The sequence below is a fragment of the Schistocerca gregaria genome, chromosome 1 (assembly GCF_023897955.1).
Source record: "Schistocerca gregaria isolate iqSchGreg1 chromosome 1, iqSchGreg1.2, whole genome shotgun sequence".
Taxonomy (NCBI): Eukaryota; Metazoa; Arthropoda; class Insecta; order Orthoptera; family Acrididae; genus Schistocerca; species Schistocerca gregaria.
Window position 1 is genome coordinate 749,640,571 of NC_064920.1, and position 144,179 is coordinate 749,784,749.

The window sequence follows — 144,179 nt, forward strand, 5'->3', positions numbered from 1 at the left end:
ATCACAAATGTGAATATTCTGGTCATCGTACGATTCAAGGCAACTTAACTGTTTTAAAATCTTGTTTCTTTTGGCACTGCCGGCCGCGGTGGTCTCGCGGTTATAGGCGCGCAGTCCGGAACCGTGCTGCGACTGCTACGGTCGCAGGTTCGAATCCTGCCTCGGGCATGGATGTGTGTGATGTCCTTAGGTTAGTTAGGTTTAAGTAGTTCTAAGTTCTAGGGGACTGATGACCACAGCTGTTAAGTCCCATAGTGCTCAGAGCCATTTGAACCAATCTTTTGGCACTGATTCAGAGCACTGCCTAGTACATTGACAGTCCATTTCATGTAACTGTAGAACCAATGTTTTATTGACTGCAGACAATTTTCTGTACTCTATTTCATAACACACAACTCTCTAACTCCGCTAGAGAAACTGAATAATGGACGCAGAAAATAATGAAGGCCTACTGCTAGTGAAAAAAAAAAAAAAAAAAAAAAAAACAGCAGCCATGTGCTATTACCTCACCATTTGCTCCGAATGTTAGAAAGAAGAATGCAATGAGCCCTTTTTGTCTCTGAAAAAATGTCGATCAGCCCCATCCTTCTCTCTGTGTTTTTTTTCTCATGTCGTATTCTCCGCAAGGAACCTCTTTTCTCACAATGAAAGTAGACCGTATCGAGGTAGGCTACACATTGACAGCAAGACATGGAATTCAGACCAGCAATTCGGAAAAAAATATTGGTTAACTCCTTCTTTCCGTGTACCCTACATAATATACGTCACAGTGTTTTATCAGTTTTTCAAACTGTCTACGTTTCAAAAAAAATGGTTCAAATGGATCTGAGCACTATGGGACTCAACTGCTGTGGTCATTAGTCCCCTAGAACTTAGAACTACTTAAACCTAACTAACCTAAGGACATCACATACATCCATGCCCGAGGCAGGATTCGAACCTGCGACCGTAGCAGTCGCACGGTTCCGGACTGCGCGCCTAGAACCGCGAGACCACCGCGGCCGGCTCTACGTTTCACTTCCATCATAGTTTGGTAGGGGCAATAGGAACGTAAGGTCCACGAACACTTATTACCGCAGCAAATCCTTTTTAAATACAACAGTACATCGAAAAATATAAATTTTCGTGGTAAAATCATTGTGGAATGTCGAAGAATGAGACATATAAAAATCCTTATACGTATCTTCATTTAGACCCTGTATTACAAGTGTATCTTCTATACGTATTGTTTCGTTTTCGGTTTCCGTTGAATACTTTTAGGTTGTGAAAGTCGCACGCAAGTCCTTTATTTTAAACATTGCCCTTATCCTTTTATTATGTACAGTTGTTTATGAATGGTAACTTTACAAAGAACAGGTAGTAAAAAATAAATATTCTGTGCTAAATTTAAGTATAACATGTGACTGTAAAGAATGAAACAATCGAAAAGGATTATTTCTTTATATTTTTGCGCTACGCAGCACGTTTTTATACTAGCGGACGCTTATGTTTATATACATATGTCTAAGGATTAAGCATTATTGCATATTTTTTCTTGTAGTGTTTTGAAACGTTTAGTATTACACCATATCATCTGTGTACTCCCAAAAGACATACTTCAGAACTACGATGTATGCTGTAAATCAGTTTGCAAACGTTTCCACGACCCCTGGGCTACATGTCGCGGAAAGCTCCAGTGACAACGACGGTAAGTAATGTGTGTGTACGTACGGTCGTGACACGACAGAGAAACGTGTATTTCTGACATTGTATCAGCGTGGGGGTGATCTACAATAGTGTGGACTCTGAAAACACTTTGGGTCAATTCTAGTGTCCGATACCATCCGTCGGCTTTGACCAACGAGGTAAAGTGTGATGTTATTTTGTTTGCTCCGCAGACCGCTGTCGATGAACGTTAATTGATTTCTCTGAATTTCCTCGTTACGCGCGTATATTAAAGATTCGATGTAGATTGTTTTGTTTTCATCTCGTAATTTGTTTGCGGCATCTTTTGTTCGTGAAAGTAGTGATTTATAAGGTCTTGATGTTTGACGCTGTTCGTTATGGATGAGTCAGTTGTTTTTACTGTGAAAAGTCTGTCTCAGGAAATGAGTGACCGTAAATCAACTATAATTTTTTTTCCAATCATTGGGCGTCATTGCTGAATTTTCCAAGTGCAGTGTCTGTGGAAATTAATGGTTTTGACGAAGGTTGGGTCATCACGCGAACTTCCGACGAATTCATGTGGAGGTGCAGAAAAAATAACATATGGAGATCCATACTCAGGGGGACGTGGTTCGAATTATCGAGGCTGAATGTAGAAGTAATTGTCATGTTAACCTACTATTACTGCTATGAATATTCTTGCAAATCTGTCTTGCTCGAAGCAGGGGTTTCGTGTGGCACTGTAGTCGACTGGTTCTCGTTTTGTAGAGAAGTCTGCGGAGAATTTATAAAGTATATTGGGGGGGGGGGGGGGGTTATTGGGGGGACCAGAGGTTATAATTGAAGTAGATGAGTCACATTTTGGAAAGAGAAATAACGAAAGGGGCAAGAGGTTGTTGGGCTTTGGATTTTTGGGTTAGAAGTTTCTGGAGGAGATTGTGCTGATCTATTTAGGTTTGTACCAAATCGGACAAAGGAAGTCTTGACATCTTTAATAGAAGAATATGTGGAAGAAGGTTCTGTAGTCATGTCGGATGAGTCTGCTTCGTACAAGGGGTTGGGTCTAAGGGGTTATCGTCATTTGGCCGTGAATCACAATATTCAGTTTAAATATTATAAGACGGGGGGATGTACTAATACTATCGAAGGGTATTGGGGGGCTGTAAAATCTGTTGTCGGGCGGTGAAAGACAAGGATTTCTGTGTTGTAAGGCCATTTAGATGAATACTGTTGGAGGAAGAGTATTCCTAAAGATTGTTCTTTTTCTTGTATTTATGAAAGTAGTCAGCAAAATGTACAAGCCTCGTTTTGTTAATTAGGTGTTGGTGGGTCTGATACTTTTTTCTTGTTTTACGTTGCGTTTTCTTATGTTACTGTATTGTGCGAGTGTTACTTTTTTGGTTTCTCTGAAGAGAGGTTTCTCTGTCGTTTTAATATTTTCTGGTTACAATGGTGGGCCGAGGGGTATTGCTATATCTTTCCCGGAAGGTTTATGTTATTCTATCATGCTTTCATTTTTTTACTATTTTAAAGTTTTGCCTCTGATTGAGGGCGGATGGTAGGGAAGAACTGATTTGGGTAGTACCTCGTTCGTGCCTGGCAGTTTGTGTTTCTTTTTTTTTCATTAGTTATTCTGGATTTTGTTTCTTTCGTTACAGTTTGCCCTCCTAACATTATTATTTCTCGTTATGTCCTTATTTCGTTCTTGTCAGCCTCGATCTTTGACTCCTTTGGAAGTTCATTTGCGGTAACTTTCTTTTTACGTAGCCACTTTTATGTTTTCCTTTTCAATGTTTGTGCTACACTTCTCTTATTTTTACTGTCACTCCTGGTGTATCGGTTTCACTGGGTGTTATTTGGAGCTAATGTAGCTGGTGTGACTTTCGTGTAGTATAGTTATCGGTTGCAAGGTTTGGTCATTTTATTTCTTTGCGTGTGCAGTAATGTGTGTAAAGATTTTCATATTTTGAAAGTCTAATCGTATTCTGTAGTTCACTAACAAGATCATTTTTTAGACACGTTTCTGATGTGTTATAAATTTTTGTGCAACAAACAGTAATATTGTAATCGGTAACTAGAAATGACCTCCTACATAGGTTTCTTCTAGTTACCGATTCCAACTATTCGACCGTTCATTATTTAGACCGTTTTTACACTACGTGTGGAAAATATAACATAATATATGCACTCGTAATTGCTCTCGTTCGTGTTCTTATTTATTCCAGCCATCTTTCAACTCGTTTAAATGAAATTCGCGAGTAAATAATAGTCGTGTTAAATGTGTTTATTTTATGGCGTACTACATTCGTTTGTTTAAGAAAATGATCCGTTCCAATCAATTCATAGATTGTCCATTGCAGCATGTTTCCTTACGTATGACGTCATTGGTTAAAGCCGACGAGTGGTACCGGACACTAGAATTTATCCAACACTTTCAAACTCCAAGATCGCTAGTAAATCATTTATTAGATTTCATCATCATCATCATCATCATTTAAGACTGACTATGCCTTTCAGCGTTCAGCCTGGAGCATAGCCCTCTTATAAAATTCCTCCATGATCCCCTATTCAGTGCTAACATTAGTGCCTCTTCTGATGTTAAACCTATTATTTCAAAATCATTCTTAACCGAATCCAGGTACCTTCTCCTTGGTCTGCCCCGACTCTTCCTACCCTCTACTGCTGAACCCACGAGTCTCTTGGGTAACCTAGTTTCTCCCATGCGTGTACCATGACCCCACCATCTAAGCGTGTTCGTCCTGACTGCTACATCTATAGAGTTCATTCCCAGTTTTTCTTTGATTTCCTCATTGTGGACACCCTCCTGCCATTGTTTCCATCTACTAGTACCTGCAATCATCCTAGCTACTTTAATATCCGTAACCTCAACCTTGTTGATAAGGTAACCTGAATCCACCCAGCTTTCGCTCCCATACAACAAAGTTGATCGAAAGATTGAACGGTGCACAGATAACTTAGTCTTGGTAATGACTTCCTTCTTGCAGAAGAGAGTAGATCGTAGCTGAGCGCTCACTGCATTAGCTTTGCTACACCTCGCTTCCAGTTCTTTCACTACGTTGCCATCCTGTGAGAATATGCATCCTAAGTACTTCAAACTGCCCACCTGTTCTAACTTTGTTCCTCCTATTGGGCACTCAATCCGTTTATATTTCTTTCCCACTGACATTACTATCGTTTTGGAGATGCTAATCTTCGTACCATAGTCCTTACATTTCTGATCTAGCTCTGAAATATTACTCTGCAAACTTTCAATAGAATCTGCCATCACAACTAAGTCATCTGCATATGCAAGACTGCTCATTTTGTGTTCACATATCTTAATCTCACCCAGCCAGTCTATTGTTTTCAACATACGATCCATAAATAATATTAACAACAGTGGGGACACGTTGCAGCCTTGTCTTACCCCTGAAACTACTCTGAACCATAAACTCAATTTACCGTCAACTGTAACTGATGCCTGACTATCCATGTAAAGACCTCTAATTGCTTGCAAAAGTTTACCTCCTATTCCATAATCTTGTAGAACAGACAACAACTTCCTCCTAGGAACCCGGTCATATGCCTTTTCTAGATCTATAAAGCATAGATACAATTCCCTGTTCCACTCATAACACTTCTCCATTATTTGCCATAAGCTAAAGATCTGGTCCTGACAACCTCTAAGAGGCCTAAACCCACACTGCTTTTCATCCAATTGGTCCTCAACTAATACTCGCACTTTCCTTTCAACAACACCCGAGAAGATTTTACCCACAACGCTGATTAAAGAGATACCTCTGTAGTTGTTACAATCTTTTCTGTTTCCATGTTTAAAGATTGGTGTGATTACTGCTTTTGTCCAGTCTGATGGAACCTGTCCCGACTCCCAGGCTATTTCAATTATCCTGTGTAGCCATTTAAGACCTGACATTCCACTGTATTTGATGAGTTCGACTTAATTTCATCTACCCCAGCTGCTTTATTGCACTGCAATCTATTGACCATTTTCTCCACTTCCTCAAATGTGATCCTATTTCCATCATCATTCCTATCCCATTCTACCTCGAAATCTGAAACATTGCTGATCGTATTTTCACCTACATTGAGCAACTCTTCAAAATATTCCCTCCATCTGCCCAAGGCATCAACAGGATTCACTAGCAGTTTTCCTGACCTGTCCAAAATACTTGTCATTTTCTTCTTACTTCCCTTTCGAAGATTGCAAATTACACTCCAGAATGGTTTTCCAGCAGCTTGACCCATAGTCTCCAACCTGTTTCCAAAGTCTTCCCAAGATTTCTTCTTAGATGCTGCAATTATCTGTTTGGCTTTATTTCTTTCTTCAACATAACTTTCTCTGTCTACATGAGTTCTAGTATGTAGCTATTTTTGATACGCCTTCTTTTTCCTTTTACAGGCTGCCTTGACTGTATCATTCCACCAAGCTGTTTGCTTCATCCTACTTTTACACACTACTGTTCCAAGACATTCTTTAGTCACTTCTAGTACTGTGTCCCTGTACCTTGTCCATTCCTTTTCCAATGAGTGTAATTGACTACATTCAACTAACTGGTACCTTTCTGAGATCATTGTTATGTACTTATGCCTAATTTCTTTATCCTGAAGTTTGTCCACTCTTATCCTCCTACATATGGACCTGACCACCTGCACTTTCGGCCTCACATTCCCAATTTGACTGCAGATTAAATAATGATCAGTGTCATCAAAGAATCCCCTGAATACACGTGTGTCCCTCACAGCCTTCCTGAATTGCTGATCTGTTATTATATAGTCAATGACAGATCTGGTTCCCCTGCCTTCCCAAGTATACTGGTGAATGTTCTTATGTTTAAAAAATGAGTTGGTGATTACTAAGCCCATACTGGCACAGAAATCCAACAGTTGTTTCCCGTTCCTTTTGGCCTCCATGTTGTTGTTGTTGTGGTCTTCAGTCCTGAGACTGGTTTGATGCAGCTCTGCATGCTAATCTATCCTGTGCAAGCTCCTTCATCTCCCAGTTCCTACTGCAACCTACATCCTTCTGAATCTGCTTAGTGTAATCATCTCTTGGTCTCCCTCTACGATTTTTACCATCCACACTGCCCTCCAATGCTAAATTTGTGATCCCTTGATGCCTCAGGACATGTCCGACCAACCAATCCCTTCTTCTAGTTAAGTTGTACCACAAACTTCTCTTCTTCCCAATCCTATTCAATACCTCCTCATTAGTTACGTGATCTACCCACCTAATCTCCAACATTCTTCTATCGCACCACATATCAAAAGCTTCTATTCTCTTCTTGTCCAAACTATTTATTGTCCATGTTTCACTTCCATACATGGCTACACTCCATGCAAATACTTTCAGAAACGACTTCCTGACACTTAAATCTATACTCGATGTAAACAAATTTCTCTTCTTCAGAAACGCTTTCCTTGCCATCGCCAGTCTACATGTTATATCCTCTCTACTTCGACCATCATCAGTTATTTTGCTCCTCAAATAGCAAAACTCCTTTACTACTTTAAGTGTCTCATTTCCAAATCTAATTCCCTCAGCATCACCCGACTTAATTCGACTACATTCCATTATCCTTGGTTTACTTTTGTTGATGTTCATCTTATACCTTCCTTTCAAGACACTGTCCATTCCGTTCAACTGCTCTTCCAAGTCCTTTGCCGTCTCTGACAGAATTACAATGTCATCGTGAACCTGAAAGTTTTATTTCTTCTCCCTGGATTTTAATACCTACTCCAAATTTTACTTTTGTTTCCTTTACTGCTTGCTCAATATACAGATTGAATAACATCGGGGAGAGACTACAACCCTGTCTCACTCCCTTCCCAACCACTGCTTCCCTTTCATGCCCCTCGACTCTTTATAACTGCCATCTGCTTTCTGTACAAATTGTAAATAGCCTTTCGCTCCCTGTATTTTACCCCTGCCACCTTTAGAATTTGAAAGAGAGTGTTCCAGTCAACATTGTCAAAAGCTTTCTCTAAGTCAACAAATGCTAGAAACGTTGGTTTGCCTTTCCTTAATCTTTCTTCTAAGACAAGTCGTAAGGCCAGTATTGCCTCACGTGCTCCAACATTTCTACGGAATCCAAACTGATCTTCCCCGAGGTCGGCTTCTACCAGTTTTTCTTTTCGTCTGTTAATAATTCGCGTTAGTATTTTGCAGTTGTGGCTTATTAAACTGATAGTTAGGTAATTTTCACATCTGTCAACACCTGCTTCCTTTGGGATGGGAATTATTATATTCTTCTTGAAGTCTGAGGGTATTTCGCCTGTCTCGTACACCTTGCTCACCAGACGGTAGAGTTTTGTCAGGACTGGCTCTCCCAAGGCCGTCAGTAGTTCTAATGGGATGTTGTCTACTCCTGGGGCCTTGTTTCGACTCAGGTCTTTCAGTGCTCTGTCAAACTCTTCACGCAGTATCGTAGCTCCCATTTCATCTTCATCTACATCCTCTTCCATTTCCATAATATTGTCCTCAAGTACATTGCCTTTGTATAGACCCTCTATATACTCCTTCCACCTTTCTGCTTTCCCCTCTTTGCTTAGAACTGAGCTCTTGATATTCATACAAGTGGTTCTCTTTTCTCCAAAGGCCTCTTTAATTTTCCTGTAGGCTGTATCTATCTTACCCCTAGTGAGATAAGCCTCTACATCCTTACATTTGTCCTCTAGCCATTCCTGCTTAGCCGTTTTGCACTTCCTGTCGATCTCATTTTTGAGACGTTTGTATTCCTTTTTGCCTGCTTCATTTACTGCATTTACATATTTTCTGCTTTCATCAATTAAATTCAATATTTCTTCTGTTACCCAAGGATTTCTACTAGCCCTCGTCTTTTTACCTACTTGATCCTCTGCTACCTTCACTACTTCATCCCTCAGAGCTACCCATTCTTCTTCTACTGTATTTCTTTCCCCCATTCCTGTCAATTGTTCCCTTATGCTCTCCCTGAAACTCTGTACAACCTCTGGTACTTTCAGTTTCCCACCGTTTTGCAATTTCTTCTGTTTTCATCTACAGTTCATAACCAATAGATTGTGGTCAGAGTCCACATCTGCCCCTGGAAATGTCTTACAACTTAAAACCTGGTTCCTAAATCTCTGTCTTACCATTATATAATCTATCTGATACCTTTTAGAATCTCCAGGATTCTTCCATGTATACAACCTTCTTTTATGATTCTTGAACCAAGTGTTAGCTATAATTAAGTTATGCTCTGTGCAAAATTCTACTACGCGGCTTCCTCTTTCATTTCTTAGCCCCAATCCATATTCACCTACTATGTTTCCTTCTCTCCCTTTTCCTACTGTCGAATGCCAGTCACCCATGAATATCAAATTTTCGTCTCCCTTCACTACCTGAAAAATTTCTTTTATCTCATCATACATTTCTTCAATTTCTTCGTCATCTGCAGAGCTAGTTGGCATATAAACTTGTACTACTGTAGTATGTGTGGGCTTCGTGTCTATCTTGGCTACAATAATACGTTCACTATGCTGTTTGTAGTACCTTACCCCCACTCCTATTTTTTTATTCATTAGGAAACCTACTCCTGCATTACCCCTATTTGATTTTGTATTTATAACCCTGTATTCACCTGACCAGAAGTCTTTTTCCTCCTACCACAGAACTTCACTAATTCCAACTATATCTAACTTTAACCTATCCATTTCCCTTTTTAAATTTTCTAACCTACCTGCCGATCCTCTCCAAATTTACCCATAAACTTTTCAAACCCATCTGTTCGATCTCCAATCATGGCATTAAAATCACCCATGGGCAGAACACTGTCCTTGTCCTTTACTCTAACAACTACATCACTGAGTGCCTCATAAAAACTATCCATCTTCTCTTGATCTGTCCCTTCACAATGCGAATATACTGATACAATCCTAATTTTCTTGCTAGACACTGTCAAATCTATCCACATCAGTCATTCGTTTACATACCTTATTGCAACTACTCTGGGTTCCCTTTCTTTCCTGATGTAAGGCCCTAAACCCCATTGTGCTATTCCTGATTTGACTCCTGACAGGTAGACCTTGTATTCTGCCACTTCGTCTTCTTTCTCACCCCTTACCCGAATGTCACTAACAGCTAAAACGTCCAGCCCCATCTTACTTGCAGCCTCTTCCAGCTCTACCTTCTTCCGAGAATAGCCCCCATTGATATTAATAGCTCCCCATCTCATTACCATTTGTTTGCCAAGTCGTATCTTAGGAGTCCCTGGTTTTTCAGTTAGAGGTGGGACTCCGTCACCTCCAAAGATGTTATTTATTAGATTTAGGTAACCAATTTCGGGAAGACAATGTTATCTTCAGATCTTATGCTTTACATCATCTTTTTCCTCAGTATTGTACAATATATATATACACTCCTCGAAATTGAAATAAGAACACCGTGAATTCATTGACCCAGGAAGGGGAAACTTTATTGACACATTCCTGGGGTCAGATACATCACATGATCACACTGATAGAACCACAGGCACATAGACACAGGCAACAGAGCATGCACACTGTCGGCACTAGTACAGTGTATATCCACCTTTCGCAGCAATGAAGGCTGCTATTCTCCCATGGAGACGATCGTAGAGATGCTGGATGTAGTCCTGTGGAACGGCTTGCCATGCCATTTCCACCTGGCGCCTCAGTTGGACCAGCGTTCGTGCTGGACGTGCAGACCGCGTGAGACAACGCTTCATCCAGTCCCAAACATGCTCAATGGGGGACAGTTCCGGAGATCTTTCTGGCCAGGGTAGTTGACTTACACCTTCTAGAGCACGTTGGGTGGCACGGGATACATGCGGACGTGCATTGTCCTGCTGGAACAGCAAGTTCCCGTGCCGGTCTAGGAATGGTAGAACTATGGGTTAGATGACGGTTTGGATGTACCGTGCACTATTCAGTGTCCCCTCGACGATCACCAGAGGTGTACGGCCAGTGTAGGAGATCGCTCCCCACACCATGATGCCGGGTGTTGGCCCTGTGTGCCTCGGTCGTATGCAGTCCTGATTGTGGCGCTCACCTGCACGGCGCCAAACAGGCATACGACCATCATTGGCACCAAGGCAGAAGCGACTCTCATCGCTGAAGACGACACGTCTCCATTCGTCCCTCCATTCACGCCTGTCGCGACACCACTGGAGACGGGCTGCACGATGTTGGGGCGTGAGCGGAAGACGGCCTAACGGTGTGCGGGACCGTAGCCCAGCTTCATGGAGACGGTTGCGAATGGTCCTCGCCGATACCCCAGGAGCAACAGTGTCCCTAATTTGCTGGGAAGTGGCGGTGCGGTCCCCTACGGCACTGCGTAGGATCCTACGGTCTTGGCATGTATCCGTGAGTCGCTGCGGTCCGGTCCCAGGTCGACGGGCACGTGCACCTTCCGCCGACCACTGGCGACATCGATGTACTGTGGAGACCTCACGCCCCACGTGTTGAGCAATTCGGCGGTACGTCCACCCGGCCTCCCGCATGCCCACTATACGCCCTCGCTCAAAGTCCGTCAACTGCACATACGGTTCACGTCCACGCTGTAGCGGCATGCTACCAGTGTTAAAGACTGCGATGGAGCTCCGTATGCCACGGCAAACTGGCTGACACTGACGGCGGCGGTGCACAAATGCTGCGCGGCTAGCGCCACTCGACGGCCAACACCGCGGTTCCTGGTGTGTCCGCTGTGCCGTGCGTGTGATCATTGCTTGTACAGCCCTCTCGCAGTGTCCGGAGCAAGTATGGTGGGTCTGACACACCGGTGTCAATGTGTTCTTTTTTCCATTTCCAGGAGTGTATATATATTTGTGCACCGCCGCCGTCAGTGTCAGCCAGTTTGCCGTGGCATACGGAGCTCCATCGCAGTCTTTAACACTGGTAGCATGCCGCGACAGCGTGGACGTGAACCGTATGTGCAGTTGACGGACTTTGAGCGAGGGCGTATAGTGGGCATGCGGGAGGCCGGATGGACGTACCGTCGAATTGCTCAACACGTGGGGCGTGAGCTCTCCACAGTACATCGATGTTGTCACCAGTGGTCGGCGGAAGGTGCACGTGCCCGTCGACCTGGGACCGGAGCGCAGCGACGCACGGATGGACGCCAAGACCGTAGGATCCTACGCAGTGCCGTAGGGGACCGCACCGCCACTTCCCAGCAAATTAGGGACACTGTTGCTCCTGGGGTATCGGCGGGGACCATTCGCAACCGTCTCCATGAAGCTGGGCTACGGTCCCGCACACCGTTAGCCCGTCTTCCGCTCACGCCCCAACATCGTGCAGCCCGCCTCCAGTGGTGTCGCGACAGGCGTGAATGGAGGGACAAATGGAGACGTGTCGTCTTCAGCGATGAGAGTCGCTTCTGCCTTGGTGCCAATGATGGTCGTATGCGTGTTTGGCGTCGTGCAGGTGAGCGCCACAATCAGGACTGCATACGATCGAGGCACACAGGGCCAACACCCGGCATCATGGTGTGGGGAGCGATCTCCTACACTGGCCGTACACCTCTGGTGATCGTCGAGGGGACACTGAATAGTGCACGGTACATCCAAACCGTCATCGAACCCATCGTTCTACCATTCCTAGACCGGCAAGGAAACTTGCTGTTCCAACAGGACAATGCACGTCCGCATGTATCCCGTGCCACCGAACGTGCTCTAGAAGGTGTAAGTCAACTACCCTGGCCAGCAAGATCTCCGGATCTGTCCCCCATTGAGCATGTTTGGGACTGTATGAAGCGTCGTCTCAGGCGGTCTGCACGTCCAGCACGAACGCTGGTCCAACTGAGGCGCCAGGTGGAAATGGCATGGCAAGCCGTTCCACAGGACTACATCCAGCATCCCTACGATCGTCTCCATGGGAGAATAGCAGCCTGCATTGCTGCGAAAGGTGGATATACATTGTACTAGTGCCGACATTGTGCATGCTCTGTTGCCGGTGTCTATGTGCCTGTGGTTCTATCAGTGTGATCATGTGATGTATCTGACCCCAGGAATGTGTCAATAAAGTTTCCCCTTCCTGGGACAATGAATTCACGGTGTTCTTATTTCAATTTCCAGTAGTATATATATATATATATATATATATATATATATATATATATATATATATATATATATATATATATAAGGTGATTCTTAATAACGTGTAAAAACCAACCAAAGCGACATGGACGCTGTTGCTACAAGTGTATGACACAATTGGGCCGCAAATGTCGGAGAATACCTCAAAAGTGGATGACAAAGATATTACTTAGAAAAGAAAACGTAGATCATTTACTGGTAACGACGAAATCCGACAAATAAAATAATAAATATTACGTCGATGTAAACACATAGTTGTCTAATGCAATGAAAAAAGGGCACTTAATCGAGTTTAGGGGGGACAAAGGTTTCGAAAATATTTTTTCTCACTTTTTGATCAGTTACACTATGCTGACCTCAAAGATGTTATTTATTTCCATTCCCGATAAAAACTTTTTAATATTTCGAGAGAAATCGGCAAGAGCCGATTGTTTTAGGCGGTCAAGGGCGTACAGTTGAGATCGACGAAAGCTGTTTTGTCCGTCAGAAATATAATCGAGGTCACAAGGTTAACGGACAGTGGGTATTCGGCGGATACGACACTAAGACCAGAGAAAGTGTCCTCGTTCACGTAGTTCGAAGAGTTGCTGCAACTTTGCTGCCGATTCTACAACAATATGCGCGGCCTGGGACCACTATTGTTTCCGGTTTGTGGGGAGCGTATAACACAGTCCAGAATCTAGGTTATCAGCATTTGACTGTTAAGCATTCCATGCATTTCGTTGATCCAATTACTCACGCAACTACTAATCATGTTGAAAGCGTATGGCAGAAAGCAAAACAGACAAACAAGCGCATGTTTGGTACTCATCGCAATATGCTGTCCAACTATTTCGCCGAGTTTGTATGGCGGCAACGCTTTGGATCAAACCCATTTCACAATTTGATTGATCACATCAGGCGCGTTTATCCGATTGCTGCGATTTAGCTTGCTCCAATTTAACTTGAATGATATTTACGCATTGTTATATTTCGATTACATGAGAATATGTTGTTTTATTGTTTCAATCACATTGTTATGTTGTATTGTTACATTTTGATTAAATGACAATATGTTGTTTTACTGTTTCAAAATTGATGAAAAATGTCATATTCGTGATGAGCATAGTCAAATTGACGATAATCGGTAAAAAATCAAAGATTTTATGGGTGTCCCCCTAAACTCGATAAGTACTGCCTGCTAGACTCAAAATTCGAATCCTGAGCCTCCCCCGCTAAAATCTCCTTGCACGTAGGCCCGGAACCACACTGTTATGAATACTATTTATGTGCCTATGTATGATCAGGCGCGAAAGACGGATAGGCTGAACCGCTGCAAGTACGGTGAACGGTGACGTACGTACGTCACCTGACGACGTCACATGTCCAACATTTCTAATCTAGTTTTGGAGTATTCCCCGACATTTGCGGCCCCATGTGTCTAATTTGCCTCAGCGTCATAAGCCTCGCTTCATATGTTTTTAAACATTAGTAAGAATCACCCTCTACATGTGAGTGTGGACTCTGAAGAATCTTTAAAACGCCAAGTTCGATAGCAAAACATTTATTAGATTTAGATAACCGGTTTCGGCAAGATTTCCAGTGAATTTCTCGACACTGACATACGTGGTGAAACACCACCTACAGTACTGAGAAAAAAGGTGGTGTAATGTTATAAAGCATAAAATTCGAAGATGGCAAGATAGTCTTGCCGAAATAGATTAGGCCTATCTGAATTTAAAAAATGCTTTACTAGAGAACTTGGCGTTTGAAAGTTTCTTCAGAGGCTACGTATATTTAATTGTATGTTTACCTTTCTGCAATAAAGCACTTTTTCTATGTATTATTCTCAGGTTCACATACAAATGGCGTGTTTGGGACAAAATTTTAACTGGTAGCGATTTTTTAATATTGCCTACATGTATCTAGCTTACGTGAGATGGGAAGTAGAATTGTACTACGACGCTCCTGGGAAGCTTACCTTGGCGTTACTGTAGATTGTTGTGCCAGATGTTTATTCGAAAAATCCTAAGCAAATTTGGGCAACGTTTATGGAGAAAAACCCATATTAAAATTATATGAGTACGCAAATAACTGAAGATAGATAGTTCTCTTCAGTTTATTTGTAGTATAACCTGTATAATCTAGTGTGATAGCTCCGCCCCAGAATATGTATGTATTACATGTAAGTGATACTAAATTGTAAACAATACATGAGACAGAAAGAGAGAGAGCACCATAGGATAAACATCGCGATGTTACCTATAGGAAGGTATGGTGGCATAATAAAATATAGTTCTCAAGGAAATGATACAGAGCTGAAAGAAAGGAGTGCAAGGTTCGAGGGAGAGCTTCTGTAAAGTTTGGAAGGTAGGAGACGAGATACTGGCAGATGTAAAGCTGTGAGGACCGGGCATGAGTCGTGTTTTGGTATCTCAGATGGTAGAGCACTTGCCCGCGAAAGGCAAAGGTCCCGAGTTCGAGTCTCGGTCAGGAACAAAGTTTTAATCTGCCAGGAAGTTTCATATCAGCGCACTCTCTGCTGCAGAGTGAAAATCTCATTCTGGAAACACCTCACCCCCCCCCCCCCCCCGCCCTTCCCCATGCTGTGGCTAAGTCATGTCTCTGCAGATTCCTTTCTTTCAGGAGTGCTAGTTCTGCAAGGTTTGCAGGAGAGCTTCTGTAAAGTTTGGAAGGTAGGAGACGAGATATGGCAGAGTAAAGCTGTGAGGACCAGGCGTGAGTCGTGCTTCGGTAGCTCAGATGGTAGAGCACTTGCCTGCGAAAGGCAAAGGTCCTGAGTTCGAGTCACAAAGATTTAATCTGCCAGGAAGTTTCATATCAGTGTACACTCCACTGCAGAGTGAAAATCTCATAATGAGGTATATTTGGAACAGAATGACCTCAATTGTAACCAGCACAGATTCCGGAAACATTGATCATGTGAAACCCAACTTGAACAGTTCTCCCATCACATACTGAAAACTTTGGATCAAGGTTATCAGGTCAATGCAGTATTTCTTCATTTCTGAAAAGCATTTGACTCAGTACCACACCTACACTTATTGTCAAAAGTATGATTGAAATATCACGTGAAATTTGTGACTGGATTGATGAATTTTAGGTAGGGAGGACACAGCATGTTATGTTGGATGAAGAGTAATCATCAGATGTAGAAATAAATTTGGATGTATCCCAGGGAAATGTGTTGGGACCCTTGCTGTTCATGTTGTATATTAATGACCTTGCAGATAATATTAATAATACAATCAGTCTTTTTGCAGATGATGTAGTTATCTGTAATGAAGTGCTATCTGAGAGGAGCTGCAAAATATTGTCAGATCTTGATGATATTTCAACATGATGCAGAGATTCGCAACTTTCTGTAAATGTTCAGAAACATAAAATTTTGCCCTTCTAGAAACAAGAAATGTAGTGTCCTATGACTATAATGTCATTGAGTCACTATTAGAATTGGCCATCAAATACAAATATATAGGGATATGAAATAGATTCAGTTGTAGATAGAGCAAGTGGTAGACTTCTGTTTATTGGTAGAATACTGTGGAAATGCAATCAGCCTACAAAAGAGATTCCTTACAAATCACTCATGCAACCAGTTCTAAAATATTGCTTTAGTGTGTGGGACCCATACCAAATAGGACTAACAGAGAAAGGCAGCACAAATGGTCACATGTTTGTTTAATCTATGGGAGAGTATCACAGAGGGACTGAAGGAGCTGAACTGGCAGACTCTTGAAGACAGACATAAGCTATCTTGAGAAGCTCTGTTAACAACATTTCAAGAACCAGCTTTAATGATAACTCTAGGAATATACTACAGTCCCCTAAATGTCACTCACATAGAGACTGTGAGGATAAAATTCGAATAACTACTGTAGTCCTACACACAGAGGCATTCAAACAATCATTCTTCCTGCGCTCCATACATTAATGGGAACTCTATTAACTGGTACAATGGGACATATCCTCTGCCATGCACTTCACAGAGGTTTGCAGAATATAGATGTAGATGTAGATATAAAACCTCACACTGAATGTATTCTACATTGAGGTGAAATATTAGTTATTAGGCAACCCTTGGACACCTGTCGCATGCCAGTAGTACACAGTTTGCCCAGGTAAGGTACGACTCTTTGAGGGTAGACCATTATTATCCTAGGTTCTCATGAGGTGAAGGTTTCGTTTTCACATATTCTTTGTCAGTCCCTGTACGTTGGACCTGTTGCTGGTGAACAATTACACTTAGCGTATAAAGAGGGCTCAGATAACCAGCCATATCGATAATTTTGTTGTGGAGCAAAGTTTATATAAAAGTAAGAGAACCCAAAATATGTATCTAATCATAAAAAGACAAAAAGGCATTTTTGAAAAATTTCACCTTTAATTCAATTGCAATTTAAAATCGGTTAAAGGATTAAGAAATATGATCTGTCAGAAATGTTGACGTACCAAATTCCAAGCAGAGAAACTACATGGAGAATATCCTATTGAGAACTGCATAACACTTAAGCTACAGTATGGGTGTTGCATCATACATGCCAGCATGGATACACCACACTAGGAATTGAAGAACTAGTGAGTACAGACAGGACTGTTTGATGTGCAAAATACAATGAAAAGGATATATGATGAGGTAGTTTAAACAGCAGTGAATATACTTACATCCATTAGAATAGTACTCCCAGACAACATAATGATAATGGTAGAATATGTTATCCTCAGATTGATGCCATAAATTGCAAATCTGATGCCCTGCTTTAAATGTCAGTAATAAGCCCTTATGACACTGATGTGTAAAGAGGGGCAACTTCAGCTAACTACAGTGAAGTTATTCGTGATTGTAGAGATACAAGGACGAAGAGGAAGATTTAATGCCATGTCAATGACAAGGTCGTTAGAGATTAAGCATAATCTCAAATTTGACAAGGATTGAAACTTAAATTGCTGAGCCCTCCCACCAATTGCCTTAGCTGATGTTAGTAAAACTTAAATCGAGATGGCTGGACACGAATTTCAATCGCACAATTCCTAAATGCATATTTAGGATCTTAAACGTTGCCCCCTTTTCGTTTGGTTCAATGATGGAGTTATTGTTCATTTTCTCCAAGTATGTGAATTGTTCTCGAGATCACACTGTCTTGTTTGGGGAGGGTTCTTCATACCTCGATGAAAGACGGATGGAAGAATGCAAGAAAAAGAAGTAGATTACTTATGTGAAAGCAGAAAGATTCATGTCATGCAATCACCAATATTTTCTACTAGTTCTTTTCTTATTTTGGATCTTCAAAAATCCAAAACAAAAAACCAAAATAAATTTGAACAAATAGTGCCAGTAAAAGTACCTAGCTTTTTAAGTACCGTTAAAAAATCAAGATTACCTGAAACTGTGCTTCTGCCTCCCATCTCTCATACAAATGTTACAGCAGTAAACAAATTGCAATGTTGCCTCAGTAGGCAGACAATTAGTAAAACATCCATGTTCTCCACCCCCCTCCCCCTTTCCCAAACACGAATGATGAATTCACTGATGAATCCCATAAATAAAAATTCAGAAATGATGAAAAAGCAGTTCACCCTGCCCCCCTCTCCCTCCCTCTCCTGCATATTTCATTGAATTGAATGATGGATGGAACATTTAATTGTCATCCCTCCTGCCCCCCTCCCTTTCCCCTCGATAATACACGTTATGAAAATGCCTTGGTATTGCTACAATTATTACGCTGAGGTGACAAAAATCATGAGACAGCAATATGCACATAAAACAACTGGTGGTAGTATTGTGTAAACAAAGTGTAAAAGTGCAGTGCATTGGTGGAGTTGTCATTTGTACTCAAGTGACCCATGTGAAAAGGTTCCCAACATACTTACGGCTGCATGATGGGAATTAACAGACTCTGAACATGGAATGGTATTGGAGCTAGATTCATGGGACATTCCATTTTAGAAATTGTTAGGGAATTCAATATTCCAAGATCCACAGTATCAAGAGTGTGATGAGAATATCAAATTTCAGGTGTTGCCTCTCACCACCAACAATGCTGTGGCTGACGGCCTCCACTTAACAATCAAGATTACTGGCATTTACATAGAGTTGTCAGTGCTAACAGATTAGCAGCACTATGTGAAATAACTGCAGAGATGAATGTTGGATGTATGACTGATATACTCCTTAGGACAGTGTGGGAAAATTTGGCATTAATGGGCTATGGCAGCAGGCAACTTACATGAGTGCCTTTGCTAACAGCACATCACGTGCAATGCCTCTTTGGGCTAATGATCATATTGGTAGGACCCTAGATGACTGTAAAACCGTGATGTGATCAGTTAAGTCCTGATTTCAGTTGGTAAGAGCTGATGGTAGGGTTCAAGTGTGGCACAGACCCCATGAAGCCATGGACCCAGGTTGTCAACAAGGCAATGTGCAAGTTGGTAGGGGCTCCATAATGGTTTTGGCTGGACTGATTGCTAAATGGAAATGGTTTTGTTTGGCTACTTAGAGACCATTTACAGCCACTCATGAATGTCATGTTCCCAAATGATGGAATTTTTATGTATGGCAGTGTGCCATGTCACCAGGCCATGATTGTTGATTTGAAGAACATTTTGGACTCCCAGATTGCCTGATATGGATCCAATCAAACATTATGGGACATAATTGAGAGGTCAGTTGATGCACAAAATCCTGCATCGGCAACACTTTTGCTATTGTGGATGGCTATAGAGCCAACATGACTCACTATTCCTGCAGGAGACTTCCAACGACTTATTGAGTCCATGCCACATTGAGTTGCTGCACTTGGCAGGTAAAAGGTGGTCTGACACAATAATAGGAGGTATTGCATGAGTTCTGTCACCTCAGTATACAACTTAAATGGCTGGGACCTTAGGTATGTGAAAATTTACAAGTCAGCAGGAAGTTATGAGAAGTAGAAGCAACTGACTCCCGAAATATCACAAGATGCAATCAGCGGCACTTAATAATAATAATAATAATAATAATAATAATAATAATCTAATAATAATTCAGCAAGCCCAGAGTTTTCTTCACAACATAGGCCACAATACCACAAAGATCCAAAAGAAATGTTGCAAAGTTTATCTCCTACAGCCAAGCTCTGACACCATACTGTCTGGGCAAGATGATGAATGTGGCAGAGTCCAGCAATGTGGGGCATGCCGTAAAATGAGAATCTAGCAGCATTAGTGGTCAGAAAGCAGTGGTGCAGCATAGTTGCTGATGATCTGCTTATGGTGACCAACTAAGGCAGTCATATGGCATAGTTACCACTGCTCTTCATCTGTTGGTGGCAGAGATGTAAGACTGGTTTTTATTGTTATTGCAAAACTCAATTCAAGAGTAAGTTGCATTTATTCCAGTATCTCTGAGGAAGACAATGAGTTTTTGTGCAGTCATGTAATTAATGTTGTATGTTGTTTACTTGTTTTTGCTGAACAGATACTTTATTTATTGTGCTGCACTCTCCCACAAGATAATTCCAAAAACAGTATTCCTTACTTAAGTTATAGAGAATTGTGATTAAGTATTTTATCAAATAAATATTTTTTATCATTGCCCTACAGTAATATTTTTTCTTCATTTGATAGTGTTATCATCAAGGAAATCAAACCTGCCCTCACTTACTGAAGAAACCATAGATTCAAAATTTAAAACACCAATAATAAGAGAGGTATCAAAAGATGAAATATTAAATTACAAGATAAGGAAAAATAAATTTAAAAGAATTCTGCCAGCTGCTGAACGTGCTCTACTCAACATTGTGTCAAGAAATCAATACATGGAAACTCGTTTGCACAAATTGCTCAAGACTCCTGTCATATCACTTCGAACACGGGCCGTTTTACGGGTGAGTATGTGATTCACTTTAAATTTTTGTTCCCAATTTTTGTTGGTGTTGGGAAAACAATTCACTGCCTCTTTATTGCAATCAGCAGCAAATAGAGAGGGAGGTGCTATGTTATTTGACATTGAGGATACAAGGAACAACACTGAAAAATTATCTAAGTCACAGAGAGTAAAGTATTGTTGTCTACTTCAAATTTTAATCTCTTCCCAGGGATGTTCATAGAGTGAGAACTGATTATTTCAGGACTGCCTTATAAGCCATCAATAATAAGTTGGCCTATGTTTCAGCTGCATGTTTGAAATCTAACATATATGAAAACAAATTACTTTAAAAATTTCATATATTAGAATAATGGTATCCGTACAAAATCACCTAGTCTGACCTAAAGATAATTAGTGTCTAGTCACTTTCTATAAAATTCTTTTGGGTTGTAGAAACTTTATACTGTAAGGCAATGAACCAAAATTCATGCACAGTTAAATCGTGCCTTCATCAGTGTATGTCAGGGCATGTTACGCTACTGGAGCTATACCGCTGAAACTCTTATATGTTGCTCTGACTTCTACCCCCCATAATTGCTTAAAAGGAAAATTTATGAAATGGACGGTGAGAAGACGTCCATTGGTGGTTGGGATGGCTTACAGTGTGCCTTCTGCAAAAGTATTTACAGCCAAGCATAATGGGATAGCTGTAGGACCAAAATCTGTCCATATGCAGACTGCCGCTGTCATCCAAAACGAAGAAAGTTTATAAACTTTTCTGCAGTTCATACCAGTGGGCTGGCTGACTATCTGGATCATCTCTCATGTCTTTCTTATGAAAGTCAGTGGCTTTCTAGATAGTAAGCATGCCTACTACTTCACCATGTGTGTTCATCATATTCAGTTTTCTGTACCAGCCAATTGATTGTATTACCTGCTCATGTTCTTTTAGCCATGTGCTGTTAGGTTGCTTAGGCTCTCTTATATAAACTGATCCACACTTGCAGTTGTTTTTGTAAATTCTTGGCAAATACAGCATATCAGCAGCATCTTTGGTGGACACAAGCAGCTCTGTAATTTTTTGCTGCTATGACAGAAAGGCTTAATGACCAAACAGTGAAAAATCTGTTCTCACAATTATCCATGGATGTGAAGTAGTATAGCGGTGTATGCTGGTTCCACCTCTCTGTCTTTGTCACTCTCCTTTTGCAGAAAGGATTCATGCACACTGTATTTCAATATCACTTCTTTATTGTGTTTCGACTGGTTTGGTGCTGTATGCCATGAATTCCTTTCCTGTGCCAACCTCTTCATCACAGAGCAACATTTCTGCCAAACATTCTCAATTGTTTCTTGGATATATTACTATCTGTGTCTTCCCCCAAAGTGCTGGAAGACCTGACTGTACATCAAACCATCAACTTATACTAACAATGCTCCAGATGAAGAAAAGTAATGAAGTGGGTGAGGTGTCAGAAAGAAGAGATTGAGAATTTGCAAATCAAACCTTAATGCATCTGTATGCAGTTTGTCCAGTGCACTAGATTCCTGATTCCTCTTGTGACAGATCTACACTGGCAACAGTTTCCTCCTAGCTGGAATATCATTCCATTAAGTTCTACTGTAGCTACCAAAAGTCAGTTTTAGCCTGATGTTGATACAAAACGTTTAGCCCCAGGATCATGCTGTAGCCCTCACTTCTACAATGTACCATCTCTAAGCACTACTTGAACTGAATTGAAACTATATGAAAACTTACATACACTAACGCCAAAGGTCTCACATCATTATCCCTGACCCTACAAAACTACAGCATGACACATTCCGTTGCCTCCAACCCAGTAAGTCTCTACTCGTAACCGATACATGCACCTCTGTGTCCAACAAAAACTTGTACACTGTCGCTTTCAACACACATTGCTGTATACTCCACCCCTGCATGTATATTTGTTGCACCCAATTTTAATGAGAATGCTTTTAGGTGGACTTCAAGTTCTCCCTTGAATATACTCACATTGATATGTCAGTTTCATCACTTTCCATTGCTAAGCTAAGAATAGAATGCAGATCCATTGGTGTACCTTTAAGCACCCTTGTTGATATGTCTGATGATAGTACTATCTGAAAACCATCAAGTGCCCTCTGCTCAGCTTCTTGTTACAAAACAGTGTTTGCTGCCTCACACTGCCCCAACTCATATGTGTTTTCATTAAATTTCTGCATCATGTCACCCCCTGCGGGTTTGGGGGTTAGAATAGGCCCTAGATATTCCTGCATGTTGTAAGAGGCGACTAAAAGCAGTCTCTCCCTTTTTGTCCCTGTAAGTTCAGGTCCCATTTTATGGTTTGACCTCCCACTTTCCAAATTCTACAGAAGTGCGGGACATTTGGGGAAGGACACCTTACGTGGTGCACCAGTCATTCATAGTGCCAATAGATTCAATCTACTGCACCTCTTCTTGTCATTGCTTTGCACCTCCACCTGCAATTCAAATATTTTGGTGAGGACACCTTCCATGGTATGTTATCTTCTTCCATTGTTTCCTGTCCTCTTCTGCCCCCATGACAATACTGGTTTTCTCTGCACCCAATATCCAGCATGGTAGCCAGTCCACTGTGATGGGGCCCTCATGTACCCATTTGGTGGTATCCCTCTGACAACGCAGGGGTTGCACTGCTGATGCCTGAGCAGCAAACTTCCTATCTATGCCAACGAGTAGTTGCCTGTCTTTTTGGGGCACCAGGATTCATGCCAGGTGGCCTTTGCTGTATCTGGGTGGTATCCTGATCAGAGAGGGTGGCATCAGGGCGGATGACATGCAATGAAGCAGACCAAGTCATTTCTTGCGTTAGCAGTCTCTAAGAAGGGAAAGATCGAACAAAATGCAGACAGGTATGACCCTAAATTGTTTCCCTCCCTCACTACACCTTGGGGGGGGGGGGGGGGGGGGGGGGGAACGTAGGGCTACAGAAAGTATAGAGCCATATTCACCTCAGTACTTAGTCTGTTTCAGAACAGATGGGGACTCCTTTCTAGCTACAAAGCCACAATTTTTTGTTGAACATCTTGAAGATAAGTTTATGGGAGTGACAGCATTGTCTGGAAGGACAAATGGTTCAGTCTTGATTCAGACAGCATCCTCGGCCCAGTCCTGGGAATTACTCACCTGTGACCAGTTGGGCGATATAAGACTCATCATCATCCAGGCAATTATTTTCCATCACAACCTCCTCTTGCAGTCTGATGATGCACTCCATGCCAGTTTAGAATGGCAGGGTGTCCATTTCATCCGGCATGTCTACATGGGATCCAAAGACAATAAGGTTGCTATCGGTGCCTTTATCTTGGTCTTTCATGGTGATTCATTGCCGGAAAAGGTCAAGGTGATGGTATACCACTGTGATGTCAAACCATTCATCCCTCCCCCTATGCAGTGCTTTAAGAGCTGGAAATTTGGACACAACTTCCCACTACAATTCAAGCACCACAAGTCAAGAGTGTGGACATCCACTGCATCCAAATACTCCCTTATGCCTCCTCCCACTTGTGTCAACTGATGGAAGTACCACTCCCCCTGCTTGTCAGACTGCACTGTACTGCAAAAGGAGCAGAAAATGTGGAGTACAAGTCCCTGGACCAGCTGACTTATCAAGAGGCTAAACATAAATTAAAACGGTTGCACCCCATTTGCTTGACATCCAGGCCACCCGAATACATCCGCCTCCTTGGCGGTAGGGGCACATCTTCCATTGCTCCCAGCACCTACTTCAGGAGAAATACCCCCTCAAACACCCGGGTCATTGGTCCACTCCCGAAAGCTGGAGAGGCCACAGCCTCCTCTGGCTCCTCTCGCATGGAAGAGATCTCTTTGGACTCTCCCTTTCAAGGTCTCCATTAATGCCATAGCGGACACTCACCAGTGGCTGAAGCAGCCACAAGCTGCTGGATGAAGGGCTTCATGGTCTTCCTTCATGCTTGAAGCTACTTCGGAGAAGTTGTCCTAGCAAGTCCCTAAAGAGAAGCGAGAGGGCAAGCAAACCAACAAGAAGTCTGCTAAGAAACATGACCTTCCGGTGGCTGCTACACCATCACCCCTACCAGTTCTGCTTCAAAGAACAAGGTGCAGATTTAGCATCCCCCGAGGACCTGTATCTTGCCATCACCTCACCTGCAATGGGAATGGATCCAAATACTCAACTGCTGGCAGCAGGTGATGCTGAGGCATAAGTTGCCTCCTTTGCCACTACATGCCCTCCCCGAATTCATCTTCCAGGGGAACTGCAGCAGTTTTTTCTCCCACCTGGCGCCTCCAGTGGAACTGTGGCGGTTTTTTCTCCCACCTGGCTCAGTTAGGACAACTATTAAGCACTACATCTGCCTTTTGTATTGCATTTCTGGAAACCTGGTTTCCTCCAATGCAGACCCCCGCCCTTTGTGGCTATTCAAGATACTGCAAAAACTGTCCTGGCTGTGACAGAACATCAGATGGAGTTTGTATTCTTTGTCCTTACCTCTGTCTGTAGCAAACTTGTGCCCCTTCAAACACCTTTAGAAGCTGTGGCTGTCAGGGTGAGGACAAGGCAGGTAATTACCATCTGTAACATTTACCTCCCTCCAGATGGTGATGCACCACCACATGTATTGGCTGCACTCATATTGCAACTCTCTCCACCTATTTTACTTCTGGGTGATTTAAACGCCCATAACCCTTTGTGAGGTGGAATCAAGGTTGATGGCCATGGCAAAGATGTCAAGGACCTACAAACTCAACTGGACCTTTGTCTCCTAAATACAGATGCCTCCACAAATTTCAGTGGGCACATGGCACATATTTCTCAGTTTGCAGTCCTGGCCTTCTCTCATCTATCTGCTGGAGAGCTCACGACAACTTGTGTGGTGGTGACAACTTCCCACTCTTTCTGAGTCTACCCCAGCATCCATCATGCTCTTATCAAGACTGACTGGGATGCTTTCACTTCCACTATCACCATTGAATCTCCATTGCATGATAACCTTGATGACGTGATACACACCTTCCTACTACCTTTCTTGCCGCAACTGAATCGACAATCCTTTGTTCCTTAGGTTGCCCCTGGCAGAAGTCAGTTCCTTGGTGGTCGCCAGAAATAGCTGCGGCCATGAGAAACCATAGGCAGACCCTCCAACATCATAACTGCCTGGAGAACCTCATTTCCTTCAAATGGCTCCATGCCCATGTCCACCTTCTCATCAAACAATGGAAGCAGGAGTGTTGGGAGCATACGTCTCCACCTTTTGGACAAGAACCTCTCCTTCCTATGTTTGTACCAAGCTCTGGCAGCTTTATGGCTGTCAGACCCCTCCAGATCTACCTGAAAACTCTACACATGGAGCTGTATCTGCTGATCCAGACATAACTGCAGAGCATTATCCTCACACCTTTGCATCTGAGAATTACTGCCCTGCCTGTCGTCTCCTCAAACACCAGGTGGAACTCCCAGTCGATGGGTGACGGCTATCATCCTATCAGCTTCACCAACATTCTGTGCAAGCTGCTCAGACATAAGGTGAGCTGGCAGTTGCATTGGCTCCTTGAGTATCGGGGCCTTCTGACTCCATCCGAGGGTACTCCTCCATCGACAACTTGGTCCACCAGGAGTCTGCCATTTGATCAGCCTTTTCCCAGTGACAACACCTTATTGCTGTCTTTTTTGACCTGATGAAGGCCTATGATACCACTTGGCGTCACCATATCCTCACTACTCTCCATGAGTGGGGTCTCTGGGGCCTCCTCCCAATTTTTATATGGAACTTCTTGTCACTTTGCAGTTTCAGAGTTCACATCAGTGCTTCCCACAGTGCACTACATGTACAAGAGAATGAGGTCCCACAGGGCTCTGTCCTGAGCGTCCCACTCTTTTCAATTGCCGTCAGTGGTCTCGCACTAGTAGTAGGATCCTCAGTATCTCCCTTCCTATATGCTGACAATTTTTTTTCCTTCTGCTCCCTTCCTATTGGGGTGACTGAATGCTGGCCGCAGGAAGCCATATAGTAGGTGCAGTCGTGGTGCCTCACACAGGGCTTTTGGTTTTCGGCTGCCAAGACTTGCATCGTGCTCTTCTATCATCATTGTACTGTCGACCCCTATCCAGAACTTTACCTCGATGACCAACTACTTGATGTAGTGGAGACTTACCACTTTTTGGGACTGGTTTTTGATGCTTGTTTAACTTGGATTCCCCATCTTTGTCAGCTTAAGGACAAGTGCTGGTGGCATCCTAATATTATTCAATGCCTGAGCCACACCAACTGGGGTGCTGATCATCCCACACTGCTGCAGCTGTTCAAAGCCCTCATACAGTCCTGTATTGACTATGGGAGACTGATGTATGGTTCAGCATCACCCTCTGCACTGTGTCTGCTCGATCCTATTCACCACTGTGGATTTTGGTTCACAATGGGAGCTTTGCGAACAAGCCCTGTGAATAACCTCCACATGGAAGCTGGGGTTTCTTCACAGCAGCTCCGGTAGCAACTGTGGCTCACAAACTATACTGCACACATTCATAGCTCACCAAATTACCATCTCCTTTTCCCTAACATGGCGATCCATCTTCCACAATGGCAGCCCAGAACTGGGAAACCCCTTGTCATGGCCATGGCTTCATCTGGACCTATCACAAGCCCAAAAAGCTCAGTTCCACCTGAGGCCTTCCGCCAGCAATTTTTCTATCTTCTCGGCGAGTTCCAGGGCTCAGAAATAGTCCATACCAATGGATCAATGGTCATCAGTCTTGTTGGCTTCGCTTACGTTCATGTTGGACATACTGAACACAGCTCCTTGCTGGATGGCAACAGTTTTTTCAGTGCAGAGTTAGTACCCATCCATCACGCTCTTGAGCATATCCGCTCCTGCACCAGTGAGTCCTTCATCATCTGTAGTGACTCCTTAAGCAGCCTACAAGCTCTCAACCAGAGCTTCCCCTGCCATCCTTTGGTAGTCTGTTTATCCCCTCGCAACAGTGGACGTTCAGTGACCCCAGGACATGTTGGTATACCAGACAATGAACTTGCTGACCACCTGGCCAAACAGTTTACCAGTAAACCAACTCTGGAGATTGGGCTGCCAGAGACTGGTTTGCTATCAGTCTTCCACCACAAAGTTTTTGCAATCTGGGATACTGAAGGTCACATCCTCAGTACACCAAATAAACTCTTTGTTATCAAGGAGACAACAAATGTGTGGCAGTTATCCATGTTGGGACTCTATTGTCCTTTGTCGGCTCCGCATAGGCCATATGTGCCTATCACATTGTCACCTCCTCTGTCATGAGGACCGACCTTGGTGTCACTGTGGCTCCCATATGACATCATTCACACCGTGTTGGACTGCCCAGTATTAGCTGCTCTGCGGCAGACTTTTAACCTTCCCAGCACCCTACCTACGATGTTGGGTGACAATGCCTCATTGGCTGATTTAGTTTTATGTTTTATTCATGGGGGGGGGGGGGGGGGGGTTATCATGCAATCTAAGGGTGATCTGGCCTTCTCTCCAAAACCTTCACCCTCCCTCCATTTTACCTCTTCATCACTCTGTCTTTGCATTTTGTTTGTCTTGTTGTTCATCTTTCCCCAATGTGTGTTCATCTCACCTTGTCTTCCAGATTGGACATTTCAGTGTGTTGCAGAGGAGCTGGTTCATTCTTTTTTATTCTTGTGATCAGCCAGTCCAGGCCCTCTGCTCTATTATTTTAATATCTTCCTATACCTTTCCTTGTGGTATGTGTTTTCCCCCTTTTTTCTTTGCTTCTTTCGTTTTCTCTTTCGATGCAGCACCTCATTACTTTTACACCCTATTACTTTCCCAATCTAATTTTGGGAGTTGTTTTATCTTGAGACTTGTTTGCATGAGGATAAAGGGACTGACAACCCTGTTGGTGGTTTCCTTTATACCTCAAACCAACCAACCAACCAACTGTATCCTGTCCACTAAATGTTTCATAATACCCCCTGCCTCTTCACAATGGTGTTCAACTGCTCCTGAAAACATCTTGTACTATGCTTTTTTGTGTCTTTAGAAAAGCTCATTCTCAAATTGCTCAAATTTCGTTGCATTCCTTAATGCTTCTTTACACCTCATGTACATTTTTGTCACTAGTCCCAGTTTTGCTACCCTCAGTAATTAAATGTCAAACCAACCACCCATCTCTGTCTATGTCTTAAGGTCCTCAAAGAATGACTGCACATCTTTAGATGATTTTCCAAGGGAACAGTGAATACTGTGGCAGCTGGATCCACCTCATGCTGCAATGCCTGTTCATCCTTAACTGTCAGCCGCCCATGTCACTGCATATTATCCTCTGTCAGCTGCACAACTTTTCCCAGTAAGTCCTGTACTGTTTCCAGCCCCAGCAAATCTTGCATCTCTGACTCTGTGATTGTGACAGTCTTACTCTCCATTACACCCAATAATACAAAAAAAAAACATCATCACAAACTATTCTCTGCATTGTATCATGAGCCACCTACTCTTTACATTCTCTTACAATATGAACTATCAACGGCAGGTATAACAGGTTAGATAGACTCATTCTGTGATGGTGGAGTATGACTAAGCACATTAGACTGCAAATGCCTTATAGACACCAAATAATGCACTCTACAATTACCTTAAAGTCAAATAAGTCAGTCAGCTCATCTAGCTTAGACAAGGTAACTTTCAATTTGTGATGCCAGTTATGAGTCATTTCTGTGTCCATTACTCTCTCCAAAAAATAGCCAAATGGTACATGACTCACGGCACTGTGCTGATATCATAGGTCATGCTCCAGAAGCTGTGCTGAGTGAAGATGGGAAAGGCAGTTGCAAAGGTAACAAGTTGTTTATTGAAGCACCTGTGCTGCATAGTAGAGCGAGTCATGGGCTGGCTGGCCACTATGTTCTGTTGGGCTGACTGCTTTCTCATCCTATGATGCTGACACGGTCTCCATTGTTCATCAGCAGCCATGTGGCTCCCATGCCAGTGGCATGTACCCTCGATGAAGTTGTATTTGCTATGACCCTGCAATGTCACTGTGGGGTGCCCACTATGATGAGGTGCCTGTCCTATGATGCCAGTAGAGAACTGAACTGCTGCCCCCATAGTGGGAGTTGGTTGTGCTGCTAAAATAGATCTGGGGTGGCCTGCTGCACTGTGGCACCAAATCTGCGAAGGAAATAGTGTGTAGAGCTATTAGCCTGCCATGGCCTAAAACTGGTGGGCTCATGTGGTGACCTTCTCAGGCACAGTCTTAGCATTCTAGCAGATCTGCAATACTGAGAATAATTTCATTACAAAATGTCCTGTACCTAAAGTTGGTAGCAGCATGCTTGTTGTGCATGTGCACCACTACCATTCACCTAACCTAAAACACCACTACCATTGTGGAAATGTACCTTGTCCCTTACTGCACAAATCTGTACAGTACCACTGAGGCCTATTATTTCAGCAAGCTAACGTGCAGCACAACATCACATTGACATTGTTGACTTATTACAGGGACAACATCTCACACTTGAGCACTGCTGCAGTACGCCACTCAGGCTTACATCACTATGCCCATGTAAGATCAGAACACAACCCCAGTGTGAATAGTGTTAACTGTTATGTGTTTCTGTGCTCCACACATCACACTGCTGTAGTTCAGTAGTTGTCTTTTCCTTATTTTGTGTATTGTTCCATCTTTGATTTCCACCTCTAAAAATAACTGCTTCTTACTTAGAAAGAAATTTGTCTTATTGTGTCTGTGTGAAACAAGCATTCTTGAATGAAAATTTTTGTGACAGTGATTCCACAGAGCTTAGCTTTTGTTCCATTCTTTTTCCTGTAGTGGTCAATGAATTGTCACATCATGTTTCTATCTGTATAATATGCTATGCAAGTAAGACAACTATCATTACTGTCAAGACACATCTGTTCTAAAACAAATCTCACAAGAATCTCTAGAGGAAGAATCTTTGTAGGACTGTTAAGACCCACACTCTTCTGTCACAACTATCAAATACAGTGACAAAGACAAGATCTCAGCACCAAGGAGGAGTTGTCAGAGGTAAATGAAAGTTGGTAGATTTGTTTCTACATCCAAAAGTTGATGTTAAATCCAATTTCATGCCTGCTGCATAAGAATGGCACTAATAAGGCCACTATGAGGATGCAAATCAGGTTTACTTTAAATACACACTGTTGCAGTCATGAGCATTTGTTACCTTTGACACTGGATGTAATGAAGAAGTGTTAGTCAAGAATGCCTTTAAGATAACGAAGACATCATTACTACCAAGCGAGGTGGCGCAATGGTTAGCACACTGGACTCACTTTCGGGAGGACAACAGTTCAAACCCACGTCCTGATTTAGGTTTTCCGTGATTTTCTGAAATCACTTCAGGCAAATGATGGGATGGTTCCTTTGAAAGAGCATGGCTGCCTTCCATGTCCATCCTTTCTTAATCCCATGGGACTGATGACCACACTGCTTGCTCCCATCCCCTGAATCAACCAGCCGACATCATCATTATTAACAGTTCACTGAGTTTGAACAAAGTCATGTAATAGAGATATGAGAAGTTGGGTGTTCCTTCTGCAATATTGCAGAAAGATTTGGTAGAAGTGTAGCCACTGTACATGATTGTTGGCAGTAGTGGCCAGGGCAAGCTATGGTCACAAGAAGATAAGGGCCTGGACACCCATGTAGCACTACTGAGAGGGAAGACCATCATGTATGCCATATGGCTGTGGCACATTCTACTGCATCTGCAGCAGTAGTTTGAGCAGCATTAGCACCACAAAGACACAACAATAAGTTACGTATCAATTACTTCAAGTACATCTCGGAGCCAGATGGGCAGCTGCATTCCACTGAACCCAAACCAATGCTATTTGCTGCTTCAGTGATGTCAAGCAGGAGCTCATTGGAGGGCAGAGTGGAGGTCTGTTGCATTTTCTGACAAAAGTCAGTTCTGCCTCTGTGGCAGTGATGGCTGTGTTTTGTTTATCATAAGGCCAGATCAGTGCCTGCAACTAACCTGTCTGTTTGGTATTTACGCCCTGGGGTATGATTGTGTATGACAGCAGGAGCCCTCTTGTGGTTGGCCCACATACCCTCACTGCAAATGTGTGCATCAGTCTGGTGATTTGACCTGTTGTGCTGTCATTTATGAACAGTATTTCAGAGAATGTTTTCCAGCAGAATAAAGCTCACCCACATAATGCTATTGCAACCAGTCATGTTCTACAGAGAGTCGACATGTTGCCTTGGCCTGCTCAGTCACCAGATATGTTTCCAATCAAGCATGTATTTGACCTCACTGGGCAAAAACTCCAGCATCATCCCCAACCTGCATTAACCATCACTGTACTGACTGACCAAGTGAAACAGGCATGGAATTCCACCCCACCAACTAAAATTCAGCACTTATATGAAACAATGCATTCATGTCTGTATGCTTGGATTCAGTATTCTGGTGGTTAAACTGGTTGTTAATGTACCAATTTCTGACGGCTTCTCTTGCGCTTATATTAACCTGCAACTTGCAACATTAATCACTTAAATATGTTACCTAAACAAATGCATTCCTGAAATTTCATTACTCTACATTAATTATTTTTGGTACTGGGATTTTTCGCCGTCAGTGAATTATAGGAAACAAGTCAGATAGGCTGTTGAGATTTTGCATTTCAAGTTGACCTTGTTAGAATATATCAATTAAGTTCTGGAAAAGGATATCAACATTAAAATACCTCATATTGTAACCAAGATATATAAGAGAGTCATTCATTAAATAATGCCCCACAATTTTTTTTTTTATCAGAAGAAATTTTTTTCAAGAGAGTTAGGATTTGGTGGCTATATCAGCCAATATTTATTTTACATGTAACTATTTTTCTACATAGTCTCAATCATGTTCAATGGCTTTACATCAGATTGTGTAGGAGCACGTATTCAATGTATTAAAAGCTCTTGTCGTATACTTGTATCCATGTTTTCACTGCATATGACCTCATCATCTTCAAAGTGTGTCTCACGTAGAGAGTCCTTAAGTAGCCCAAACATATGGAAGGCTGAGGGCACCAGGTCTGGGCTATAGGGTTGATGAGCAACGATGTCCAATCCAATTTAGCAATTTGTCCCCATGTTCTGGAAAATATTTGTTTTAGATTCTTGTCTGACAGAACACATTGGAAATAGTTCTTGAGTTTGTTCAGAATCTTCATGCACCTCTGAACTAATAGTTGACCCTCTTGGCAACACATCCATGGGAGTAACAGCATCACTATCCCAAAAGGGCATTGCCAACAGTAGGAACTGTGTTGAATTTCTTCTTTATTTGTGATTGTGGATAGTGGCACTCCAGAAACTGCCCTACTGTTTGTGCTGACTCAAAGTGATGCTCCCAGGTTTCATCACCTGTAAAGATCTGTGACAGAACGGCCTCTTCGTTGCAGGTTAGCTATCTAATCTCATATTTGTTGGTTATATACATAATGATCAAGTATGATTCATTGTAGTCTACTTGCTCAAGTAGGATTGTCCCATCAACAAAGATTGTTTGTTTCTGTCATGTGGCCTGCTGACAATATGCCCACTGTGCATTGTTCTGTATAACTGTTCTGTAGGAAGCATGAAGAGAAATAACATGTTAACTGTTGGCCACCATCTAGACTATCAGTTCCAAGCTGGACACTCTCTCTGACTGTGGCTTTCAGCCATTTTATTCAGAGTGCCATGATCAACTGAGTTAACAAAGACTGAGGCCAGGTTACACATAGGGTGTACTGCAGGGAGAGTTCCCACAAGCACAATTCAGAAAAGCTGTTAATGGTAGGAGGATCCAAATGGCACAGACTCTTGAGCAGTCACTGATGTAAAGAAGGTTATGTAGGGCAACGTGCCCAGAATCTGGATGGTCCAGCTGTCTCATAGCCACACTTTGTCAATGGCCATTATTGTGGACTGACAGCTTGTTGCTACCTTCCCCATATAGACTGCAGCACAGTGGTTGCAGCTTAGCTTATAGATCACATTACTGATTTCACAAGTAGCCCTACCTTTGATGGGATAGGTGATGCTTGGGATTGGACTGGAGTAGGCATTAGAAGGAGGATTCAAAGAACAGGTTTTGCATCTAGATCTATTACATGAATACAAGCCATGGGGCTAAGGGCTGGGAATGGTGATGCTGTAGGAATGGACTACAATATTGCATAGGTTAGGTGGGCAACAGAATACCATTGCGGGAAGGTTGAGAAGGATAGTGGGTAGGACGTTACTCATTTCATGGCATAATGAGAGGTAGTGCAAACTGTGGCAGAGGATGTGATTCAGTTGCTCCAGTCCTGAATGGTATCAGAGGAATGCTACTCTGGGAGTTGGTGGGTAACTGGAGAGATAAGGCACAGGAGATCTGTTTCTGTACAAGGTTTCCAGGGTGATTTCAGTCTGTGAAGACCTCAGTGAGACCCTTTGTATATTTGCAGAGGGGCTGCTCATCACTTCAGATGTGTCTGCCATTGGTCGCAATGCTGTATGAAAGAGACTTCTTGGTATGGAGTGGGTTGCAGCCATCAAAGAGGAGGTATCTGGTGGTTGATAGGTTTGATAGGTATGCAGGTAATGATATAGCCATCTTTGAGTTGGAGATCAGCATCAAAAAAGGTGGCTTGTTGTGTTGAGAAGGACCAGGTGAAGTGAATGAGAGACAAGGTGTTGAGGTTCTGGATGAATGTGGATAGGGTGTCCTCACCCTCTATCCAGATAATGAAGATGATCAGTGAATCTGAACCAGATGAGAAGTTTGGGATTCCGGGTAGTTAGGAGGGATTCCTCTAGGTGGCCTATGAATAGGTTGGTACAGGATGGTAGCATGCAGGTGCAGGTAGTGTTAAATAGTGACAAGGCCATGGGCATCACAAATGTAAGTGTAAAGGGAGGTGGCATCAGTAGAGAGGAGCAGGAAGCTTTGTTCTAAAGGGACAGGAACTGTGGAGAGTCATCAGACCAAAGCGTTGGTGTCTTTTACATAGGAGGGTAGGTTACAAATAATGTGCTGAAGATGTTGGCCTACAAGAATTTGAGGAGAAACTGGAAATCCTGTTGGACTTCTGGAATAGGATCACTGTGGCAGAGTTTTTAGATGGAAGAATTTGGCAGCTGGTGGAGTTCCATCCCATGTAATCCCTGCAGTTCAAGACCATTGTGGTGGAGTCTTTGTCAGCCAGTAGGGTTATAAGATCAGAATCAGTTTTTAGGTGGAGGATTGCAGTTCTTTCTGTGGATGTAGGGTTAGCTTCCATGTTGAGGGATTTGGGGAATTATGGTGAGTGAAAGTTTGAGGTTTAAGAAATTCTGGAATGTTAATAAGGTGCTCCCTGCCACCATTGGATAAGCAGCTGCCAGCAGCAAGTCATATACTCTTAGCTCACTTATTTATTATATAGTATAATTCTTAATTTCTTTGCATGTTTTTGGGTACTTGCATTGTTTAATTCATAAATTTCGGGCGTATTATAGTATTTGAGAGTTGTAGCATCGCACTTTAGTACATGAATAGTGTAAAATCACGTAGTCTCCTTCTGCCGCTGAGCAGTGTGTCAGCAGTGCACAAGTAGCAGCATTACTGCAGTTATTAGGCAACCTAGTATTTTAAAAACTGTTTAAATTTAGTGTCAAATTGTTTGTGCTCTATAGATTAGTTCAGACGTTCTTTGCACAACAGTTTGTAGCATGGATAGGGACTGTGTCTGCTGTGTTCGGATGCGGGCTGCACTGGCAACCCTTCACTCCCAGCTTTAGGCAGTGTTGGCTTCGGTCAAGCAGCTTGAGGGTGTTGCCAATGGGCATCACTGTGGGGATCCGGATGGGGGTTTGTCAGGGATGGCCAGCTCGTCCCACGCATCCCCCGATTGGACTACGGCTGCGGCTGCCCGGGATACTGCTCACATTGAGGCTGATCCCTCACCCATGGTAGAGTGGGAGGTCGTCTTGATGTGAGGCAGTGGGTGAAAGACATTCCGGAGGGCTGAACGGAAGGCCTTTCCAGTTTGTCTGATGAACCGGTTTTGGGCTCTGTCTCCGGCTGATACTGATATTCGGCCCGACATGGCTGTTTGTCCTGTTCCGGAGGTTGGCCCTCAGTCGGCAAGATCTGGGCAGTCGCAGAGGGTGGGCTTACTGGTAGTTGGGAGCTCCAACTTCAGGCGTGTAATGGGGCCCCTTAAGGATGTGGCAGCAAGAGAGGGGAAGAAAACCAATGTGCACTTTGTGTGCATGCTGGAGGGAGTCATTCCAGATGTGGAAAGGGGCCTTCCAGATGCCATGAAGGGTAAAGGGTGCACCCATCTGCAGGTGGTCACTCATGTTGGCACCAGTGATGTGTGTCACTATGGACCTGAGGAAATCCTCTTTAGCTTCCGGCAGCTATCTGATTTGGTGAAGACTGCCAGTCTTGCTATTGGGATGGAAGCAGAGCTCACCATCTGCAGCATCGTCGACAGGACTGAGTGAGGGCCTTTGGAACAGAGCCGAGTGCAGGGTCTGAATCAGAGGCTGAGACGGTTCTGCAACCGTGTGGGCTGCAGATTCCTTGACTTGCGCCATAGGGTAGTGGGGTTTCAGGTTCCGCTGGATAGGTCAGGAGTCCACTACACACAGCAGGCAGCTGCATGGATAGCAGGGGTTGTGTGGTGTTGACTGGGTGGTTTTTTGGGTTAGATGGCCTCGGGCAAGTACAGAAAGGGCAACAGCCTCAAAGGATGTGGGGCAAAGCCAGGACATGCGGGGACCAAACAGCAATCGGTATTGTAATTGTAAACTGTCAAAGCTGCATTGGTAAAGTACCAGAACTTCAAGCACTGATAGAAAGCACTGAAGCTGAAGACCTTATAGGTACGGAAAGCTGGCTGAAGCCAGAGATAAATTCGGCCGACATTTTTACAAAGGCACAGACGGTGTTTAGAAAGGATAGATTGCATGCAACGGGTGGTGGCGTGTTTGTCGCTGTTAGTAGTAATTTATCCTGTAGTGAAATAGAAGTAGATAGTTCCTGTGAATTCCTGTGAATTATAATGGGTGGAGGTTACACTCAACAACCGAGCTAGGTTAATAAATGGCTCCTTTTACCGACCTCACGACTCAGAATCATTAGTGGCAGAACAACTGAGAGAAAATATGGAATACATTTCACATAAATTTTCTCAGCATGTTATAGTTTTAGGTGGAGATTTCAATTTACCAGATATAGACTGGGACACTCAGATGTTTAGGACAGGTAGTACGGACAGAGCATCGAGTGACATTATACTGAGTGCACTATCCAAAAATTACTTCGAGCAATTAAACAGAGAACCAACTCATGGAGATAACATCTTGGACCTACTGATAACAAACAGACCCAAACTTTTCAACTCTGTAAGTGCAGAACAGGGAATCAGTGATCATAAGGCCGTTACAGCATCCCTGAATATGGAAGTAAATTGGAATATATAGAAAGGGAGGAAGATTTATCTGTTTAGCAAGAGTAATAGAAGGCAGATTTCAGACTACCTAACAGATCAAAACGAAAATTTCTGTTCCGACACTGACAATGTTGCGTGTTTATGGAAAAAGTTCAAGGCAATCATAAAATGCATTTTAGACAGATACGTGCCGAGTAAAACTGCGAGTGACAGGGAAAACCCACTGTGGTTCAACAACAAAGTTAGGAAACTACTTCGAAAGCAAAGGGAGCTTTGCTGCAAGTTTAAACACAGCCAAAACCTCTCAGACAAACAGAAGCTAAACAATGTCAAAGTTATGCGTGAAGCGTTAAGTGAATTCAAAAGTAAAATTCTATGTACCGACTTGACAGAAAATCCTAGGAAGTTCTGGTCTTACATTGCATCAGTAAGTGGCTTGAAACAGCATATCCAGACACTCTGGAATGATGATGGCATTGAAACAGAGGATGACATGCGTAAAGCTGAAATACTAAACACTTTTTTCCAAAGCTGTTTCACAGAGGAAGACCGCACTGCAGTTCCTTCTCTAAATCCTCACACAAATGATAAAATGGCTGACATCGAAAGAAGTGTCCAAGGAATAGAAAAGCAAATGGAATCACTCAACAGAGGAAACTCCACTGGACCTAACGGGATACCAATTCAGTTCTACACAGAGTACGTGAAAGAGCTTGCCCCCCTTCTAACAGCCGTGTACCGCAAGTCTCTAGACAAATCGAAGGTTCCAAATGATTGGAAAAGAGCACATGTAGTCCCAGTCTTCAGGAAGGTTTGTCGAGCAGATGCGCAAAACTATAGACCTATATCTCTGATGTCAATCTGTTTTAGAATTTTAGGTTTTAGAACATGTTTTTTGCTATTGTATCATGTCATTTCTGGAAACCCAGAATCCACTCTGTAGGAATCAACATGGATTCTGGAAACAGCGATCATGTGAGACCCAACTCGCTTTATTTGTTCATGAGACCCAGAAAATATTAGATACAGGCTCCGAGGTAGATGCTATTTTCCTTGACTTGCAGAAGGCATTTGCTACAGTTCTGCACTGTCACCTGATAAACAAAGTAAGAGCCTACAGAATATCAGACAAGCTGTATGGCTGGATTGAAGAGTTTTTAGCAAACAGAACACAGCATGTTTTTCTCAATGGAGAGATGTCTACAGGCGTGTCACAAGTGTCACCTATCCCATCAATGGCAGGGATATCTGTGAAATTAGTGATGTGATCTACAAGCTAAGCTGCAACTACTGTGCTCCAATCTAAGTGGGCATGACAACCAATAAGTTGTGTGTCTGTGTCAATGGCCACTGACATACTGTAGCCAAAAGACAACTGGACCACCCAGTTGCTGAGCATGCTTCCCCACGCAGCCTTCTTCACTTCAGTGACTGCTTCACAGCCTGTGCCATCTAGATCTTTCTACCTACACCAGCTTTCCTCAATTGCACAGATGGGAACTCTCTGTGCAATATATCCTACATTCCCATAACTCTTCTTGTCTCACCTTCGTTAGTTCCTGTCATTCAACCACCCATCCCTGCTCCCACTCTAGCACTACACAGCCTTCTATTCCACTAGCACTCCCACAGTCTCCCCCCACCAATTATTTTTGTTGTGCCTTCTGCAATTCAAGACCTCCTCTAGATGGTGAGTAGCATCTATCTTTTTCATAAAATGAGGTTTACACTTTGCTTTCATTCATGAAAATCTACACCTTATACAACACTGTAGGGCCTGTGTGATTTACACATTATGATATAGGCACAGCAGTCACTCCAGCCATTCTGAAACACATTAAATGTATTCACAATTGTGAATATGTACAACCATCAGCTGTAGAATGGAATGCCTGCAATGAAAATTTGTTTGTGCTGGACTGGGATTCAAACAGGACTTCCCACTCAATGATAAGAGGAAAATCCAGGTTTGAGTTCTGGTGCAGCACAAATTTTCATTGTCGGCATTCCAGTCTATAGCTGATGGTTGTCCATATCCACAATTGTGAATAAGTGTAATGTTCTACATCTTATAATTCAATGGTTCTTAAAGGATACCCACATCACTCCTATCCTGTCTGGGTCCTTTATGAACCTGTATGCTCCATTAGCCTCAAACTGTTCCAACAGTTCAGATGAAATGCCTTTTCTTCAAGTCTTGTGGCCTAATGTGAACATTCGTAGAAATCATCTTGAGCACACCTTTGAATATCCAAGAGTCTCAGTTATTGTTCACACACTTCAAATGTTCTCCAATAGCTGTAGAGTCAATTGTCAAGTTGTGATGCTATAGTCTGTATGAAAATCATATCCATACAATTCTTGATGTTGAGAGCTGCCACTGTGACAGGCCATCCCAAATGTGGCCTATTATGGAGCCCAGTTTCTACATTTCCTGATGCTTTAATTCTCTTTACCCATTGCCTAACAGTAGTCCTATCAACTACACCATTACTATACACTGCACACTACCATTTGTGGATGTGCAACACAGTTTCTTTTCTGCAATGAAGAATTCAATTACAGCACATTACTTGTAATGGTGTGATGTGAAGATACCATTTTCATGTTTTGCAACATCTCTGACATCTATTTTGATCTTTCAAAAGTTTGCACACGTGTAGAAATAATATCAAATATGAACAACCTAAAAAGATTTGTTTTACTATACATATTTATGGCTGTAAAAATTGGTACATTATTTATTGAAGAACCCCTCATTGTTAGACTGAATATCAATGGCTGACATATTTTAGTCTGTCATAGTTTCATATTTCATACAGACTGCTGATATGGTGGCTCACTACTTAATTCTGTGATACATTTTAAATATAAAAAAGAAGTCATATGAGTAAAGCTCTGCACTGTCAAGTTCTCGTAAGCAAATAGTTACACTTGTAAAAGTGTGCAAATAAATCATCACATCACATAAAAATATGTTAAAGTAAACATAAAAAAATATTATATAAGAGGAAATATTTTCCAGTGCAACACTAGAGGAAAGTATAAACTGATATTCCTGGGCACGGGCTGGTATAAATGGCCCACTCACCTAAAATCGTTTCCCTACAAATTTCCAGCTTATGCTCCAGTGTTTAGCTTTGAAATATCATCAAATTAAATTGTATAATTGGTTGTCAGGAAATTGATTTTATGATATAAGACATACCTTTGATATATATAATCATGATGTTTTATTTTAAAATTCAAAGTGTAGTCTGTGTGTCTGCTGCTATGCATGTCTGTAATTTTAGTGATGAAGACTATCTCACTGATACGATCATTGGTGAATAAAGATTTTTGGTTGTGTCTCTAATTTAAACCATCACTTGCTCTTTACTACTGCTTTTTATTCTCTCATATTATATTTGGTTTTGTTGCCTGCTAAAAGATAGCTTACAGGCAGTTAAATATACAACAGCAAATGTTCAATTTACCATGATTGTGACTAATTTTCAGGATGGATCTGGAGCTACAGTGACTCAAACATTGAAGAGGTTAATTAACAAAATGCAAGGAACAGGTAAGAGAGTAGTTCTCTTTACCGTCAAAAAGGCTTCACTGTAGACGAATATCCTCATCACTAGCCTTTGATTTCTGATATATGACATCTTTCTGCAATATTTATTGATGATAACTTTCTACTTCTAGATGCCTAGGCTGTTTTAGTGAAAGTGGAAGAGATTTGTATGAAAATGTCAATGATTTTAACAGAGAAACAATAGTAAAATTAGTGGTTTAAACACACAAACATTATCAATAAATCTCAAGTTAACAGTCTACATACCCGTTCTACATTTTTTCTTTATTTCTGGATTAATTATAATACTGCACTGAATGCACAATAAAATTAAACAATGAAACAATGGAAAATCCAGGATGGAATAGGAAAGTTGTTACTCACCATATAGCAATAGACAGACATGCATGTGAGAGCACGCGTGCACCCACGCACCCACCCGCACACACACACACACACACACATAAGCAAACGTAACACATATATGTGTGTCTATAGTAAGTAAGGTCCTAACAGTGAACCAGACTGTGCCTTCAGACAGTATTTCTCGTCTATGTGAAGAATTTGCAGACATTTTTGCACCGGGCCTGGGCTGCGCTAAGAACTATAAAGCACATTTGGAACTGACAGTACACACACCACCGAAATTTTTCAGAGTGCGCCATGTTCCCCACGCATTGCAACTTTTCCTTTACCCCGCCCGGAAGATCTTTTTGACAAACTGTGCCCGGGTAAATATTTTTCGAAGTTGGGCCTGGCAAATGCGTACTTGCAAATACCGGTGAACGAAGAATCCCAGCGCATTTTGGTGGTTAACACGCATCTTGATTTGTATCGATTCAAAAGACTGCCGTTTGGGTGTGCATCCGCCCCTGCATTGTTTCAGCAATATCTACAAACTGTTTGTGCGTCGGTCCCAACTGCAGCAAATTATCTGGACGATATTGTGATCTCCGGAAAGACGGAAGAAGACCATTTGGCCAATCTCAGAACATTATTTCAGGTCTTGCGACAAAATGGTCTTCGCTTGCGGAAGGACAAATGTGTGTTTTTTGCTCGGGACTTGCCATAGCTGGGACATGTAATCAATGCCCAAGGCATACATCCCAGTCCCGCGCACCTTCGTGCCATACAAGACTTGCCTTCGCCGCAGAATTTGAAGCAGCTACAGAGTGTGCTGGGAAAAGTTGCATATTATAAGACATATATTCCGCATGCCTCTTCCATTTCAGCTCCGCTTCATCGCTTACGACGTAAGGGTGTTCTGTTCGTCTGGACGATGGAATGCGACCCCACCTTTCACCAGTTGAAATCGGCGTTGCTTTCCAATACTTGTCTTACGCCATTCGATCCGCAGAAGCACATCTTGTTGATGGTGGATGCATCGGATTTCGGGATCGGTGCTGTGCTTGCGCACAAAGATGGATCGCACGATCGCCCTATTGCCTTTGCTTCCAAATTTCTCTCGTCTGCGCAAAGAAATTATTCGCAGATCAAGAAAGAAGCATTGGCTCTCGTATTTGCTGTTACAAAGTTTCATGATTTCTTGTATGGTCGTCACTTTACCATAATCACAGACCACAAACCTTTGACATTGCTTTTTCATCCGACCAAGCCTGTACCTCCATGTACAGTGCAGAAATTCATTCGCTGGTCTATTTTCCTCTCGCAGTACCACTACGATATCTTGTATCGGTCCACTGTTAAGCACGGAAACACCGATGCGTTGTCCCGCTTGCCTGTTGCTGAGGATAGGGCATTCGATTCCTCCGAAATTGCTTACATGTTCATTGATGCAGAAACCGATGACGTGGTCGAATCGTTTCCGATTGATTTTCGTCCTGTAGCTACAGCCACAGCTACTGACCCTGTCCTTGCTCCCATTCTGTGTTTTGTTGCTACGCAATGGCCCTTGTCGAAGTCATGGACCGGGGACCCGTTGGTTCGCCGATTTTTTGCTCACAAGGAAAGACTTTTTGTACGACGTGGATTTTTGCTGTTGCGTTCCGCGATTACGAATATGTGCTCTTCTTTTGTGGTGTGTGCCGAACACCAGTCAGCACCCCTGCGGAAATTCTTTGCATGGCCAAAAGCCACTTCCCCTTGGCAACGCTAACACATCAATTTTGCTGGTCCCTTCTGGAATGCTCGATGGTTGGTTGTGGTAGATTCATTCAGTAATTTTCCTTTTGTTGTCCGGACTTTTGTTGTCTGGATGTCTTCCACAACGTCATCTGCCACCATCCCAGCGTTATCTGCTATCTTTTGCATTGAAGGTCTTCCACAGATTATTGTTTCCAACAATGGCCCACAATTCATGTCCGCAGAATTTCAGTCATTCTGCAAGGCCAATGGTATTCAACATCTGACGTCCGCGTCGTTTTCGCCACAGTCAAACGGTGCTGCTGAACGATTGGTCAGGACTTTCAAGTCACAGATGTTGAAGTTGAAAGAGTCTCATTCTCGTGAGGACGCGTTATTGCTCTTTTTGTCCTCCTATCGCTCTCAGCCTCGAGATGGTCGCTCACCGGCTGAGTTGCTCCACGGTCGTCATCGAACCTTGTTGTCTTTGTTACATCCGCCGCATCAGGTTCCTGTGCAGCGGCAGACACCTGCTTTTGCTCCAGGCGACGTTGTCTACTATCACCACTATCGAGGTTCACGGCGTTGGCTCGAAGGGCGCATTCTTCGCTGCCTCGGACGCACTATGTATCTGGTTTTGGGGGCCTCTGGTGAGGTGTGTCGGCATCTCAATCAGCTGCACCTCTATCGTCGCACAGGATCTGCCGCTCACCATCTGCTTTTAGCGACGGTGCCGTCCGATCAGCCCCAGCTGTTACCAACACTGCCTCCCATTTTGCCCCATGGCGATGCGCCGCCACCGCCTGTTCTCCCGCCGGCGACGCCCGCAGTGGATGCGTCGCTGCAACTGCCGGGTGCCTCTCTGGGTCACGTGCTGCCGATCGCTTCTCGTAACCAGTTGTCCTCCGACATGGAACTCTTGCCCGCTCCGGACCATATGTCGTCTTCGCCCATCGGGTGCCCCGGCCCGATGGAGGTCGACCCTTCGGCCCCTCCAGTCTCTCTACGGGCACCTACACCGCATGTTGGCATGCACCCTGGAGCAGGTTTTCAGGCGCTTCCTAGCTCCCCGCGGTCCGAATGGAGGGTGCGGGTGGCACAGCCTCGCCTGTTGTTAGGCTCCCTACCTCGTTGCACACGTCAACATGCGGTCCTCCCCACGGCATGCGGAAGCCTTATACCACAACCGTACGCCGATTTGTGGGGGCGGAATGTGGTGTCACCGCCAGACACCACACTTGCTAGGTGGTAGCCTTTAAATCGGCCGTGGTCCGGTAGTATACGTCGGGCCCGCATGTAGCCACTATCAGTGATTGCAGACCGAGCGCCACCACACGGCAGGTCTAGAGAGACTTCCTAGCACTTGCCCAGTTGTACAGCCGACTTTGCTAGCGATGGTTCACTGACTTCTACGCTCTCATTTGCCGAGACAATATTTAGCATAGCCTTCAGCTAAGTTATTTGCTACGACCTAGAAAGGCGCCATTATCCGTACTATTGATATTGTGAATCATGTACCAAATAGAGCGATGTTCATAATTAATTCCACCAGCTACGCCCGTTTCTCTCAATTCTAATTCCCTTGTCATGTTGCAGACCTCATGCCAACCTGCATGAGCTAAAACGCGTGCATTTCGGCCTCCTTTAGATATATGGGTTGGCTCTCCTGCCAACCACAACAGCCTTAATGGCCAAAAGCTACAACTGTGAGAGTCTTTTTGTTGTGCCTGTCTGTGACTCAGCATCCCCACTAATATTAATCTATTTTTGTACAGTAATAACCAGCTTCTTAAAAATTTCCCATTTAGTACCAGATATGTAGAGATTGAACATCTTTAAGCATATGCTACATATTTCTGTGAATAGTAGCAAATTTCAACACAGGATTTAAACTGACAACCATTATTAATCAACCTTTTTTGTAATAGTAGCTGACTACTGGGGAAATACATACTAAGTTTCATTTTTTTTATTTCTCAATAGTAATACCACTTTCTAATAAGTAAAATAACAGACTTCCAATGAAATTAGCAGATGTACAATGACCTTTTATGCCATCAGATACTGAAACATTCCAGCAGAAAAATGCAATACACTGCCTCTCAATAACCAATCCACCTTAGGTAGCAGGAGCTTGGGCATATCTACACTTGGTGTCTGGCTGGTTGAAAATTTTGATGTATATTGCGCTTATTTCTGATTATTCATACAATATTGAATTTTTTAACAGCTGCTGTGTTGTTTCAGTATAGTATCCTATTATAACCACAATAAAGTCCAAATTTGAAGACATGGTCATGAATGAAATACAACACTTGGCACCAAAATGTACATTTGCTGTTGACACAACATGCAGGCAAAACAGAACTGCCTCCTTGGTGTCTGGCTGGTTGAAAATTTTGATGTATATTGCACTTATTTCTGATTATTCATACAATATTGAATTTTGTGACAGATGTTGTGTTGTCAGTACAGTATGCTATTGTAACCACAATAAAGTCCAAATCTGAAGACATGGTCGTGAATGAGATACAACATTTGGCACCAAAAGCGCATTCGTTGTTGACACAACATACTGCCAAAACAGAACTGCTTCCTGGATGGAGAGTGCTTCTGTTTATACAAACATTGGACATTCCAGAATGTGCAAAGATTTCAAACATAAGAACTTTCAAAGATGTTCTGGAAATGATAGATACTATACAACAAATGTTCGAAATGGTGACTCATAACTCGCCACCCAGTGACACTGCTTCTCCACGTAAAGAGCAGGTGCTAGGATTTTTGGGCCTTGAGTCAGCATTCTTAGGTGCCTCCCCTCCCACATACTTTTTTATTTTAAACATTGGTTTTTGGGATGAAACCAGAAAATTTTAATACAAAAGAATCAAACAATGTCTTTTTTTAGAAAACTCTTATGCTCATAGTTTACATAAATTTTGTACTTTATAAAATTACACTTTCTTTCTTAGATGCAAACTTTTTTGTAATCTGCTACAACCAAGTGAGTGGGTGAATTCTAAATCTATTCCAATCATAGTTGATCCAACAAGACCCTCTTGCTCCATTGTAGTTGTCAAAAAAATTCTTAACTCTTACAAACACACTGAATGACCATTCTGTTTGGGCAACTGCAATGTGCAAAAAATTCATCAGGCTATCATTATACTTGTACAAATGTTATTCAAACTATGCTCATGATAATCATTGAGAAGACACACAGCGGGAAGTAGTTCAGATCCAAAATTAACTAAAGGAATCTTTTTTTAACATACAAATTTCTTCTTTCAAATCTTGATTATCAACATCCGTGCTGTACAAAAAAGACATGTTTTCTGTGTGCTCTTGATTGTAGAACCATCTATGTTATTTACTTTCACAAGAAAAAAATTGTATCTGTCATGTTTTCTATGGCAATTTTCCTTTTAGTTAAGTTTCATACAACTGTATTTAGAACAACAGTGAAAACATTAAGTTCAAAACTTTTCTTCTGGGCTCAGATTGAATCTTCTTCCATTGTTTCATATACAAAGTGTTTTCTTTAGCCTTTGTGTTTCTCTGAGCTGCAAACTGTTACATCCAAGTCAGGTGATATGCCTATATTTTCTGCTAACTTACAACTTTCTGTGTAAATAATATCCAAACTATTTCTCAATTTATTAAATTGTTCCACTAGGTTCTTAATGTTTGCTCTTTCAACATCTATTGTCGCTACCCTTGTTTGAAGCACAACATTGTGTATGTTCAATGTACCACAGTGGCAACATCAAAACACTTTGAAACGATTTCAAATACTTATTTCAAATACTTCTGCATGTCTTTTAGTTCAGCACATGCCACCCCAGTCAAATTAAATTTAAAAGCAAATTTAATGGCCCTTTCTTAATCCTGGTAAATGCTTAGCAAATGGGTGCATCATATTTATGCATGCAGGCCATCTTGACTCCAATAGCCCATAGAGAACAAATCAATATTTTCTTTTAAAACTTTCCATTTTTGGGGACTAAAAGGAAAATATTATTTGTTAGAAATAGTTCCAAAAAAAGTGACTACATTTGTGTAGCTCTCTGCACCATGGACATCGCACAGATTTAACAAATGAGCAGTGCAAGGAGAAAAAATTGCCAACAGATTTTCTTCTAAGATAAGCACTTGAGCTGCCTGATAGATGCCGCTCTTATAGCTAGCCATCTTTCATAACCCTGCCCACAATGGTCTGAAATCTGTAAGTCATAGTGTTTCAGCTAATCATAAATCATTTTAGTGATTGCCTGACCAGTTTTCTGGTCGCATTCAACAAAATCAAGAAAACATGCTCCAATTCTGTATCAATTTCCTTCATTGATGGCAACATAGTGCAGTATAAAAATATTTTGCCCTGTTTGAGCTTCATCAGAAGTTGCATTTACCATAAAAGAAAATAATTTATTATGTTTTACATCTATTAAAATAGTTTGTTGAACAAAGTCTCCACCTATTTCAGTCAATTTGTTCTGAACATTGTGTAATAGATAACAAACCGCTCATTTTCCTCCTTTCAATGCTTAAACTTTTCTTAAATTTTTTTCTTAACTGGATCAGACTTTGCCAGAAATATCAAGACAAACAAAAAATGGTCATTTTGACATCTTCTGACCTCTCACAGCTAAACTTCTTTCCCTGAAAAAAGGAATTGCTATGATTACGCACTGCAGTACTTCAGTACAATATTGCTCTTCTCTTATAGTGTTTCGGTCTAAAAGATTCTGTGGCTGAACTGGTATTTAGCTTATTTTTTGATTTGTACCATTCCAATTTGATGTTTTGTGACCAGAGCCACATTCACATTAATAAGCTTTTTGTATTAACTTTCTCCGGCATCTTGACGATACCCAGCCATAGCCTAAAGCCAGATCAGAGTTAAAGGCATCCATGTGTCGTGAAAACAATAAGTAAGCAAAGCAGTACAATGCTTGCTTTCTTTACTTCAAACAAGCCAGCCCCTTTTGGAAATTTCCTTATTGTTTAAGATGCACTCAAACACCTTTGAAGGGAAATATTGGTTACTGTTTTGGTCCTATATCAACAGCAAGCCACCTGATGATGTGTGGTGGAGCGTACTTGTGCAACCTCAAATTGATTTCCCAAGCCCTGCTCCACTCGCAAATGTCACATTGGAAGAATTATTGTCAGTAAGCCTATGTATCAACTCTAATTCTCATCATAGTCATTTCATGAGATGTATGTGGGAGGAAGTAACATGTTGTCTGACACTTCTTTGAATATACTCTCTCAAAATTTCATTAGTAAATTTCTCTGTACAATGCCCCTCTTGTACTGCCATTGGAGTTTGTTGAACATTTCTGTGCTGCAGTTGTGCCAACCAAATTATGTCATGTTTGCTCAGATCCTCATCTAATAGTATCTTCTATCTTCAAACTGCTGAAGTGCATTTTTTTCATTCCACAGATCAAAATCTAAAAGACATTCATTCCCTGTCAATCTAGCCAACCTTTCAAACTGCAACTTAACCAAATTTAAACATGTGAAAGAAGTGGGCCAGTATTTTAAGTACACATCATTCATCATTTGACAAACTTTGTTATCATTTAAAAACACTTTATATACTAAAAGTAACAGTTTCTGAGATAAGCAACAAATTAAACAGCAAGTAAAAACAAAGGGAACAACAGTTTGGATATCAGCAACAATGATAAAATGAAACAGGGCCTTTTATCAAATTATAACTCTGTGTAGATATGTCCATAAAACTGAAAACCTCAAATGTCAAATTATGACCAAATATTATTGTCATTTGAACAACAGACTGTATATATTTCAACAAAGGGCACAACTTGTAAGAATAGTAATGGATGCAAAGATTTCAAATACAGTTTTCCATAACCTTTGACAAGAACATGACAAACTTGCCCCACTGGGCTTATTCAACATTTAAACTACCATGAAACTAAGGTTCATGAATTTCAGAACTAAAAAGAAAAAAAACAAATATGAAACATCAGGACTTGGCACTGCCTCTATATCTCCAGTGAGAAATAAATTCTGGCACCATAGCTAACCTTAGAATTCCATGACTGGAAAACAGATTTAATATTTGGTACTACAGCTTTTTCATTCCCCCCTCCCTCAAAAATAAATAAATGAAATAAAAATATTCACTATCAATAACTCTACCCTGCACAAGACCACTCACAGTTAACAACATGTGGCCAAAATGTTTGGCAGAGATAAATCCCTCAAGCACTAGCCACGCAATGCAGATTATACGCTTTTCCTCTTACAAGATTTGAGTGGTAGCACCAAACACAATAAATAGAACCTAACTGGGTGATGACCTGATGAAATAAGGAATAACTAAAAACAGTGCATTTGTATTTAGGCACCGCACCCATGAAATGCAGCCAACGTTGGCCAGACTGAGCACAATGTGGCCAAAGCCAGTGCCATTACAGCCCCCAGCATTAAAAGGAAAGGGGGGGGGGGGGGGGGGGAGATGACTGTCACTTTAAACAAACTACTAAACCAAAAGAACAAGGAACTGCAACAGGAGTAGCTTCCATAATAATTAAACAACACTTGGACAAGTTTAAAACATATTACACTGTTAAAATAAGGGGTACCAAAGTGGCAGAGAATAACTGGCCACTTCGGCTCTTAGAATTAGAAAAACAAGAGTTACAAGATTATAATTACATAAGTTAGCAAGCAGCAATCTCCAATGACCACTTAGGCTTTTAGAACACGGAAAACAGCAGTTGCGTGAAACAGTTAATTGATAACAATGACACAACTTAGCGAATGGTGATCTCCTTGGCATAGATGGTGCAGGCTAGCATGGTGTGTAGAAGCACAGCTGCAAAGGCAGTATAATCCAAGAGTCCCATAAAGTTAAATACCAGTCTGTCCATGATGTACACTCAATACTGCCACAGTTACACCACTCAGCAAAATAGCTAAAGCTGAGTAAACATGTTACAGTACACAGGCACTATTAGTATCATAAAACAAGATGGTAGAATAGAAAAATAATTCCAGAAGTACTGCCAAGCTTGGATTAAGAAATCTAAAAAGCCAGCAATTTGCAACTCAACTTTCCTCCTCTTTGATTTACAAATGTAATGGGAATGAGACAGGTGAGGCCATGAGACTTGTATATGGCCAGAATAATCATGCTCACTTGCAAAAGTTCCACCTATGCTTCCAGGCAAGAAGTGGGTTTCTCAGAGCCAAAATTCAAGCAACAAGGAGGGTTAATTCTGTGGCCACGAATAAGCTGTCATGCACAACTAAATAAGCACATGGCAAATTAATCAATTCAGAAAGACTTGAGTGAGCTCTACACTAGGCAAGGGTCTGAGTCCAGAAGGCCATTGTACACACATAAACTTCCCAATGCCCAAAGTCAGTACAAATTTAAGCCACATGACCCCTTGACTCTGAGAGAGGAGGACATCACTACCCAAATACCCCATGGCAGCACCTTGCTTCCCGAATCACAACACAGTGTGTATACAACCTGGGACAAATGGGAAATCCGGGAAAAACCCGGGAATTTTTTCATCCAGGAGAAAACCTGGGAAAACCCGGGAATTTTTTTACAATTCCGGGAATTTTTCATTGCTTTAGTTTTCTGTTAAATTTTTGTAATTTTGACTGGTAAGAACTGATACTCTAACAAAGGATATTTCTGTATCCCGCTACTGCAGAATAATACTTCAACAATAAAACATAAACGAGAGAAAAAAAATTAAAATAACTTAAACTGCAAAGGAAATGTGTCTTATACAACGACGACACACAGTGCTCATGCAAGCGTCTGCCAATAGCAAAATGTGTCAAAGGCTTTAGGAACACTATCCAACGCTTCATAACAAAAAATTGCCTCCGTTGAGCGTGAAGTCACAAGCGTTTACATTAGATTCGTTTTAGCAGCTACGAGCGGGCTCATGCGCATGCACAGTTGATTCGCATTTGAGTAGTAGATTCTGCCGCTTGTGGCTACAGGAATGTGGCTGTTGACTGTGCAAGCAGTTGCAACAAGCAGCTAGATGCTACCAGGAAAAGGGGGGGGGGGGGGGGGACAATTTCAAATTCTTGAGGAAAAAAAATTGATTTCTGAATTAATCATAAGTTGATTTTTGAATGCCTGCATAGTGATGTGTCTGTCAGGTATATCCTCATCACATCTAGAAATAAACTTTCTGCAGACAAAAGAGCACGGGGCTACATGAGCTGAGTGGAGTAAAGCCTAACAGATGAATGCCAATCACTGTCCAATTACATGGTTGATTGGGTTTGCGAATAATCAGCATTGTTATAATTACAAGCGAAATCCATAGAGTGAGACTACCAGAATGGAAATAAATGACTAACAGGAATAACAGGTGAGAAAGATTATGTATTATCTTCTCCATCTATCCAAGAAAATGAAATTTTGACAGAAAATTTTGGGCCAGATCACTACACTAGTAAGGCCCAGTTGTACAGTCCCCGGCTAATAACTGCTTACATTCTATTCTGGAAGTAACACGGAAAACGTGTTGTACGAACATGTGACAACGCCTAACTGGAGAATAATCACTGGATAACTAAACCTGTGGCACGGTTAGTGAAGTTAATGGGTGAACAAATTTTGAGAGTGGCAGGAATAGCTACAGAATTGGTGATGACAAGATTGTTTGTTAGAACCAGAAAGGAGCAGAAGCGGGGACATCACACAAATTATGGAAGAATAAGACTATTCCAAATTTATATAAAAATTTTGTAATACTAGTTTTTGATCTCATGTTTGAGAAACTGGTGCATATGAATGAAATGTGAAACTATTTCCTAACTTAAAGCTTTTTGCTTGTAGTAGGCCTAATATGCATTTGATATCGATACTTCATGAATTATATTCTGTTGTATTATAAAAATGACCATTTGTGCCAAAACAATCTCGTTTGTTTGGTGTGTGATTCAAAATTGCTGCAATATTAGAAAGTCCTTTTTTATTTTATCTAGCAGACAGTGACAAAATAGCTGTAATCAGATCGAGAAACCACACCAGTCTTGGGTTTTGTTTGTATTAACTGCTTTTTCAGTATCGGGTAACGACATTTCCGTTTTCCATGTAGCAAAACGTTTGTCGAACTTTGATGAGGTAATAGATTCTTTCGCAGAAAGGCAAGCTGGCCATGTAAAGCTGTAGCAAGATTCAAGAGAAAAAAATGCTAGGAGCAAAGGAGTCAAGAAATGTGTACTCTGTTGCTTGTCTCTTGTCTTTATTGGTTTTATGTATCCTATATTTAATTTCATGTCACACAAAACAGCAAGTTATTAGCTAATAGGCGATAAAGAGTACAACTTTTCTGAAGAGTTCTTGTTCTCCCAATTACAAATAATCCCATCCTCTATTAATTGGAAGACTTGCAAAAAGGGGGGGAGGGGGCAGGCTGTCAAACTGGCTGACCGGGAGCTGGGAGCAGGAGAGGCACCACAGGACATTTCAGTTTCCACTGGCCTGAATATAGATTGATGGCATCCATTACAAAATGTACACATTTCAATTCCACAGAGCAAAATACAGTGATGTGTGATAGGAGAATGCTGTATGAAGTGGTGTGGCACTGCACTTTGGCACACTTAAGACCAAATAACATGTCTTACAAGTTATAATGGGTGACCCATGTTTACATTGAGTGATTTTGCTGCTGTTTCCCTTCATTTACTCTCATGTCAAATGAAAACAAAATGGGTGTCTGTGGCCGGGAGCTATCAAGTGAATTAAAATACATTTACATAATTACATAAGGCTAAAATATGTTATTAGTTTCAGATTTTAGTTTATTTCCACCTTTCTGACAGTCAAGCATTAATTGCCTTGCAAAACAGTGAAGTTATTTTTGTCTGTTTGCTAAAGAAATTTGACTTGTTACTTTTCTGCAGAACGAGATGTTTATAATTCCACAGTTCTGGCTAGTTTCAACTGTGTTTGCTGCATTGCAAGTTCACGTTTTCATCTTCTAGTATGTTTGGCATTATGCCATGATAAAGAACCAAACATGATGTAATACGGTACCGGTGCTCCAAGAAAATTTACATCCTGAAAACCACACTGAAAAGCATAATATCAGGTCGAGGTCTACTTCATTGGGAATCTGGAGATACGAAAGTGCACTTTAAGTATGCGCTTTAAATTTGTACATTTTAAAATGGCTCATGAAATTCTGATGCTCTTGGAGTATCCTCTGATATGACATAATGTATGATCTTTCAATGTTTTACATGTATGTACATAAGGGCTTCCTACTTAATGGCCAGCCTCTGTGGTCGAGTGGTTCTAGGCGCTTCAGTCCGGAACCGCATGACTGCTATGGTCGCAGATTCGAATCCTGCCTCCAGCATGGATGTGTGTGATGTCCTTAGGTTAGTTAGGTTTAAGTAGTTCTAAGTTCTGGGGAACTGGTGACCTCACATGCTATGTCCCGTAGTGCTCAGAGCCATTTGGACCATTTTGAGCTTACACCATGGTAGCTGCGCAAGTGCAGTGTCGCCTGTTGTCTGCACCCTCTGGCAACTGCTGAAACGAACCTATTTCTAACATGTTGTGGGAAAATATTGCAAATGGTGGTTTGAAAAGTGTTACTTTCAAAGTAAATATCCTTTTACGTAAGTTGAACTATGTGCAAGAATGTGTGATGAATTTCTTAAATCACAGAATGTCTGACTCTCATTTAAAAATCAACTCTTTGACGAGCCATTTAGAAGAAATTCGAATGTTGAAGATCAGATATTTATGTCATTAAAAATTTTACTGGCACTTTGCCTTTACATATGTCTGCCTGTGTCTGTATATGTGCGGATGGATATGTGTGTGTGTATGTGTGCGCGTGAGTGTATACCTGTCCTTGTCCCCTAAGGGAAGTCTTTCCGCTCCCGGGATTGGAATGACTCCTTACCCTCTCCCTTAAAACCCACATCCTTTCATTTTTCCCTCTCCTTCCCTCTTTCCTGACGAAGCAACTGCCAGTTGCGAAAGCTCGTAATTCTGTGTGTGTGTTTGTGTGTTTTGTTCATATGCCTGTCTGCCGGCGCTTTCCCGCTTGGTAAGTCTTGGAATCTTTGTTTTTAATATAGTTTCTTTCTAATATATATATATATATATATATATATATATATATATATATATATATATATATATATATATAACTCTTTGCCTTTAAATATGTCTGCTTGTGTCTGTGTATGTGCGGATGGATATGTGTGTGTGTGTGCGAGTGTACACCTGTCCTTTTTTTTTTTTTTTTTTTCCCCTAAGGGAAGTCTTTCCGCTCCCGGGATTGGAATGACTCCTTACCCTCTCCCTTAAAACCCACACCCTTTCATTTTTCCCTCTCCTTCCTTCCTTCCTGACGAAGCAACTGCCAGTTGCGAAAGCTCGTAATTTTGTGTGTGTGTTTGTGTGTTTTGTTCATGTGCCTGTCTGCCGGCGCTTTCCCGCTTGGTAAGTCTTGGAATCTTTATTTTTAATATATATATATATATATATATATATATATATATATATATATATATATATATATATATATATACACACACAATGTTCAGTGAGTACCTCCAGCACTCAGGTCTTTTGTTCAGAATCATAGGTGCAGGTTGTTAAACTTGGATTTGATTTCTGTTTAGTTAGACACCAGCCTGTGGTACTTTTGCACAGTTTATCCCCTGTTACTCCAGCCCTGCCCACACAGCGTGCAGCACAGCTCACTGCATTGCTCCCTCCCCTGGAGAAACAGCAACCCACAGTTTCAGAAGTTCTCATTGGAGACGACTACAGCAGTCTAGATCTAGATCTTGTCTGTGGTCCACTAAATTTCTACACTAGACAGTCCTTGTGTTGAAATTGTGTCTCATCATCTTTGCTGCGATAGGCATTGTAGAAAGCCCCTGACGTTGAAGTTTCACAGTCACTGCACAGGCCTTCAGTTTCCAGCCTGTCGGCAATCTCCACCTCAGAAATTTAGTAGCACTGCATGCAGAGGACATACCTCTGCACTTTTGCCTTCTTGAAGAAGACACCTAAACCTCAACTTTATATGTGGTGTCTGGTAAGCAACATGGAACATGATGCAGCCCAAAGTAGCAATTTAGTAACTTGTCCTATAGTCTCAATTTTCTCACAGGTGTAAAAATCCATATCAAGTGTCTGGGGTGTATCTCACTTGATGGTGCTTGGTATTATAGGGCTCTTAACCCTTTTCCTGGGTGTACAGTGTCTACATGTAACCCAACTATGTCATTCCTTCAGGCCTGGGATTAAATGTTTCACCTAGTCATTCTGAGTATCTTCTGTTTGGAACAAGAACAGGACATTCTTTGTCATTTTGGCTTCACAGCTGTGGAGCAGGAAAAATGGTGTCAAATCTGTAGCATCTTGTTTCATTGTGTTTCATGCAAATGTCATGATGAGTGGTGTTATACGAATGCGTGGTATTGTATTCCAGCATTGCTGTTCAGCATTTGTGTACATTGAAAGCATATCAGCTAGGATCTTATTAAGGCATTCCATCATGCCATTTGTCTGGCGTGGTAGGAAGCTGTAATTGTGTGAGTGATGTTGCAACTTGAAATTACCTCTGATACTTGTCTTAATTGGAAAATTTTTCCACGATCAGAGATTATCACATGGATTGTCTTAACTTCAGAATGATGTTTTCTATGAGGAACCTCATAATTTACAGAGCTTTAGCAGTGGTTGGGACAGTCATTGCATACTATTATCCATCAATACCTGTTTGTCAACTCCCGGAACTCCCAAAGAGGTCAATTCTAACCCACTGGAATCATGCTGCTGTAGGCAGAATTGATATTAGTTGCCTAACAGATAACTGCAGCATATGCTTCCATCTCTGGCATTCCTTACAGTGGCTTAGCCTTCCTCTGATTCTGTCTAGAGTCTTCACAAATGTCATGTGACTGGATGTTCTAGCATCTTGGAAGTACTTCAGGTTATCTGGCTGTAGATGAACTGGGATGATGAGTAACCATTTCTGTCCCATTGCATCACACTTGCTATTATTCAATGTTCTGTACATTAATTGAAATTCCCCTCTTGTCATATCCTTCTCTTTCAAGGCTTCTGTGGTTTTCAGCAATGCTGTATCTTTCATTTGTTCAGCACTGACTGAGATTTGATCCATATTGTTGTGTTCCATCAAAAGAAAGGCAGACATCATCCTTGGGTTTGTGTCCACTTTTCTATACTACTGTGATACCATACTCCTGAAGCCCCTGTGCTCACCAGTCAACCTAACATATGCTTCTAGCTAGTCAGCCAACATAGAGAAGGATGTTCCATCACAACAGTGAACGATTTGCCAAATAAATAAGGACAGAACTTGTTGATGCCTCAAACAACTGCAAGGCACTCTTTCTTGGTTGTTCAGCAGTTCATCTTGGAGTTGGGGAGTACTCTGGAAAATGTGGTGTCTCCATGCAATGATTCTCATAGTGGACATGCCTTGGTACAAAGTACTTTATGAATTCCTGTGGTATGAGCACTTTCATATGAAATTTCTCACATTTCAAATGTGCCAAGGGGTCAAAAAATCTGTGATTGTTCTTATATTCTCTGTATCAAGACAGACTTCAAAGTTCACAAGCTGCCCTTAGATTTTTATTTCATGTGTAATGAAGAGGCACCTTTTTAAGGAATTAAGTGAAAGGCTGGTATGAACACATGTCAACACAGTTTTCAGGTTGCATAAATGTTGTTCAAATATCTTTGAAAAATAACAATATTATTAAAAGGATAGTTGCTACTCACCATACAGTTGAGATGCTGAGTTACGGATAGGCATAACAAAAAGACTCAGAAAGTGAGCTTTCAGCCAATAAGGCCTTCATAAAAAATACAAAACATACAAGACTACAGTCTTGGAGAGCTCCGCTATATGGTAAGCAACAACTATTCTTTTCATCATATTATTACATTCCATCCTAGATTTTCCATTGTTTGAAGAATACAGTATTATCTAGATAGCAAAGACATCTATTTATGGTATTGATGCAGGTTGTCCCTCATATGTTTGAGGGTTACTGGAGCTTGCATGGTCAAAATAGCATAAATATAAACTCATAGAGGCCGTCAGATGTCATGAAAGCAATCTTTTTGTAGTCAGACTCATAATTCTCCATTTTAGGGCCTGTCTGCCTGTCCATATTTGTCCATAGTTGAGAAATACTTTTTTCCTTTCAAGTACTCTAGGACAGAGGTTCTCAAACTTTTTCTTCATACTCCACTTCTGAAACAAATTATTTTGCCCCCTCTCCCCTCCTATTTTTCTTTCTTTCCTCACTATTCCTCATACTTGACACGAAAATGGCCCATGGTATCTATTTACTTCTAATTATTATTGCTGTCAATAACAACAATATTAATAACTATTTGTGCATATGAGAGTGAAACATTTCTTTTAAAATTACCATACCTGTGTATTATTCAAAGATGATGAAAGTTAACAATGTCAACTAGTTTATAAATAACCACAGTTGCATGTGCAATTATTCTAACTGACCAAGTATGTGTATTTAAAAACTCACTCTTTATCCTCAGACCAAAACTTTTTCAAGAAATGTTTTTCAGATTCATCTATGGAAAACTGCTACAGTCAAGTTGGTTGGCCATGACAAGGCTTCCCCTTCTAATGATCTTTTAGCAAACTTAATTTTTAATTCGTCGTTCATTACAGGGAGAAAACTATCACAGCAGTGTTGTATAGAATCAACTGGATGAAAATGCTTGTCACTGGGGAAACACTTTAGAGGCATAGTAGAAAATCTTGGGTGTGCTACATTACAGAATGTTTTTAGGTAAGCCCCATCTTGTAACTGTTGTATTTGTTTTTTGATAATAGTGACATCACTATGTAAGTCTGACACATTTGAGTCTGTTGTTTCAGCTTTCTTCTGAATTTTTTCACCCACATCTGAAGCAACACTGTCTATTTTTTCATTTACATTTACATCTACATCTATACTTGACAAGCCACCTGACGGTTTGTGGCAGAGCGTACTTTGACTACCTCTATCGGTTCTCCCTTTATTCCAGTCTCGTATTGTTCGTGGGAAGAAAGAGTTTCGTTATGCCTCTGTGTGGGCTCTAATCTCTCTGATTTTATCCTCATGGTCTCTTTGCGAGATATACGTAGGAGGGAGCTTGACTCCTCGGTGAAGGTATGTTCTCCAAACTTCGACAAAAGCCCGTACCGAGCTACTGAGCATCTCTCCTGCAGAGTCTTCCACTGGAGTTTATCTATCATCTCCGTAATGCTTTCGCGATTACTAAATGATCCTGTAACAAAATGCACTGCTCTCCGTGCTGTCACAAACTCATAAAAATTTTATTGATATTGGCTTTGGCTGCGGAAGCCTAGGATTACATCTACTATTTACTTTACAGCAGCATGCACGAATTACATTTTACTGTTAGAAAATGCAACTAAATGTTATTACAGAAAAAGATTATTTTGCAAAACCTTACACTAGGCAAGTCTGAAAAATTGTTACCAAAATTATACTGCTTCCAAAATAACACTAAAGAAAAATTGGTATTAAATCAGAGAAACACAATCAAGTTTCAAATTAGGTACAACATGACATCTAAAAAAAAGGTTATAGAATTTCTCTGTGTTTTCTGTGCTGAATGCAATTGCCCTCATACAGGACGTTCCTGTAGGCGTTATTTCTGACAGTTTGGTTTTGTGATATTCAAGAAAAATATTAACATATTTTCTGCCACCAATTTCGTCTTTTAAAGGGAACAATAAGACTGGAAAACCGAGAAGGAAGTGCTCGCAAATTTACATCTTTACATCTAACTTCAACAGCACCTATCTCAGATCTGAGATCCTTGTCTACTTCCCCTATTTTTCTCTCTAATGATTGTATTTTGGATTCTGAAGCCCCTACCCTCCCCTCTACTTTTTCCACATGTTCATCTATAGTTTTCACTTGAGAACACTCACCAACTAAGTCTTTTTTAATATTTGAAATTTGTGCATTTAGCTCTGATCTAACAAGATTATTTCTGAGACTATTTCACTAATTTTTTACATTGATGACATTAATGCAGTAAACATGTCTTGTAAATTTAACTGTTTGGGTTTTTCACTCAGCATTGTTTTACTTATGTGGGACTGTACCTTTTCTCATGGTCTGGACTTGAATCTAAAATGCTACTGTCTAAAAATCCCGAGTCTGCCCTGATTTCATTTAACTGTTTTGGTTGACTGTTATCAAGTACATCCTGAACGTGCCTTTATCAGCTATGTGCTGTTTAAAGTCATTAGTTAAAACTGGTAGGTTTGGCATAGTTGTTTCATTGTTCTGATCACGATATTTTTTTTGTAAATTTGTTCATAAATTATCAATGCAAAAAAAAGAAACAGTCAAAATGTTCATACAACACTGTACTGAGAAAATACATAAACAAATGTTTTAATTGGTACTTAGCTTATTATTGTCCTGAATTGAGTAGGTGGTGTCAACTTTAGTAATAATGCTTCAGTCTTTACAACCATGTATGTCCATAGTGTTGCGTCATTCCAAAACTTCTCCACAATTACTATGTCAAATTATATCTGATTTAAATTAATTCCACTTTGCAATACAGTTACATGCTTTTTGGTCACCTGAAACATAAACAATGTCAATAATGCAAATGTACAAGTATCCTCATCATGGCACCAGTTTAACGACCTCCTTTGTTATGCACAATTGTGTTATTGTTAATTGTAATAAATGTTCATGGAGTAAAAAAAAATAGGCTGAGTCTAGTGGTAGTTTTAAAGAAAAATTACAAATCTTGTTTTATTTGAGGATCTCCTTCAATCCATTGCTTGAATTCCTTCTGTCTGGAACCCAGATTCTTTTGTAGGTCTGGAAACCTCACAGGTTGATGTGTTTCTTAAATAACATTGTTATAGCAACTTCTGACACTGAATGTAACAGCAACACCAAATGTAGTGGTTAGAGGTAGAAAGCACCGTATCAAGACTCGTCTGAGTTTTCCAAGTGATTTATTGTTTCCAACTACAGTTCCGCATTCCCCTCAGTCTGCGTTACTCGGTCCCGCAATCCTGAAGACACCACTTCACTGTCTGTGAAATGGCTTGGCTCAGAGTGGCTGCCTCCATGACCCATGCAGCACACTGTTGTGTGGTGGCCTTGTATGGCCGTGGAGTTGCAGCAACATCAGCATGCGTCTGCAGTCGACTCAGTGCTCTTCGCCCCTGCCGCCTCAGCGCCAAGCTAACAATGTGGTGACAATGAGTGCCCATGATCCGGCACTTTAACTAACTCTTAACCTGTTTTGGTCGGCACCTATGACATATTTCCTTACTTTTAGAAAACTTAAATGTGGTCTAGTGCCCCTTAAAACACATGACATGAAATAAAACGTAAAAATTCCTTACTGGACGTCCACTGCACGATCAACCCCTTACCTACTCATCTCATGCCGTTGGTATCCAATTCACTGTCGCTTGGACTACCCTTGGTTCCCTCCTGGAATTGACTCTCCGCCTGATCAGAATGAAAAGAACACATAACGAAGTTAAGGCTACGAAGACACTTGGCACAGAGGTGCTCAACATTATTATTATTTTTCGGTGCCTCTCTCTATATTGAGTGACATGCTGCACAAGCTTCTCATCTGATATGCTCCCCTCTTGCTCTGAAATGAACTGGTTTACGGATCACAACAGACCTGACTCCAGAGTTTGATTTAATGAGGTCAGATTCTGCCTTGGCTTTTGGCCAGAACAGCTGTGGCTGCATAACATTCAACTGTGTGACTCCTGAAATTGATGCTGGCAGGTGGAAGATTGGTCCTATTATGTTACATGCAGTTTCATTTATTAAAATCTCGCTCCCTTCAAGCTCTATACATCTCGCTTCTGCACATACTCCCTGCTCAAAACAGCTTCCTACTACTATTAATTTTTTGTAGGGTGAAGAAGATCCAATGCATCCTGACCTGTTGCAAGCTCAGTTTTGGCTCCATGATGTCCCTTGGACAATCTATTCCTTTCCCCTAGCTAAAAATAACTGCACTGTGCACATGCCTGGATTGGTGCTTATCATCCTGGCTGGCCATACCGTTACCTTCCCTCTATGGCTGCTCTGTAATTACTCCCCTGTCATCCTCAGTGTAAAGGCTGTTAACTGCCGCGATCAGCAATACCTCCTCAGTTTTTTACTTCTTCCAGCTTGCTCAGTGCTCTCCGTTTCAGTGACCTGAGGACAGTGATCACAGTCACCCTTCCGAGGACAGTGATCACCGTCACCCTTCCTCCCTCTTCAAAAAGACTGCTGTTCCTAGCAGGCTCACAATACTCAAAAACACATACAACATATGAAAATACAGAGCCTATCTACACAAACCCAATGATACAAAATAAGAAAACAAAAACAAAAAACAAAAAACTACAAATATTCTACTACTTTCTGGATCGCAAAGCATATGGTACTTACTTCATGCTGTACTCTTATCTTCCTGATTTTCTCTGCGCTGAATACCTCTCTTCACTCTCTCTTTCTTCCTCTTTTCCTTCCTGTGACATGCCTGGAATCGCATCCGGACAACCCTTAAATGGCTGTAACACCCATTGTGTGCTATCGTTGTTCTAGTTGGCAGCTGAAGCTTAACTTTAACAGGGGATGTGGTTTCAACAACTTGGTATGGCCCTTGATACCTCGTGAGGAACTTCTTTGTTTTCCCATTTTGCATATAGGGGCTGGACAGCATTACCCTTTGCTCCACTCTGTACTATGGTAAACTTCCTTTCCACTTCATTGCGTCTTCCTGCCTTTCCAAAGCCTTCATATTCGTCTTTTGTACCCGTTTCCATTCACCTGTGGATGCAGCGCACTCTTCCTCAAGTTCTTTACATTCAACAATTCACACCGTTCCTTCATTAAATCTGACATGAAGCTGGTCCCTTGGTCAGTAATTGTTGTCTCCAGTACATCAAACTTCAAAATCCAGTTGTTTACTAACACTTGTGCGACCATTGCTGCCTGTTGATTTGGCATGGCCACCATCTCCACATACCTCGAAAAATGGTCTGTCATTGTCAAAACGAATCTGTTCCCCTATGGTGTTTGCCTGGAAGGTCCTAAGACATCAATCCCCAACATAGAGAATGGACATGTCACTTCCGGCAATCATTGTGACTGTATCTGTTTCTGATTCAAATCTGCTCTCTATGCACATGCTATACAATTTTAGACATACTGATCCACATTTACTTTCCTACCTCTCCACCAATACCTCTCCGCCGCTCTCCTATTCATCCCTCTACACCCTCCATGACCAGATAATATGCGATCATGTGCTTTCTTTAAAATCTCATCTCTCAGTTTCACTGGCACTACTACTCTTGGTCCTCACTTTGTTGCCCTGCACAGAAGACCATCCTACATGTTAAATTGAGGCTGTGTCCGATACAATTTACAACCGTTGTCTGCATCCTGTAATTCTTGCCATACTGCTAGGTCATAACCTATGGCTTCTAGTTTTGTCACCTTCCTACTTAGTGCATCCGCATTACTGTGCTTCTTCCCAGGCTTGTGCACCACCTCGCAGTCGAATTCACTAAGCCTCACAGCCCATCTAGCGAGTCTAGTGGATGGATTCTTCAACCCCAGCAACCATTTAAATGCAGCATGATCTGTCACTACCTGAAATCTTCTCCCACATAAATAATATTGAAAATATGTGATTCCATAGATTACCCTCAGCATCTCCCTCTCTGTTGTTGAGTAATTCCCCTCTGCTGCACTCAACTGCCTAGACGCATAGGCTGCAGGATGTTCTTTCTTATCAGTTTACTGACTAAGAACACACCCTAATGCTTCATTTGATGCATTGCATGCTAGTATAAACTCATTTTCAAAATCTGGAAACACAAGAATCAGACTTGAATGTTAACACTTCTTTCAGTTTGTCAAACACTTTCTGATCCTATTCTGTACACTCAAATTTCACAGCCTTCCATAGCAATCACATCAATGGCTGTGCTAAATCTGCAAAACCCTTCACAAGATTTTGATAGAAATTGCAAATTCCGATGAATGACTGCACTTCCTTAACTGATTTCAGTTCCCGAAAATCCCTTACAGCCTGTACCAAACGTGAATCTGTTTGCACTCCATCCTTACTGATGTACTGGTAATGGCCTCCAGGAGTGGAGAACATAGTTTTTGGACTATCCTCTGGAGCCACCTCTAACTGATGATAACCAGTTGTCAAATCCATCGTGTAAAGTGATCCAAAGTCTCCTATATGTTTGGAATGAGGTATGCATCCATTAATGTCTTATTATTGAGGTATTGGTAGTCACAGCAGACCCTGTATTTCTTATTTCCATCCATAGATATTTTAGGCACAACGACAATGCCAACACCTTAGCAACTATTACTATGCTCTATAATACCGTCTGAAAGCTGCTGAAATCCTCCACAATCGGCTGCAAATACCTCAGTATTCTGTATGGTTCATGGTAAACATGTGCTTCATTTCCTGTTGGTATCCTATGTTGAACTAATGGAGTTGCTGGCAACAGCCCTTGTGGAAAAAACAAATCTCTAAATTCCCACAATAATTCTTCCATATGCTCTCTTTCTCCTCCTTTTAAATGCTTAATTTTGTCACACAATGCAGTTCTAGCAGCAGTTAGTGGTTGATCGCTTCACCTTCCTCTTGAACACCAGTCTTTGTTATCTGGCACATCCAAATTTGCTACTAAAACTCATTTTCTCAAATTTGCGTGTACAGCACTAAAATTATCCACATTCACGGGAACTACTCGCCTGTCATTCCCCTCCTGTATGCATACAATACTAAGTTTCACAAAACAACCCAATGGACCCAAAACTTCATTATCCTCCAATGGTTCAATAACACATACTGTCCCCACAGGTAGATTCAACTCCACACTTACCCAAAGCGACTTCCCAGTGCAATCAGACACACTTATGTGAATTAAGCCTTAATGCTAATGTTGGTTTGTTCATTACATTGAATGCCCCTCGTGACAGCTCTGTGTCAACAACAGTTTCCCCTAGCTGAAATAACATTCCACTAAGTTCCACAGTTCATTGTCCAAGGTCAATTTTGGCATGATGTTGATGCAAGAAATCTACTCCTAGGATCATGCCGTACCCTTCGCTTACCCATGGTACTACCTCCATGCATGCATTAAATCGGACTTTCCCTATGCAAAAGTCAACTGTCACTGACCCCAAAGGTGTGACCTCCTTGTCCCCCACTCTACACAACCTATAACGTGGTAGGTCTAACTTCCTTCGTCCCATTAAACTCTTAGTAGCTACTGACACTTATGCCCCTGTGACCAACAAAATCTTAAACATTTTAGTTCCTATGGATGCTACCACGGAACATTCCACCTCTGCATATGTATTTGTAGCATTGAAATTAAACAGGAGGTCCCTTATGTGGGTCTTGGGCCACCTCTGCCATTTAACGATTGTCCACCTCTACTAATTCCACTTCTCCATCCTCCATGCTGCTGATTTCCACCCCTTTCTCTATTCCTCGGTGACTGGGTACACTGCCTCTGCACATGTCCCATTCGACCACACTTATAACATTTTATACCCACTGTAAACACTGTTTGTCTATCATGTACCCCTGTTGCTACATCTATTTCCTCACATTGGATTGCCTGCTGAATGGCCAAATACAAATCTTTCGGAGTCCCTTCATGTACTTTCTGCAAAATATGTGCTGATAACTCCCTCAAAAGAACATCAAGTGCCCTTTGGTCGGTCTCCTGCAATGTAACACCATTTCCTTCAGTGCTCTGACCCAACTCATAAATGTACTCATTAATTTCTCTTATTCTGTCCGCAAATTTCTCTACCATCTCCCCCTGTTTCTTCATCACTGTCCTCAACCTCTCCCTAAAGTACTGAGTGCTATTCTGTTTCTTGTACCTTTGTAAAAACCCCACCTTCAACTGCTTAAACTGCCCTGCCTTCCTTAAGGCCTCATAACACCTTACATATGTCTTCGCTTCACCTGTTAATCTAATCTTGGCTACATGTAACACTGTTCATCCAAACAACCATTCATCACAGCTGAAGTTTCCAAGTCCTCCACAAATGAACGCACATCCTCAGATGCCTTGCCAGCAAATGGAGTACTCAAACTCGCGGCAGCTGGATCAGTCTCCTGCTGCAGCATCATAGGCAACAACGACTGATCTGATGCAGTTTCTCGCTCACTTCTAGATATAAATTCACTCCTCAACTTCGTATTGTCCGCTGTCAACTGTGCTACCTTTTACAACGAAATCCATACCGCTTCTGGTTCAAACACACCTCTCATTCCTGACACTGTCATTGTGTTGCTTTTGTTCCCCATTAGTCCTGAACCAAAACAATTAAGTACAAAAATAACCCGAGTCCCTACACCTCAGTATCATCATACTCAGTAACATCGTACTCAAACCAATACAAAAGTAATTAATTGCTGCAAAAGAAAATAGTAAATCTTACTGCCCCAAATACAGTAACATGTAGTCTGACAACAAAAAATACTATGCCCATGCAAAACATCTACAATGGCCTGCCATAAGCCGCACTCAAAAACACAAAAAAGAAGGTAAACATCCAACAATCAAAAGAAAACTGGTCAAAACTCATCACATCTTGTGACTGTAATGCAGGCGGTGGGCTCAAATGTCCTTCTGTACATACAACGTTCACTATTCTGACACCAAATGTAGTGGCAACTTCTGACACCGAATGTAACTGCAACACCAAATGTAGCGGGAAGAAGTAGAAGGTACCATATTAAGACTTGTCCGAGCTTTCCAAGTGATTTATTAATTTATTGTTTCCAACTACAGTGCCACGTTCCCCTCAGTCTGCGTCCCTGGGTCCTGCAATGCTGAGGACACCACTTTGCTGTCTGCGAAACAGCTTGGCACGGAATGGCTGCCTCAGTGACCCATGCAGTGCACTGCTGTGTGGTGGCCTTGTACAGCTGCAGAGTTGTGGCAATGTCAGGATGCATCTGCAGTTGACTCAGCAGTCTTCGGCCCTGCTGCTTCAGCACCACCCATTGGAACGGCTTCCTCGCCGGCGCAGCTAAGAACACAGAGACAATGAGTGCCTGCAATCCAGGTGCTGAATCTGCAGCCCTTGCCCTGGATGTCTTCAGTGTGTGTTGGGAGCTTAGATGACTGCCCGCGGTAAGGAGCCATGGAGTGGCTCACCCCTGGCTGGCTACAGACCCCACTTCAGCCTCAGACGGTCGAACCAGCAACTCGCTGTGGACTGTAACACTGGCACCCCATCTGCTGCTGTGTGTTGCCAGTGGTGTGACACACCCCACCATCCAGGAGAGCTACCACACTTGAATGCTTTGTTAGTGAACCGGCACCTATTTATATGCGGCTGTGCACTTAGGTTGGCCAGTGGGCCCCTTCTGCCTATGACTTGTGCCATGCACACTGCTGTGTGTACATTTTCTGGCGGTTCTAATCCCCTGTGGCCTCTATTTTACTTGACAACTGCTAGTGAGTGTAACTCACTGTAAACAGGCCCACGCCTGGCTGTAACTTGCGCACTCAGAAATATTGCCCCAAAACTAACTTTTCCTATCCCAAACGGTAGTGCCACCACAATATACATTCCTGGCAATGGAAAAAAGAACACATTGACACCGGTGTGTCAGACCCACCATACTTGCTCCGGACACTGCGAGAGGGCTGTACAAGCAATGATCACACGCACGGCACAGCGGACACACCAGGAACAGCGGTGTTGGCCGTCGAATGGCACTAGCTGCGCAGCATTTGTGCACCGCCGCTGTCAGTGTCAGCCAGTTTGCCGTGGCATACGGAGCTCCATCGCAGTCTTTAACACTGGTAGCATGCCGCGACAGTGTGGACGTGAACCGTATGTGCAGTTGATGGACTTTGAGCAAGGGCGTATAATGGGCATGCGGGAGGCCGGGTGGACGTACTGCCGAATTGCTCAACACGTGGGGCGTGAGGTCTCCACAGTACATCGATGTTGTCGCCAGTGGTCGGCGGAAGGTGCACGTGCCCGTCGACCTGGGACCGGACCGCAGCGACGCACGGATGCACGCCAAGACCGTAGGCTCCTACGCAGTGCCGTAGGGGACCGCACCGCCACTTCCCAGCAAATTAGGGACACTGTTGCTACTGGAGTATTGGCGAGGACCATTCGCAACCGTCTCCATGAAGCTGGGCTACGGTCCCGCACACCGTTAGGCCGTCTTCTGCTCACACCCCAACATCGTGTAGCCCGCCTCCAGTGGTGTAGCGACAGGCGTGAATGGAGGGACAAATGGAGACGTGTCATCTTCAGCGATGAGAGTCGTTTCTGTCTTGGTGCCAATGATGGTCGTATGCGTGTTTGGCGCCGTGCAGGTGAGCGCCACAATCAGGACTGCATACGACCGAGTCACACAGGGCCAACACCTGGCATCATGGTGTGGGGAGCGATCTCCTACACTGGCTGTACACCTCTGGTGATCGTCAAGGGGACACTGAATAGTGCACGGTACATCCAAACCGTCATCGAACCCATCGTTCTACCATTCCTAGACCGGCAAGAGAACTTGCTGTTCCAACAGGACAATGCATGTCCGCATGTATCCCGTGCCACCCAACGTGCTCTAGAAGGTGTAAGTCAACTACCCTGGCCAGCAAGATCTCCGGATCTGTCCCCCATTGAGCATGTTTGGGACTGGATGAAGCGTCGTCTCACGCGGTCTGCACGTCCAGCACGAACGCTGGTCCAACTGAGGCGCCAGGTGGAAATGGCATGGCAAGCCGTTCCACAGGACTACATCCAGCATCTCTACGATCGTCTCCATGGGAGAATAGCAGCCTGCATTGCTGCGAAAGGTGGATATACACTGTACTAGTGCTGACATTGTGCATGCTCTGTTGCCTGTGTCAATGTGCCTGTGGTTCTGTCAGTGTGATCATGCGATGTATCAGACCCCAGGAATGTGTCAATAAAGTTTCCCCTTCCTGGGACAATGAATTCACGGTGTTCTTATTTCAATTCCCAGGAGTGTAGATGACAAATTGATTGACATATAATTTTCATATTTAATAATCCTAGATGCCTTGCAGTCATTAATTACAATGTTCACTCAACGAAATACATTCCATTTGTATGCAACTTGAATTTACAATTTGTCCATTAACTGAGCACAACAGAAAAGCTTTGTATCCCTCCTTCCTTCCCATCAGGAAAAGCACACAACAAGTACACAGTTAGCGTCATTTCAAAGTACATCAGTAAAAATATAGTCATACTAAGATCGAATCATAGAACATTAAATCCAAAATAATTTACAAAAAATGAAATTCACTCAACTGCACAGTAGAACAGTTATGATAATATATATTCACATAAACAAAAATTTATCTTTTTATAGTACAGTTATGTTATGAAATTTGTTTTTTAATCACAGGAATTCAATTTTGCAAGATTTTATAGAGTAATTATTTTTTGTATTTCTCTTTTTAATTAGCAGTTTTTAGTTTGTTAAATGAGTTTTAGTGTTAAACATCAGATTTTAAATGTATTTTCCCACCGTGAATTTTTTAGATAAATTAATTTTATCGGTACAAAGAAAATTTTATAGTTCTTTTAGGATGACATATACTATTATACAGTTGGAGTTTAAAACATTTCCCATAAGATCAAAGAAAGGATAAGATTGTAAATTTGAGAATATACATGGTCCAGATGACTTATTGCATATTACACACTTCACTAATTGTATTATAATTGCATTGGACAGGCCCTATGCCAGCTTTTATGTAGGAGTCTCGCGAAAAGTTCCACCTGGTTAGTGTCTTTATGACAGTTACAGTAATATTGTGCCAGCTACTTGGTTTCCATAGTGACATCAGGTGGTGCCACTGCAACTATGTGGGTTTTTATTGCCTGCACTGGGTGTTGTACCTTCTGAAGGCAATTAATTAATAGTTTGACTATCTGCCTCATGGAGAATTTTTCAAATTCTTATTAATTGAGACATGATTAATAAGAAACAATTTCTGAATGTTTTGTGTGTCTGTAATTTTTCCAATTTATTTATTCATTACAGAGGCTTAAGATTTAAATTTTTTGTGATCCCATGCAGTTGTGATTTTGTTTTGTAATTTTAATTATATTTTATGTAACATGTACCCATTACCTTCCTTATTACATTCTTGAGGATCTTATAATATTGTTTAAAATGGACAAAAGTATATGCACTATCTATCAGTCATTGTTTGCTTGTAATTATTTTGTTGCAAAGGTTTTTCACAATTTGAACATAGCTGTTAAAAATTATTTTGTCTTCTAATATATGTTGTTATACCAGGTGCAAGAAAGAAGAAAGGAAAAACTAATAAGATCCAAAGACCAATGTACAGAGGGCCATCACATGGAAGAAACAAAAGGTAAATTTTAACAATTTCATCTTCATTTCAATAGGCTTACACAGAAAGTGAAAGATATCTATTTTATGAGTAAAAGTCCATCAACTATTTGTATTTTAGTTTATGAGGTTATTATTTCTGATACATACCTCAAAGCAAAAAATTCATTGGCACGGTTTTCAAGATTCATATAAGGCCTTCTGTCCATGACCAGTGAATCAGTTTGCAAGAATCCTACAAGTTGCTAGTTTTTCATTGAGCATGTATTGTTAACTAATGTAACTATGAAAACATTGAAAATAAACATACATAATTCAAATTTTCCGGATTTATGTGTTACGACATAAGGACATCAGTGAGAGCAGATGGTATCTTTGTCAGGCACTTCTGCTACTCTTCTTGTAGATAAATGTGACCTGCTCTTTCTTTCAACCGCCAGATAACATATTTTGTTCAGGGGGTCTACAGCTGTATATTCTGTATAGAATCTATCGGTCATCCATGGAGTGGCTCAAGAATTAAACTGAGACAGAACTTCTGTATGTTACTTAGTACAGGAACTTTTGAAAACTGAGATCAGAATACCTGCTTTAATTTTGCTTTCCTCAGTTACAGTTTCTGAGTCACCCATAAGTGTCTGGACACTAACTTTGGTGCCACTGATAGCCCTTGTTCGTAATTGGAATTTCATTGGTTTTGTGAGATATTATAAGTGACAGTCAAATGAAAATGAAACACATGGAGAAAATGTAAGTAAATTGTTTATTATTTCAAACGTAATTGTCATAACAGTTAACACTTTAATTCCACTGTCAGACAAGATCACAAGTGACTTCATGGAAGAATCATTATTTATTTAGGTGTACACCTCTTTTTCTGAACCAAATCGATGGTCATAAATGTCTTTATAAAGGGCTCCAGAAATATGAAAATTGCATGGGGAGAGATCAGTAATCTGCAGCAGATGCATGAGAGCTTCCCAGTGATGTGTCTACAGAGTACTTAAATAACCTTCGCAACATGTGTGCCTGCACACACATTGCAAAAATTATTTTGACTAAATTGCTGAAGTTTCCCCGGGAAGTCCTTATACATACACCACCCAGTGCTGATCTCCTCCCATGCGATTTTCATATTTTTGGAGACCTGAAGTAAGACATTTGTGACTGTCAATTTGCTTCAGATGAAGAAGTGTATGTCTTTGGTACAATCATGGTTTTGTAGACCACTGTAAACATTTTTCCAGAAAGGCATTGACCATATTACCTCACAGTGGAATAAATGTGTTAACAGTTGTGGCAATTACTTTTGAAACAACAAACAGTTGCTTACTTTTTTTCACTCTGTCTCATTTTCATATGGCTGCTTCTTATACATACAAACTGCAGCACCAGTTACAATTTTATTTTCTAATACCACCACCAGTTTCCACCGCAAAGACCTCTTTCAAGTGGTTATGAGCCTAGCACCATGGAGGTACTTTGTGACAAGTCTTTTATCTTCATTTCCTATTATCTTATCCTTTCAACACACACTTAGATCTACCCCAAAAATTTCAAGTTTTATTTGGCTTCCTGAACCTAGAATTACTGGTACATAAATCCACTGCTTTTTAGGTCTGCTTCAAATTCTGGCTTTCTTGGCAGTACTTCTGCAGCTGATCAGTAGGATTTTAATCCTTTTGCTGGGTCTTACACTAATACTTCAGCATCTTCTACAACTATCAATATGTGGATTGGATGGAGAGTCATATAAGTTAATAAATTCCACATACAACCAGCAATCTGGCTAGTAGCTTCTGATGTGTAACATACTCCCGACCCATTTAGATGGACCCAACAATACTGAAACCTATGGTGCAGGTCCAGGGAGTCATAGCCTAACTCATAACAGACCCTTTTAAATATCCATTTTGAGCCTTCTAGTCAGCTCAGAAAAGAGGACACTGACTAGTTCTGGGGACAATGTTGTAGTGAAGCTGAACTTGTGACTATTTTTACACTAGTGTGCCAAAGATTAACACTGCAGTCTCAGTTTATCCCACTCAAATTAGGAACTAACAATATTTTTGCATAATGTGTATTTCCATAGGAATTTTTTTTCTCATACCTCTTGGATTTTCCATTTGTTTGAGTAGTCCCTTCATGCTTTTTATTCTGTACACAAACAGTGCTATTTTTCTCTCTAAATCTTTGTTCTACAGGTAATGCAAACTGAAAAGTAGCATGTCAGTTACATGGAAGAATAGTTTTTTGCCAGTGGATGGTCTTCTTAACATCAAAAATACAATAACTTCTGGCCCTATAAATCAGTTCCAGATAAATTTGCACCATATTTAACAAGCAGTAGTGCTTTTGAAATGTCCTTTTGGCATGTTTTCTGTATGTCTACTATAGTATTACAATATTCTGTGGAAATGTTAGTAATCACTCATCTATCTTGCCATTTATAAGTCATTATGTTTTCAGTACTTTGGAAGAAGAAACTCATTTTGTGCTAAAACTGAATACACCTAAAGTGTCAAGAACTAGCTTTTGTAAGTGATGGCTCTAGGAATACAGTACTGCTAGGTGCAGCATCAGAAGGCTATAATTGGTGGGGCAGGGAGAGGGGGGGGGGGGGGGCAGAAGAGAAGCAGAGAAGATGAATGGTCTCTGTGTGTGTGGAGGGGGGGGGATGCTTGCTGAGAGAAAGCAGGCATGTGTGAGTCTGGAAATGGAGCTAGAGAGGGTGATCTGGACAGGGACTAGCAAAGAGTGAGGCCTAGGAGTTCTGGGAACAAAGGATATGTTGCCTGGGAGAGTTCCCACCTGTGCAGTTAAGAAAACTCTTGTTGACAGATAGAATTCGGGTGGCACAGGCTGTGAAGCAATTTTTGAAGTCAAGCATACCATATTGGGCAGCATGCTCAGCATCTATGTGGTCCAGCTTTCTCTTGGTGACAGTTTGGCAGTATCTGCAGAATTACAGCATGTTAGTGGTCATGCCCACATAAAATGCCACACAGTGGTTGTAACTAAGTTGATAGGACACATAACTGCCTTCACAGGTAACCCTGCCTTTGATAGGGTAGACAATACCTGTGGCAGGACTGTTTTAGGTGGAAGTGGGATGATTTGTGAGACAGGTCTTGCCTTTAGGCCTGTTATAAGGGATATTGCTGAGGTTGGGTGGGAGACAAAATGTCACTTTGGACTGAGTGGGGAGAATATTTCTTATTTCAGGGCACAATGACAAGTAGCCAAAACCTATGCGAGGAACATGATTCAGTTGCTCCAACCCTGGCTGATACAGAGTCAGGGCCAGTGGGTATGTAGGGGACTGTAGGTGACTGAGGAGTCAAAGCATGGGATATCTGTTTCTGGACATTGTGAGGAGGGTAACTTTAGTCTGCAAGGCCTGAGCAAGACTGTTGGAATATTTGCTGAGAAACTGCTCATTACTGCAGATGTCACAACAATGCAGGGTTGGACTGTATGGAACAGACTTTTTGGTGGATAGCGGGTGACAACTGTCAAAATGGAGGTATTGTTGGTGGTCTGCTCTGAGGTGGACGGAGCTACTGATGGAGCTATCTGTGAAGTTTACATAAACACTTAGGAAGGTAGCTTGTTGCGCTGGGGAGGACCATTTGAAGCAAATGGTGGAGAAGGTATTGAGGTTCTGGAGGATTGTGGACAGGATGTCCTCCCCAACAGTCCAGATCATGTTGATGTCATCAACGGATCTGAACCAGTGTGTGTGGAGTTGGGATGCCGGGTGGTTAGGAAGAATTCCTCTAGTTGACCCATGAATAAGTAATAAGTTGGCATAGGATGATGTGTCACACTTGTCCCCATGACTATACCACAGATATATTTGATAATAGTGTTGAGGGAGGTAATGTTGAGAGTGAACAAGTGGGGCACTGAGTTGTAAAGGGAATGGCATCATGGAGAGTTAGTAGAGGAAATCATAAGTGCGTTTTGTATATGGGGTAGTTTCTTGGTAATAGACTGAAGGTGTTTGGCAATGAGGGTAGAGATTATCTATGAGGGGTTGCAGTATCCAGTCACAATTGGACATTCAGGGTGACTAAGTGATATATTTCTTGAAGCATGTAGAATTTAGGAATCCAAGAAGTGGTGAGGGTGAGGAGAGACTCTCAGGAGAAAGGTTTTAGGATGAACATAGAGATTTGAGAAAGGACTGGAGATCATGCTGGATTTCTGAAATGGGATCACTGTGGCAGGGCTTGTAGGTGGACTTCTCTGACAGCTGGTGGAGCCCCTCAGCCAGGTAATCCCTGCAATTCCTAACCTCAGTGGTGGAGTTTTAGCCAGCAGGTAGAGTTATAAGGTCAGGATCAATTTTCAAGTGGCGGATTGCATTCTTTCCTTTGAGGCGAGGGTATACAAGCTATGGGATTTGTGGACTGACAGTGAGGCAAGGTTTGAGGTTAGGATATTCTGGAAAAATTGTCCCTCAACATGGGCACTATCCACATGAAACAAACAGGCGCCAACAATACCTCTATTCCAGCAGGTGCTGCCCATTCCACTCCAAGATGTCCCTTTCACACAGCCTAGCTGCCCACAATCATTGTGTCTTCAATGATACATAATTTCTCTAAAAAGATGACGACAGTGTTGCTGGGACCTTCACAAAATGAAATTACCCTCCAAACATTTTCCAGAAACATATCTTCCATGCCTTGTCTGCTCAGTGACTTACCACCTTTCACATACTGACAGACCAACCACATAGTGTGCCACATCATGAGTCAGTACCACCCAGGAATGAAGCAGCTGACTCACATTCTGCACCAGAATTCTGACTATCTCTCATCATACCCTGAAATGAGATATATGCTCTCCACCTATCTCACTGTAGTATTTTACCACTCACTCGACACATGCCATATCCTTGTCTGCCCCTATTCCATCCCTGACTCCAACCCCTTGCCCCAAGGCTCATATCCCTGTAATAAACATAGATAAAAAAAACTGTTCCATACATTCTCCCACTAACATCTACTCCAGTCCTGTCACAGGTATCTCTTGCCCCATGAAAGGCAGAGCCACCTTGAAACCATCAATGTTGTCTACCAACTTTGCTGCAACCACTGAGTGCCATTCTTTGTGAGCATGACCACTAACAAATTGTCCTCATGAATGTCCACTGCTAAACTGTGGCCAAAAGAAGCTGCACTACCCAACTGTCAAGCACGCCGATCAACCTTGTGTGCTTGACTTCAACAACTGCTTCACTGCCTGTTACCATTTGTATTCTTACCACAAACAGCAGCATTTTTAAATGGTGCAGATGAGAATGCTCCCTATAATACATCTTTCTTTCAAGTAGCGCATCTGGCCTCAGTTTTCCCTTGTCCCTGTGCCTACCTGCGGCTGTTACCTTCCTAGCTTCTATTCCAGTCTGACACACACTAATTTTCCTGTAGCACATTTCCATATTCATTCCCACTTCTCTGACTTCTCTCCTCTAAAACGCTAACTGAATATTATCTGGGTAGTTTTTATTTTTAGAATGAAATTTTCACTCAACAGTGGAGTGTGCACTGATATGAAACTTTCTGGCAGATTAAAACTGTGTGCCGGACCGAGACTCGAACTCGGGACCTTTGCCTTTCATGGGCAAGTGCTCTACCAACTGAGCCACCCAAGCACGACTCACGTCCCACAAAATTTGGAAGGTAGGAGATGAGGTACTGGCAGAAGTAAGGTGTGAGGACAGGGCGTGAGTCATGCTTGGGTAGCTCAGTTGGTAGAGCACTTGCCTGCGAAAGGCAAAGGTCCCAAGTTCGAGTCTCAGTCCGGCACACAGTTTTAATCTGCCAGGATGTTTCAGTTTTATTTTGTTTCAATAAGAGCTAGTTTTTCATTGTCTTAATGTCTGTGTCATAATCTCTCCTGAGCTATATGGTATAATTTAGTACGTGCTTTCAGTGGTAATGCTGAAGTTTTGCTGCATGAACAGAGAAAATGTAGTAAGTGATAAATTCTTTTCCCTTCATCATTTTGTGGGTCATGTTAGTGAGGAAAAGTTTGGTAAAGGTTTGAGGTTTTGTGTAAAGTTTGTTAGAAGTTACTAATTGTTCTCATTTTCAAATACTCAATGAATAAATTCTGAGTATTTGCACACTGTCAATTATGCTGCCTCAAGACAAACACACAGTTTTTAATTGGGAAATTTTTTAATTCAGTCAATAGTTATAGAATGCTCTGAGTTCCCACTGGCTGAGTGGTGAAAGATATTGTACTTCCTGTAGAGGAGATTGCATCCACAAAACAAGTTTCTCTGGTATTTCTCTCATGGTAGTCCTCCCAACAGAACCATTCCCAGCAGTTTCCAACTGTGTGACAGCAGTCAGGCTGTTATCCCATTATTTAACAAACAGCAAACAACTCATCTCATGTTTGAGAACAGAATTTACAGTGAAGCTTCATTATGGCTGGTGCAAAGTTTTATATACAAGTAAACAAATGACTTTCAACTAAGCTTTTTAATTTTATTTTAATTTCTACATTTGGTATGCTACAAGGATTACAAATTCCATTTAAGAAATGAATCAATTAACACCTGACAAAGATATTCCTGCTACAGCAAAAGAAAAATGTGGGAGTTAGTTAGTTTCATGTTCTATGGATCATTTGACTACAAACCATAATGATGTGTAACAAGTCAGATATGAGTTAGTAATTCCTATCCATCAACTTTAACACATCACAATAACAGAAATTCTTCTATGGAATGGAAGGAGTTGTCCAAAAGAAACTTTTGCAGTTTGTTTTCAAGTATTATTTTGCTGTCTATCAGACATTTCATATCACTGGATAAGTGATTAAAAATTTAAGTTGCTGCACTGTGGACTCCTTTTTGTGCTAAAGACAACCCTAATGTGGTGTAATTAATGCCATTTATTCTTTCTGGCATTGTAATTATATACATCATTGTTTTCTTAACTACAGTGGGTTATGTGAGTTATAGGGAAATAAATATACTGTGAAGCTGAAGTGAGGATGTCCCATTCCTTGAATATTTTTTGAGTAATGAAGACTTTGTTAATTAAAAATAAGGTACCCAAGAACAATATTGAAAATTACATTATCGAATGAAAATATGCAAATATGTCAACTTACAAATTTGTCACTCCCCAAGATTTGCAATCATTCAAAATACAAGTGTAGCTGAACTAAGTTGTTTTACAAATTCCAAAAAGTTCTTTGTCCAATTTAAAGTCTCATTACTATGAGAACCTACAATTTTGAAGTTTCCACCCTAGTTATTATTTCCTCACTGTGTGTTATTGGTGTAGCACCTCTAGATGTGCATAACTGAATATGTTGTGCCTTTTTAAAATCAGGAGTGAGAGTACAATACTAGTGTCATCTGCAAAAAGAACTTAATCTGCTTGTTGTATGTTAGACTGAACATCATTTCCGTATATAAGGAACAATAGCAGACCTAAGCTTGAGCTTTTGGGAGCTCCATGTGTGATTTCTCCCCAGTCAGAAGAATCTTCTCTGACTTCATTGGTTGAATTACTAAGTACAACTTTCTGCATTATTTTGGTAAGATGTGACATTACCAGTTATTTGGCTATATTATCAAGCCCATAAAGCCTCAGTTTATTTAGGATATTGTGTTTCAAAGTCAGACCCTTTAGATATGTCACAGAAAAGGGATAAGATGAACTGATTTGATGAAGCTACTTGAAACTTTCCTTTACAAAGTTATCATCACTAACAAATTCACTGTAGTGGTCTCTGAAAGTAGTAAAGATATTTAAATTCTTGATGTGAAGTAATATAAACAGGAACTGAGTTATATTAGAGGAGGAGTGGTTGCTTTCTTTCAGAGTAGCAGTTTTCTTGTAGCACAGATCAATTCCTATAATTTTTATTATGAATAGTTTAGCCTTAGTCATAATAAAATATATGGCAGGAGCACTAGCCACACCAAAAGGTAAACACTTACATTGCTTAAGTCTAAATGGCATGATAAAGACGAATATTCCTTGAGTCTTTGTTAAGAGAAAAGTGAAAATATGCCACCACTACAGCTATTTTCGGAAAGAGTTTTCCTCCTGGAAGTGCCTTGTGGTCCATTTCATTTTGGTTGCTGCATTCAGAGCTCCATCAAGCACATAGAACTTCTGGAAATTTCTGGAACAACCACAGTGTAGATTTTATGTGTTACCCCAATTGTACATAACATTTATGCTGTTTATGCTGTGGGGTGTGTGTGTGTGTGTGTGTGTGTGTGTGTGTGTGTGTGTGTGTGTGTGTGTGTGTGTGTGTGAGGGCATGCACACACACGTGCCTGTGCACGCTTACACATATATTGTTCACCAATATATGACATCACTACATTCGCACAAAATCTTGTACACACCTACAGTATGAAATATTGACATTATACCTCTGCAGATTATTCGACACATTTCAAATTTAGTGAATTAGAAGGAGGGAGTTGGTCTCTTGTTTCAGTATGTACTTCATCTTTGCTGTTCATTTATTCATTCAACCATTCATTCCTTCACACATACTGTTCTGAATTCAATCTTTCAATGATGAAGAGCAAGCTTCCAGGCACATTAAAACTGTGTATCTTATTAGTACTGGAAACTGGGACCTTCACCTTTTGCAGGCAAGTGCTTCCTTTCTTCCAGGAGTGTTAGTCCCGCAAGATATATAGTAGAACTTCTGTGAAGTTGGAAGGTAGGAGCTGAAGTGCCGACAGAAATTAAACTGTGACAACCACATATGACCACCATAAGTGAATGTGGAAGTAACTTGTGGAGAGGTGCCATTCTTCCAATGTTTTAAGGGCACAATGGTGTTAGTTCTGGCTTCATGGTGTGGGCAGCCATCAGATGTTGCTTCAGTACAGAGCTGGATACTGATCGAGGGAACTCTGACAGTGGGCATCCCACATGCTCATGTGTTACCTCTCATGCATTAGTATCATGGTGCCATTTTTCAACAGGACAGTGCTTGCCTCTATACAGTACATGTCTCTACAAACTGAGGCACTTCCGTGGCCAACAAGAGCTCCAGATCTTCCCCCCAGTGGAACATGTGTCAGGTCAGATCAGCTTGGATGTCAAACCTGGTCCAGTGCCAGTATCAAGATTCTCAAGGTCCTGTTACAACATATGTGGGCCAGCCTGCCTCAGGAGAGGATTCAACAACTATATGACACCCTTTCCAACTGCAACAGTGTATACATCCAGGCAAGAGAGAGAGCTATTTCATGCTGATAAGTGGGCTCATACTGTCAAGTTATTTGTAAATTTGACTCAGTTTTGCAATCAACAAAATATCATCACATATCATCTGAACCAATTAAGTTCCATTTCATTTTTCTTCCACTTTTGGGTGCTTCACCGTTTTGGTCAGGCAGTGTATAAAGTTGACAAATCCTCTGCATTATTTGGAACAAATTACTGTCTAGTGCAGATCCTTCTCACCAACCCTCCCCCTCACCCTCACCCTCCACCAAATAAAACCAAACATTTGACAGTTTAGAAACACTGAAAAAGTAATTGACAGCACTCTTGGATGGACCACATATTTCATAAATTGAGAGATCTACTACATTATGGTTGATTTTGATGCAATTATAGGTGTTTATTCACCTAAGAACCAACGAATTTTAAATGTAGTGCAATAAGTGTCACTGAATACAGATTGCTGGTATTGCTAAAACTGGACAATTATTAAGAACCATACAGTAGGGATTTTTAAAGAAGGAATAATTAAAAATAATGGCATTATGTCTTTAATTGCTTTTATGGCTTACAATAATACTCAGTTTAATCTAAACATCGATACACACAGCCACAGCACAATAAATAAAAATAAAACTGATGTGGCATTCTTTCCAGGATCCAGAACAGAGTTTTTAAATGGACACAAGAGTCTTTACAAAAGTAGAAAACTGATAACCCAAGAAATACAAAAATAAATTAATATACACTTCAGTAGATGTATTATTACTCGTATAGTCTAAGCTGACCTTGTGTAGCTACTGATGGGAATGACTATAAATGGAAAATTCATGAATGGTTACTGTCATCAGCCAGTGCACCATATGTCAGCTTGGAATGCATCAATAATATATGATTATCCCTATCCTGGAATACCTCTTAGGTGTTAGTACTGTGGGATTTGTATTCACAGTAAATTTGTATTCACAGTAACAACAGAACCTTACAAAGTAGCCCCCTCCAATTTTATTCATACATGTAGGATTTAATGGTCTGTATCCAGACGCAGATTACCTAAAGCAGTATGATGGTATTCTGACTCACCTATCTTTCAAAGTGCCGTCGCGCAGTTACGCGCATCCTCTACATGCGGCACTGTCTGCCAGCAATGCAGCAGCAGCACCACCTAAGCGGCCAGCCAGCCAGTGGCCACTAAACTCAGACTCTGTTATGATTTGAATGTTAAAGTGACACATGTCTTTCTCTGTGACTTTCAAGTATTGCGTCGTCCTTGAAATATATTTGATCAACTTGAAGTTATAACAATTGGCGACGAGGTAGCGAATTTTTCTTTTTCATTGTTGACCTGCATGTTTCCACGGCTACTTTAGAGCAACTATTGCACTCATAGAACAGCAAATGCTTCTCACAAATGCGCTTCGTGATTTCGTTACGGCATCAAATGCGGGGCGTCTCTCGTCATTGTCTCTACCTCCTTTTTCCTCCTTACGACGAGACGGTGCAAGACTGGTCTGATTACAAAAAACATCTTCGACAGCACTTCTTGGCATTTCATGTCGCGAATGACCAAACATTTAAGTCTCTGTTCCTTTCATTGATTTCACCTCAAATGTATCGGTTGTTGTTGCAATTGGCTCCTTTGAAAGATCCTGCGTCTTTGTCCTTTGATGAAATGTGCTCACTTGTGTCCGTCTATTTTCAAAAGCATACGCATGTGGTAGCCTCTTGTGTTGCCTTTTATCATTGTCAAAAACAACTGAATCAATCCTATCGCGCTTGGGCTGCTGAACTTCACGGCCTCAGTAGAAAGTGTCAATTTGTTACTGAAGCTTACAAAGAATCCTACGCCGATTCCATGGTACGGGATGCTATTATCCATTCAGCGCCCGACAAAGAAGTTAAGCAACGTGCCCTTCAGTTGGCAAATCTGACTCTAGATGAAGTCCTATCCATCGCTCAGTCTTTTGAAATTTCTCGCGCCACTGGAGTGCAAAGTGCAAATAGAGGCATGGGGTGACATCGGGGAAATACAACCTCTGTGCGCTGTTGACGAAGCATGTGGCATGTCCCCGCCAGCCGATGTGGCCAGAGTACGCTCCCAAGTGCAGCCTCAGCCTAACTGTAAACAAACATCTAAGAAACTGCAGCAAAACCCACGGCAACTTCCTTCATGTCCGCAGTTTTTTACGAAACATTCACAAGAAGATTGTCCACAACGTTGAGTCGTGTGTCACAAATGCAAAAAAAAATTGTCATGTGTCATTCGTTTGTAAATCTGACCGCATACATGAAGTTCATGAACATGATGCTGATTCTGATTCTGTGTTGTCTGTCAATTGTACTTCATCCCTTTCAGGAATGTTATTCCTCACTGTCCAAATACTTGGTCAAGATGTTCGCATGCAAGTGGATACTGGTTCTGCTGCCACTATCACCAGTTCTCAGACGTATCTTCAGTGGGGGTCTCCAATCCTGTCACCTGTCACTAGGTAATTACAGACTTACAATAAACAGAAGATTTCTCTCTTGGAACAATTTGATGCTGAGGTATCTTACAAATCTGTCATTCGCACTGTTCCCATATTTGTGGCCGACCATAGTAACGTGGAGAATCTTTTTGGTTTCGATGACTTTCACGTTTTTGGGTTCTCCATGGATGACTCTTCAATATCATCTCTGATGCTATTCCTTATGCTCAATTGGTTTCCTTTTTGATGACATTTTCGTCCCTTTTTTCTCCTGGGTTGGGCCATGCAAACGACTTTGAAGCTCATATCACGCTCAAACCCGCTGCTCGGCCTAAGTTTTTTCGGGCTCGGCCCATTCCTGTGGCCCTTCATGATCAGGTCAAACGGGAGCTGGATCATCTCACTGCTTCAGGGGTCTTGCTTCCTGTCACTTCCATTGAGTGGTCCTCTCCTGTCATTGTCGTTGCTAAGCCAAATGGTGATATTCATCGCTGTGGCGATTTCAAAGCCACTGTAAATGCTCAATGCCTTATCAATACTTATCCTATGCCTCAATCTGAAGAATTGTGTATTTTTCTAAACTTGACCTGTCAGAAGCTTATCATCAACTTCCTCTCGACGCTGCTTCCCGGCAGTGTCTGGCAGTGTCTCTATCAATACCGATGATTGTCATTCTGGGTTGCCAGCACCCCTGCTCTCTTTCAGCGATTCTTGGGACAATTATTGCTCACTTTTCCTGGGTGTATAAATTACATGGATGACGATGTTGTCACTGGCTCCACCACTGAAGAACATCTTCAGAATCTCTGCACACTTTTTCATGTCTTACAGACTGCAGGTCTTAAGCATAATCTTCAGAAATCAAAATTTTTTCAAGCATCTATAACGTACTTGGGGTTTCAACTCTCTTGGGATGGTATTCGTCTGCTTCAGCAAACTGTTGCTGTGATCAATGCCCTTCCTCGCCCTACATCTGTTAAGGAACTGCAGGCCTTCTTGGAGAAAATAGCATACTATCACAGGTTTTTACCTTCGGCTGGTTTGGTGGCTCAGTTGTTGCAACGCCTGTTACATAAAAACATGCCTTTTCACTGGTCTGCATCATGCAATGCGGCTTTCCAGAAACTGAAGACTAGGCTGAAACAGGACTCATGCCTGGCTACTTATCGACCTGGCCAACATCTTGTTCTTTCCATGGACGCCTCTCAATATAAGGTTGGTGCAGTCCTTGCGTACTGTTTTTCTGACGGTTCTGAACAACACATTGTTTATGCCTCCAAAACGCTCACGGATGCCCAACAAAAGTATTCTCAAATTGAAAAAGAAGCTTTGGCCATTATTTATGCTCTTCAAAAGTTTGGTGTTTTTCTCTATGGATCCAAATTTCATCTTTTTACAGATCACAAACCACTTGTTTCCTTGTTTCATCCATCAGCGTCACTTCCCGACAAGGCTGCACACCGCCTCCAGCTTTGGGCTCTTTACTTGTCTCATTTCAATTATGAGATTCATTTCCAGCCGACAGCTCAACATGCGAATGCTGATGCACTGTCTCACCTTCCCGTGGATCCTGATCTGGCATTTGATAGGGACGAACTTTTGTGTTTCCACCTGGATGTTGCAGAGCAGCAGGTTGTTGACGGGTTCCCCATCACTGGGGACCGGCTGGGGGCTTCTACGGGTTCTGACCCTACCCTTTCCTGAGTTTTATGCTCTATTCAGAAGGGTTGGTCAGATTGTCCGACCGCTACGACTTCTGATCCGTTGTGGAACTACTACGCTTTGCGTTACCGCCTCATGGCTAGGGATGGTGTTATCCTCCTTTCCACCGAAAATGCTTTGCCGCGTGTTGTGGTACCTGTGTCTTTGCATGCTTCGGTCTTGCTTCTCCTTCGCCAAGGGCACTGGGGTGTCTCTCACACAAAATCTCTGACGCACCGTCATGTGTACTGGCCGGCATCAACTCTGAAATTGCACACATGGTTGCTGCCAGCGGCTCTTGTGCATCACAGGCCGCCGCCCCAAAGTCATCTTTGTCACCATGGCCTTCGCCTGAGAAGCCCTGGGAGTGTATTCATGCTGACTTAGTGGGACCTTTTTTAGGTACTTATTGTATTCTTGTTATTGACGCCTACTCTAACTTTCCTTTCATTGTCTGTTGCACGTCGCCTACCACTGCGGCAACCACCAATGCTCTAGCTCGCATGTTCTCTTTGGAAGGCCTTCCTTCTACTCTTATTACTGATAATGGTTGGCAATTTGCCTCTTCCAATTTTGCAGGTTTTTGTGCCCGTCACGGCGTCAGGCATGTCATGGCCCCTCCGTTACATCCAAAGTCAAACGGTGAGGCTGAATGACTGGTCCACACATTTAAGACTCAGATGAGGAAACTCCTGACTTCTTCTGCTGCTGTTGATGCACTTCTCCAGTTTCTGGCTTCTTACCGTTTCACCCTCATGGGCGACCACAGCTCGGCTGAGTTCTTACATGGCCGACAGCCCCGCATGCTACTTCATCTTCTGCGGCCTTTCACCTCATGGCCGCGGTTGCCTTTGCTTGGCCGGTTCACTGCCAGTGACCTTGTATGGGTACGGGGATGTGGCAGGCAGTCAAAATGGAGTCCTGGCCACATCTTGTGACACCATGGCCGACACCTGTATGAAATCCAGACGGACACGGGTGTTGCAGTGTGTCCTTCGGACCAGTTTCGGCCTCGTGTGCCAGCAACCCCTGTTCTGGATGCTGCTACACCAATTTTGGCTCTACATGACGCTTGGGATCCTGGTATCTCTCATTACTCACAACGCAGTCCTCTCACCATCATATTGGTGCCAGCACAAGAACTGATGCCAACAGGAGACGTGCCCATGCAGGGACCAGATGACCATCATCTGTCAGAGCAACTCTACTCACCTCCTTCTCCTATGGACATTGTCACATCGCCCATATCTCCTGTTATAACAACCGGACTTGCCACAATGGGAAGATTGGTGCACGGGGCCCCAGCAGATTTGACCCCCACGTCTCGACCAGTTATCATCGGTGTCACTTCCGTCCATATGGGAAGCCTCCTCCTCGAGACTTTACAGCCAGTCAGACAACACCTATGGACAGTAATTAAAACTTCTGAGCTAAGAGGCCGTGGTCCAATAGTAGAAATAGTAGAACAGTAGAAGTATTTCTACTATTGGACCACGGCCTCTTAGCCCGGAAATTACTGAAGACGCTGGCTTTGAAAGCCTACATGCTATGATTAACACCTATGGACGTTAGCAATCTACAGGCCACCTCCATCAAGACCTGTGCAAAAACTTCAAAGGGGGGAAATGTGTTGTGACTTGCCAATCTTTCAAAGTGCCGCCGCACAGTTACGCGCGTCCTCTACATGCGGCGCTGTCTGCCAGCCGTGCAGCAGCAGCGCCACCTAAGCGGCCATCCAGCCAGTGGCCACTAGACTCGGACTCAGTTATGATTTGACTGTTGAAGTGACACACGTCTTACTCTGTTTACTTGATCTGTGACTTTCATGTATTGCATCATCCTTGAAATATATTTGATCAACTTGAAGTTTTAGTAGATGCAGTTCTCAAAAACATTTGAAAGCTTTCAAAACAATAATGTTGTATAGGAGGTAGCTGTTTTATATTAGTTTTTTCCTTGATATGATGTGGTCCATCATATTGACTTGCTAACTCTAAGGTGGTACGAATTGCCTCTTTACCTCTTTTTCAAAAGGAGGCATTTAAAAAGTGTATATTCACTTGATGTTTGACATTCATTGACATGGGACTTGTGTGTTTCTATGTAAGGCAAACATCATATTTAAAGTTGATGGCTTGATCATCATCACAGTTTTTCCTTGCTGCACTCAGCTTTGTTTTCAATTGTTCCAATTTAAAATCAAACAGTGAGTGTAACAATCTTACCAACTTTTTTTGGCGTATATTGTTTTGCATTTATGTGTCTCTAACATTAAAGAATTCCTCATAATTTTAACAAATGCTGTCTCTAAAATTTTTATAGTTACACTGGTGACAGTATAATTCTGAGCTGCCTTTGTGGTATCTACAACATCCAAAAGTTTTCATCTAAAGAATGGAATATCTAGGATGGAATAATGACAATGTTGCGAAAAAGATAGACTCCTAAACACCATATAGTGGAGATGATGAGCTGTAAACAGGCACAGCAAAAAGAAAAGACTGGCACAAGAAAAAGACTGCTCCACAATCAGCTTTTGGCCAGGAGGCCTTCTTCTGAATTAGACAGCATACACACACAGCTCATACACACGTGAGCACTGTCTCTTACTACTGAGGCCAGTCTGCGAGCAACAGTGTATGGTGTATGATGGGAGCACCAGTCTGGATGGTGGGAGTAAGGACAAGGTTAAGGTGGGGAGGGGGAGGGATAACAGGGTAAGGTTAGGTGACAGTGAAGTACCACTTGTGGAAGCACTCAGGAACGAGCTGCGGAGAGTGTGGTGGGGCAGCTAGTTGGGAGGTTAGATGGACTGCGAGGTGTGGAGAGTGAGTGTGTGTGTTTGTGTGTGTGTGGGGGGGGAGGGGGGGGGGGGGGCAAATGAAAAGGAGAAAAGTAAAAAGACTGACTGTGGGTGCACTGGAACAGAAGGCTACAGTGCTGGAGTGGAAGCATGGAAGGGGATAGGAGGCGGGTGAAGGACAGTAACTAATGTAGGTTGAAGCCAGGAGGGTTATGGAACATAGGATATACTGTAGGGAGAGTTCCCACCTGTGCGTTTCAGAAAAGCTGGTGCTGGCAGGAAGGAGCCAGATGGCACAGGCTGTGGAGCAGTCATTAAAATGAGGACATTGTGTTGGGCAGTGGGCCCAGCAACTGGGTGGTCCAGCTGTTCTTGTCCACAGTTTAGCAATGGTCATTCTCGTGGACAGACAGCTTGTTGGTTGTCATGTCCACATAGAATGCAGCACAGAGGTTGCAGCATAGCTTGTAGATCACACGACTGGTTTCACAGGTATCCCTGTCTTTGATGGCATAGGTGACGCTTGTGACTGGACTGGAGTAGGTGGTGATGGGAGGATGTATGGGTCTATTACAGGATGTGAGCGATGAGCAAGGGAGTTGGGTGCAGGAGTGGGGTAGGGATGGTAGAGGATATTGTGTAGGTTTGGTGGGTGGCTGAATACCACAGTAAGAGGGGTGAGAAGGATAGTGAGTAGGACATTCCCATTTCAGGGCATAATGAGAGGTGGTTGAAACCTTGGTTATCTTTTTATTGTGTCTGTCCACTATATGGTGGGCAGCAGTCTATCCTTTCAATAACATTGTCACTTTTCATCCAAAGACATGGTATGGCAAAACAACATACACAGTGGCTGTAATTAAACCTTCACTAGTTGACCCATTGTAGATGGAAAGCTATTTGATGTATGAGTGCCCAACTTCATAGGAATGATGTTGAGACAGTGTGCTGCAAGATTTAAATTGTTTTGTAATGCTAGTGTCATGACCTGCTGTTAGGCACCAATACAGGTACAGCGATTTACGCTTGAAGCACAAGCATCAGTCTGCACTCCACTTGCAGGGTGTCAACATAGAACTGGACAAGGTGAGCAATGCATTCTTCATAAAGCTGTTTTATCAAAACAATAGCAATAGCGCTGCTGTTCATGGGTATCAATTCACTGAAGGAATATGGAGATCCTTGTTCCACATCTTTGTTGAAGCACGTGATTTGGAATTTCAAATTAATTGGTGGTTTTAGAATTGCTCCTGGTAGAATCCAATGGCCAATTGTGTCACAATCTGTTAACAAAGTTACTGTTTCCAAGGCTGAAAATGCTGGATGCAATGTGCTGTCTTCACGCGGTTGATGAGATGTGTCATACAGCTGAATGTTCCATGGACCACCATTCAAAAAGTTCTGTGAGCAATGGTGAAATGGTATCTCTAGTATGGCTCCAGTCTGTCATGAATGCAGTTGGTTGTCACATTGAGCAACTTTGGTAACCTGGAACCATAAACATGGTATGCATTTAACAAATGTTACCATCTCTTATAGAAATTAAAATTTGTTTCTTTCAATGATTTATTCATTATTTCTCTTCTACATGTCCTTAAAATCATTTCCACAAAGTTTCTTTGTCCTACAATTGTCCTACAGTCATTCATTTTTGATGGGGACCCTCTAAAGTAATGAAAGGTTAATTATAATCACGCTAATATAGCCAACAAACACTTCCTAACAGTTCGTGTGGAATTATTTATTGTAAACATGTAGCACAGTTGAGACCAAAACAGATAGCATGAACAGGTTAATTTTCACTAAAATAAGGGTTAGCACTTTCTTTTGCTGAAACCGTCAATCATGATTAAGCATTTATTAATTGTAATTTCCATTTGTTAATAAATATGAAATTAATAAAAAGTAAAAAAAATGTACTATCAAGATGTGGACCAAAGACATTATTAAAATGCTCTTACACCTAATAATCTCATAAACTACAAATGTTTTATATTTAACAGTGCTCTAAAAGCTTCTAAGCATCAAACATGATTTCTCAAGTTTCTTTGAGAGTAACATCACATTGGTTCAAGAGGCCAAGCCGTAAGCCACCTTGTAAGATAAGGCTTCAAGAAAACTGTAAGTTAACACATGCAAATGCTTGTATTTTGTGAAATTCCATTTATATTCATATCTGTTTGATTTGGGATAGTACATATGAGGCAACCAAAAACAAAACTGAAAAAGTGATAGTATCATTGGTAAAACAGGCTGTTTTGTGCAGAAAGTAAGATGTTCACATAACAAAAATTTACTTATAAATATATTAAAATTACACTCTTTGTCAGTGTAACACCATCAAACTACCCATGATGAAGATAATTACTGTATAATGCAGAAGTAGTTTGCAGTAAATGTTTTCCTTTGACTCAGTTCTCACTTCCAAAGGTTCTCCTCAGTATTGAGATCCATAGAAAATTATGTATGTATTAATAAAGTTAAGAATATACGATCCTGAATCAAATGATAAAATTCTAAGTAGGAAGTCTTGTAGTCTCCACTTTAGATCACAAAAGTCATTTACTACTACTTTGTTGAATACACTGAAACACAAAATAAACAACACAAAATTCAGAAAAGTTACTTATTTTGAGAATTTTTCAGTATTACAGATAAAAGCCATCACTAGCACTCAGAATTACAGTGGTGGAAAACTGCTCAAATGTGAGGCTAAGATTAATCACCTAGCCAAATGGTAGCACAGCACAGTCTGCCAGAGCAGCAATTAGTAGCAGTAGGCAGGTGTAGCTCTACTCAGGTATCAAATAGGTTTATTCATTGCATGGTATGTCCAAAGAATAACTTTTGTGTTGAAGAGTTGTTGTTAATACTTCTATCAGCTTTAGGGAGGAACTCACTAGCTAGTAAACATAGACTGGACCTGCAGCCATTAAACCTTAAATTGGCTGACTAGGCCCACAAGACTTGACAGCTGGAGATGCTGTGTTGTCCATCAGTCACATCGGCCCTGCCAGACAAAAGTGTAGTAAGACATATCAGTCATATGGCATTGTGTATCAGAACATCCAGTGGGATTAAAAGAGTAAGAATTAGAATGAGTTTTTTTATAATCGGTAAAAAGCTTTTCTTCCATATATAATATTATTTACATTGACTGATGAATCATGCCATTTTTGTGTTGTGTTACCATCCAATTTATTTAACCTAGATCTAGTTAGCTATAAATCTACTGTCTGATGAATAATTCTAGCTGTAATCAAATTGTTTTGGAATTTTATTTTCTATTTTCTCTTGCTCTATTTGTTCTTTATGTAGTCTGATAACATCTTATCCTTGTTTACTTTTCCTTGCCTCCCAAAACAGTGATCATGGATTTAAAAATAGAAGTAATTTGCATCACTGTCTGCACTGGTTCAGATTCTTTTATTGTCAAGCCTGGTTCCTCTTTCAGAAAGGTGTAGAGACGTATGTCCTCATTTTTAGCCACATTTTTCATAAATGTTTTTGTGGTTTAAAGTAAACTCAAGTTTCTTTCTATCTTTACTTATCAGATTTAATGTCAACAAGGTATTCTTATTTGTAGAGTACTTAAAGGATCTTTTAATTATTTCAGAAAAAAGCAGCAAGAAAAAGACTACAGAACCAGTACCATATCCACTACAAATGTAAGTATGTAAGTAATATGTAAGGTATCAAAACTGTGTAAAACCAACACACACACACACACACACACACACACACACACACACACACACACACACACACACACACACACACACAAAAGTCTGCCACTGGATTGTCAAACATGGCTGATTTATGCATGTTAATATGTCCATGTCTTTCATTTGCATCTGCAGCAGGGTTACTAAATTCTCCCTCCCTCCTTTAACCTACATGTAGTGCAAGTACATGCCTCACCAGTGAGGTGGAGAACAATGTGGTAAAAGCAACTGGGAGTTAGGTAATGTCAAGAAGAATGGCTCCTGAGGGACATATGGAACTCCCAATTATGATGGTACTGGGTTCAGAGCTCTGTGTAGGAATGGAGACTTCTTGGAGTGGTGGCATCTCTGTGGTAAATTAACCACTGGTGTACCTGAATTGGCATCCATCGATATGCACCTCAGCTCATGAGATGGGAGATCTGAGCAGTCATCTTCTGTGACCTGGCAATAGAGAAAGCTGTGATGTGGTTGCTATGGTGGTGATGGTGGACTCCCCAATGTAGGAAGCCATGAGCATGATGCCACAACCACATTTGGTTGCATTGCCAGTGCAGTATCCTCTGGAAATGGGTGAAGGAGTCCATGATGATTAACAGCATGGAAACCAAGAAAGGTACTTCATCATGGAAATCCTCCTGTGGGATTGAAGCAGCAATTGGAACATTTGACAGTGCAGGGGGATGGCACTACCCCCCACCACTGTTCACCATTTTCTGTATGGAATACCTGGTTGAAACTGAATCTGGTGCCACCAGTGAAAAAAGAGCAAAGGTGAGGCAGTTCTGCACCAGAGAGCTTTGGAGGTCAGCACAACCAGATAAACTGCAAGCCCCAGTGAAGGAGCAGGTCACACCCAGGTGCTATAATGATGTCCCAAGAATTTATTGGGAGCTCATCGAACAGTAATTCCAGTTGGCTCTCCAACTACAAAACTGGTGTCCAACTAGAACCGAACTGTCTCCTGATAATCAAATTCAGCATCTAAATGTGTTATAACATGAGAAAATGTAGCCATGTTAGAATGATCACCAGAAGTGCAGTAGTGAATGGAGTAATCATAATTTGTCAAAAAGAATCCCACTGATGAATGCAATATGCAGTATACTCTGATAATTTTTCCTTTGGTCCAAGAAGTGATTAACAGATTATGTTTGATTATAAGATGAAATCTGCAACCATATAAAAAATTTCAGAATTTAACAGCACTAAAGATGAGGTCAGTGCTTCCTTTTTTATCTCTGAATAGTGTTCTTGAGCTGGAATAAATTTAATCACAGGCATGTTCTTTATAGTATATGCATATTCTTGGCTGAGACAGAGGCCCTCTTCATTGAGAATATACTCTAAGTAAGAGGCCACTAGTTGAAAGAAAGTGCATTTGTAAAAGTTATACAAGCTGCCTGTCCATGTAAGGGCTGCAAAAACCAAATGGAGATATCACACACGTTCTTTTATTGAGTATCCAGTGGCCAAAATACCACCTAGAAAGTATACAAAATCTGGAATAACAGCAATAGAAACTTCTGAGATACAGTGGGAGCACTAGCCATACCAAAAGGATACCTGTTAAATTGATAAAATCCAAATGGTGTGTGCAAGACAAATATTCCTTGAGTCTTGATCAAGGGGGAAGTGAAAATATGACTCTTAGTAGAATGATTTTGAGAAACGAGTTTTCCTCCTGAAAGTTTAGAAGAAATTGGCCGGAGGCTCCTCTCATTTTTGGTTGCTGTATCCAAGGCTCCCTGTCAAGCTCATAGGGCTCCTGGAAATTCATGGAACAACCACAGTGCAGATTTTATGTGTTGCCCTAATTGTACATAAAATTCACGCACCCATGTGTGTGCATGTGTTTGGGTTGGGTAGGTGGGGGGTGGGATGTGGGGAGGGGGGGATATACACACATGCTGTTACATATGACATGTATGGCTTCACTAATATAAGACATCACTGCATTACATAAAATCTTGTGCACACCTGTAGTATGGACTGAAGATATGAATGCCTTCATGGGTCCAAAAATAATGAAACTACTACGAAATGTTGGCATAATACAGCAAACACTGGAAAATCCTGTATGGAGTGTAACAATATTATGAAAAGTAAAGTTGCCACTCACCATATAGCACAGATGCTGAGTTGTGGATAGGCACAATAAAAAGACTGTCACAAATAAAGGTTTTGGCCCATAAGGCCTTCATCAGAAATAGATAACAGACACAATCACACTCACGCAAATGCAACTCATGCACACATAACTGCAGTTTCAGGCAACTGTGTCCACAGTTTTTTTGTGCCTATCTGCGACTTAGCAGCTCCACTATATGGTGAGTGCCACCTTTCCTTTTCATAACTTTGTAGCATAATACATCTGCAGGCTACTGATGCATTTCAGATTCAGTGAGTGAGCAGGAGGGATCTGTTTTCCTGTTTCAATATCTATTTTGTACTTGCCATTTATTTATTAATTCAACCAATCAACCATTCATTCACTAATTCACACATCCTGTCCTAAATTCCACCATGAAGGATAGCCTTTAAGGATGAGGAACAAGTCAAATTATGAAACTTCCTTGCAGATTAAAACTGTGTACCTTATTGGAATCCAAACCTGGGACATTCACCTTTCACATGTGGGTTCTTCCTTTTTTCCAGGAATGCTAGTCCCACAATGTATGCAACAGAACTTGTGTGGAGTCTGGACCATAGGAGATGAGGTACTGGCAGTAACAGAACTGTGACAATGGATTGTGAGTCAGGCTTGGTTAGCTCATCCAGCAAAGATTGTTACAACAAATTACCAGTTTTGTTTGTAAGAATTCCTCCATTATTTCAGAGAACCGTGACCAACTCATTTATGCAGGAGCAACATTTAGAAAATTTTCAAATGTTGTTTGAGAAGCTTCAGTCTCATGGTCTGCATTGTCAGCTGGATAAGTGTAGTTTCTTTGAGACTGTATAAAGTACCTACAACACATATTAAACAGAGAATGGCTTATGCTCACACGGGGTCATGTAGATGCAATCCTTAAACTACCTTCTCTGAAGCATTCCAAAAAATCTGTCGTTCTTGGGCAAAGTTAATTATCACATGAAATTCCTTTCCAACTTGGCCCAAATTTCCTACCAGCTTAATCAGTTATACAAAAAAAAGAGTCAAATCCATGCATAAGGCATTTGAAAGGCATGCAATAAAAGCTTTCTTGCAAATTAAAAAGTGTCGGAGGTTTGCCTCTTGTTTAGTAATATTCTGGGCATCAATCAAACTGTTAATGCTTGCCAGTATTTTTTTTTATTTGCAAATTGTAGTCTATTAGTCTCAAAGTACATAATCTAAATCATTTGAGTCAAGTTCAAGGGACATCAAAAACTATGGTAAAACTTCATCATAAACATAAAACTACTGACACTAAAAACAACTCCTAATAAAAATTCATAAACGAATGATGTATAATGGAAGATGAAGTGATAATTTCAGCAAAAAAATTATCATTTAATCCTCCATGAATGTTGAAGCTCACATAGGTATTAGCATCCTTAAGATTAAAATTGTTAAGGTGTCCAACTTACTTGTCTCTTCAAGTATGTAGATGAAGTGTTCATCATATGGCCATATGGAAGAGATAAGCTGAATCTCAATTCCATTCACCAGAACATCTCTTTTACCATGAATGTTGAAATACCGTATTTGCTCGAATCTAAGTTGCACTCGAATCTAAGCTGCACCTGAACAATGAGACTCGAAATCAAGGAAAAAAATTTTTCCCAAATCTAAGCCACACCTGAAATTTGAAACTCGAAATTCAAGGGGAGAGAAAAGTTTTAGACTGCACTTCCAAATCGAAACAAAGTTAGTCCATTGTAACATGAGACACAATTGAGGTCGAATTGATGAAGCAACAGTAGTTTGGTTCGAGTCATAAGCTTAACAGTCTAGCTTTACCTAGTATCCATTGCTGTGTGTCAGCCACTCTATCTGTATTTATATGGGTACCCTTAATTTTTCATGTGCTTTGTCTAGTTTGAATCGATTGCTTATTTTGCTTTGATCTGATAAGTGCTGTTCTCTTTGTTATAGGTATTTACGTCACTCTAAGCTAAAAGTGCATTATTGTACTGTGTCATGCATTGTTTGTCGCATTCTGATCATGGTACCTGTCACCGCTCGTGGCATGGCTTGCTTTTGTGTGCACTACCATGGCTTAAATAAAAAAAAAAAAAAGTGAGGAATTGTCTCATAAGCGAAATAATGGCGAGAGACTGCTATTTGCTGCTTTCTTTGATAATGATAAACAAGAACCAAATAATAGACTGCATGTGATACAAGATGTTCTGAATGTACATTACATTCTGCGCAGAAATTAGATTCGTCTTAGATTTAAAAATCTAGTCAGTTGCCGTGCTTCATTTCTGACTGTATCACTATTCAGCATAAGAATAATATGCATATAAACACGATATGACACGTATATTCTTCCGCATTTGCTGTTGTCTCACTCTTGTTTTATAGTTTATTAGGCAGACAGGATGTAAATGAGATAGCAGCAAACCCGAAAGAATACAGGGTATAATGTTTACTTTCTTCTACCTTTTCTTTTAACTTACTTACTGACACAGAGGTTTTGGTGCCAGTATTTATCTTTGTGCCTGTAAAGCATGCCTGTGTAGCGCTACATATATTTGATGGCAGAAGTTAGTTGTGGGGGCACCTACCAACATTTTTCAGAACTTCCACTTACTTTGCACATGATTCTAAGCTGCAGGCAGTTTTTTGGATTACAAAAACTGGAAAAAAGTGCAGCTTAGATTCGAGTAAATATGGTAGATGGAGTGCTCCCTCTTTCTGGATGTCCTGATAAAAAGAAGAGCAGATGGCATGTAGGTCCACACCACTGGAAGAATAAGCACACTGAACTGTACCTGCATGTTGACGGGTGCCACCAACCAGCAGAGAGAGCTGACATGCTCAAACATTGGTACATAGGGCTTGCACCATCTCTGACAAAGTCTCAACAAAGAACTTGGACATCTGAAGATGGTGTTCTGGAATAACGGCAAGAAGGATGTGCAAATTTGGAGAATCTGACATCATACACTCTCTATGCAACCATCAGAAATGGAAGAGGAACCTGAGGAGGTTGCAGAAATTGCGTTACATCCTTTCTGTGGCACATTGTACAGAAAGGAAGGATCAGTTCTCCAGAAACATCAAGCAAAGACAGCTAAAACATGGGCACTGCTTTGGTAGTAACAAGGTGGCCTTGGCTTGTGGACATCAGGGGTCTATCAGATACCCAAACAATGTTGCAAGACATATATAGGTTGGACAGCATGTATTTTAAAAGATTGTTACTGAGAACAGCAGTGGCACATCAGACTACAGCAGCCCAAGAAATTGGTAGTCTCAGAAAGTTGCCTTTCAGGATTACATGGAATGAATTACAACCATTCTAAGATTCTGACACTTCTGGGGCTATGTCAGTAAAGAATCTATTGAGATTCAAGTAAGGGAGTGGTAGTGTCTACAAGTAAGGGGGTGGTAGTGTCTACACCCTTAGTAAAGCCTGGGAACTCACACGTACCCTGATTAAGAAGAGAGATGAGATATCCCACAGGAACAGCAGAGGCACTATAATGGTGCATACTGGGGTGAAAACCTATAATAGAGCAACAAGGCAGCAGGAAGAATTGTGGAGGAAAGGCGTGTGTGGATGGTGGTAAGACCAGCAGATGGGAGGGAAACAGGGAAATGCTATACTGACCTCTCAGCAGTCTCTTCATCAATGCACCTGATGATGGCAGTGTGGTCACTTGCTGAAATATTGTGCCCATTTGGCACTAACATTGAGCCATTAACCAGTGAAATAGTTTTCACGAAGTATGCTGTGAGAAGCTGAAGAATTACAAGATTCTTTTTTCTGTGAATTAGACTTGTGTTTGACAATTCTCTTCTGCAGTTTCAGTATTTGAGATACAGTATTTGAACTTCCTCAGAAACTCAAATCATACATAGTGATGGATTCAAAATAACTATGACATCCTATATTTTGTGTTTGCATGACAGTATAATTTGTTAGTATTTGCACTGCAAATGCAAAACTGCTTAATTTATTTGAGGAAGTCAATATATGTTTTCCAACTTAAGTTCTTGTCCATATTTAGTCAAGGAATTTGATCAGGTGAGCTTCTTTCACAAGTTGTTTGTTATATTATATTTTGCATGTTTGGTGTTGAAATGTAACTTACATGTTTTCACAGTGATTACCTTTAGCCTATTTAAGTGGAACCAGATTTCTCAGGCATCTCCATTGTTCATGATAGAGCTCACAATTTATTCTGGATTGTCATCTGCAATTAAAAAAGAGAAGTATTGATGCCTCAGCTTCCAGTATTGATGCAGTACTATACCAAAAATACATCAACAGCACATAACAGCCATTGTATTTGCATCTAAAATATTAAATGTGGCACAGAAAAATTACCTGAAAATGCTGAAAGAGACTTGGCTATCACATATGGCATCAACAAGTTTTATGTATATCTCTATAGCAATAAGTTTCACCTGATCACTGAACACAAACCCCTCATTTCACTATTCACTTGAAACTTGCTGATAAGACTGTGCAGTGGCTGATAAGTTAGGTGTTGTTCCATAGTCACTGCAGCTTCAAGGTCTGGCCAGAATTATAGGCTGTCTGTGCAGCACCAAAATGTGGATGCTCTTTCCCACTTTGCATGTGGCCAGAGGCAGAGTTTGACTGGCCTGAAGTGCTTTTAGTTGCCTTTGAGTCCAATCAGTGACACACCCGTGATGAGTTCCCAGTTACAGCACTCAAAGAAGCAACAGGAACAGGCCATGATCAGCTACTCTGCTGTGCACCTGCCTAAGGGTGTAAACCTGGCATAGTGTGTTATTTTTCACACAACACTTGCTTAATGCAGCTAGTGGTGTCTTGTTATTAGTCACAGACAGTTTTGTATGCTGAGTGATAATTTCATCCACACACTGTTTTTGCATACTGAATCTCCTCCACACTGCACATGCGAATGTGATGAATGATGACAATGACATGGCTTCAGTGTTTACAGACCCAGTGTCTATGCCTCTACACAACATAAAAGTGGATGAAAAAAATTTTTTTCACTTAATAAATTTTTTAACACCAATATATATTTTATACTACTAAAGGCCAGTTCTGTCAGTTGTTTGCAGGTTCCTCTGGATGGATGTTGCCTGGCTGCACTCTCTCACAGAGAATATGAAACATGTGACCATTTGCCAGATATCAGTTCTTATACAAAACAAATAATACAAATAAACCATTTCCTTTACTTACTGCATGTGGCAGAAGTAGGGAAGGGTAAGTCTTACACTTTACATTTTGTGACATTGCGAAGAGAGTATCATTTCTCTGGGCCATAGAGTGCAGATAGGCTTTTTAGACATTAAAACCAGACCTCTAATCAGCACCTGCCCAGTGACTTACCAGCCCAACTTATCATTGACATTAGCACTAGATGCATCTCCATATAGCATATGGTTCTCTCTCACAATGAATGGAATGGAAAAAAATTGTATTTACAAAAAACCATATAGGTCAGCCAACTACAGCTAAAAACTTTGTACTTAATGTGAAAAACAATCAAACTTAAAATTACAGATGGCAAAACAATCTGTATTAAAATTGAGTGAAAGTGCAAATTTCTAATAGCTCTAAATTGTGTTTTCACTGTATGATGACGAGTTTCATACACTGAAGGTATATCTTTAGGTCATATCCGCATATAGAATAAAACTGCATAAGTAAAAGCACTAGTAGTCAACATAACCCACTGAACAAAGTAGACAGTAAAGTGATGTACTCACAAAACTAATACTTCATGTGCCACTAATTCCAAGGTACAAGTGCATGTAAAAACGTGTCAGTAAAACCTTGGAACAGCAGTTGGGCATCTGATCCGAACCATGCATGGTCACTAATACACGAGTCTAGAAAGCATGACAATCTGTGGATGGTAGGATAAAACCTCTGAGCACAAAACATTACCGAATGAACATAATGTAAATAAAATACAGCTCACAATGTCAGTAAAGTATAAAACAGAAAAAAAACTTACCATCATCAAAATTCACAGCAGAAACAAGAATTAAAAGACAAACAATCCTTAGGAGTCATTAACATACTAAAATATATTCCCATGCATCAAATAGAATTGTTATACGCTATGTACAGACATTCTAACATTAATATTGCTGAAAATGCACTAAAATTGAATTTATATACCTATGAAATTGTCAATGCCAGTTTCTAAATGATTTATTTAGCTTATCTGAGCATCACTTCAGTAAGAAGATGTTCTTACTAACATACATCTGTTCTACATCTACATCTACATCCATACTCCGCAAGCCACCTGACGGTGTGTGTTGGAGGGTACCCTGAGTACCTCTATCGGTTCTCCCTTCGATTCCAGTCTCATATTGTTCGCAGAAAGAAGGATTGTCGGTATGCTTCTGTGTGGGCTCTAATCTCTCTGATTTTATCCTCATGGTCTCTTCGCAAGATATACGTAGGAGGGAGCAATATACAGCTTGTGAAGGTATGTTCTCGAAACTTTAACAAAAGCCCTTACTGAGCTACTGAGCGTCTCTCCTGCAGAGTCTTCCACTGGAGTTTATCTATCATCTCCGTAATGCTTTTGCGATTACTAAATGATCCTGTAACAAAGCGCACTGCTCTCCGTTGGATCTTCTCTATCTCTTCTATCAACCCTATCTGGTACGGATCCCACACTGCTGAGCAGTATTCAAGCAGTGGGCGAACAAGTGTACTGTAACCTATTTCACTGAATGCCCTGTAAATCCATTCCCAGTATTTTGAATGAGTCATTGTTTATTATTATGTTACATCATAGTCCCAGAAGCAACTTATACTTGTGAAACTCTGTTCCAAATTAAAAATGAAAGAAGAACCAGTCAACTGTCAAGACTGAACAAAGAATTATCTATACATGCATCAATAAAAAATACCAGGTTGATGGAGTGTGGAGAATCCTCCCTAATGAAACTCTCTATTGTGAGATTGACCCAAACACCAGCACAATGATGAAGAAAAGAATCTCATATTTCTTTCATGCCTTATGACTGCCTGACAACAGGATTTTAAAATAGCTAGTGATGAGAAATCTCAGAAAGAAGACAGGACAGTGGGTCAAAGAAATTCAGCAAGATCTTGAAGCAGTCGGACTTTGAATTACTGATGCAGAGAACAAAAACAAAATTAACACTCTCCTCATGAATCATAAATTTTCAGCAGAAATGATGCGTTCAGAACGAATGAAGAAATACTGGGCTGAGTGCAAGAAGCAATCTTCAAAGAGAAAGATATCATGGGATGATTCAAGTGGTCCTATGTGGCCAATCAAGTTAATAATATAATATAATAATAATGATAATAATAATACTTTATAAGATAAATCTAACAGCTTTTTATTGTTATCACTTGACCATCATGTTTAGATGAGCCACTTATTTTTACCTATTACTATATCTTGATGATGTGATTTTAACTAGTGATAATGATTATATTTGAGCCAAATTTGTTTTATATTTTTGTGATGTGTTTTTCAGAATGAAAGTGACATTACACATTCTGAGGCTCAGCAGATAAGCAGAGTTGCATCATCTTCTGCCTCCAGCACACAATTTCTTTGTCAGGAAGACATACAGCTGCTGGAAAAGGTAAATTTTATTTTTATTATGAAAAAGTATATAATGTAATAGCCACACAGAAATCAGCAGTGAAGATCAGCTCTGTTGTTAATAACTTCATGAATGATTAAATGCTTCAGTACCAAAACAGAAATAATCTGACTTATGCAGAGGTACAGTAGTATCTTACACTGTTGAAACAAAGCATCCTCTTATAAAGGGACACAGGAACATATTTTCATACAGTGTGCATTTATTGAAGACCACTGGAAACTGTAAGTTCAGTAGTTCTCATAATGTGGCCAATTATGTTTAATAATGAACCAAAAAATACTTTGTTTTATGTCTCAAAACATTCTCGTAAATCTCTGAATCTGTAATTCAGTTTTTCACCAACTAAAACCAAGTGTGTCTGTTATTGTAAAAATCAAATAAGTTAAAAATAACTACTTTTTCTATCTTTATGGTCAATTAAAATCAATGTTACACTGGTGAATTTTGTAAAATATAAACATTCACAGCTGGAAATGTCACAGTTAATACAATGTCCCGGGATATTATGCTGTGGTTGAATGGGTTTCACCTTAAAACCTAATGTTTTGTCCCCATCTGTGGAGGACATTTTCAAGGGGGATCATACCTTCTTAGAATGTCTGATTCACATCCTGGCTTGTTATTGAGCCAGGGTGAGGATCAGACATTCACAGAATCTACGAGCCCCTTCGAAAATGTCCTCCACAGATGGAGACAAAATGTTGGGTTTTAAGGTGAAGACCATTCGACCATGGTATCGTAGCCTGGAACATTTTATTAACTGTGACAGCAGTGAATTATGTATAGTCTCTGCCGTGAGGAGGCAGGTCTCTAAAGTAGGTCTATATTACCATCTGCAAATTCATATCCCCCTTTGTTTTTATGTAACCTAAAACAAATTTCAAGTGACTTTGAACATGCATTATTTTGTACAAAGTACTCACTCAGTAATTCCATTAGTATAGTGGGTTGGAAACATTTTTATATGAGTGATTAGTTTACATTAATGACAGTATATTTCTCTTTACCTCAAGGCACAGGGTTTCAGACACATTTCTGTATCAGTAGGTGCATTTAACGTATACGTGGGACTGAGTTTCGATTCCCAGTACTTCCAGGAATTTTTCTTGGTGAGAGGATTTGTATGGGATGTTCTCAGCTTGCAAGGTGAACTAGCAGCTACTAAACTGATTAGAAATGGTTTCAAGATCAAGAAACCTGACAACAATCGGGAGAGCGATGTGCTGACCACATGCCCCTTTGTACTGTATCCAGTGATGCCATTGGCTGAGGAAGACACAGTGGTCAGTTGGGTCTGACTGGGACCTTTATCTGGAACTTTACCTTTACTTAAAGTGCATTTAACAAATGATAACAACAACCATAACTGTTGCTCTGTTACAATAGTTACATATTTTTCAAGAGCATAATTTTCATATTCCATATTGGTAGTTATTGACATGTTGATTCACACACAATGCTCATGAATTTTTTTGTAATGGCATAAATAAATAAACATCATGTGATTATATATGAGGGGTTAGAATAGTGCATGGTACTGGAACTCATATCTAGATATTTGACTTAAGTTTGCAGTGTCCTACCGATTCAGCCAGCAATGCATGTTTACAGGTCAGTCTGAACATTCAGATTGTCATTGGATCTGCTTCAAAGTCATATTCTTCTTTGTTCCTAGGTTGGAAGCAGTTTTGAGTGTATAAAATCATTGAGTGCTGAAAATCATCTTTATATTTCTTTTTAATTCATAAAATTCTCATGAGCCCATTGCTTACTATGTGTTACTAATATAATCCTACTGGTATTTATAATATGTGTTGATTGCTACATAACATTTCCTTTCAACCATCTCACTTGGTTTCCCACACTTGGGGTCACTTATATTTGAATCACACCCATATAATTTTGACATCGTTTGTGATTGAACAATGTAGCAACTTAACCTTTTATTTTAATGACCATGACCTAATGGATAATAGATGATCAGTTTTAACTGCTACAGGAGTTGTTTCAGTTGGAAACAGCTTCTCCACAATGCTATATTCAAGGAAAAGAGGTTCTGCAATAATCAAGCTCAACAAAGTTAAATATATTGAAATACCCTCAAACACTACTATAATAATCTGCACACATAATCCACACTGAATTCATTGGCCGGTGTGGTAGATGCAAATGCATAATATCAGCACTCCATAGTTATAATCACCTTGTGGAAAAAGCACTTTGTCACCATTTGGCATAATTCTTAAGGTTTGCTGAGCACAGCCTGTAGGGATTGGGGACACACTCAGCCAGTATGATATGCATCATCCTGCTGCAATCATTACAACCACCACTCTACTTACTGCTCAACTGCATCTGATAATGCACCTGACTCTTGACAATTCATTTCTGGGTTACTCCCAATCTGTATGAGTAAAATATGGATATCTGTGAGTAACAGCTGTAGATCGTTTACATCCCCACCCTAAAAGAACTTCCTTAACATTAAATCAAAGAACAAATAAAAAAAGTTACAATGTATCACAGTATCTCTGACACTGGTAGTAAACAAAATCATTACACAAGAATTGCCATACACACTCATGAAAAATGGTAATATTTTCACAAATTCTATTTCACATTTAATTACAATGAATCTTATTAATAGCTTGTGTGGCCCATCAAATACATAATTGTCTCTGGTTACCGTATTCAACCCTGACGCTGAGCTCGTACCAGGAATTGGCACCGTAACACTGCCAGCCAACTTCCATCTTAGGGCAGAGGGTTGAATCCTGCACACAACAGACTCCCCACACTGCCCCCATGACTGTATGCAGAGTCAAGGGGCTGTCTTCCTTCTTCACCTTTCAAGTCACAAAAATCTCCATTATACAGATCTCTGTAAACTTAACATCATCTTCACTTCAAATACACTTGCCTTCAGATATATTAATCATCCATATTATCCTCAATAATTATGTAAAAGTTCCTCTGTGCTCCTTAACTGCTCCACACATCATCAACCTCATCACATTAATCATCCTGCACTTCATATTATTCATCAAAACATGTTATTTGTCATCTGCATGTCATTTTACTTGTTTTTCTACACTCCTGGAAATGGAAAAAAGAACACATTGACACCGGTGTGTCAGACCCACCATACTTGCTCCGGACACTGCGAGAGGGCTGTACAAGCAATGATCACACGCACGGCACAGCGGACACACCAGGAACCGCGGTGTTGGCCGTCGAATGGCGTTAGCTGCGCAGCATTTGTACACGGCCGCCGTCAGTGTGAGCAAGTTTGCCGTGGCATACGGAGCTCCATCGCAGTCTTTAACACTGGTAGCATGCCGCGACAGCGTGGGCGTGAACCGTATGTGCAGTTGACGGACTTTGAGCGAGGGCGTATAGTGGGCATGCGGGAGGCTGGGTGGACGTACCGCCGAATTGCTCAACACATGGGGCGTAAGGTCTCCACAGTACATCGATATTGTCACCAGTGGTCGGCGGAAGGTGCACGTGCCCGTCGACCTGGTACCGGACCGCAGCAACGCACGGATGCACGCCAAGACCATAGGATCCTACGCAGTGCCGTAGGGGACCGCACCGCCACTTCCCAGCAAATTAGGGACACTGTTGCTCCTGGGGTATCGGCGAGGACCATTCACAATCGTCTCCATGAAGCTGGGCTACGGTCCCGCACACCGTTAGGCCGTCTTCTGCTCACACCCCAACATCGTGCAGCCCGCCTCCAGTGGTGTCGCGAAAGGCGTGAATGGAGGGACGAATGGAGACGTGTCGTCTTCAGTGATGAGAGTCGCTTCTGCCTTGGTGCCAATGATGGTCGTATGCGTGTTTGGCGCTGTGCAGGTGAGCGCCACAATCAGGACTGCATACGACCGAGGCACACAGGGCCAACACCCAGCATGATGGTGTGGGGAGCGATCTCCTACACTGGCCGTACACCTCTGGTGATTGTCGAGGGGACACTGAATAGTGCACGGTACATCCAAACCATCATCGAACCCATCGTTCTACCATTCCTAGACCGGCAAGGGGATTTGCTGTTCCAATAGGACAATACACGTCTGCATGTATCCCGTGCCACCCAACGTGCTCTAGAAGGTGTAAGTCAACTACCCTGGCCAGCAAGATCTCCGGATCTGTCCCCCATTGAGCATGTTTGGGACTGGATGAAGCGTCGTCTCACGCGGTCTGCACGTCCAGCACGAACACTGGTCCAACTGAGGCATCAGGTGGAAATGGCATGGCAAGCCGTTCCACAGGACTACATCCAGCATCTCTACGATCGTCTCCATGGGAGAATAGCAGCCTGCATTGCTGCAAAAGGTGGATATACACTGTACTAGTGCCAACATTGTGCATGCTCTGTTGCCTGTGTCTATGTGCCTGTGGTTCTGTCAGTGTGATCATGTGATGTATCTGACCCCAGGAATGTGTCAATAAAGTTTCCCCTTCCTGGGACAATGAATTCAAGGTGTTCTTATTTCAATTTCCAGGAGTGTATTTATACAACCATGAGCTGTTATGTCATTCCACTTTCTACAGTTCCTCTTCTTTTTCATGACTCATGGTGAAAACTTACAAACTACTGTTATGCATATGCTAGAAGTCTTACTGAACTCTTTTTGATCCAAATCCTTGGACAAACACTGACTAATCTAAGAAACAATTTTAGTTGTTTTCTTAATCTATGTATACGAGAGGTGAGAGAAGAGTAAGGGAAGTCTCATCCAGTGGAGAGTACAAAAGCCACATTTACTATACCAACAGAAGAGTTGTGTGTTCCTATGCCTACTCTCATTCTATTTCATCATCTGGGTTACCCCATGTATGTTAAGAGATTTGCAATACAGCACGTCTGCAATTGTTGCACCTTGATAACTTTTTGACCAGCATTTCTTCAGAAATTTCACTTCAGATTTACATTACTCTCTTCTTTCTTAAAAACTCCGCTTTTGATGGCTTCAGTTTCCATTCTGTCTTTTGCAAATCTGATTGTGAATTCAACTTTAAAGTGTACTGTAAGAACTCCTTAACCACTTGGTAAATATCACTGAATGCAATTCTTTCAGTTTATATTTCTGCCCTTACCACTATTAATTGATGTAATGATATTACCTTCCCTTGCTGTCAAAATTACTCTATTAAGTTTCCTATCAACCTCTTTAGTTTCATTCTCCTCTTATGTGTACTTTTTTGCAAATGGTTGATCTGTTCCTTAGTTTGCTGCTTGACATCCTGCCTTTGTGTTGCTATTTCTTCCCTCAAATTCACCGTTGGTTCAGTTTGTTTAGTTTCTAGTTTTTTTTAGCAGTGATGTTGCATTCTTGTGGCATTTCTCTCATATTTTTCTTTGTGAGGTTCTTCTGTTCCTTCAACTTAAGTATTACCCATATCACCTCCAAGTTCATCTGAATTCTCCTGGAGCCTGGAAGTTTTTATTTCACCATCTCTCTTCCTTTTTTCATCACACTTCTTCCAGCAATTCTGTCAACTTTCTTTACTCTCGTGGAATACCTCCTCCATGCCCTTTTTGAATTTTTGTAACAGCTTTTGTGTGTTCTTCTCGTTTTCTCATAATACATTCTCTATATTTGTGCTCTCTTCTTTTCATCGTCTTGTGATCTCTTTGAGTTTTCTTGAGACATCCAGATCAAAAACATTTCCAATACTGATTGCAACTGTTCCCTATTTAGACTTAGTTTATCTCTTGCTGCTTTCCTTGGTGCCTGAGTATATGTGATTGGATGACCTAATGGGCAGTCAGCTGACAGTCCACAACCATTGATTCCTGAATAATCTTTATCTTCCTGCACTACCTCCATTTTTTTTTCTAGATTCTATACCTTCTTCCTCTTGTTCTAGCTCAGAAGACATCTGGGTTATTCACAATCTACTAACAAGTATGGTACTATTTGAAGAATCTCTTGGTAAGCCAGACACTCCTATTAACTAACATTTAATTGCGTAAACCTGCCCTGTTCTACTTCAGTTAATACAAATTAAGAAAATGGCTATCACCACTGAATACAATAATCCTCACAAGCCTGTCAAAATCAAACAATAACATTAACATTCACAGTCTTTCAGAAAACTTTTAAATGAGGTATGCAGGATAAATCAATAAACATATGGACCTGTAATTCGCAATAAATAGTACGAACTAATTTCTGTTGCTTGACACTGCCCAGGTGTGTAAATGTGCACAGGCAGGCATACTACACTTCAGAGCAAAATCTCAAAAAAATACTGAAAACTCTGTTTATAATTCTCTTCATTAATGAAAAATGCAATTTCAAATAATTCACATGCTCTGAAGGAAGTGTTATATAAGCTACTACCGCGCCAGCAGATTGTCTTTGCTCACCCATTGACACTAGCACAAATCATGATGTTTGACATCTGGCCATGTTCTGATGCACCTCTATTTATGTCAGGTTGGTCATTCATGTTTTCACCTGCTGCATCATAATTTTGTGATTTGCTGAGTCACTACACAATGGAGTTACCATTTCGTGTACTTAACTGGTTAGCCACTCACTGCCACACCTGCTGTGTAGTTTGGAGTTTCACCACCAGAAGTCGATGATGGTCTGGTGTAACTCTTTTCTGATGTGCAAATCCTTTCATTTGTCTGGTCCTATACTTTGGCTCAGCTTGTCTGCATGCACATGTGATGTCATTCAACAATTGTGAAACTGTCATAACTAGGTCAAGAACATTGGAATACCATCACTTGCTGTTATAATAATTGCACATGTAAGCCACACTTGAATCCATTGGCTGGTGTGCTAGCCACAAATATGTGACATTGGCGCACCATATTTATTACCACTTTTTTGGTAGAAACACTTTGTCACCATTCAGCCAACTGATGATGATTGGGGACACAACCATTACAATATGCCCTCTCCCACTACACCATTATAACCATCTCTTTACTCACTCACTGCTAAGTTGCATCTGACAACAATATCACTTGCTTGGTGCAGTCAGCACTTGACAATTGATTTCTGCCTTGCCTTTGATCTGTGCAAGTTAAATATGATTATCAGTGAGTAAGGGGTAGTGGATCCCTTACAGATTCAATAGTTCACAAGTGAGATACACTCTCTGCCATGTGGAGGCAGGCCAGTACAATGTCAATGTTAATCAATATTCATGCATTATATGACGACAAAAGATGGCTGCCACCTTCCTAAACATTTTCAACATCTTAAATATACATCAGTGGAAAATCAAGGATGGAATATACACTCCTGGAAATTGAAATAAGAACACCGTGAATTCATTGTCCCAGGAAGGGGAAACTTTATTGACACATTCCTGGGGTCAGATACATCACATGATCACACTGACAGAACCACAGGCACATAGACACAGGCAACAGAGCATGCACAATGTCGGCACTAGTACAGTGTATATCCACCTTTCGCAGCAATGCAGGCTGCTATTCTCCCATGGAGACGATCATAGAGATGCTGGATGTAGTTCTGTGCAACGGCTTGCCATGCCATTTCCACCTGGCGCCTCAGTTGGACCAGCGTTCGTGCTGGACGTGCAGACCGTGTGAGACAACGCTTCATCCAGTCCCAAACATGCTCAATGGGGGACAGATCCCGAGATCTTGCTGGCCAGGGTAGTTGACTTACACCTTCCACAGCACGTTGGGTGGCACGGTATACATGCGGACATGCATTGTCCTGTTGGAACAGCAAGTTCCCTTGCCGGTCTGGGAATGGTAGAACGATGGGTTCGATGACGGTTTGGATGTACCGTGCACTATTCAGTATCCCCTCGATGATCACCAGAGGTGTACGGCCAGTGTAGGAGATCGCTCCCCACACCATGATGCCTCCCCACACCTGTGTGCCTCGGTCGTATGCAGTCCTGATTGTGGCGCTCACCTGCACGGCGCCAAACACGCATACGATCATCATTGGCACCAAGGCAGAAGCGACTCTCTTCGCTGAAGACGACACGTCTCCATTCGTCCCTCCATTCACGCCTTTCGCGACACCACTGGAGGCGGGCTGCACGATGTTGGGGCGTGAGCGGAAGACGGCCTAACAGTGTGCGGGACCGTAGCCCAGCTTCACGGAGACGGTTGCGATTGGTCCTCGCCGATACCCCAGGAGCAACAGTGTCCCTAATTTGCTGGGAAGTGCGGTCCCCTACTGCACTGCGTAGGATCCTACGGTCTTGGCGTGCATCCGTGCGTTGCTGCGGTCCGGTACCAGGTCGACGGGCACGTGCACCTTCCGCCGACCACTGGCGACAACATCGATGTACTGTGGAGACCTCACGCCCCACGTGTTGAGCAATTCGGCAGTACGTCCACCCGGCCTCCCGCATGCCCACTATATGCCCTCGCTCAAAGTCCGTCAACTGCACATATGGTTCACGTCCATGCTGTCGTGGCATGCTACCAGTGTTAAAGACTGCGATGGAGCTCCATATGCCACGGCAAACTGGCTGACACTGACGGTGGCGGTGCACAAATGCTGCGCAGCTAACGCCATTCGACGGCCAACACCACGGTTCCTGGTGTGTCCGCTGTGCCGTGCGTGTGATCATTGCTTGTACAGCCCTCTCGCAGTGTCCGGAGCAAGTATGGTGGGTCTGACACACCGGTGTCAATGTGTTCTTTTTTCCATTTCCAGGAGTGTATATGACAAATCAGCACTCCCCAAGTAGAAGAGACACTAAGCAACACATAACCAGATAGAAATGAGGAAATATTTCTTAGCTTCAACATAAAGGTACTTGCTCAGGACTAACACATAGAGCTGCATAACATTATTGCCATGATACATTTGTACTGGGCCACCTAGTGGGTTTTCTCTGCCAGCTGATACTGGCATTTGTTCATAAAAGATAGGATCCTGTGACTGGCCATATTGATGCAAGAGCATGCATTCAGTTATTTATTTATCAACAGTGTTCCATAAATCTCATTATGTATTGTACACTGTCTGAGGGACCTTCAAAAAGTTCTAAACTTGATAACAAAAACACAAGAATTTATTTTTCATCAAAGTCACTTTGTAAGTATTTACCCCAGTGACTTCCTTACTTTTTAAAACTCTCAGTATAATATGTAAAATAATGGAAAGGTGACAGATGTGTGGCACATAGAAGCATTCTAGAGAAAACTCTTTGTTTTAGCATTTGATGGCCACAAGTAATAAAAGACTTCTCCAATAGCACAAATAAATGAGTTAAATTCGATCTTATTATTTCATTTGAATCTCTGCCTGTCTATTTCTTCACACATGAAAATCAAGAGCGAAATAAAGTAAATATGATGAACATGGTGTACTTTGAAGTGAAGGTTGTAGAGTTCAGCAGCATTTATATGAGATCTTTGTGAGAATGTGTTATCATAATGAAAGAAGACTTTTTGAAAGAAAACTTTTCTCTTTGCAATGTGTGTGTATTTATTCCAAAAACCCTTTTTAAATTTGTCTAGTAGTGCTGCATAACACTGTCTAGAGATGTTCCTACACTTGTAAAGATAGACTGAGTGCCACAACACTAGCATCCCAGAAAATAAGTATAGTTTTTCCTGCTGACAGAACCATTCTATTCCCTTTGGTGTAGCATCATCTTCATTGTTCACTTTTGCAATTATTTTACCTCTAGCTTGTAATACTGAATTCATGTTTGTCCACATATCTATTATATTTCTTTCTCCTTCTCCCTGTATAGGGACTATATGAAATATTCACTGCAGGACAATACTAAGTGTTTTAGCCATGAGCTGTTTGTTGCAATGATCCGTGGTGGTTTGGCAGATGTTTACGGCAACACTGCACCATCAAATATGACATAGTGATCAGGTGGCACAGGCACTTCCAGTGTTGCCAGATAAGGCTGCATGATGATGAACTCTACATTGAACCATCTCTATTTGAAGAACAGGGAACTGTAAGAGATGTTTTAAGTCCCTGGTGCTTGAAGATCAGCATATCACAACTGAGGTGATAGTGGAAGAAGTGAAAATTAGTTATGGATCAGTTTTCAGGATCTTGCATGAAATGTTGAATGTGAGAAAGGTTGCCATGTGCTTTGTGTATGACTGCTCACCCCCATTCAGAAAGTTCACTAAATCAAGGCAGTGGCAGAAATATTGCAGCTCCATCAGACCTTTCCAGGTGACTTCTGTAGCCACATGAATACTGTGGATGAGTGATGGCTGTACCTCTATGACCCCAAGACAAAGGAGGATAGTGAGCAGTGGAAATATGTGGATTCACTTGGACCAAAAAAGCCAAAGACTGAATCACTACCAGACAAGGTGGTGCTGAACATTTCTTGAGACTGCCATGGTGTGTTGCTTACAGATTATTGTTGTAATTAATTATTATTTAAGATATTATATTTGTGGCAGTAGTACATGACATTTCTATTGAATTAATTTTTAATTTTTTTCTGCAACTTCTTATGATTGGCTACATATTCATGCAAGGTCCAATGTGGTATACTACCTCTCAGACTATCTATTAATGGTTTATTTTATTTTTCAGTTAGGCTGTGAAAACAAAGTGTTCAAGGCTCTATGTGTACAACAATCAATCCGTTAAACCTTTGCTATCTCATCCAATGTGAAATTTACTCATGATAACGCTCATCAATATTTAAGTATGGGCATGTCTATCTACATAATGAGAAGAGAAAATTACAGAGATTCTCACACTTTTAATTGGAGATCCAGTAACTCCTGAACAGTACAATGTTGTGAAACTGAGAACAAAATACTTCATTTCTTGTACTATCAATATCGGAGAGAAAGTGTTCACTAATCTATTTCTTGCTGTGTTACGAGAAGTAGCTAACAGCTGAATTGCTGCAATGTAAAAATTATGTGCCATGAGCATCTATGACTATCACTGTTATAAACTACTACTACTGCTAGTATTAATTTAATTATTATTCATTTTTATTAATATCTCACATGAAGCTAGCAACAGATCCTCAAGTAAACTAATAAGTATTTTGGGATATTATATTATGCACATAAGTAGAAAACAATAGCAGGACCATAGTACCAAAACCTCCTGATGAAGTTATGGTAGAGTTGAGATGAACTGGTGCACGACTATACCTAAGGGACTGTTTTTGCTCCTCAAAAATGGCCAAGTGCATTCTGTACTGAGTACAGTCACATGTGCTGCTTCTTTAGGCCATCAAATTTTGTGTCACAACATCCAGTGACTTCTTCCTCTTTCCTCCGATGAAGAAACCATAGCGTGGCTGTCATTTCTGGAATGATGATGAGGCGACATTCAAGGTGGAACTTCTCCTGGACAGCTAAGTCTCTGCCAAGTGAACAACTGTTGGCAAAGCATGTTGTATTAAAGGGTAATATGTAAAGAGGACTAACACCTTCACCAAGTTCCAAGGTTGCAGCTTCATTTTTTGAGGTGACGGTTAAAACTGTATCACTACCACTTATACTAAACAGGTAATCAGAAAGATGAAAATAAGAAATACAAAGAAAATAAAACTCCAAAAACTTGCTGAACACAAGTACTATGTTCTTCTTTCTGTATTGTTACTGGTACAAAAATCAATAAATCATTTTGATACTTGTCATTAATTGTATTTCCACTGAATTTCAGCTATATCCTTTAATTATTTTAATGGAGTTCTATGTCATATACTACAAAAAACTGACATTTACCAATACTTAATTTCTTATTTCCTGAAAATAAATTGTATCCTAATGGTACAGTGTAGTTTATAGTGTAATTTTTCTCCACTGTCATCTCATTGCAGGATTTGGAAGGTATAAGCTTACCTGATGATATCCTAGACACCATAGCTCAGCAACCAGTATCACAAGATGATTTGCAAGAATCTTAATATGAGCAAAAAGAAAAAGAAAACTCCAGTAACTATTGAATGTCAAGACAAATTTTGTTCAATTAGCTCTGACAATAAAATGCAGAGATAAGGATTTTGCTGCAAGACATAAATGTCTCTTTGCTTTCACTTTCTTTTTTCAGCAAATTACTTACCACAGAGCTTCACTTAGTATAATTAAGTGCAGAAAAGGTAGAGGTACATGTGTAGATTTTGCCCTCCTCAGTTCCAAAAAGACCTATTTAATCTCAGTAACTTCTAATATATGACACATGTTGCACCATTGTACAAAGCAACAAGGATAGGATACCCTCAAAATACTATTATATGAGATTCTAAACTCAAACAAAACAAGACAAAAAAGAATTGTCTTTTAAGGAGTGCACAATAATTAGTTTCCAGTGTATACAGTGAATCCACAAGAGTCAAGCAGATCAATCTGTATTGTGTTATAGTGGGGCCAATAATGTCCAGACTGGATTAATACGAGGGTTTCAAGTCAAAATTGCTGATATGTGGTTTGAAAATATAAGTACAACATGTAATTATTAAACAACTTTGTAACTCACTGTATGGACAATACAGAACTAAGAACAGATTTTAAAAAGTATGCACATAGCGAAATCTGTTACCTCAAAGATGTTACGTGGCACTAAAATTTTAATCTCAGTACACCCCCTCAGTTTTTATGGACAACTATAAATTCAGAACTGAATTGTAAGTTCTTAGCTCTAATGTTGAAATCCAAGTCCTTCAACACATCCCAAATGCTCTGGTGCAGGAGGAGTCTGTCAATCATGTTCTTCCCCCTACCTTTTCTTTCTTACTTACTTTCTCTTTTTTTCCAAATATCTTCCAGATTATCACTTCTGTGACATGTATACAACAATGACATAGTTACAGTGAAAAATTGTTCGATGGAGGGAAATAAAAATGTAACTAAAAACATTTTGTTTAATAATGGATAGGAAGTTGTTGATTTTTCTCAGTCTGAGTTAACTGATGCAGTACAGGCTTGTTCTTTTAATGATAGTAATAAAGTTATTTCTGGTACAAAGCGGAAAAAAAACTGCAGATGGTGAGAAGGTGGGAGTAGGTGAAGGGGCTGTTGATGTAAATATTGCTATATCTGGTGATGCTGAGACTGAATGTGTACAGATGTTAAGTGAAAAAGTTAGCAAAGTTGTTGCTGATATTGTTGATGTGGAATAGTGCAGATATATAGGGACATAAATACTGTACAGGTGATAATGACAACTATAACGAATTAATTAAAGATGCAGTAATGTTAATATTTAGGATCTGGGGATTGAACAGAAAACTGTTGATGTAAACATTTATGTTCCTGACATGGAAAAGGAGTGTGTACAGGTAATGAATTAAAATGTTGCTGAAGTTAATTATCTTGTTGGCAAAGATTTTAAGGTTCTGAAAATTAGTAATGAGGTAAGTGTCAAGCAATTAGTAAATGTCGAGGTAAGTAATATTATACTGAAGTGTGAAAAAAATGAAAGATGAAAATTCATCAAATTAAAGAAACCTGTTCTCAAGTTATTGGTTATGGATATGTACGGATCATTAGAGACATAAAAAGAAATGAACAGTTCATAAAGAGTAACATTTTGTGAGAAAGAGCAAAAAGTTATTTCCTGTGCAAAAAGTAACTTTCAGTAACAAGCTTCAAAACGTAAATTTTAATTCTTGTCCTCTGTCCACAATTTTCAGTGAAGGTGTGAAGGAAGTAACTTGTGGTAGTACGAATCATGGATCAATTGGCAGTGCAAGTGCAATGAGAACAATTCCAAATGTGAAGACCAAAGAACTGAATGTCAATGTAAATCTACATCTATACTCTGAAAAACCACTGTGAGGTGCATGGCAGAGGGTATGTCTCATTGTACCACTTATTAGGGCTTCTTCCTGTTCCATTCATGTGTGGAGTGCAGGTGGAATGATTGTTTGAATGCCACTTTGCATGCAGTAATTATTCTAATCTTATCCTCAGGATCCCTGTATGACCGATTCACTGGCACTTGTGGTATGTCCCTAGAGTAATCATTTAAAGCTGGTTCTTGAAACTTTATTAATAGACTTTCTCAGGGTAGTTTACATCTGTGGTCAAGGGTCTGCCACTTCAGTTCCTTCAGTATCTCTGTGACACTCTCCCCTGGATTAAACAAACCTGTGACCATTCATACTGCCCTTCTCTGTATATGTTCAGTATCCCCTGTTAGTCCTATCTGGTATGGGGCCGACACTCTTGAGCAATATTCTAGGATGGGTCACACAAATGATCTGAGAAATCTCTTCAGAAGACTGATTGCACTTCCCCAATTTTCTACCAATAAACCAAAATCTACCACATGCTTTACCCATGCCTGAACCTAGGTGATAACCCCATTTCATATCCCTACAAAGTGTTACTCCCAGGTATTTGTGTGAGTTGCCCAATTTCAACAGTGAATCATTGATATTACAAGTGACAGAATATTACATTTTGTCATTTTGTGAAGTGCACAATTTTACATTTCTGAATATTTAAAGCAAGTTTTCAATCTCTATACCACAATGAAATTTTATCAATGTCTCACTAAATATGTATGCAGCTTCTCTCAGATACTAATTCATTACAGACATATGCAGAGAGCCTGAGTTTACTTTTAATATTGTATGCACAGTCATTAATATACAACATGAACACCAAGGGTCCCAACACGCTTCCCAGGGCACACCTCAAGTTACTTCTACATCTGACAATGACTCAAGATAACGAGTAATGTTCACCCTACCAAAAAGTCCTCAGCCCAGTAACAAAGTTCACATGATACCGCATATGGTCATACTTTTGACAATAAATGCTGCATTTGTACACTGATTTTCCCATTTTGTTTTGATTTTGTTCCATTTTGTCACTGTCAGTCTCAGTACCTTTTGATTTGTGTGCAAAACACTTACCCAATGTAACAAAACTCACAGATCTCACATTTTTACTGTCTTTCAGAATCCTTCTGTTGTGTTCTTCAAATATTTTTACTTATAGACTTTAGCATGTAAGTACATGAACAGAAATAAACTCTAGTTGTGTGGTTCAATATAAAAATGATGTTATGTTACATTAATGATACGTTGCTTTCAAAGAGTCATTAATTAAAAAGATTTCAATCTCATAAGGAGTACTAATATTACTGAAGATTACATTTTAGGCTCTCCTGAAACATAATAAAAAATATGACTTTGTGGAGATGCATGTTTTTGATACTGTAGTCTTCTAGATGCCTGCATTCTGCATCTATAGTAAGACATGGACAATCATGACATATTCAAAGGACTGAATCTTAAACATTCAATCAGATACAAAAATTGCTAGTGCAGTCAGGTATTATATAGCTACAGTTCAGTTAAACAAGAAATATTTTCTACCTTCTCTTTTTAATCTTGCTTCTCAGAAAATAGCACACTATGTAACAGACTCTTTTTCACATGGTACTTGTACTCCTGATGTAACCATGTAGTGATTCATATCAGATTCTTTTTGACCAAATAGTCATATAGAGAGATGGTGGAATCCGTGCAGTGCACTTGGAACAAAATTTCTGCAGTGATTACATACAAGTTATCTACCTATCCTCTACCTTTGAAAATACATGTGGAAAATGTTTAATTTTAGTGCTGATGCCCCTAAGAGCTACATGATTCACATTTGCTATTCATGTAGAATCTAAACTCAACATGGAGAGTTCTCTATATAGTGTTGATAACTTCTGATTCATAAATGAAAGCAGCAAGAGTCATTTAAAGAATAGAAAGAAACTTCCACATGAGAAAAATATATTAAAACAAAGATTCCAAGACTTACCAAGTGGGAAAGCGCCGGTAGACAGGCACAATAAAATAACACACAAACATACACACAAAATTTCTAGCTTTCGCAAGCAACAGTTGCTTCTTCAGGAAAGAGGGAAGGAGAGGGAAAGATGAAAGGATGTGGGTTTTAAGGGAGAGGGTAAGGAGTCATTCCAATCCCGGGAGTGGAAAGACTTACCTTAGGGGGAAAAAAGAATAGGTATATACTCGCACGCGCACACACACACACACACACACACACACACACACACACACACACACACACACACACACACACACACACATATCCATCCATACATGTGTCTGTATATGTATGGATGGATATGTGTGTGTGTTTCCCGCTTGGCAAGCCTTGGAAAACAAAGATTCCAAGACTTACCAAGCGGGAAATAGGCACAATAAATAAAACACACAAACACACACACACAGAATTTTGAGCTTTCGCAACCGACGGTTGCTTCTTCAGGAAAGAGGGAAGGAGAGGGAAAGACGAAAGGATGTGGGTTTTAAGGGAGAGGGTAAGGAGTCATTCCAATCCCGGGAATGGAAAGAATTACGTTAGGGGGAAAAGGACAGGTGTACACTCGCACACACACACATATCCATCCGCACATACACAGACACAAGCAGACACATACAAGAAAGAAACTTCCACATGGGAAAAATATATTAAAAACAAAGATTCCAAGACTTACCAAATGGGAAAGCTTTCGCAACTGGCGGCTGCTTCGTCAGGAAAGAGGGAAGGAAAAGGAAAGATGAAAGGATGTGGGTTTTAAGGGAGAGGGTAAGGAGTCATTCCAATCCCGGGAGTGGAAAGACTGACCTTAGGGGGAAAAAAGGACAGGTGTACACTCGCACACACACACATATCCATCTGCCCATACACAGACTCAAGCAGAAACACACACACACTATATATATAAAATAGAAAGAAACTTCCACATGGGAAAAATATATTAAAAACAAAGATTCCAAGACTTACCAAGCGGGAAAGCGCCGGTAGATACGCACAATGAAGAAAACACACAAACACACACACAGAATTTCGAGCTTTCGCAACCGGCGGCTGCTTCGTCAGGAAAGAGGGAAGGAAAAGGAAAGATGAAAGGATGTGGGTTTTAAGGGAGAGGGTAAGGAGTTATTCCAATCCCGGGAGCGGAAAGACTTACCTTAGGGGGAAAGGATAGGTATATACTCGGGCGCGCACACACACACACACACACACACACACATATCCATCTATACATACACAGACACAAGCAGACATATGTCTGCTTGTGTCTGTGTATGTATAGATGGATATGTGTGTGTGTGTGCACGCGAGTATATACATAAGCTTTCACATTTCTGTAACTTTTGTGTTGTATTTTCTCCTGCTGCCACTTGCTGAGGAATTTTTTTATTTATGCAATTATGTTACATTCTCAAAAACTGATTATTTTAATTGATATTTTCAATACTTTAAGACATAAATATTGCTTTACAATTGATTGTTCTACAAGCTAAAGGAAGACATTATACAAAGGCTGGAGCACTGTTACTTCGTGTACCTAAGTGGTGTAGTTACTTTGTGTACTTACCTGAGTTTCTAAACACATGTGAAAAGAAATTTAAGTACAATCTATACAGTAACCATTTTCATTTTTTATAGCTAAAAAAATAGCTCAAATAATGAGAAATAATCATAATCATGGTGAGTATATTTACATATATTTGAGTTAGATCATTTAAAACAGCTTTGTTTTGTTATGAAGTGATAATGAAACAGGCACAGGTAAAAATTGTTATTATTCCACCTCTATTATTCTACTTATCCAAGCTGAGGCAACCTGGAAGGTGTTTCTCCTTGTGCCATCGAATCATGTGAATGCTTTGAAGTGGTGGTTGGAATAGTTACATTCTGGCATTTGCCCAAGCCCCACAGGAACCAACCGAAACCTGGGGTACGATGCTGTCATCTGTATCAATCCATGTTGTCATTGTTGTTGGTGTTGTGGCCTTCAGTCCTAAGATTAATTTGATGCAGCTCTCCATTCTGCTCTATTCTGTGCAAGCCTCTTCATCTCTGAATAACTCATACAACCTATATCTTTCTGAATCTGCTTACTATACTCATCTCTTGGTCTCCCTCTATGATTTTTACCCCCATCCCTTGATGTCTCAGAATGTGTCATTTCAACCTATCCCTTCTCCCAGTTATGTTGTGCCACAAATTTCTTTTCTCGTCAGTTCTATTCCGTACCTCCTCATTAGTTACGTGATCTGTCCATCTAAGCTGCAGAATCCTTCTGAAGAACCACTTTTCAAAATCTTCTATTCTATTTTTGTCTAAACTGTTTATTGTTCATGTTCTACTTCCATACATTACTGCACTCCATACAAATACTTTCAGAAAAAGACTTCCTGACACTTAAATCTATATTTGATGCTAACATGTTTTCTTCAGAAACATCTTTCAAGCCATTGCCAGTCTACATTTTATCTCCTCTCTACTTTGGCTGCCATTAGTTATGTTGCTGACCAAATAGAAAAACTCATCTACTACTTAAGTGTCTCATTTCCTAATTTAATTCCCTCAGCATCACCTAATTTAATCAGACTACGTCTGATTATCTTTGTTCTGCTTTTGTTGCTCTTCATCTTACATCCTCTTTTCTAGACACAACCCATCACAATGTTGAAATTATGATGCTGTTCTGGAGATATACCAGTGCTCATCATTGACAGAGTAGCACAACTGACACCAGCTAGGTGAAGTTGAGTGAGTGGCCCAGATGGTGGCAGTGGTTCCTGCATGATCCAAATGTGAGACATCAGAACAATCATATAACAAAGATTAGACATACAAAATTAAGTGCTGTTTCTGTTTAAGAGAGTTAATTTGGTTAGAACCCAGTCTCTTATAATTGGAGACACTCGGAGAAAATTGGAAAATACAATACAAATAGATACATAATTATCTGTCCTAATTAGTGTGACATTAATAGTAAGATATTCACCACTAGTGTCTATGTTCATTTTAGTTTGTCATTGACACTGGAACTCAGTATAGCATTCCAAGAGTGGCACAAAGTTCTTATGCATGTGACTTTACCCATGTAACATTCAAAGTTGGGTTCAAATACAGCAAAGCACACAGCTGCTCCATCTTTCTGCACTGTTGGAAGCTGTATATAATTTTCATTCTGCATATACAGTGTGTTAGTTGTGCTGCTGAATGACATCAACTGTTTACAGCATCTCACTCAAAGTAGTTTGTAGATTTCACACCAAACCATACAGTGTTGCCAGCATTTTGGTGCACCAATATTTGAACCCGACAATAATGGGTAAGCAGTGAAACAGTCAGTCCATTTGTCCTTTACTGACATGTGATTGTATCATTCTGTGACACTTAAAAACTCAGATAGCATTCCACATGAAATGATCAATCGTATGCTGGGTTAGACTCCATCTGCATTTCTCAATGTGGTGAGTAATTTCAGATGTTTCACTTGCAGCAGTGACAACATTAGAGCAAATGCTACCCTTGTTCCAGGACAGTTCGCAGTTTATTTACACAAATGGATTATGATACACTGTGTAGATCACTAAGAGTTTCTCCAATTTTGCACCGTAATTTGTCTGCATACATAGTTTATCACTAAATGTCAAGAGACATTTTATTGAATCAAATGTTAGTCTTTAATGTCATTGACTTTAAGGAAACAGATAGCAACATTTCTGAACAAAGAATGTATTCAAGTTAGATAGGAAACACCTCTGTTTAACTACATGTTAGTTGCATAAAACTGCTAATGAATGCTCATTCCCTCACCTTAGCTGACTGATAAATGCATTCAGCACACATGTGACCTAAATAAAAAGTGGACACAACACTTCCTTCACTAACAAGTCAAATCTTTTCACAGAAATAATAGCATTTACCAGAAGAAAAGCACACCAAATTGACAAAAGAATTCATGGTACTTCGAAACAGGAGTGTTCTTAGATGTAGATCTCATTGGATCAACTATCAATGCTAGCTGAAGTTCCCCATTTATAGAGACAACTGCATCAAATTAAATTGTGTGTGTACTACATGTATAGTAACTACAACAAACAAACAGTATTGTGTCACTGAACTATGATTCCAAGACTAGTGTATTAAAAGTGAAATAGGTTATAAACTGTACTATACTGCACCCTTCAATCAAAAATATTTACAGAGACATTTAAATACAAGATCCATACAAAATTAAGTGCTGTTTCTGTTTAAGAGAGTTGATCTCATTGGATCAACTATCAATGCTAGCTGAAGTTCCCCATTTATAAAGACAACTGCATCAAATTAAATTGTGTGTGTACTACATGTATAGTAACTACAACAAACAAACAGCATTGTGTCACTGAACTATGATTCCAAGACTAGTGTATTAAAAGTGAAATAGGTTATAAACTGTACTATACTGCACCCTTCAATCAAAAATATTTACAGAGACATTTAAATACAAGATCCATTGAATAAGTAATTGGAAAAGTTGTATAAAACTGTTTGTGCTTCATGTTAACTTTTGGTGGTGTCCTAGAACTGTTATCAGGTTGGGCTGTAACACTTGCCACAAAAGTGTAATGCTGGGAATCATTGAAACAAGATAGTGTCACCCTTGCAGGTTTGCACCAACATGGAGCAGCGGAGTGTCATTTGATTTCTGTTAGCTGAAGAGTTGAAACCAATCAAAAATTCACTATCAGATGGTAGTGCAGTACAGTGAAAGTGGTTTGACTCAAACACAATATTATGAGTGAGTAGTTGAGTTCAAACAGGGTGTTACAAGTGTTGAACATTCACCAAGCCCAGGATGCCCATCCTGTGCAGCCACAGAGAACAACACTGAGAGAAATGATTAGGTGATATGGGAAAACAGGCAAATTGTTGTGAGTGAATTTGCAGCAATGATGAACATTAGTGTCAGACCTGCCTATCTTATTTCTCATGACATACTGATGTTCAAGTAATTGTGTAAGAGGTGGCTTCCAAAATATTTGAGATCAAAAATAAAAGAAAGGTGCATAGATGTGTGCAGGGAGACCTAAAATTCATCTGTTTTCCCCACCCAACTTTTTACCCTGGATTTGGCACCATCAGATTATCAAATTCCTAGCCACTGAAAGAAACTCTTAGAATGGCTAATCCAAGCAGCAGTGCACACAGCCCCAAGAATTCCTTGCACATGGAAATGAGAATCTTGTCCACTTCTGGCAAAGTGCATAGAGTCTGAGATGGAGTATGTCAAAAAATAAGTAAGTGTTGTATTCTGTTCTCATAATAGATTCCATTTCCTTGTACGCAGTATGTGGTTAAACTTGTATCTCCATAAGGCATATACAACGATGCAGTGTTAGTAACTACATTGCCAGAAAAAGTTAAACAATGGAAAACCCAGGATGGAATGTAACAATATATGAGAAGGAAAGTTGCTACGGTTACTGAAACCACACAGCAGTTGAGTGTGTGAGTTGCGTTTGCATATGTGTGTGTGTGTGTGTGTGTGTGTGTGTGTGTGTGTGTGTGTGTGTGTGTGTGTGATTTTGATCTAATGATGGTGTATGCCACCTGGGGAATAGTAGATGTACTGATGATGGCTTCAGCATCATCCTCCAACAAATAGTGGAGTGGCATAGTTACTATCTGCGTCTACCCATTAATAGGGAATGTTCAGAGACAGAAGGTTGAGTATGGTGAAAATGTGTGAAGCAAGCAGGCAACCGTGCCATGGAGACACACCAAGCTTCCTACATCCAACTGAATGAGTCTGAGAGCTGTCAGATTGTGGTCTTCTGAGTGGAGGGATTGTCTTTCAGAGAATTGCCACACAAGTTGGACGTGCTGCATCAGTTGTGCAGCGTTACTGGTATCAGTGTTCACATGAACTTTCTCACACTCATAGACAAGGTTCTGGATGTTCAGGCAGCAGTAGCAGGTCATAGCATGGATAAGACGGCTTGTGGACACAGATGTGCTAACACAAATTGTTGCAAACTGGTTATCAGTAGTGGGGCTATTGGCACGCACATCTTTAGCCCATCTTCCATTCACACCAGAGCATCAACATGCATGGCTCAACTGGTGTCATAAAGAGGATCACTTGGAAGATGGAATGGTGCGCTGTGGCCTTCAGTGACGAAAGCAAATACTGATACCCATAATTTAATTATTTTGTTAAACTACCAATTTCCACACCTCATTGGCACTATCTTCAGACCTCTAGATGCATAGCTAGATAAGTCATCTAAATGTTCATGCTATGATAGGGATCACTAACTTCAACTGGCTTCCATAGATTTCTGAAGCTCCTCTGTAGACATGGACTTTCTCTACACATTTAACAACTCATTGGTGGTTGTGGTGGTGGGAAAGGGGGGGGGGGGGGAGGGGTACATTGAGATGGCAAGGGTTGTGAATTAGCCATTGAAGTCAAGGCTGTTGGCAGTGATGTGCTCTGCAACGAGGTATTGGACAACTTTCTTGGTCCTTCATTTGAATGGACAGCTGACAGGCAATCATGCACATAAAAAAAGCTGTTAAGGAGCTGAGATGATAAATGACATCACTACTTTTGCAGGTAACTCTGCCTTTGTTGTCATCTATACCTGTAACAGAATTGGATGATGATAATTTGGGATGTCACATATGACAGGGTAAGCACCTAGGTCTTTCACATAGATATGACCCATGTGGCAAGGGAGTTGGGGTGATGAGGAATAAGGAAGGACCAGAATAATTTGTAAATTGTGTAAGTGATGCAATACCACTTTGGGAGAGGTGGGAAGGTTTTGAGAATGATGGTCCTCATTTCAGAGTAGATAGTAGTTTTCTCATTCCAAAGTACTTGTTGGAGTTCTGGCACAAGCATAAGAGTGGTGTTAAAGTCTTTTTGTGCAGGATTTTCAGTCTGGTTTGATGTGTCCCACTAGGTTCTCCTCTTCTGTGCCAATCTCTTCATCTCAAAGTAGCAAAATTAGCATTTATGCAGGATGGTATTGGGTAATAAGATGGTTGGAGTGGGGGTGGTGGGTAAGGGGTTTGCTCCTTTGCAGCTGATTGGTGAGTTGTTAAAGGTTTCTGGAGAATTGGAGCATGTGTGAAAGTTGTAGAGAAGTCTGTATTCTTATTAAGATCTACTACAGACTGGGTGAGGGGCTAATTGCAACTGCAGGTGTAGTATGCAAAATTGATAGAAAGGGTATTATAACCTGGAGCCATGAGGATAGTATCATGCCTGTGCCGTAAATGCAGTATTTTCATAACAGTACTAGCTGTTATGTACAGTGGCCGTCCAGTTCAGCTCAGGAAAACAATGTTTAAGTGACTTGATTACACTTGCAGCAGTATACAGACTATGTCTCAATCACACCATGTATGATTAATGTCTGTGCCAGGTTTCACCATGTTAATAATACACATATAATAACTTGTTAGTGACCAGATGCATTTATGCTGATCAGAGCATTCAATAATATTTGTATCCAGTCAGCTCAAGCAATGTCTCACAGTCCTTCTGTATCAATTATGTCTTTGCAGGATACCAGTAAAGAGTTAACTCTTGGTAGATTTTTTTATACTTTCTACATTTGGACACAATATCAAACATCTCTCCACAGAAATTTTCTGATATTGCAGGCCCTAACTTCTATGGATCAGGGGGATAAATTATTCCAATATTATTAATGAGCAAAATTTAAGTTAAATCTCATGAAATAATCATAATCTAAATTCATTGTTTTTCTGTTGCTACAGTTTCCAGAGATCATTCACTTTACACCAGATCAGTAAAGAGCACAACTATTGCAATAATGTATCTGCTTTTATGTAATGTGAAATTATTTAAAGAATTTCTCTCTTGACTTGATAATGTTTTATACTACTATGACGTAATCTTTCATTATAATTTTCATTCAAAATATTCTCACTTCACAAAGACCATTTTAACACAAATTTTCAGTTCTAGGAAGAACATCATCTCAAATATATGACATTTCTTACTAATTTCTTGTACTGAAAATACCAGGTAATTTTTCATTTTATATCCTCTTGGTCAGTTTGACAGGTTAAAACTTTCTTCAAAGTAAATACTTTGGAAATAAAATTCATATCTCAGGCATACACATTTTTGAAGTAACCAAGTAATACGTGAAACCAATCCAAGTAACATAAATATGGCTTTACTCATAAACCTCTGAACAAGAATGGAAATAAGCCTCTTGTGACTCCACATGTAACAGGACAAAAGAATCATACAGGAGGTGTAGCATAAGTGATACGAAGAACATCTGATGTGAGCAATACAAATTAAAAGAACATAGTGAGGTAGAACCAGTGCATCTCCAGGTGTATATAGGCACATGTCGCCAGGAGGTGTAGCATAAGTGATACGAAGAACATCTGATGTGAGCAATACAAATTAAAAGAACATAGTGAGGTAGAACCAGTGCATCTCCAGGTGTATATAGGCACAAGTCGCCAGTAGCCAGGATGTCAGAGACTGTGCCATGTGAACACTTCCTACAGCCAGTCTCTAGTGGCTGGCCTGCACTGATACAATTAATGTTTGATTTAAGTAAACATGCGCAGTGACACTACACTTGGCACGCTCACACTCACATGCACTAGAAGCTGGATACAGCAATTTCCTATAATGAATTCCATGATGTTTTATTTTACTACAGTTGTGTACTGCTGTAGATGAGCATGTACAGCAAACATTCACATTGACGAGCAGTGTTTTTGCTTAATAGTAACATATGCTGACTTCACTTTCCAAACACATATTTTTTTTATTTCAATAAGAATAATAGGCACAGGAAAAGGCCACAATGATGACTTCTTTTCCTGGTACATGGTTGTTAGCTGGGAGACATGACTTCCAGCTTCTTAGCTTGCAGGAGCCACTTTTGAGGACTCTGTTGCTCTTGTGTCTACTTCCTCACAATAATGAAACAAGTCATACAGCATTTTGTGACAGAAGATATCTAATTCTGTCCATTATTATCATCACTTGTCATATATCATCATGCACTTGAGTCAGGGTGTGTTGATCATCTGTATAAATATCAGCACATACCTTCTTTCCAGCAATACAATATATGGTTAGCATTATCTACTTGGGGATATGACTTCACCAAGAAATGTCTACATGAGTGATATGTATGATTTTACTATTGTAACAAGTTCATTATAAAAAGAAAACCTTTTTTGCTTAATGTTGTAGACAACTCCCTTCCATTTATGATTTTCATTTAATTTTTTCAAAACAAAATGTCAACTATTATCATATTTATGACTAAGTAATATTTGAATAGTGATGTGGAAATGGGAATGGATTAATAATTGCTTGAATAATTGGAAAAATTGATTGTAAAGAACAGTTGAAACAAATTTGATGGTAATTTATGAATCCATGCACAATCTTGGGTGAATTTTAACTGATACCATTATCGACAGACCTTTAATATTTCTACATTCAAAGCCAATAAACACAATTTTCTTTCTTACTGCAGCTTCCAATAGTGTGTGGTAGCAAATAATCACCGTAACCATTGAAACTGTTGATTTGTCGCAAGGAGCATAATACTTTTAGTATAAGTAAACCAAGTTCAATAGGTACCTACCAAGTCTGACTCATTACCTTCACATTACTTCCATTGTGTTAAAGGAAAGGAAAGGAAAGGAAAGCAAAGGAAAAAGAAAAAAGGGGAAAGGAAAAAGGGGAAAGGAAATGATACAATACAATTGTCTCCCACTGTACACTGACATCATATGGAAGTGCACACTGGCTGAGCTTATTTCCTTTTTTGAGGTTTGATAATTATTGAAGCTCATTTTCAGCAGCTCGATACTTTGTGAAATCTTAAATGCGGTGACTACTAGTTTCCATATCAGCAGCCTGAGGAATTTATTTCACCTCAGTGCTCTCACTTGTTTAGTGGGAAGACCACCCATTGACAAGAAAGGCTCCTTGTTGTTTTTAAGACATTGTCAAGCACAGAAGATTCATGTTACACAAAGTATTGCCATTTTTAGCTTACCATGTGCACACCTACGTATAGTTTTAACACACATACACTTAAAACCGTACAGCCAGGTTTTGTATGTTTTTACACTTTGTTTTCGAGTATCATCTACACAGTTTGTGACATTCACATGCTTTATTTCCTCATTGATTGTCCTCAGTGTCAACATACTGTTTAGCTACACCGGCTGAAAAATGGGGAGGAGGGAGAGGGGGGGGGGGGGATGTTCGACACTGACTACTTTAAATGATGTAGCCAACAGGTGCACATTTGCATTTTACAGCTCTTTACAATTCACTGTTCACAACCTCCCCAATAACACACAGTTATATGGCCAGTCCACTATTGGTTAACTTTGATTAGCCTCATTAATAGGTTGCCAAGCAAACATCAGCAAACAGGTTGCCAAGCAAACACAAGCAAACTGCTACAATAGTTTATTGTTGAATATATATGAACAGTAAAAACATAATCACACAGTTCACAGTTTTGCAGAATAATACGGCTCATATTGAACAGACACTGTCATTGTTTTAACGCAAGGTCTAGTTGTCTTACAATTAATTCACAGTTAAGTAGATGCATTATTGTTGACTAACCAGCATGGGTTCCTCATCTGAAAATCAGCCATGGACTGATTATTTTGAGCCCAAAAACCAGGCCTTTATATATAATCACAATAATAGGTACTGAAACTACACATTCTTTGATGTTTAATTTAGAGAAATTACAATTAAACATACCTCATTCAATTAACTGAATTTATGGAAAAATGCATACTTTTCAATAGTTTCTTCTACTACAAGCGTTAAGCCAAATTATTTGTTTAAATGATGAAATTAATACTAACAAAGAGATAGAGGGGGCTGGCCAGTACTTACCTCAGCTCAGTACAGCCTATAGATACACAAAAAACAACCGAAAATTTACGTTCCTAGCTTTCGGAATAAATGTTCCTTCATCAGGGAGGAGAGAGGGGAAAGAAAGAGAAGAAGGGAAAGTGGATTTAGTTACTCACAACCCAGGTTATGAAGCAACAGGGAAAGGAAAACAGGGAGGGTAGCAAGGATGGAAGCCTCCCTCTGACAGCCATGCCTCCATCCTTGCTACCCTCCCTGTTTTCCTTTCCCTGTTGTTTCATAACCTGGGTTGTGAGTAGCTAAATCCACTTTCCCTTCTTCTCTTTCTTTCCCCTCTCTCCTCCCTGATGAAGGAACACTTATTCCGAAAGCTAGGAACGTAAATTTTCGGTTGTTTTTTGTGTATCTATCGGCTGTACTGAGCTGAGGTAAGTACTGGCCAGCCCCTCTATCTCTTTGTTAGTATTTGTTTCACATCTTTATATGAGATTTTCCATTAATTATTTAAATGATGAAATTAAGATATAGTTACGCAAACAATACTTTTGACAAAACTGGTAATTACATTGGAATTAATTAAGGGCTGGTTTTGCTAACATGTTTTTTTATAGAGCCAAATAAAAACTTTAAGGATGGCAGTGTTCCATCTTCCAAATGTTTATAATTAGTATAGAATTTATACACACAAGAAAAATAGTTTTGCATCACCCCGTTTCCCCTGAACTCTTGAAGATAGATGTTGACTGTGGATATTGCATCAAAGACACAATCCCTTTTAGTGTTCAGAGATGTCACTAAGCCCACCCAAAGATATAAACGACCATGCATGACTAGCGCCTATTACATGGAGGGGTCTGACAGCCAATCAGGTCCAGTCATTCCACCAGGAAGGAGGTACATGGCTCGTGTTGTCTGTAGTTCAAACATGCCTAGATGGTCAATACCATGGTTTGATCATATCTACATTGTTACTTTGTGCCAGGAAGGGCTCTCGACAAGGGAAGTACCCAGGTGTCCTGGAGTGAACCAAAGCAATGTTATTTAGACAGGGAGGAGGTACAGGGAGACAGCAACAGTTGATGACATGCCTCACTCAGGCCACCCAAGGGCCACTATTGCAGTGGATGACCACTACCTACAAATTATGGTTTGGAGGATCCCTGACAGCAATGCCACCATGTTGAATAATGCTTTTTATTCAGCCACAGGACATCATGTTACGAGTCAAACTGTGCACCATCGGCTGCATGATGCACAACTTCATGACGGGGTCCATCTTTGCAAACACAACACCATGCAGCATGGTACAGATGAGCCCAACAACATGCCAAATGAACCGCTCAGAATTGGCATCATGTTCTCTTCACTAAAGAGTATCGCATATGCCTTCGACCAGACAATAGTTGGAGATGTGTTTGGAGGTTACCTGTTAGGCTGAACGTATAGACACACATGTCCGGCGAGTGTAGTAAGGTGTAGGATCCCTGCTGTTTTGTGGTGGCATTATGTGGGGCCAATGTAGGTGGCTGGTGGTCATGGAAGGCACCGTAACGGCTGTGCGATACGTGAATGCCATCCTCTGACCGATAGTGCAACCATATCGGCAGCATATTGGTGAGGCATTCTTCTTCATGGACAAGAATTCATCCTCCCATCATGCACATCTTGTGAGTGACTTCCTTCAGGATAATGACATCGCTCAAATAGAGTGGATAGCACGTTCTCCAGACATGAACCCTATCAAACATGCATGGGATAGATTGAAAAGGGCTGTTTATGGACGACATGACCCACCAACCACTCTGAGGGATCTACACTGAATCACCGTTGAGGAATGGGACAATCTGGACCAACAGTGCCTTGATGAACTTGTGGATAGTACGCCACGACAAATACAGAAATGCATCAATGCAAGAGGATGTGCTACTGGGTATTAGAGGTACCAGTGTGTACAGCAATCTGGACCATCACCTCTGAATGTCTCACTGTACGGTAGTACAACATGCAATGTGTGGTTTTCATGAGCAATAAAAAGGGCAGAATTGGTGTTCATGTTGATCTCTCTTCCAATTTACTGTACAGGTTCCGAAACTCTTGGAACCAAGGTGATGCAAAACTTTTATTTGATGTGTGTATTTGTTTATAAGTCAACAATAGAATTTATGTTACAAAACAATTACTTATTTCACCCTATAACAAAAGATATTAACTAGGAATAGTCAAAATAAATTAGAAAATCAATTACATAAAACTAAGCACAAAATTAAATCTGATGGTATATTCTTTAAAACTGAGGGCCAACCTTTTTCTTTTATGGAAATGCAGATTATACTCATGTGTGTTAATGGTAATTAGTCAGACATGAAAAAATGAATTTTAAGGAGGCAGATGGCAAAACAAGAGGGGAAGTAAAAGTATGCAAGCTTGCTTCATCACAAGTTGCATTACATAAAGTTTCTGTAGTGTCCTTCCACATACTGTACACATAACATAGTAAAATACAAATACAATTACAAAATACACAATGAATAGGTTCATTTGCTGGTATGCCATTATTATTGTGCATATACATTCTAGACTATGACATATTCTCTCCCATTTTTATATATAGGGCAATTACTTGTCATTTGGTTTTTGTGCACTTTGTCAGACTTCATTTTCGTTTCATTAGTCAATTCCAATTATATGAGTACACATTTTACTCTCATTTGGTTATACATGCTTCATAACATTCATACAAAAATAGATTCTGTTTTCATTTATAGCATAAACTCATACATTTCATTGCAGTTTACAGTGACTTCTTGTCAGAGCATATTTATCAATTTGAAAAGAATCAAAGTAGTAAACAATAGTCACTACAATGGATACTAAGTGCCTCTCTAACATTCTCCAGGAAGGATCTAGACACTACAGTGTTATGAAAACTCCATGGAAAGGCATTTATGTGCTCAGTTATGTCTCATTAATAGACTTAACTCTGATCCCAAGAACAAAATAGTTGTTGTTTCTGAGCAAAATAGTTGTTGTTTCTGAGCACAACTCATCTACATCTATGTGATTACTCTGTTATTCACAATAAAGTGCCTGGCAGAGGGTTCAATGAACCACCATCAAGCTGTCTCTCTCTACCGTTCCACTCTCAAACAGCACGCGGGAGAAACGAGCATTTAAATTTTTCTGTGTGATTCGTGATTTCTCTTATTTTATTGTGATGATCATTTCTCTCTATGTAGGTGGGTGGCAACAGAATGTTTTTGCAATTGGAAAAGAAAACTGGTGATTGAAATTTCATGAGAAGATCCTGTCGCAATGAAAAACGCCTTTGTTTTAATGATTGCCGTTCCAATTCACGTATCATGTCTGCGTCACGGTCTCCCCTATTTCGTGATAATACAAAATGAGCTGCCCTTCTTTGTACGTTTTCTATGTCATCCGTCAGTCCCACCTGATGCGTATGCGTACTGCACAGCAGTACTCCAGAATAGGGTGGACAAGCGTAGTGTAAGCAGTCTCTTTGGTAGACCCGTTGCACCTTCTAAGTGTTTTGCCAATGAATCACAGTCTTTGGTTTGCTCAACCCACAATATTATCTAAGTGATCGTTCCAATTTAGGTTATTTGAAATTGTAATCCCTAAGTATTTAGTTGAATTTACAGCCCTCAGATTTGTGTGACTTATTGTGTAATCAAAATTTAGCTGATTTCTTTGAATACTTTTCTTTATTCAGGGTCAATTGCCACTTTTCGCATCATACAGATATCTAAATCATTTTGCAAGTCATTTTGATCATCTGATGACTTTACAAGACAGTAAATGACAGCATCATCTGCAAACAATCTAAGACAGCTACTCAGATTGTCTCCTATGTCATTAATATAGATTAGGAACAATAGAGGGCCTATAACACTTCCTTGAGAAATGCCGGATATTCTGTTTTATTCAATGATTTTCTGTCTATTACTATGAACTGTGACCTTTCTGACAGAAAATCATGAATCTAGTCGCACAACTGAGGCGATACTCCATAGGCAAGCAGTTTGGTTAGAAGATGCTTGTGAGGAATGGTGTCGAAAGCCTTCTGGAAATCTAAAAATGTGGAATCAATTTGACATCCCCTGTCAATAGCACTCATTACTTCAGGAAGAGCTATTTGTGTTTCCCAAGAATGATTTTTCTGCGTCCGTGCTGACTATGTGCCAATAAATCATTTTCTTTGAGGTACTTCATAATATTCGAATACAGTATATGTTCCTAAACCCTATTGCAAATTGACGTTAGTGATATAGTCCTGTAACTCAGCGGATTACTCCTACTTGCCTTTTTGGGTATTGGTGTGACTTGGGCAATTTTCCAGTCTTTAGGTATAGATCTGTCTGTGAGCAAGTGGTTGTATATAATTGCTAAGTATGGAGCTATTTTATCAGAATACTCTGAGAGGAATCTGACTGGTATACAATCTGGACCAGAGGCCTTGCCTTTATTAAGTGAATTAAGCTACTTCGTTACTCCAAGGAATTCAGGAATATTTATTTCGTCTTCTTTGATGAAGGAGTTTAGGAAAACCGTGTTTAATATCTCTTCTTTAGGGGCGCTGTCATCAGTGATGTCACCGTTGTTATCGCACAGTTAAGTTATTGATTGTGTCTTGCCACTGGTGTGCTTTATGTATGACCAGAATCTCTTTGGGTTTTCTGCCAGACTTCGAGACAGAATTTCATTGTGGAAATTATTAAAAGCATCTCGCATTGAAGTACACGCAATATTTCAAACTTCTGTAAAACTTTGCCAATCTTGGGGGTTTTGCATTCTTTTAAATTTGGCATGCTTTTTTCGTAGCTTCTGCAACAAAGATCTCACCCGTTTTGTGTACCATGGGGGATCAGTACCATCACTTACTAATTTATGTGGTATATATCTCTCAATTGCTGTTGATACTATCTCTTTGAAAGCATTCCACAACTTTTCTACATGTAGATGATCAGAACAGAAGAAGCGAAGACTGTCTCTTAAAAAGGTGTTAAGAGCATTTTTATCAGCTTTTTAAAATAAATATACTTTGCATTTCTTTTCTATGTTTGTAGGTGTTACAGTATTCAGCCTAACAGCAACTGCCTTGAGGTCGCTAATCCCTGTATTCGTCACAATACTCACTATTTATCCAATATTATTTGTTGCTAAAAGGTCAAGTATTCTTTCACAACCATTTACGCTTCGAGTGGGCTCATGAACTAATTGTTCAAAATAATTTTCTAAGAAAGCTTTCAGTACAATTTCAGATGACATTTTATGCCTGCTGCTGGCTTTAAATGTATAATTTTTCCAGCGTATCGAGGGTAGATTGAAGTCACCAGCAACTATAATTGTATGTGAGGGGTACTTAGGCCTATTTGAAATGAGACCCAAGTTTTCTTTGAACTGTTCAACAACTATATCTTCTGTTTTGGGGTCGGTAAAACAATCCAATTAACAGTTTAGTCTGATTATCAGGTATAACCTCTACCCAACCTATTTCACACGAACTATATACTTCATTTTTGCTACAAGACAAACTACCTCTGACAGCAATAAATACTCCACCACCAATTGTATTTAATCTATCCTTTCTGAACACTGTTAGATCGTTTGAAAAAATTTTGACTGAACTTATTTCTGGCTTTAGCCAGCTCTCCTATCTACAAATATTTGAGCTTCAGTGCTTTCTATTAGGGCTTGGAGCTCTGGTTCTTTCCCAATGCAGCTACGTCACTTTACAACTACAATACCAATTGTTTCTACAACTACCTTACTCTGACACCCCTTCTGTGGTTCCCTGAGACCCTCTAACCTAAAAAACCGCATAGTCCCTTACACACAGCACCCTCTACCCATGTAGCCACCTCCTGTGTGTAGTGGACTCCTTACCTATTAAGTGGAACCCGGAAACCCACCACCCGATGGCGCAAATCAAGGAATCTGCAGCCTACATGGTCACAGAACCACATGAGCCTCTGATTCAGACCTTCCACTTGGCTCTCCACCAAAGGACCACAGTCGGTTCTATCGACAATGCTGCAGATGGTGAGCTCCGCCTTAATCTCAGAAGCAAGACTGGCAGTCATTACCATTTCCGCTAGCCACCCTAAACCAGACAGAATCTGCTCCAATTCAAAGTGACACATGTGATTGGTACCAACATGAGCCACCACCTGCAGTTAGCTGCACCCTCTACTCTTCATAGCATCCAGAAGCACTCTTTCCACATCCAGAATGACTGCCCCCGGAATGCACATGGAGTACAAACTGGCTTCCTTCCCCTCCTTGGCAGCCATGTTCCTAAGGGGCCCCATTATGCGCCTAGCGTTGGAGCTCCCAACTACCAGCAAACCCACCCTCTGTGAATGGCCAGACCTTTCAGGCCGAGAAGCTTCCTCTGGAACAGGGTGGACGATTGCATCTGGCTCAGAGGCATCATCAGCCACAAATAATGCCCAAAACCTTTTCATCAGATGAACCAGGGAGGCCCCATGATCAGAGCCTCAGAAAATTTTTTGTTCCCTGGCAGACTTTGGAATGATTTCCCACTCAACCACAGGTGAGGGGTCAACTTCAGTGCAGGCAGTACCCAGGGCATCACAGCAGTGGACCGACTGCAGGAAATGTGGGACGTGCCCGATGTCCCTCGAATCCCCGCATCCGATCCCCCACAGTGATGCCTCTTTGTAGCAGCCTCAAGCTGTGTGACAGAAGCCAATACGGCCTGGAGCTGTGAGCAAAGGATTGCCAACTAAGCTCACATCAGTACACAACAATTACAGTTCCTATCCATTTCTGCAGTCACTCCTGTTTTAAGCTCAAAAAAATCTACATCTACATCTACATCCATACAAGCTACTGAGCATTTCTCCTGCAGAGTCTTCCACTGGAGTTTATCAATCATCTCCTTAACGCTTTCGTGGTTACTAAATGATACTGTAACAAAGTGCGCTGCTCTCCATTGGATCTTCTCTATCTCTTCTATCAACCCTATCTGGTAAGGATCCCACACTGCGGTCAGTATTCAAGCAGTGGCCAAACAAGCGTACTGTAACCTACTTCCTTTGTTTTCAGATTGCATTTCCTTAGAATTCTTCCAATGAATCTGTCTGGCATCTGCTTTACCGACGATCAACTTTATATGATCATTCCATTTTAAATCACTCCTAATGCGTACTCCCAGATAATTTATGGAATTCACTGCTTCCAGTTGCTGACCTGCTATATTGTAGGTAAATGATAAGGGATCTTTCTTCCTATGTATTCGCAGTACATTACAATTGTCTACATTGAGATTCAATTGCCATTTCCTGCACCATGTGTCAATTTGCTGCAGATCCTCCTGCATCTCAGTTCAATTTTCCATTGTTACAACCTCTCGATATACCACAGTATCATCCGCAAAAATCCTCAGTAAACTTCCGATGTCGTGCACAAGGTCATTTATACATTAGCAATGGTCCTACGACACTTCCCTGCGGCACACCTGAAATCACTCTTACTTCGGAAGACTTCTCTCCATTGAGAATGACATGTTGCGTTCCTCAATCCAATCACACAATTGGTCCGATAGTCTATATGCTCTTACTTTGTTCATCAAACGACTGTGGGGAACTGTATCAAAACCTTGCGGAACTCAAGAAACAAGGCATCTACCTGTGAACCCGTGTCTGTGGCCCTCTGAGTCTCGTGGACAAATAGCGCGAGCTGGGTTTCACACGACCGTCTTTTTCGAAACCGGTGCTGATTCCTACAGAGCCTCCAGAAAAGTCATTATACTCGAACATAATACGTGTTCCAAAATTCTACAATTGATAGACATTAGAGATATAGGTATATAGCTCTGCAAATCTTTTCAACATTCCTTCTTGAAAACGGGGATGACCTGTGCCCTTTTCCAATCCTTTGGAATGCTACACTCTTCTAGAGACCTATGGTACACCGCTGCAAGGAGGGGGGCAAGTTCCTTCACGTACTCTGTGTAAAATCGAACTTGTATCCCATCAGGTCCAGCGGCCTTTCCTCTTTTGAGCAATTTTATTTGTTTCTCTATCCCTCTGTTGTCTGTTTCGATATCTACCATTTTGTCATCTGTGTGACAATCTAGAGAAGGAACTACAGTGCAGTCTTCCTCTGTGAAACAGCTTTGGAGAAAAAAATTTAGTATTTCGGCCTTTAGTCTGTTATCCTCTGTTTCAGTATCATTTTGGTCACAGAGTGTCTGTACATTTTGTTTTGATCCACCTACCGCTTTGACATAAGACCAAAATTTCTTAGGATTTTCTGCCAAGTCAGTACATAGAACTTTACTTTCGAATTCATTGAATTCCTCTCGTATAGCCCTCCTCACACTACATTTCGCTTTGCGTAAATTTTGTTTGTCTGCAAGGTTTTGGCTATGTTTATGTTGGCTGTGAAGTTCCCTTTGCTTCCACAGCAGTTTTCTAACTCAGTTGTTGTACCACGGTGGCTCTTTTCCATCTCTTATGATCTTGCTTGGCACATACTCATCTAACACATATTGTACGATGGTTTTGAACTTTGTCCACTGATCCTCAACACTACCTGTACTTGAGATAAAACTTTTGTGTTGAGCCATTAGGTACTCTGAAATCTGCTTTTTGTCACTTTTGCTAAACAGAAAAATCTTCCTACCTTTCTTAATATTTCTATTTATGGCTGAAATCATCGATGCAGTAACCGCTTTATGATTGCTGATTCCCTGTTGTGCATTAACTGTTTCAAATAGTTCGGGTCTGTTTGTCACCAGAAGGTCTAATATATTATCACCAAGAGTCGGTTCTCTGTTTAACTGCTCAAGGTAGTTTTCAGATAAAGCACATAAAAAATTTTCACTGGATTCTTTGTCCCTGCCACCCGTTATGAACGTTTGAGTCTCCCAGTTGATATCCGGCAAATTAAAATCTCCACCCAGAGCTATAACATGGTGGCGAAATCCACTCGAAATATTTTCCAAATTATACTTCAGGTGCTCAGCCACAACAGCTACTGAGCAATGGGGCCTATTATAGACATCCAATTACCATGTCTGACCCAAATTATTTCACATTTCAGATCTCCGTCAATTTCCTTCGATACTATTGCTCTTCTTATCTCTATAAACAGGCCTCTACCCTCACTGTCCAGCCTGTCTCTGCGGTATACATTCCATTCTGAGTTTAGAATTTCATTACTGTTTACATCTGATTTCAGCCAACTTTCTGTCCCTAGTACTATGTGGGCATCGTGACCATTTATTAATGAGAGCAGTTCTGGGACCTTTCTATAGACGCTTCTGCAGTTTACTATTAACAGATTAATATTGTTATTCCCTGTTGCATTTGCCCTAATCCTACCTTTCCGCGTCTCAGGAGGCATCTTCTCGGGTCTAGGGAGGGAATTCTCTAACCTAAAAAACCCACATGTGCACTGCACATGTACTCCGCTACCCTTGTAGCCACTTCCTGCATGTAGTGCACGCCTGACCTTTTCAGGGAGACCCTAAATTTCTCCACCCAATAGTGGAGGTCGAGAAATTTGCACCCCAGATCTCCACAGAATCGTCTAAGCCTCTGGTTTAAGACTCCCACTGGGCTCCAAACCAGAGGACCGCGATCTGTTCTGGGAACGATACTACAAATAGTTAGCTCAGATTCCACCCCGCGAGCGAGGCTTTCTGCCTTCACCAACTCTGCCAACCACCTGTATGAACTGAGTATGACCTCTGAACCCAGACGGCAGGAGTCATTGGTGCCAACATGAGCAACAGTTTGCAGTTGGGTGCACGCAGTGCTCTCTATCGCCGCCGGCAGGGCCTCCTCCACATCTCGGATGAGGCCCCCTGGCAAGCAGACAGAGTGAACACTGGCCTTCTTCCCTGACTTTTCCGCTATTTCTCTAAGGGGCTCCATCACCCGCCTAACGTTGGAGCTCCCAATCACTAATAAACCACTACCCCCGTGTGTTTGCTCAGACCTTGCCGAAAGAGTGGCCACATGTCCACTCACAGGCAGAGCGGGCGATGCCACACGGCCAGCCTCCACATTGACCCTCCACCTTGTGCACCGCGAACGCCGCTGAACCCGTCACTCCCCTTGGGGAGATGGTGGCCCAACTGGGCCCGGTACCACGAAGATGTCTCGACAGCAGGGACAGTGGGTGAAGCATGTAACACCTGGGGTGTGCCATGCGACGCACCCGACTCCCCACTGCCGGTACACTCTGAGGTAGCAGCCTGAAGACGGCTGACCACGGCCATCAACACGTTCAGCTGTTTGTGAACAGTGGCCAGCTCCTCCTGCATCCATACACAGCAGTCACACATCATATACATCCTAAGAAATCAATTTACTGTAGAAAGTTAATCAACTTTTAACTAGACTGTTGATTCACTAAAGGCAGCTGATAGTTGACTAAACTGTGGTTACTGGCCACTTCTTGTTGAAAACAATGAAAATAGCACTACCTGTCTCTGGACTGTATTCAGAACAAACACTAGCACTACTGGCACTGTGGCTGACTAAAGGGACTCTGACTGTATTCAAAACAAACACGAAATCTATGGAACACTATTACTAGCACTCGACAATTAAAGCTTCCTAAAAGCAAAAACACATGGAAGAAGTAGTGGCAAGTAAGAAAAATACAGTTAATACTTAAATTAATGTAGCTCGCTGCACAGCAGAGGTGAAGCAGACATCAGTCACGACGACACTGACACTACAACAAACGAACAGTGTTCTCACCTTATCAGCAACAGGAAATCAAAGTGCTCTTTCACTGACAGTCTAACTGACACTGAGCTGTTCTAACCAAACAAAAAAATGCCTGTACGATACGAGGGTCAATACAATGCTCGATAGCAACGGCGGTACTGTACACTAGGCTGTTATTGAAATAAAAGTTGTGCCTAGTAAGCATTCAGACAAGCAAGAAATTACAAAAATAAACTATTAACTACACAGATAACTGAAAATAAGTCGCTCCTGTTTGAAGCGTGTAAAAATATGTAATAAGCAAATGGTGTTCTCAACTTATTAGTAGCAGGAACTAGTGGTGTGCTCTCGCTGACGGTCTATCCGACACTCAAATCTGACTATACGAATCATACCAAATACTTACTCAGTGCTCAAAAGTGCAGCTCAGTATTTACTTCTTATGTTCATTGTATAAAGGATAACCATTTCATGTGCTGAGGTTTACAGAGTTGTGTCATCAATATGATATATGATGTATAATAAGCGTAAAACAATGTTTACATAAGTTACAAACATGCATAAAAATGTCAATGTACTTCAGCTGTTTGACACTTTCGTGGGTAGTCAAAGCTCACAGTAGTTAGGTTTCAACCCTTTGATTATTTGGTAGTATTCAACCTTAATTCAGCATCGTGATATGTGATGTACTGCAATCGTTTTATTCTTCATGTACTTTTACATTTTCATATTCATATGTATTGTCAACTTACACCTATACTTACCTGCAGTGCGGTCCCTTCTTATGTTTGTATGGTACCTAACACTCTACAAGCATTTATATTTCTTCACTTTAGGATGTGTTGATGCATTGTTCCCTGGAAGAAAAAACTTAATACTAACTTAAAACTAAATCTTCATAGATAAGTGTATGGTGGCTTGATGACTACTCATACTCTCTTCATTATTAAACCATGTATTCATTCACTTCAGTGTGCAGCCCTGTTATCACAAAACTTATTTCAGGTTGTGTGCTTCTCTACTTGCCTTATAAATCTGAAAGATAAAGTGTATTATGGGCATGGTGCGACTTCTTATTCAGTTTGCCACTTATTTACCTTCAGCAAGACTTTTTCGGCCTATCAAGTATGATTAGTGGCTTCACTTTTAATGCTTAACTTCGTAAACATTGTACATATACAGTAAAACTTCATTTATAAATTTTTCACTTCGTTTTTCTCACTTATACATTTTTTATCTAATGTTCCAGCAAAATTTCCACAGTGTGAACAAGTGGAGATGCAGTGTTTCAGAGTGGGTTGTTGGGAATTAGATTGGTAAGGCCGATATTAGTATATTATAAAATTGGATAGTGTGATAAGGAACCTTAGAATGGGATAAAGTGGATCACACAGGGTAAAATGGATCAAAGACACATTACTCTCTTCTGATAGCTCTATCAAAAATTTTTGAGAAAGTAATGTATTCAAGAGTAGCCTCCCATATTTGTAAAAATAAAGTACTAAGAAAATGTCAGTTTGGTTTTCAGAAAGGCTTTTCAACAAAAAATGCTATATACGCTTTCACTGATCAAATATTAAGTGCTCTGAATAACCGGACATCACCCATTGGTATTTGTTGTGATCTCTCAAAGGCCTTTGATTGTGTAAATCATGGAATTCTTTTAGATAAGCTAAATCATTATGGTTTGAGGGGGGCAGTGCACAAATGGTTTCATTCATACTTAACTGGAAGAATGCAGAAAGTTGAAATAAGTGGTTCATGTAATGTTAAAACAACAGCTGATTCCTCAAACTGGGGGCTATCAAGTATGGTGTCCCACAGGGTTCGGTCTTTGGTCCTTTACTGTTCTTGATGTACATTAATGACTTACCATTCCATATTGATGAAGATGCAAAGTTAGTTCTTTTTGCTGATGATACAAGTATAGTAATAACATCCAAAAACCGAGAACTAAGTGACGTAATTGTTCTCAGCAAACGGACTCTCTTTAAATTTTGATAAAACACAGTATATACGGTTCCGTACAGTAAATGGCACAACTCCAGTAATAAATATAGACTTTGAACAGAAGTCTGTCGCTAAGGTAGAATTTTCAAAATTTTTAGGTGCGTCCATTGATGAGAGGTTAAACTGGAAGTAACACATTGATGGTCTGCTGAAACGTCTGAGTTCAGCTACGTATGCTATTAGGGTTATTGCAAATTTTGGTGATAAGAATCTCAGTAAATTAGCTTTCTATGCCTACTTTCATTCACTGCTTTCATATGGTATCATATTCTGGGGTAATTCATCGTTGAGTAGAAAAGTAGTCATTGCTCAAAAACGTGTAATCAGAATAATTGCTGGAGCCCACCCACGGTCATCCTGCAGACATCTATTTAAGGATCTAGGGATCCTCACAGCAACCTCACAGTATATATATTCACTTATGAAATTTGTTGTTAATAATCCAACCCAGTTCAAAAGTAATAGCAGTGTGCATAGCTATAACACCAGGAGAAAGGATGATCTTCACTATGCAGGGTTAAATCTGACTTTGGCACAGAAAGGGGTAAATTATGCTGCCACAAAAGTCTTTGGTCACCTACCGAACAGCATCAAAAGCCTGACAGATAGTCAACCAACATTTAAAAATAAATTAAAAGAATTTCTAGATGACAACTCCTTCTACTCATTGGCTGAATTTTTGTATACAAATTAAGGGAGGGGAAAAAACTAACTTAAACATTAGTGTCATGCAATATTTTGTGTAATGTAATATCTTGTACAGACATCTTTTATTAACCTGACACATTCCACATCGTTACGAAATGTCGTATTCATGATCTATGGAACAAGTATTAATCTAATCTAGCCTACTGTACTAAATCACTGCCATCAAGGTGAGACATACATAGAAGGCTGTGACCTTTTATGTTTGTTACCTGTGTCATAAGCAAGGTGAGAAACAAAGATTGTGACAACCATCAGCAATCATTATATTAGTGTACATCAAAGATTTGTGATTTAAATGAAAACAAATGGTTGCAGTACCCACAGGTTAGTAGCTACTTATATTTTTCAGCTGAATTCTATCAGAGCAATACTACACTCCTGGAAATGGAAAAAAGAACACATTGACACCAGTGTGTCAGACCCACCATACTTGCTCCGGACACTGCGAGAGGGCTGTACAAGCAATGATCACACGCACGGCACAGCGGACACACCAGGAACCGCGGTGTTGGCCGTCGAATGGCGCTAGCTGCGCAGCATTTGTGCACCGCCGCCGTCAGTGTCAGCCAGTTTGCCGTGGCATACGGAGCTCAATCGCAGTCTTTAACACTGGTAGCATGCCACGACAGCGTGGATGTGAACCATATGTGCAGTTGACGGACTTTGAGCGATGGCGTATAGTGGGCATGTGAGAGGCCGGGTGGACGTACTGCCGAATTGCTCAACACATGGGGCGTGAGGTCTCCACAGTACATCGATGTTGTCGCCAGTGGTCGGCGGAAGGTGCACGTGCCCGTCGACCTGGGACCGGACCGTAGCGATGCACGGATGCACGCCAAGACCGTAGGATCCTACGCAGTGCCGTAGGGGACTGCACCGCCACTTCCCAGCAAATTAGGGACACTGTTGCTCCTGGGGTACCGGCGAGGACCAATCGCAACCGTCTCCATGAAGCTGGGCTACGGTCCCGCACACCGTTGGGCTGTCTTCTGCTCACGCCCCAACATCGTGCAGCCCGCCTCAAGTGGTGTCGCGACAGGCGTGAATGGAGGCATGAATGGAAACGTGTCATCTTCAGCGATGAGAGTCGCTTCTGCCTTGGTGCCAATGATGGTCGTATGCGTGTTTGGCGCCGTGCAGGTGAGCGCCACAATCAGGACTGCATACGACCGAGGCACACAGGGCCAACACCCGGCATCACGGTGTGGGTAGCGACCTCCTACACTGGCCGTACACCTCTGGTGATCGTCGAGAGGACACTGAATAGTGCACGGTACATCCAAACCGTCATCGAACCCATCGTTCTACCATTCCTAGACCGGCAAGGGAACTTGCTGTTCCAACAGGGCAATGCACATCTGCATGTATCCTGTGCCACCCAACGTGCTCTAGAAAGTGTAAGTCAACTACCCTGGCCATCAAGATCTCCGGATCTGTCCCCCATTGAGCATGTTTGGGACTGGATGAAGCATCGTCTCACGCGGTCTGCACGTCCAGCACGAACGCTGGTCCAACTGAGGTGCCAGGTGGAAATGGCATGGCAAGCCATTCCACAGGACTACATCCAGCATCTCTACAATCGTCTCCATGGGAGAATAGCAGCCTGCATTGCTGCGAAAGGTGGATATACACTGTACTAGTGCCGACATTGTGCATGCTCTCTTGCCTGTGTCTATGTGCCTGTGGTTCTGTCAGTGTGATCATGTGATGTATCTGACCCCAGGAATGTGTCAATAAAGTTTCCCCTTCCTGGGACAATGAATTCACGGTGTTCTTATTTCAATTTCCAGGAGTGTATATCTACAATGTATGTGAAACTCACTTTCTTAGCAGGGGTAAAGTGGATCATGTCCCAAAAATACATAAAGCACCTTGGAGCAAAAGGAAAAAGAAATTATGAAGCTTATTTGCGTGAAGCAGTGAAAAAAAGTAAAGGACAATGTAATAACTCTGTGAAAAGCTTCTGAAATATATGTTGTGCAGTATCTAAACAGGAAGGGAGTAATAGAGTCATGATTTACAGACAATATGCCAGGTGTGAACTGGTTTCAGTCATTTATGTCACAGAACTGTGAAATGTTCAGAGAAAATAAAGAGAGCAAGATCTGGGATAACACCCGAAGTTATTGTATCTTTTTTTAGACACCTATAGAACTCTTTAAGAGTAGTTCCATTGTCTCACATTATAAATTATGATGAGACAAATTTAGGACCAGTCAAAGTAGTTGTGAAGGGGGGTATAAAACATCCTGAGAGAATTGTAGATCGGAGCAAAAGTAAGACCAGCGTCATGGCTGCTGCAGCAGCAGATGGACATGTTCTTCCCCCTTATGTGGCATATAAGGCAAAACACACTTACTCAGGATGGACTAAAGGTGGAATTAGTGGTGCTGCATACAAATGAAACTCCAGGGGATGGTTTTATGTAGACATTTTCTGTGAGTGGTTCTCCACAATAATCATGCCATATTGCAGGCAGCTTAATGGTCCAAACGTGCTTATTGGTGACAATCTCTCAAGTCATTTGACATTACAAGTTATCCAAGATTATGAAGCAAACAACATTTGCTTTGTCTTACTTCCAAATAACTCAACTCACATATGCCAGCCTCTGTGTGTGGCATATTTTTGTCCTTTAAAGAGAGCATGGCGAAAAGTTCTTGGAGTGTGGAAGATGAAAAACAGGGGACCACTTCCTAAAACAGAATTTCCTAGATTGCTGAAATCCGCATTCAAAGCCATAAATTCTACTTCAGCAGATAATGTGAAATTGGGTTTTAAGGTTTGTGGCACAATCCCTCTAGATACACAGAAAGTTCTGAGCAAACTGCCTCAGACATGTAGAACATCCATTGCAGATGTGGAAAAGCCTTGGACAGACTCCCTTATTGAGCACTTGAAGAAAACTCGTGAAAGTGAAATACCAGCAAGCTCTCATAAAGTTGGGAAACAACTCAACATTTTGCCAGGAAAAAGTGTCCAATGCAAAGATTTGATTGTTATAGATGAGACAAAGACAGCAGTTAATGATGCTCATATGAGGGATGTCATGGAAGCAGAAGGGAGCAGATTTTCTGAAATGCATTATGACAAAGGTGTTCATGTCCTCGTTCCCTTCCATACTGAAAAAGAGATAGATGTTATGTAGGAAAAATTATGGAAGCAGATAAAGACACTGCTATGGTCAGTTTTTTAAGGAAAAAAGGTGCAAAAAAGAGACACATTTTGTGTATCCTGATGTTGCTGACATTCAAACACTTTCCTTATCAAATATTATTTGTAAGGCAAAGGTGAAATATCTAAGGAGGGGTTGGTATGCAGTCTCAGACATCAATGTGAACAATGTGGAGTAGATAGAATTTCCTTATGTGACAGATAACATTTTTATGACATTGGTTTTGTGTTCAAGTTCTTAAAAGTAGTAATCATTTAACTGTACCTTCAATTGTAATTTTGATGTTAAATGTCTTTTTTAAAAACATGTCTTTTTTAAAAACATATACCATACACCATTATTTCATCTGAAAAGACATACAGTGGTCAACTTTCCACCTTGAATGGGGTAAAGTGGTTTAGCTATGAATATACAGGGTGAGTCATCTAACGTTACCGCTGGATGTATTTCATAAACCACATCCAATACTGACGAACCGATTCCACAGACCGAACATGTGGAGAGAGGCTAGTGTAATTGTTTAATACAAATCATACAAAAATGAACAGAAGTAGGTTTTTTAACACAAACCTAGGTTTTTTTTAAATGGAACCCCATTAGTTTTGTTAGCAGATCTGAACATATAAACAAATACGTAATCAGTGCCGTTTGTTGCATTGTAAAATGTTAATTACCTCCGGAGATATTGTAACCCCAAGTAGTGGGGTAAAGCGGATCAGATTTTCATAATTTTTCTCTTTGTAACCATGTTCTGTAATAATATAATGTTAGAGGAATCTGAAAGATGATAAATACCTGACAATTCTTTGTCAGATTATCATCAATCATTTAAGTCCTCTTTTCTTAAAAAAAGATCAATTTTTGTTCCGCTTTACCCCATTTTACAGAACTTTGTCAAAGTTAGGCACTCATCAAATTTTCTTTGATCAAACTAGGGCCTCACCTTATATTTGATCAAAGGAAGCATTCATCTTATGTTTACTGCATGGAGAAATCAACAGCTTGAGTACTAACATTGCGGTGACTGTCTGACACAATGTTTATCAGCATGACTCCCAAATTTACATGGTGCAATGCACATATAATGAAATTGATAGAAATATTCTTGACAGATGAAGCACTGTGTAGTTTATGATGCCCCAAGTACAAAAACAGGATAAAAAGTGAGAGATATAAAAAAAATTGCGGATGCTATTTGCCGTGAAATACGGCCAGGATATACCCCCGGTGGTGTAGTGTGCTGATGTTGGAAATAACAATTCATTACTGGGAATTCATTTCACCACGGAAACCCCCCACCCTGATAGCTGAGTGGTCAGCGCAACAGAATGTCAACCCTAGTCAACCCTAAGGGCCCAGGTTCGATTCCCGGCTGGGTCAGAGATCTTCTTCACTCAAGGACTGGATGTTGTGTTGTCCTAATCATAATCATCATTTCATTCCCATTGACATGCAAGTCACCGACGAGGAGTCAAATCAAAAGACCCGCAGCCGGCGAACAGCCTACCCGATGGTAGGTCCTAGTCACATGACATTTATTTATTTATTTATTTCACCACAAAGTAAATAATTAAATCTGTTCTTGCCTTATGGTTGACACATTCTTGTATGCACCCTTGTCTGCTCAGTAAATTAGTTAAACTTGTAAAATGAAAGCTTCATAGCAAAACATTTGCATTACATGAAGATGATGTTACCAACATCAGCACACTACACCGCTGATGCTGTAAGTAAAACTGAACTGCAGAGAATAGTATTAAGTCATCATCAACCATTATGATGGAACGTTGACAAAATATTTCATGACAGTGTAATACCAACTTTTTGCCACATCAAAGATCCTTGTCAAAGAAAATTTAATAATGTAATACTGGCCTGCACTCCATCTATTAACATGGTATCATGGTTGCCAACTAAGAATCACTTTGTTGCGAGCATCCGAATCCAACCAACACTTAATTTTAAATGACAGACTTGAGATTGTTTTTATAGATTGGCAGATACGCAACAA

General features: G+C 40.9%; 1 protein-coding gene and 1 non-coding gene across 3 annotated transcripts; one reads left to right on the forward strand and one right to left on the reverse strand.

Annotated features, from left to right (window-relative positions):
* The first annotated feature begins 1,368 nt into the window (after positions 1–1,368).
* On the forward strand, positions 1,369–112,650 carry LOC126267631 (uncharacterized). 2 transcript variants are annotated; one of them, XM_049972932.1, is made up of 7 exons: positions 1,369–1,687; positions 20,349–20,608; positions 40,556–40,619; positions 69,130–69,208; positions 89,008–89,059; positions 98,751–98,861; positions 110,679–110,878. In XM_049972932.1, the coding sequence occupies exons 1-7, from the start codon at positions 1,609–1,611 to the stop codon at positions 110,763–110,765; spliced, it is 732 nt and encodes a 243-aa protein (XP_049828889.1). In that variant the 5' UTR covers positions 1,369–1,608; the 3' UTR covers positions 110,766–110,878. The 2 variants fall into 2 exon arrangements, with proteins under 2 accessions (XP_049828889.1, XP_049828898.1); XM_049972941.1 differs by lacking the exon at positions 110,679–110,878 and adding an exon at positions 112,491–112,650 and having other exon boundaries at positions 1,389–1,687.
* Positions 74,778–74,852, reverse strand: Trnas-uga (transfer RNA serine (anticodon UGA)). The gene has a single exon. It is a non-coding gene; the product is annotated as a tRNA-Ser (tRNA).
* Positions 112,651–144,179: the final 31,529 nt, after the last annotated feature.

What these genes read in the sequence shown, in the direction of transcription:
- LOC126267631 (XM_049972932.1), top strand. Translation starts at nt 1,609, where the DNA reads ATGTATGCTGTAAATCAGTTTGCAAACGTTTCCACGACCCCTGGGCTA. An exon ending in AAGCTCCAGTGACAACGACG is followed by an intron (nt 1,688 to 20,348) that starts GTAAGTAATGTG and finishes TTCATTTGATAG; the next exon opens with TGTTATCATCAAGGAAATCA. An exon ending in GAACACGGGCCGTTTTACGG is followed by an intron (nt 20,609 to 40,555) that starts GTGAGTATGTGA and finishes ACTAATTTTCAG; the next exon opens with GATGGATCTGGAGCTACAGT.